A 108623-nucleotide genomic window follows, 5' to 3' on the forward strand; every position below is an offset into this window, starting at 1 on the left:
GCGGGGCGGGGCGGGGACGGGCAGGGCCCTCCCGCGGCCCCCGGTGCCGCCCGGCCCCCGGTGAGGGCCGCGGTGCCGTGGGGCCGAGCCCTGCCCGGCGGTGCTTGGGGCCCGGGGGTCCGGGGGGTGTCTCTGGGGGGTGCTGGCCTCCGGGTACCTGGAGCTGGTGACACAGGATGGCGTCCAGGTGGGGTCTGGGTGTCTCCGGAGGAGGCTCCTCAGGAGGAAGTCTCGTGTCACGCCGGGTGGCACAGCTCCGTTTAGGTTTATTTAGATGTAATTCTAGGAAATTGCTCTGTTCAGGTTTCCCGGGTGAAATTTAAGTAGCCATATTCTGCTAGTGCTCCTAGCGTTTGGCTATGCTACCTAAAATTTACCGTGCGCTCTCTGTATGGGTAGGTGTGTACGTGTAAACGTAAAAAAGGAAAACTATCTGAATACAGGGCACAGGTCTAGGTATAGTTTGCTAATAGGCTGAAGATGTATGATCTCTTCTGGAAAACAAACCAACCAACCAAAGCAAAACAAACCACCACCAACTACAAACAAAGCAAAACCAAACCAAAAAACAAACAAACAAACAAAAAACACCACAGTCAGAACTTAATTTCTCTCTTTTTTTTTTTTTTTTTTCCCTTTATCTCTAATAGGTAAGGAAAAGTTCCTTCCTGGTGCCCCGTGTTTCATCTGAGACATTTTTTCAGATAAAGAAACCTACCTACCCGCTTTGCTTTTGTGCCCTCGTCATATGGCATAGTCTGCTTTTATAGCAAGCTTGTATAAAACAAGTTAAATAAGAAAAATAAACAGAATTGAACTCTTTCAATAAATAACTGAACTGCTGACAGCTTGAAGGACTGCAGAAACACATGCTTTTCTACCACGTTCTGTTTCTCAGCTTGTAGTCACTGTGCTCATTCGTAGGGTTTCCCCTGAGAACTTGGTCAAAAAATTGTTTCTTCTGATGCAGATTAAACAGATCTATACATTTTCATGAAGCCCGGGATCTTTTCTTAAGGTGATCTGTTAATGACCTGCCGCCACTGGTGAAAAAGCACTGAAGATATTTTGCAAAACAAAAGTGCTGGAGAAAGCACTTCTAATTTTCATGCTATATATCCCACTCAAAGCAAAACAAAATATTTGGCATATTTGTGCTGTGTTACCAAAAATATTCACTGGAATAATACATGAAAACGTGTCATAAAATCATTAAATATATATATATATATTTATAGTGAGGATTACTAAAGCCTGTTCACTTTAGGGAAAAAAAAAAAAAAAAAAGGAATGAAAAACATTGAATAAATTGTGCTGTTTTCTATTTTTTAACGGTGCCTCCCACTGAGCATTTGAAAAGCAGGAACTGAGATGCTGATCGTGGGGGGGAAATTTCCGAGGTTCTGGGTAACAACATTTTTGGGACTTTCCAGAGTTCCTGGAGAGTGGTTCAAAGCCAGTGGCTGTAGACTGAGGAGGGTTGCCCCTATTCCACTCCCGTTGCCTCTCAGAGCAGAGTGCATGCACTCACGTTGTCCTGCAGAGGCTTTTGCTCAAACCATACTTTGCTCAAACCATGTTTTCTTTCCTGACAGCATCATCTCCAAACTGCCAGCCTCTTCGTTAATCGTGCTTTATGCCAGCTTAATTGGGGTCTGAGTAGGCACTTCTGGAGACTGCCTGTAGTCTTATCTACAATATTTTATGAACTGTTATTTCTTACAGATGGGTGTGTTTTTGTCATCCATTACTAAAATTGCCTAAAAATTTCCCATTGTACGACAGTTTCCCTGTTACATCTTCGACAAGCTCTTCTGTATCATTTTTTCCATGCCTTCTGTTGCAGGCTGTTTACATTTTTCCTAGTCATTTACAGGAGGAAGATTTTTTAAAAAAAATATTTTTTGTCCATGCCGAGATGTTATTTTCTTCAAAACGATCTAGTGGTCCCATCCTTCAGGGCCAGAACTCTGGTGTTAAGGCAGGAAAATGCCTTCTGTTGTTTGTGTGGGTGCTCTGTCCAGATCTGGCTGAGCTGTAGCCCTTTGCCTAACGGCAGTTTGCTCATGCGGAGAGGCTTTCTGAACAGCTACCATCCGCAGAGATCTGGCTGTAACTCAGAATACCCAAGTCACTTTGAACACTCAATGGTCTTCTGAAGTGAACGGGTACAGTTCTCCTGCTCCCCCTTCCTCGTACCATAGCCAGGGCTACAGGATCTCAGAAAGCTTTCCTTGGATGCTTTTAGCTGCTGCTTTGCTCGAACAGGTTCTTGTGCTGCAACTGAGAATGAGGAATCTCTCTGCTTTGTCCTTTTAGTGACCCTTACTGCTAGCACCCTGGAAGCATGAAGGAAGAAGCTGTTTGAGTCAAATGGAAAAAAAGAGAAATGCCAGGCCACGAAGAGGAAAGAAAATAAGAGAAGGGGTCTGCTGAGATCAGGATGGTACAAGGGGTAAGAAGCCAAGTCTAGAAATCGGAGACTCACTGGCCAAGAACATTTTGCCTCATATTAGCATGTTTATTTGCTAGCGTCGTGTAACACACAGCATGTGAAGTATGAGTTACAGAAAACCAGGTTATTGTTGGCTGGAAGAGATGTCGCCGGCATCTGTGGGAAGCAGCAGCATCTTCTCTGCTAGACTGGGAGGGCAGGGACGGGGGGAGTGTGCATGGGGGAGACTGACTGCAAAACCATGAGGGAAGCGTGGGAAGTTTGTGGGAGATCGGGATTCGCGGAGAAGGAAGAGGAAGAGAAAAAGGGGCTGGGAACAGTGGAGAAAGAAAAGAAGGTTTAGGTGCTTGTCTGGAAAATGGGAACTGAAAACTGTAGTGAAATAGATTTCTTAAGGAGCAGCAGTAAACAGAGGCAGGACAGAAACATGGAAAAAACTTGAGAGTGGAACCAGTGCGTGTCTGCTGTGTCAGGGTCCTGGGGGCATCCCCCTCCCAGGGGTTTGGCTGACCAGGCTCAGGGCTAGCTTAGCAACAGTGTAGCTGGTAACCTTGAAAGAACAAGCCAGGAAAAACCCCAGTGAGGCCCTGCTGCTCCAGGAGCTGTTTTTAAGTGGAGGCTGTAGCCCTTGTTCCCGGCAGGAACACCAGAACAAGGAACGTTGCCGGCCCTGCTGCTCTGGACCCTGCCTGGTGACGGATTTGACCTCAGTCCTCATCCCATGGACTCGTGTGGACCTTTTCCTATGGCTTCACATCCCACCAGCACAAATGTACAAGGTTGCTCCTTCAGCTTGGAAAGGCATTTAGCAGGTATATACCCTAAAGGTCTCAAGCTTGCTGAGAAATCATATGATTACCATATCCTCCATATAACCCCATTTTCACTGAGTTTTTATAAACACATCAAGTGTAATGTAAAGCTCAAACAAAGGAAAATTACTATAGTTAAGTGTTCCCTGCATTCTTTTCTGCAAAATTGATATAAAATGTGCTATAGAAGGACTCTGACGAGGGTCTTGTTTTCTGTTCCCTGTTTTCTTTCCCCAGAACTGCTCAGGCCTCATTGAAGGTCCAAAGTGGGCTGTGTGTCGTGGCTAACAATGGCTACATGCAGTTACAGAACTTTCTTTTTTCTCCTTTTAGCCATTAGTCTCCTTTGCCCTTTGGGATTGTTCTAATTTTTTAATGACCCCATGAGAATGTTAGTAACAGAGAAGTTTCCTATTTTTCTTCTGTCTTCCTCCTGTTTTATTTGCTTTTGCCAGTGGGGCTAAAGAAAGGAAGTGATTTTTTTTTTTTTTTTTTTTTAATTGGTTTGGAAAAGTTGTGCCAAAATACGCTGTTCTGCTTTATTTTGTGGCCTTGTGAAAATCAAGCAGCATTTTATGAAGCTTTAAATTTTAATACAAGATCCTCACAAACATTCAATTCCCAAATCTAGAGAGATATCTAAGCCCGTGAACATTCAATATGGTAATCAGAGAAAAATGTTTTATCACAAATGCCTTTTTGTACATTTACTTAGTTGCAGCCAAGTCAATTGCATTTCAGTCAAACCTTTATTACTGGCACACTAAGAGCACTCTGCCAAGGCTCAACGGTTGACTTCAGACCTTTTTCTAAGCCTCTAATATTTACTACCCTTAAAGACTGCATTTAATTCCAAACCAGTAGCAATTTTGCCTTCTTTCAATGAGTGATCATTTCTTTTCCTGGCCCTCTGGCTCAGCTCTGCTAATTGGAATGGAAGCTGAGGTTATGCTCATTATGTAAGTCGGTGCAGCAACTGAGTTGGGGGTGTCAGAAACTTGCCAAGGCATCAACTGATGATGGGTTGATCAGGAGGATCAGTATTCAGCTTTTCATCTAATGCTCATTGAAAGCAAGAGCAATAGCAAAGAGCCCCTCCTGGCGTAGGATGAGGGATTTACGGGAAAGCTGAGTTGGTGCCTAGGATTTTTGGACTTAAACAATTATTTTAAAAGGGCCACAGTCATGTTTAAATACTGTTTTTTAGGAATTCACTGACATATACTTGGCAAAACATTAACATTTTAATGCTTTTAAAATCAGTATGTATAGCCTTTAAGAATAACAGTCCTAAGAAAATGTTAGCTCAGTGTTAGTAATGAATTTTATTTTGTTATGACCGAGACTGGTCTGTGAGTTTTATTGCATTACATCGTATGCAGTTTTCATCAACTCAAACTGTCTGGATCCTTATAGCAGCTTGATTTAAGGAGTTTGAACTAGTTTCCTTGGGGAACCGCAGGCACAAAAAATTGAATTGTTAGCTGGTAAGAAAAAATTACAGAACATTTTTCAAAGTATACAGTGGTGCAGAAAGGAAATTACTTGGAGTTGGGGGCGTAGAGTGCCAAAGTGCCAGCTTCATGATTCTGTGGGTGGTAAGCCACAGTTGGTTTCTACATTTACTTTGTTGTTTTTTGTTTTTTTTTCATCTACCTTTATTCGGCTAATTACAGTCATTCAGGTCAGCATTGCTCCGTTCTAGTGAATACTGAAAAAAACAGGTAGAGAAATTAACAAGATTGAGAAGGAGATGCTTCCCTGCAACTCCACTGGACTAGGATAACACACAACTAGACCAGTAATTTCCAAGCACTCATTTTCAGTGTCATTTTTGTTGTTAATCATGAATTTTAAGAGTGAAACCTTAATTGATAAGCAGGGCTTAAAGTGCTCAAAAATATTGTCTCAAAACTGAGAGTGTTTCACTCCTGTCTTCTGTCTGCCCCTTCAGTGAGAGTCGGTCAGAATTTACGCACAAATTAACTGCAGAAGTGAACCATGTTGCTAAAGGGTGAACTGTTTGAAATCTAAGCTGATGAAAATGTAGAATGCTTTCATGCTTTCATATAGGGGTCTCCCTTCATATTTTCCATAGCCTTTTAATTGAAAAAAAAAAAAAAAAAAAAGACAAAATAGAAGCACAGTGATTAAATAGATTTTGATTTTTTTTTTTCTGCCTTTCTTCAAAAGTCAGTGTAGTCTAAGTCCCACCGTACTTGCTATCAGAGCTAAACTGGAAAATAATTAGGCAGTCTAAGTAAAAATATGAGTGGGGAAGGAAGCACCGTATGGAGATCTCAGTAAATCCTACTTATTTCATCTTTTAGGTATGCAATGAAAAGTTGACAGATAACAGCCAGAGATAAAAACCATGGAGCAAAGGGAGACAAAAATGTTCTCCTTGGCCAAAGCTGAGCTAGGAAGCAGAGGATCAGCCTTCTGTGGGAACAGGAAGATCTCGGGACTTTTTCCAGCAGATCCTGGAGTATAAATAACAAAGGCATGGCTGAGTCTCCAAATACAGCGAACAAATCAGTTAGCCACAGAATGGTGATGGAGGCAAAGGTTCTCTGTGCAATCAGGGAAGAAACACTGCTGATGAAAAGGAGGGCAGGGAAACTGGAGCGTCAAAAATCTGACAATCACTGAAGGACCGAGTAGCTTGAGTTGATGAAAGTGCTGAAGAGAAGACTCCACGCCAGAGCCAGGTGGAAACAGGGCAAGAAGGGCAGGCAGTCAGCAGCTGGAAGGCTGGATGATGAACTGTGAACATGTTAAAAAACATCCAACGGTCTGGCATTTTCTCTCTCAGAGACAGAGCAGTGGCACCACGTGACAGGTACTCTGAATTTATTAGGGTTAATAATGTAGGCTACTGAAGTGCAGAGCTAAATCCATTGCTAGAAAAACTCCACTGCAAGCAACGGAAGTATCAAATAAATTATTGTGGACCCCCTGTACCGCAATTTATAGAGACCAATGCATGTTTAAGTAGCCAAGTGTGTAACTTCCAGCTTTAAGCCCGGTCCTTTCCCCAAGCAGTTTTTGTACTTTAGCAGTACATCATTCATCTAAGGAGCTGAAAGCTGCTCTTCTGTGTGTTTCTTCAAGTGCCATGCTTCAGTTTTCATGTGACAAAGTATCCCCTCCTAATCCTAGCTCTATTTTCATTTATCAAAACACATGGACCTGAGTCTCCAATTCCTCTTTTATTATCAAGAGATGAAAATGGAAGTGATACAAATTGGAGGAGAGGAGACTTTTCTGTCCTTGCACATGATTGATTATTCTTGCTGGAAAATGCCACCCGATAAATAAGTGTGGAAGAATCTAATTGTCCGAATTACTTTGGTAAAAACATTCATGGCTCGACTCATGTATCATTTTCATGTTATCTATCGGTGCCCACTTGTGATCCTAATTAAAGAAATAGTTGCAGGTGACCCAGTATTAACAGAAGAACGATCATTTCCTGTGGCCCAGTTTCATGAAAGCATTATCTTCCTTTAAACCTAGATTCCTGCACTGGGGAACAATAACATACCAGTGCTGCCTCATGGAATCTGCCTCAATTACCATGACCTTTGGTTTGCTCAACCTTTTGCTTCCATTGTTAATTATACATGCATTATAGTTTGTATAGAGGAGATGATTTGTTCATTATTAAAAATCAGGCTTGCTTTCTTTCTTTTAAAGAAAGAAGAAAACATGGAGAACCCATAAAAGCAAACAGATGAGCCCACAACAGATGAGTAAGGAGATGGAGCATTCACGAGAGAGATTTAACTGGATTCGGTACAGCCTGAAACAGTGAATGTGAACAATGCAAGCAGGAGTAAAACAGCTAATTCTTGGACAAAGCAGAAGATGTTTGCTGTTATACATAGTGCTTTAAGGTGCTGTACTTTGGGGTTTGTTTTTTCGTTTTTATGTAATCAAGTGTAACATCGGTGAAAGGCTCCAGATCGACAGCCCTCTGAAAAACAGTCAGGTTTACAGTATTGGAACACGGGAAGTTGCTGGGTTCTTGCAAGATACCATCTTGCTTTTGTTCCTGACATGAAGGATTTACTTCTCTTACTTTCACAAATAAAAGAGGATGTTGCCTGGATGACATGATACTACTCTCAGAGGTAGGTCTTGGTTCTTTTCCCAGGTCTGAACTCTTTTCATAGGGACAACTGCTCAAGTCACAGTTCGAGCCATTCTTTAAGCTGGAAGGGCCACCGGAAAAAGCATTCTGCCTCAAGCTGATCCTGGCACAGATGTGTGCCTTCCCTCAGGGGGAAATGTCCTGGGAATGGACTTGGCAGAAGTACTTTTTTTTTCCTACCTAGACGATTTTTACAGACAGGTGATTTTTCACCTAGGTAAGTCCCCTGGTTGTGGTTCACTGTGCAAGGGAATGAGAACGATTTGGGTGGGAAGAGGGAGAAAACAACCCCATTTGGTATGTCTGATTTAGCTGTGTTCATTGGGTGAGAACAGAGCTATCAAAGGTTGCTGTGGTGATCAACCTAACACTACCAAGTCCACCACTACCCATGTCCCTAAGCACCACAGCCAAGTATTCCTTAAATACCTCCAGGGGTGGTGATTCCACCAACTCCCTGGGCAGCCAGTTCTGATGCCTAACCACCCTTAGCATGAAGAAATTCTTCTTGATATCCAATCTAAACCTCCTCTGGTGCAATGTGAGGCCATTTCCTTATGTCCTGACACTGGATATCAATGAGAAGTGCCTTTACCAAGCTAAATGACTAGCTCAGCCTCTCCTGCATGACAGGTGCTGCAATCCTCTAATCATCTTAGTGACCCTCTGCTGGAGCTGCTCAGCTTCTTATAGATATATACAGGATATCAAACATATGCCTATACCAGGTGGCAATCACCTGTTTTAAGTGCATACTTCAAATATTTGACATTGCTTAGCAGCTTGCAATGCCCTTCTTATGCTTACAAATGTATTAATGACTTTCACTGCTTCATAACCTGCCGTATATAGGAGTAACCAGGGAATTGCCTTTTCCAGCTGCTCTTTAAACACTCATTGTTTCTAGGAACCCCCCCCCAAATCAATGCCAATATTTATTCTTCCTGGTCTCTGCTAAGTTCCTTTGAGCCTGCAGGATTTTATCAAAGATTTGGTTTTACTTTTGAAAGGAGAATTATTAAGAGAAAAGACCAGAAGAAAATAGGCTGAGACAGATCCTGTAAGTTTCACTAGGACAAGTGCCAAGTCCTTCAGCTGGGGAGGAATAACACAATGGACCAGCATGTACTGGGGGCTTGCTGCCTAGAAAGCACCTTTGCAGAGAAGGACCTGCAGTCCTGGGGGGCACCAAGTTAAACATAAGTCAGCAATGGGTTCTTGCAGCAGAGAAAACCAACAGCATCCCGGGCAGCAGGATGCAAGGAGCACTGCCAGAAAGTCAAGGGAGGTGATCCTTTCCCTCTATTTAGTACTGGCGAGGTAAGTCTGGAGTACTGCATCCTGTTTGGGGCTTTCCGGTACAAGAGAGACGTGCTGGACTGAGCCCAGCAAAGTGCCACAAAGATGATTAAGGGATTGGAGCATCTGCCATATGAGGAGAGGCTGAGAGAGCTGGGGCTGCTCAGCCTGGAGAAAGAAGGCTCAGGGGGGATCTCATCAAGTGGAGAAGACAGGGCCAGCTCCTCTCAGTGGTGCCCAGTGAAAGGACAAGAGGCAATGGGCATGAATTGAAATATAGAAAATTCCATTTGAACATATGTTGAAGATGATCAAAGGCTGGAACAGGTTGCTCAGAGAGGTTGTAGAGTCTCCATCCTTGGAGACCATCAAAATTCGTCTGGACCCAGCCCTGGACACCCTGCTCTCAGTGACCTTGTTTTGAACAGAGGAGTTGGACCAGGTCATCTCCAGAGGTCCCTTCCTACCTCGGTGATTCTGTAATTCCATGATCTATGAAATAAAGCAAGCCATGTACAAGGTGTCACAGTAGTTAAATGTTATCCTAAATGAAAGGGATGATACTGAAAGATTTGTTTGACCCTGAAAAGATCCATGGTTTAATTTAACATTAGCTAGAAAGTAAAGGAGAATATAAACAAATGGAGGGAAAGAGGAAGATGTAGCAATTTGGAAAAACCTAGCAAAGCAACACAGTAGAAATAAGGCTGTTCTATAATAAACATGGAGTGTAGCAAGTAGTAAATAGTAAATAAAGGGGTCCTGCAGAGGACAGACAGCAGAAGGATATATGTTACAAAAGCAGAAATATATAATTGTCAGCGCAAGGTAATAGCTTAATAATAATGAAATAGTAATGCAAGTACTTAACTCATATGGTGCCTGTCTTCCATAGGTCTCCAGGCACTTTCACAGAAACAAAAAACAAGCATAAACACACAGCTGGGCGAGAAGAGGCTTGATGTAGAAATGGAGCGTTTTTCCAAAGGAAGCTTAATTACAGACTAGTTTTGGTGCTGGGGTAATACATAAGCAAAGAGCGAATGGCAAACTAGAAAATGAAGCTAAGCATAATCAGAGGCAATATAACTATTGTAAATCATTTAACTTTAACTTAGAACAAGATTCTTCACTGTAAGCAGGTATCTCTGTGTGGAATGGTTTGCAAGGGTGGTGCTCAGGTAAGGCTGTTTCAAAATTAAGAAAAGTGAGAGGAACTCTTATCTTGGGTTAAGAACTAACTCTGTGTTGTCCGGGTGGAATTTGTAATGGTGGAATATGATGTAGAGTTAGTGCAATTAAAATGCATTTTGCAAATTAGAGCTGATCAAGTAAATAAGCAAGTGTCTGCTGAATTCAGACCATGGTTTTAAACAGGACTCTCAGACATGTTTTGGGGGAGCAGAGGCAACCAGCATGGCTATCTTGTTCTCAATCTTTCAACTAAAAAATTAAAAAAAAAAAAGGAAAGTCCTTTGTTTTCTGCACACTGCAGAGCAGACAGCTTTCCAAAAAAAAAAAAAAATGTCTCAAAAGGGGAAATTCCTCCCTTCCTCAAATCTGCTCACATAAAGCAGTAACATATCATATATGGTGGTATGTAGATCTAATTGTATCACCAGGGAACGTTTTCATCTTGTAAGTCCTATTGGTATTGAGAAAACTCTGTATCTCAGGAGTAACAGGCTAACAGGCTCCTTGTCTTCTCAGGGGTGAGAACCTTCCTCTGTGCCTTGGCCAACTGGCATGGGGTAGCCAGGTCTGTATTATTGAACACTCTGTCTTTCAAAGGCACAACTGAAAATGGTACCTCCCCACACTAACTCCTGAACCATGCCCTAAAATTGCTGAGAAAGAGCTAATTGGTCCAGTGTTCATGTAGGGGAGTAAATTTGTGTGTTCAGACCCATTTTCTGGCACTGTTTAGTTTGCTGCTACACATGTAACCGTATTTCCTCATCACGCTATCTGAATGCCTCATACCCATTCATGGATTTTATTTCTTATGGCAGCCATGAAAGAAAACAAACTATTTTTCTAATTTTACAGGTAGGAGATGTAAGTTTGTGCAATATAAAGAAATAAAAAATGTATTTTCTTGTCGCTGTTACTTATATGGATGAGCTGGAAAGTGAATGACTATCAATCACCTAATTTTTAGCCTACTGGACTATTCATTAGACTATTGTTTTTTTATAAAGCAAAACCTTAGAAAGTTAAGCAAATTAAATTTGATTATCCAATTTTAGAGGTTATTTAGGGTTTTAGTAAAGCTGAAATGACTGAACATCAAGATTTACTATAGATCACGAGATGTGAATAAATATGAATAAGACATCAGCTGAAAATGCTGCTGTAAGATAACATCTGTGCACTTCATGTGTAGATTTTTACATTTAAGAAAACATTCAGTTTTGATTCAAGCCAAGGGGAAACACAGATCTAACCTGATACAATAAGCACAAGTTGCTGCTTCATCACAAGCTGCTTCATCACAAGTTTTCATCGCCTTTTACATAAAGAAAGGTGCATACGTATGTTTACACAATTTGTTATAACTTTTACGCCACCGATTTACTAAGTCACCATATGCTAGTTCTTTGGGTTCTCTACAGGGATATTGTAAAAACAGAATATAACCTGATTTGAGGTAAAACACCCAACATCATGTTACATATTTTTAAAGACTGTAAAACTTACAGTGCGCTAAACAAACTTATCAAGCACAAGATCTCTTAAGTGAACAGGAGTAAACACTGTGTAATTACATAGCGTATATATCCCACATCACCAAAAAAAAAAAAAAAAAGGGTGAAAAGATGAGCAGTTTTGAACAAAAATGTCAAATTTATAACAGGAAAGAATTCCAAAGTTGTAGATTAGTGTAATATAATAGAAATAGTAATTTAAGTAAATAAATTCACTACCCTAAGTAAATGTTCATCTGAAGTGTCTCATGAGAGTAGTTCAAGAGTCCTTGAATGACTAAATAATCTTTTGATGGTTTAAAGTCTTTTTTATTTATTGATTACTGCTATAAGATGACAATAAGATAAGATCAGTGTTCTCCTAATTGTGCTCGCTCCACCCTGTAGCAGTGCTACTTGTCAGTCGGCATCCTCCCAGTGCATTACTTCTGGTACTTACTGAAATATTAGCCTCACTCTAGAGATAAGAAATTAAGACATAAAAGAATAAATTGTTCACCATTACTAAGTGAATCAGTGACAATATTAAATGTAGAGCATGGAATTTGGGGACTCTATTCTGCCTATTAAAATTTTTCTCTCCCATGGGAATCTGATTCCCTCTCTGTTCCATTTTTATAGCACAAGAATAAAAACATCCATTAGTGAAAGAGAAACTTTAACTTTAGAGAAAAGATTTTTTTTTTTTTCAGTTTGTTAGCTTTAATTCCCATTGCCCTTCTCAAAAAAAATAACTGCCAATCTGAGAAAGAGTCAAGGCAGCCTAGAGAGCCGTCTCCCTCAGCATGCAGTTTTCTTAATATAGATGACAAATGCTGGGATTCACATACTCCCATTCGAGGACCCGCTGTGTATTCCACTTAACAGCTGATAGTGAAATCCTCAGAGTAAAATTACATGGAAAGCAACCACAACAAGGAGTTTTTTTTGTAACTCCTTAACAGATACCAATACAGAACACTTCCTACCCTTCATTATAGCCCTTCCTAGGTCTGTATATCTAACTCTGCTTATAAATTCCTCTGCCATTCAAGCATAAACTGAAACTTAATAAGGGGAGACATGTCTCCTACAGCTCTGCAGAGCCATCCTATTGTGCTACACCAGACCTGGGAACATCTAAATAACAGATACGCCAACACAGCTGGAAGTCTGAAGAAAAAAGGACTTTTTTTTTCTTTGTTTAACTAATCAGTCAGTAACTATGAAGGGGAAAATAGCAAAAATAAGGAAAGGAGGAGATAAAGACTTTATCCCTTCATTATCTCTAGGGTCAAAAAAAAAAGTGTTAAAAAAACACAAGAGATTTTCAACTGAGCCTGCATCCTATTGCACGTATTCATCCTTCAGGCTCTGTTCATTAAAGCTGGACTGCAGACGCACAAGTCTCCTGCAACTTTAGTTCACTCAAGGGGATCTAGAGCTTAAAAAGTGAGTGGAGCAGGCAGAGAATAGGTATATTAGATTATGTGAAACCATGCTGATTTATTTTAGCTTGCTTGCTTGCTTTCAACCAGACATATAAATATTTATGTAAGGGTTCGTGCAAATACAGAAAAAAAAAAAAAAAAAGGCATATTCAGGAAAGAGTTTACAATCTTAATGTAAAGAATGAAGATTGCTAGGAAGGTATCAAGAGATGATGAGACAGGAGTGATCACAGCACACCAGTAATCTAATTGTTCTCATATTTTTTGCAGACATTTTGGAAGCAGTGTAAGAGACCTATCTGAAAAAGAGTAATGAAATGGCTTTGCAGTAGTTGCTCCTACTAAGTGTGAGGAGCAGCATGGAAGAATTACAAACAGCTTCATTATTATTATTACTAATTTTAACAAATGGCCAATGTATAGCCTGACCTGGGACAGGAACTGACATCCTCCCAACAAACAAATTCATCAACACAAATTGGGTTCAGTGGGGAGTGGCGTGTGGGTCGGCCTGGAGATCTGAGAGCACTGCCCTCTCTCAGCGCCGGCAGTCCTGTCACCTGCACTCTCCTGCATGAATGCTCCTGCTGAATCCCTGTTGATGCAGAAGAAAGTAGACTGGACACAAATCAGGCTCTTTTAAATGAAGCTGCTTTCTCATTCCTCCTTCCTCCCCCACCCCACAGCGCTCCTGACATCCTCCAAATTTGGCGTAAAGCTAATTGTCCCGTCCCTCCAGGGACTCCACCAAACAATGCTGCTGTTGTCTCAGCCCTCCAATACCTCCGCCCCGAGACTTGGCAAAGGAAGTGAAGAGCCTTTCTTCTACTTTGAAGAAACCAAACAATCTCCTATCCCTTTTTTACTTGTGTTTTTTGTTAAATGAAATTTGACACAGTTTCTACAACTTTTTACCTGTATTGCCAAATAAGTCCGTTCTTTGAAAAAAAAAAAAATAAAATGGCAGGCCATTTTACAAGAAACATGCAAAATACATAACGGGTACTAGTCAGTTCATTTTCTTCCCCAAACTCCACCTAACCAGGACAAGTCTAGCAGGCAGACCTACTCTTGGACCCTCAAAAAACCCCACCACAACAGGGAAGGAAGTAAGGTTGGGACAAACATTTGCTTTCTGTATGAAAGACACCCATGTACTTAGAAGGAAACTTTCATGGAATAAAGTGCTGGACAATTCACAGCTTCAGTTGAAGTAAGGGAGGTGTGGAGACAAAACTTTCTGTGTCAAAGAGATACAGAGACAGAACCGAGATCTGGAGAAGAGGATGGTCTGTAGTAGGAAATGCTGCCAACCCTTCTCCTTTAAAGAAATCTTTCCATCGTTTTTGATCAATGCTAATTTCAATTTTTATTTTCTCCAAAGAGAGCATCAAAGAATTTTTTGTTCATCTGTTGTCTTATAACTTTTTCATCTATCAATAAGATACTACAGAAATTAGGTTTTCCAGCCACCAATTTGTCAATTTCAGCAAGAAAGGAACTGGTGAGGAGTAATATGTTTCATAGCTGTCAAATTACTTTCCTGCCCCTTCTATAGTCTCAGATTTTTGCATACTCTAGAAGCTGGTCATCAACTCTTTTTCATCAAAAACAAACAAAAAACCCCTTCTCAGGTCTTTTTTAACTTACAAAGTTGGAGATTTGGTAAAATTTACTGGTAATATATTACCAGTAATATATATATTTACTGGTAGATAGATGTGGAAGGTCACTTTCAAATTTGCATGAACTAAAACTAAGATTTCTAATTACATCTGTACCTGCATTGTACCAGTGTCTGTGCTTGTGCAGTTGCCAGTGAAACATTAATGGACCTGGCTGAAAGTAAGCCCATGGTAATCAACCAGAAAAGCAAAAACAACAACAACAAAACAACAACAAGAAAAAAAACAACAACAACAACAACAACAAAAAAAAACACTATTATTATGTCTGCACTATGACCTGTTAGTTATCTAAACTTGTGTAGGAAAGTACTGAGAAACATAACTTAAGTACAAAATCTAGGATCAGTTTTTTTCCTCAGTTCATCTGTGATTTTCTTTCTCATCTCAGAAACTTGTACAACATGCCACCTGCAAGGCTTCTTACTTTGGTCTTTGAGATAGGAAGAGGATATGAAACATTGTTCGCAGAGAGCTCTTCACTGACAGCACATTTAAGAAGATTCATTTGTGCCATTGAACACACCACCTGCAGACTCATGTACACACAAGCGTTTAGGGCTGGCTACTGATTTATGCACCATGGATCACAAAGGGATGAGAAAACAACATGTGCTGAAGGAAGATGCAAGGGAATTGGAAGCTTAATGCCTTTAGGATGTCAAGACAATATGCTTGGAGGTCTACATGTTCTCAAGACTCAGTGCTCATCCTGCTGCTCTCTGTAACTCTATGGCAGTTGTCCTCTCAGGCAATTCTGCCAGTTCAGTTGTTTTCACCCACCTCTGAATTAGGCAGTATTTCTACCTCATTGAAAATGGTATTGCCCTCAGTGCCTGTTGGCATTTAATTTGGGAGATAAATATTTTTCTAATATGCTTATTTAAGATACTAAGATTAAAATGAGATCAAAACCAGAATAAACTGAAGGACTATTTCCAGTATAACTTTCTAGAAACAACTTTAAGTGTCATATCTGGAAACAAAAACCTCATAGATCTACATTTATGGTGCTCTTTTTCTCCCTCCTCTTTTTTTGCTTCCTTCCAACCCCCACAATTCCCTTCCGACCCCTACAATTCTGTGATTCTGTGTGATTTTCTTTAACCTGGAGATTACTTTTCCATCAAGATGTTTTGCACTAATGCACCTTATAACAACTCCGTGCACACATACCAGGCTATTCCAGTGTGGGCTGAGGACTCAGTAATGGGACAGATTTGTTCAAAAGCAAGTTGATGAAATGAAACCTAGCTGACTGACAACAGGCATAGACCTTTATGTAGGTGCAATGTCTGATTACCCATAGCTTCAAGAACTTAAAACTTATATCCTACTGAGCGGAAAACACTTAAAAGTGCAAATCTGCACAAGCTCATTGGCCAAGCTCTTAGGCAGTTACAGAGAAAAACAACAGCAACAACCAAAAAGAAAACCAACACCTTCATTTGTACAACTGTATTTTTAGACAGAATAATACTTTACTTGCCAGACTCTGTAACATGTATACTCTGCTATGTTTTGAAGGAAGGAAAAAAATATGTTTGATGAACAGATGGAAAGAAATAGGACGAATTTGTTCTTATTGCTCAACTTATAGGTCTGTTGTGAAAGTATATATGGATCATTATTAAATAAAAAATGTTTGTGCAACCCTGCCCAGAACTTGCTTCATTGGTGCTCATTCTTCTGTAACTCACTTATTAATCATCTAATTTCACTGTCTAGCAGAAATAGGGTACAGATCTACATAAAATGAAGCCTTTTCAGTGTGGTTACTGAAGTGATTCATTAGTTTATTTAGCTTGATTGCAGAACTATTAATTCCTGAGACATGGTTGTAAGTAGGGATATTGTTAGAATATCTTTTCTTCCTATGAAACACTAATCTCTGAAGTCAAAACTTACCTTACACAGCCGCTGAAGCTATTTTTATATGTCCAAAGTTAATCCAGCTCTGATCTATGGTAATGATGACACATCCCTTTAACAGGCATGGAAGCTTTACTCTCTTCATTTTAAAACTGTCCCCAGCATTTGTAATACTTAGCAGGTGAATGAATACCTGTTGCATATCTTGGATATCGGGCAGGCTAGTGTCTGGTGGGGTGCTACCATTTTTTCTCAAAGTTATTTCATAGTTTAAATAAGTCAAAGATCCAAACCAGTTTTCTTTTGGAGAAGGACAACATGGAATTTCATTTGTGTTTAAGCTCTAGTTAATGAATGTTAATTAACCAAGATAATTATATCATAGACTGGACACATGCATTTTTGATTAACCATGTTTAAGGAACAGATCTTTGAGTCATGGGACAAGTATGTAAATAGCATTTACACTATAATTTGTAATTAATTAACACACATTTGCATTAATTAACACATTAAAACAGACTGAAAGTTTATGAAACGGCCAGTGGAAAGTCCTTATATAATAGGCAATGCAAATTATGGTCTGGCAGTAATTAACAGTGTTAACTCTGTTGGAGAATAGAAAATAAAAATTATCTCACTGATTTAAACATAAAGTCTATCCAACTGAATAACCTAATCTCAAGCAATGACCAGGATGATTCATTGTAGCATGTAAAAGGGTATAGTCATATTGCTCCTAGGAAGTTTCCCTGGTCTTATCCATGGGCATTTTAGGGCCAGAATTGTATCCACAACTTTGTATTTAACTGTCTTGGATGAATTTTTTTCCAGGAATTTCTCTAGCTGCTTTTTGAACCCATCTATGCTCTGGACTATCACAATGTCCTGTGGCAATTAGTTCCAGTTTCCTATGTGCTGTATGAAATAATCCTTCCTTTTGTTTAGTCTGCTGCCTGGATATTTCACCTGATGTTCATCATCACCTCGTGTACACCTTTCTGCTGCTGTTCCTGACTTTACAAAGCTCTGTTCTATCTTCCTCCTCACCTCCAGCTTTATCTTTGACTGTTTAGAAACTCCTCATCTTTTAGCAAGTAAAATAAAATACAATGCCCTCATGTTTCACTTGTAGTGGGTCAGGAGCTGCAGTGCCCATGGGTACAAGTCTGTCCCTGGGGTGTGAGACACGGTTGGAGCAGAAAACCTGCTCTCTGCTGCAGCGTGAACAGGGCCTGAACACGGGTGTGTTCCCACAAAACCGCCCCGTGGAGATCTGCCTGCCTCCCCTGGCTCCTCCACATGGGCAGAGCTGTCCTGCAGCTCATGTGCCATGTTTACTGGCCCCACATGGGTGCCTGAAGTGGGGGCATTTGCATGAGGCAGCTGTGCTTAGGCACCTAGTAGCTCCTGCTCTCTCTGTGCTAGGCTGTTAATTAACAAACTGGTAATTCCCCAGTGTAGACAAAACAGCCAGTATTGGTCCTCTGCTCTCTGGGGACAGCGACAGGACCCGAGGGAACGGCATGGAGCTGGGACAGGGGAGGGTCAGGCTGGGGGTTAGGGAAAGGTTCTGCACCCAGAGGGTGGTCGGGCACTGGGACAGGCTCCCCTGGGCAGTAGCCATGGCACCGAGCCTGCCAGAGTTGAAGACGTGTTTGGACAATGTTCTCAGACACAGCGTCTCATTTTTGGGTGGTCCTATGTGGAACCAAAAGTTGGACTCAATGATCCTTGTGGGTCCATTTCATATGATATTCTGTGATTCTGTGCTGTTGCTTCCCCATGGATGTGCTCTGTGTTTAGAACAGGGAAAAAGCGTTCAGAAATCGGATGATTCCAAGTGTTTTCTTCTACAGTTTACCTAGAGACATAATAGCACGGGAACAAAGCTTAGGAATGAGAAAATTAAAGATATGTCCTATTTATATGGAGTATATATTTAAAGAGGATGATTCATGTTCGTGAGCAATCAGGTATTTATAAGGTAATCCAGGAATCAAGATCAGGTGATTGCAGAGAAGAGGGGAGGATTTTCTCTGATTTAAGACTAGGTAATAATCAGGATTAGATACTGACATTAAACCACAAGACCTTCAGAATTAGCATATCCAAAAATCAGATTTTGCTTAATTATATATTAAAAATATTTAACATACATATCCATTTAGAAATATGACCAGGTATAGGGACAGATATCTCCCCAAGTCTCTATCCACATATTTACATAAGTGTGTACATTTACATAATTTATATGTAAATATTCATTTAAGGTTGGATTCTGACTCCCTTACTCACAATGAAGAGTATTCTGCTCATTTATGATGCCCTTGCTATAAATAGAAAACTGACAAAAAGTATTATCCAACTTCTGTTCCAGTTTTATTGAGGGATTTTTTTTGTTTTAAGGACAAAGGCAAAAGAAAAACATCTTTCACTTGTGTCTATATGATTCCATGTACCTTTGTAGATGAAAATGTTTAGATGGTAGTTTTGTCACTTTATTATTTAGGTATGGTACAAAAATCAAAGTTTCAGATTAAAATAGCTACTGTCTGCTTTTATGTACACTCAGAAATAAGGTCATTACAAGAACTGAAAACATCCCAGTGCTCTGTCATAGGTCTGTCATATTCCACGTTTTTCTGTGTCAGTGCGATGGTGAATGTGAGATCTGGCATGCTGTATATGTATATGAAATAAGGCCTGGCCTTATTTCAGCTGTGCCAGCTGTAAAAGTTGCACGGGGACTGCGGATGGGAGGCAGAAGCCAGGTACAGCCTGTGGGTGCTAGGCTGTCTCAGCAAGTTTTCCCGTGACAGCTCAGCAGGCTCCTGACCTCTAGAGAACACGTTAAATGCAGTCTGCTCCTGTGTAGCATGCATTTCCCCATAGCCACAGCTGCTGCCTGCCGCGTTCCTGTGCCCTCGCCCCATGGCCAGGGCTGGCCGTGCTGCTCCTTGCTGGGGAGCATCGCTTTTCCTCGCCTCTGTAACTCAAGTTACATCTAATGGAAGTACGAGAAAACCTTGACAAATTGACAGTGGCTGTTTACTACCTTTTGCCAATGGCTATGGTCTCCTAGCCTTTTACCAGAGCTGCTTTTATCACAGCTTCATTTTCCATGGTTTAATCTTTTTATACACTCATTGTTTTCAGCATAGCTGACCTATAAATAGGGAAACTTTTTTTCCAAGTGTAGATCATTCATCTCAATGGGATTTTTCCTAGGTGGCCCCAAAGAGCCCAGGGAAAAGACTAACAGCCTAAAGTAATAGTTCAGAGTGATGCAAAACATTCTGCTTCTCGTCCTGCACACCCCTTCCTCCCTTCCCATGACCCACAGCCCCTCCTTGCTCTGAGGAAGTTCATGAGATTGTGATATAAGCATGGGTGACAAGACTGCATATTCCATACAGCTATTTTTCCCAAACATACTTTTTTTTTGGATGATTAACTCTTCATTTATGAAATTGTTTTCCATGATAAAGTTAAATTCTGTGGCATATTCCCCCAAACAAATCTCTCTGAATAATAGTAGATATTTTAAGAAAAAAAAAAATATAATGAATAATTAAGTTGTCATTTATTATTATTATTATTATTGCTTGTGTTCTAGCACTTAAGGTTTGTTAGGTGTTTAGAAAGTAATAGAGAATGAATGATCTTTCCTCTCAAATCAAATTATCCTTTAAAAACGATTCTCACCCAGCCTACCCCTGTCCCATGTTCCCGTGCTGTAGTACCAAACGATCGCATATCCAGGACATCCCCAGGCTAACCCACACCATTATTCTGGCTCTAGGATCCCATGCACCAGGTGCAGCTGCAAGGCTCCTTGAGCGGCTGTCTCTGGCCGGGAGGGCAAGGGAGGCCCCAAGGCTGAGGAGCAACCAGCAGGACACGCTGGGAAGTGGACTCCCCCACTGCAGCTCTGCATCCCAGCAGGTCCCTTGTCCCCTGATCCACTACTTCAAGGAGGCAATGGGCCACAGGAACTTGGTCACGCGTCCAGATTCAGGGACAAAGCAGTGGGTGATGAAGATGGCGAGAGGTCTGAAAGTTTCAAAATCCAAAACTGGATTTCATGCGGTACAGGAGAACAAATAAAGAATTCTGGAAAAACAGCATTTCACAATTGTTTGAAGGCTGAAGCCAGGTTCACGCCAGGATTCCTATCCTTCTGTGGCCTTGTTAAAGAGTGCCCATATCTTAAGTATACATCTTCCCAGGTCCCTTGACAAGCTCTTGACAGCACACTAATAGGCCACATCCAGATCTCTGGAAACACTCTAGTGCATGGAAGAAAATGAGTCAGCAACAGAAAACTGGTAAGTGTACATGTCTTACTGGACTTTGATTTGTTTGTTTTCTGCCTGTAAGTGCATACTCTGAAGATCTGAAGCGATACTAGAAGATGATGCAGAGGGGAAGAATGAGGGTAGTGGATGGGAGAAGGCATCTTTTTAAAATAAAAATAAAGTAGTCAAGTAGGGAGATAAGGAATGCAATGGGTAAGCTTAGGAATGCAGGGCAGGAAATGGACTGTGAATTAGTGTCTTGACAATGGGGGGAAGGTATACACCATCCGTCATCGTCACTGTCAATGGTTAAAACTGATGTTGAGAGAAACATCGATCTATAATTTTGTCTCAAAATGTTAAGGCTAGAAAATCACATACTGAGAACAGGTGAACAAGTGAGTAATGCTGAAGCTACTTAAGCAGCAGACAAGGAAAGAAAACTCTTCTTAATGGAATCCAGTAACTATTAGCTGTCTTCCACGAAACTTGAGCTTGTATTGTACTGACTAATGTAAAGGTACCCATGAAACCAAGCGCTCGAGGAGCTTCTGGCGTGAGAACCAGGTTAGCTACAGTAAGCAATTCTGTGCTGCAAACAAGCTCTTTAAAGGGCAAATTCTAATAGAATGCCTTTAGAAATGCTGAAAAATCTAAATACAATAAACTGACTGGTCTGATAATTTGAATCTTTATGTTGGAAACATTGGATTTTCTGCTGAAAGTACCTGTGTCAGATATATTTTTTGTTAAGTTTTGCTATTTCATTGTCTTGTTGACATTTTGTATTTCTCCAGTGGCACCCATTACAAAATAATTGATGAGTACTAAATCGATGTATGCTAACTCCTGAGTCTATGATTCTATATCCCTGGTGACAGCAGCACTGGTCAATATGTCTAGTTGCTTTTCAGAGAAGGAAGTACACAGAAGGAAACTGATTTTCTAACAAAAGGAGATGGCTTCCAGACAAATTACAAGGATAATTTGAGTAGTCCCATGTGGGGCCAGGGGTTTGCACTCAATGATCCTTGGGGGTCCCTTCCAACTGAGGATATTCTGTGATTCTGTGATTCTGTGATTTACCTTTTTAATTTTGCTATTTGCAAGGGATTAGTAAGAGTAAAAGATATTGTTACAACAAGCCTGAATACCCCAGAACATGTTCTGTGTTTGGCTGCCCCTGGTGTGTGGGCAGTATCAAGCCATTGCAGGGTGCTGTCTCTGCTCTTTGTTGGCTCTGTACCCTTAGAAAGCCCAGAACTGAGGCCACAGCAACTTTTATCTGCATCTTAGGATGCTTGTTCTCCTAAGAAAGCATAAGTAAGTGTCCTAAGGGAGACCGACAACTGTCAAACAATGTGTTATGAAACCTGAAGACCCAGCAAGGGAATTAAATTTTAAGGCCAAAGTAATTTTAGTGAAAGAGCTGAATGATGAGAGTCAGCCAGGCTCAGCACGGTGGCTGATCAGGTTGGTGGTGGGACGTGCAGGAGAGGACAACAGCAGGCATGAGGAACCTGCAAGATGGGAGCCTGCAGCCCGCCTGCCTGCAGCCCGCTGAGAGCCAGTGATGGAGCTAAAGCTCAGGGCTTAAACTCCTGGTGAGTTTTGTGGTGCCTTGGGGTGTTCCAGCTAAGCTCTGACATTGATGTGTAACAGCTTTAATTGTGTCCTGGGCAACCTATTTGTGGCGGCTGAGGGAGCAATGCTGCAGCTGGTTGCTGCCTCTCACAATGGAGGAACCAAAAGCAGATCTGGGTCAAAGCATCTTCTGGTGTTTTGTCTGTTTTTGTTTGTTTGTTTGTATGTAAGTTTCAAAGCATGGGTGAGATCCTGCTGGGAAATTTGCCTGTTGCAGATCCTGGGTATCACCTGAACTTCTTAAGCCCAAATGAAAGACTGTACGGGGTGCAGAAAGAAAGGGCTGGGCAGACACTGAAGCAGTCAGCAGCTTTGCTGGCTGAACAGAGCTGAGCAAAGCAGCACAGCATGAACAGCCGGCAGGAACAACAGCAGGAGGTTGTAACTGATGGCAGTGGCTAATGCTAAACCCAGCTAATGTGAACAACTGGTAGCAAACACAAGAACACTGCTCGTGTGAGTAGCTAAAGGCAAGTAGAGCATCCATCATAAAAAGCATGGGAGACCACAACTCCTTAGGTAGCTTTGCAGAGGCAAAGAGAGGGGGAACAGATTGCAAAGACTTCCAGGAACAGCGATCAATGGATCTGTCGCTTGAACGTCTCCAGACCTGGACTGGAAATGGGACACCGTGACGTTCTCATTGTCTCACAAGCATTCAGAACTCTAGGATGGGAACGTGGTCAAGAATATCAGGAGAATAAAAATAAGTGCAGAAGATGAATCCAGAAGTCAATCTAGTTTGATACCTCTGACAGCTCTGACAACGGATGCTTAGGGAAAGAGTGTGAAAACAGGGCAAGCGTGGAGTGACAAACCCCTGCTCTGTCCTCCCTGTGATTGGAAGGGTTAAACCCTCACCATTTTTCTGGTAGAAACAAACACGCAGAGGGACTGTACTTGGAGTTGGTCAATCTTTTTCTGAATGCGTGTATGACTAGGAATATTATTCTTAGATTATTTCCTCCACAAAATCTCCAACATGAAAAATGCAGTTTTCCCCTATCCAGTTACTTACCAGGACAGAGCCAATCAGGATAACCTACTGTAATTCATTAAGGCTGACATCTTGTGGTTGCTTTTGGTATGCAGCCTTCTGAGTTTCTTACAAAAGACAAAATTTCTCCCAAGACTTAAATAGCTCTCTGTCACTGGCTGTGCATTAGCTACGCGATTCTGAGAATTATTCAGTATCCCCAACAGCGAGCAGGGAAAAGAAGCAGTGCTAGTATAAAAAATTACTTTCATTTCCCTTCATTGCTCTATGCTTTTGGTTTGCCAGTGTACCAGAGCATTCCTACCACTGCTGTCGCAGCCCACCTTAACATGTCTCTCTTAAGATGTGGATATTTAACAGCTCAAATATTTTTAAAACTGTTAGAAGTCTTGTACACCTTGTACACCAAACAAACTTAAAGGCCAATCGCTAGGGTAACAAGGGAGCCTGGAAATCTCTTGAGTGATGCTCTCTGTCTTTTGGGAATTAAAAGCTACCAGAGCCCAGCTGGAGCAGCAGAATGTATGTGGTTTGCCCTGCCTTTTCTATACGTTTAGTCAAGACAGTTACTGGGACACAGAGGTACTCCCTAAGGTTTCGTTGTGTATTTTATTGTGGTGTCAGAGTAAAAGATGCACTGCCAATGTCTGCAAAATAGAATCCATTTTCAGAGCACAAAATACTATTATTTCCAGTCCAGACAGTATAGGAATTGATGGAACTTTCTGAGTCTGTGGGATGGCTTAGTAATATAAGGCTGAATGTTCATACTCTACTGAATTTAAAGGTAAAATTTTTTTTTGGACAGACATTTGCAACTTTCACTATGTAGACACAAAGCTGGAAATAAATTTGGGCATTTATCTAAAGCTTTTTGATCTTCCATTGGTATTTTATTATCAGGCATCATCAGCTTCTGCAGCAACACCTTACAGGAGGCGTGGGGTACCAAGGGGAGTCCCCCTGCATAGCACAAGCAGCAAGTAGCAGACACACAACGGATCAGTTGTCTTCATTTATTTCTGTGTTAAGTAAGATCAACCCAGTGTTTTCTGATGAGTATGTATTTCATTTATTTATTTGCTTGAGAAAAAAAAAAAAAAAAAAAAAAAAAGGAGATTGCCTTTCTTTGAACTTTTCTGCATGACAGAATTGAATGACAACAACTAAAACCAGTCCAGTTTTAATATATTTCTGAGATGGAAATTAGTTGTTCAGGAGAAAAAGTGAATAGCTTTTGCTGTCCTTCAAAATAAAATTAATTCTAGAATGACAGCAAATACTGTCAGTCTGAAAGCATTTTTTTTTTTTTACAGTTAATGAAGACCTGAAACAGTAATAGAAAATGAAAATCTCAGGATATTGTAAGCTCTAAATTTGTAGCAAAATCAACCATGCAATTAGTTTCCTGTTCATTTGAAATATTCAGGTTGTTGTTCAGGATGCAATATAGCATTTCCGTGTTCACCTTGCAGGTTTCCTTATTGTGACCTCTGCTGAGTATAGAGATCATTAATTGCAGGACCTCGAGTCATGATTGCTATTGCAGAGCTTCAAATATGCATGTTCTAGAAACATGAGAGAATATAAAGAAATTGCTATAATTATCTGGAGGAAGGAAACCTCACATCTGTAGACAGATGCAGCTGCACAGAATAAAGATGAGAACACAACTAACCAAAGATGAGGCAGGGAAAACAGATCGTTTGACATGACAGACAGCAAGACTGTCACACGGACAGTATCACCAAAGTTTGACAGACAAGGACAGAATAATTATAGACTTATTGCCCAAGCAGTTGTTTAAATATGCTCTTTGCTGATTCTACATAGGCTGATAGAGAGAGGAGCACAAGGATTAGCAGAACAAAGGGATGTGCCTATGTCCTCTTCAACCCATGGTATTTTCTGCTCAAAAATGCTTTGTGCAGAAGATGTGTTTTACCAAAATAAGCATGATTCTGTTTTTTAATATGAGAGATAGTTGTAAGCTTTTCAATCCCTAGCGAAGTTCTTGCAAAGTTAAGGTCTATGGCGTTACAAAAATATTTCAAAGTATTTTCATTCTGATCCGTGAGCGCTGTTGATTTTTTTTTCAAGGCACTGTAAAACTTCCTTTTGAAAAATTAATAGGGAGAAATATAACAGAACTGTCAGAGTTACTTCAGACCAGGAGCATGTATTAGACAAAGACAGAGAGCTAAAAACATATCTCTAAGTCTGAACATTTTATTACTGGGAAATTCCAGCAACTCAGCCTTAAGGAAATGCAGGTAGGAGTCAAGTAGAAATAACTGCTCCACAGAGAATAGAAATGGATGCTGAGCAAACTGTAATCGATGGTCTTTTAGTTTAGAGACATTGTTGAGAGTCAGCATAAATCATGTAGGTATTGCAAATATATAATAACATTTTAACCTCATGTTATTACAGAAATAGTTCTAATTAGAATTAAAACAAAATAAGAAAGGTCTGTTTGTGTGTATTTTGCACAAAAAGAGAAACCAGGGGTTAGTAAAGTTTGTATAGCATAGCAGAAAAAAAAATAGAATTCAATAGCTCAACAGTGCAGATAGGTAAAATAAAAACTGAAAAGAATGAGTGGGGTTTTCTCTGCTGTCCTGACCCACAGCAACTCGCCACCTGGCAGAATCAAAGCAATTTCAGTGCTTTCAGAGCCTTCTCAGAGAAAATTTCCCTCCTCGATGAAATCTCTTTACAGTAAAATTAAAAGAAACACAGTCAAAATATACACATTTTGCGATTTTCTGGCACATGGCTTTCAGTATTATTGGGGAACTTAGTTTATACATTAAGAAAATATTAAAATGGGTTTAAGAAATCCCATTAAGTGAAATATAAAACCATTTTTTTCATAGGACAATATTCCTCAAAAATAAGACAAGATATAGAAATAATAGATCTTATTTTGTGAGATATGCTACATGTTATTATTATTGCTATTACTACAACCTTTATTATTACCACTTTTTCACCTATAACACAAACAGTGAGGCTCAGAACTCAAATCTGATCACAGCCAAATTCACACTTCATTTGGCAGTAGACATAAAAATGTAGACAAAATCCATATGAGTACTATTTTCTTATAAATCCCAATGACAAAAAAAGTAAGGCTGCATTGATTGTTTTTAAGATAGATATGCAAATGAAACGATTGATTTCCAGTCAAGGTAACAGACAAAAGTGAAACAACTCAATGCTCCATTTTCTTATTCTCAATACTATTGGCAACAAAGCTGAAGATAGATTTTTGTGATAGAAAAGCATCTGGAAAAGCAATGATTCATATATATATGTATAAAGCCTATCTACCCCGTGATACACAGCTATTAGATCCCAGTAAGGTGGCTGTAAGTCCAACCACAGCAGTGTTTTACACAGCCAGATGTACTAAAGTGTGGTGGCACAAATTCGTGTTTCGTACAGACACGCAGCAGTGGAATTCCCAGACGTCCATATCGTTTCGTCAGCACCTCCACCACCGGGGCTAGGCGTGGTTCTGTGTCTAGAGAGGTCCGAGATGGTTTCCTCAGTCCCCTGTGGACTTGCTTCCATGAGTGTCTTACACCACAGGAATGAGGAAGGTAGCTGGCGCAGGTCTCTGTGAGTTTAGCTGCCCTCAGCTATCATTCTGTGAGCCCTTGGTCTTTAGCAGGAGACAGGGGCAGTTTCCAACCTCGGGCTGTGGCACAGCCTGCAGGGAGCACGTGGCCGTTGGGAAAAGTGGCTCCCAGCCACATTCGGAAGATGTGCTGGCTCCCAACACAGCAATGCAGCAGGGAAGAACATCTCTGCTGGCAGAGCTGGAAGCGAATCAAGGCCAATGGAGCTGCAGGGGGGGGGGAAGCATATCCAATCATGCCTCTGTATCCAGAGTATCCCATAAAAATATCATATTCCTTTGGTTTATTCCTTGATGAAATGTGACAAATCACACTATCTGCTCCTTCAGTATGAGTGGCAGACAAAAGAAAAGCCTACTGTTTTGCTTATTTTTAAAGATTTTATAATATTTTTCCCTCTGAAGAGATCTGACATTTCTCTCAAGTAGTCCTGTCTCATAGTTTGCCAGTAATTAAAGAGGGTGAAGTGAACCTGAACTTTAGAAGATTCTCTTTTTATTTATTTTGTAAATATTTTTTGGTAAAAGGAGAAAATAATACAGTTGAAATGCATTTACCCACACGTTAAATTTTAGCACCTAGTAGATGCCAGAAAGGTCCAGTTTAGGGTTGGACATTAGGGCTCAGCACTGTCCAGAGAAGCCTCTTTGTGAGGACCTAACAATCCAGTGACATTCAAGATATAACAAAAATGAGATGCAAGGTTCACTGAAGTCACACTGAAGTCACTGTGCCACAGATTTATCTGGGGATTTAGAAAGAGAAATATCAATTTCTCTCTTCTATGCTGTAGGCCAACTAGCTTAGAGATTTCATAATTTGGTATGTCTGTGTCAAGAATGTACAGCAGAAAAACAGACCAAAAGAGCAGAAAGTTTTGATTTTTATTTAGTTTTGCATTCCCTTTCTGGCAACAATTTGTAACCCTCCAAATCCTGAAAAGAAATATATATATATATCTGAAGAAAAGCCTGGCAAAATAAACGCTGTGAGCTCCACAGTTTTAATTGTTATGATGCTATTATCTTTTTGGAAAGAAACATAGCCCAGCTCTGCTCTCCCTAGGGAATGCTCAAGGCTACTGGCAGTCAGTTTCCTGTAAAATTCAGGGACACTGCTTCTCTCACGGGAGTAATAATTGATTTGATTTCATTTGCTGTGAAAGACAAATCTCACCAACTGCTTTTAGGACTGAACATGGCATCTGTAGATATGTGAGTGCATTGGACAAATACGCTCGTGCCTGCTTATCTTGGCATTGACGGGAACTCCGCTGACTGCATTCGGTGAATAAATTACTCGAAGGCTTTCAGTAAGCTGGGAACCTTAAAATTTCCTTGGAATGGTGTATCTTGCTTGACACTAAGGAAATTAATAAAATACAGAAACATTATTGATGACAGCTGTCATGGTGTAACTATTTTTAGCTAATTTTACTACTTTCAAGTAATTTCAGCCACTTAATAGTTCTGGTTTTGAGACCTAGGCTTACTATAGAAAGAATCAGACACCCCCAGAAGGTGTTTCCTCCTTGTGTAATACCAATTTCTACACCAGATGGAATTAATTACCACCTGGAGGTGCCTAATTGACCTTTCTATGGCAGTCAATATAGACTGGACAGTAGCGGTACCACTGGCAAAGTGCACTGTTCAATTAGCTGTTTCCCAGGACACACTGACACACTAACAGCCTGCAGGGCTGAGATGAGTCTTTTTTTAGGGGATGAGGTCTACTGAAGTAGTTCACACACACACACACACACACACACACACACACACACAAAACAAACAAACAAACAAACAAAAAAAAACAAGGCTCAGAGGCCATTTATGCACCTTTCAAAACATCTGGGTGAATCTAGAGTCTAAGGAAGCCTCTGAAAGTGATACTGAAATTTGTGATCACTGATGCTGAACACTGAGATCGCATTACCACTGTCTGGTTTGCTCTGGATTCTCCTTCCTTGAGTTTTTATGGTCAGTAGCCAAAGGAGATGTTAGACTTCAGGAGATGCTTTTCCTTATATACTTCTTCCTGCTGTGGTGGAAAGAGCAAGATTTAAAAGCTGCAAATGCCCATCAACATGTCCTATCAGTTTGGGAGTGTCTTGGCAGGTAGAATGAGTTTGTGTAAGAAAACCTGAAACAGAGACAAAAAATGCAGGAGCAAAATTAAAGTCAGGGTAGCTTGGCTTGTGATCTTCCCTGATAAGTCAGGGGAAAAGGGTCTTGTTTTTCCTGCCTTGATGAGGTCCAGGTCACCTAGCTGGACGGCAGATATCATTAAATAGGTAGCAGAAGACCCTGTATTTAAGTCACTGCACCCACTAAGGATCTCAAAAGATAAGATAAAGATAAAAGATTTATTTAGAAAGGATATGTATTTTTGAGTTTCCTTGCTTCAATTACTATGATGAGCAAAGGAAAATATTGGCTGTTGTTCACACATATCCTCGTTCTATAATGAGGTATATCCAGAATCACACGCACAAGGAAAGGGTCCTCAAGAGGTCATTTATTTCATCCTTTACCTAGAAATTGGAGAAAGTTCTAAGTTTAGCCCTGAATGACCTTAGACCTGAAGTTCTTTGAAACTCGGAATGAAAGGAAAAAGCTTTGGACTTACTCACACATCATCACCACATCATCACCATTTAATGGCACACACGCTAATACTGTTTGTTTCTATTAGCACCATCAGCAGCCTTTGGCAAAGCTGAACGATCGGTGTTGCTGACTTGCCTACAGAATAAGACTGAGGGTAAAATTGCCTTATACTGTTTATTTTACTTAGAAAGAACTCCCATGTGATTCTTCTTCTAAGAAACACTTAAGCATTAAGACATTCTGTAGTCGGTCCTTTTTAATACCAATTAAATAAGAAAGAGAAAAGGACAATTACAACATGTTTTGGACCAGGAGAGGTAGTCTGTGTCATGGGATGGATTTCAATTCCATGAATAACATGATGACACCTCTTTTATATCCTATTGCTTGTTCCATCATCTCTCTTGGCCAGAAGAAACCTGATAAAGTCAAGCTGGGGTAACATACTTGTTGAAAGGGCTCCTCTACTCCATGAAGTATTTGCAGCAAAACAAAACACATTTCTCACATAGTATTTTAAAAAAAATAATTTAATTTTTGTGCTCTAAAAAGTGTGCACAGGACTTGTTTTTCATTTAATACTTAAGCCTCCACACTTAGAGAAACTGCTCTGTACAAGTATCGCAGGTGAATATTGTCCTGGCAACGATGTCATGCAGGCATGGAAGGGAAGAAGGAGGAAAGTGCAGCAAGACCCAAGTGCCTGAACCCTATGAACAAGGGAGGGACAAAGTATTGTTTCTAGAACACAACAATAGGCACATTTGCTTGTCTGTGGAGGACAGGAAAAACACCGATGTGGATTTAAAAACACCAGATGAGAGCAAAGAGTATTCTAGGTGGGAACCTTCATGTTGTGTAAGATCATGGTTCTGTCTTGGCTTCTTGTGTCCAACCATGATGAGTGATGGATGAATATGTTCTCCTATGGACCCTCATGTTCTCTGATGGAGTTTATGGAACAAGCTGTGTGCAGTGTAATTCTTTTCCTGGTTTCCACTCCCATTTGTGGAAGCCTGCAGTTCAGTGACTGAGTCAGATTGCACCAAAACCCATTGGGAAAAAATTCTGCTGATGGCACAGCACTCCATGAACTGCTTAATCTTCATTGGAATCCACTTGACACACTGGCCTCCACAGTTCGTTTCTTTTAAGCTTGTTGCCTGTGAACTTCATTTCCTAGTCCACTTCTCCATGCTGTATAAGATATCTTTATCATGTCCACTTGAGCCTACTCTTTTCACATGAAAGCGTCCTAGACTTGTTTGCAGTTTCTCCCAGACAGGCCATTCCACGTAACTGACCATTCTTCTTGCTTCTTTGTAACTTCTCAGAGGGAATAAAACCTTCCTGCTGAGGCAGGTTGTGCCGAACCAGACACGTGTCCACAGTATTCAATATATGTATAATTTTTCTGCTAATTCATTTCCCAGTAATCTCTAGAGTGGTCATCTTTTCCTTTCTTCCTTCCTGTATCTTACGTTGTTTTCCTGGATGTTTACATGTTGAGATACTTCTCAAACTGTCTAGAAAACAATGCTGACATGCCAGGCTTCTGAGATTCTGCTTAAATCACAGGACGTTACGTCACATAGTTTTCAGTCCCTGGTTTTGATTTTTTTTTTTTTTTCCCTCTCTCTCTGTGTATGAATCCTGGCAATATACCAAGAACTTTGCAGTGAAAAATAGAGAACATATTAGAAAATGGGAATAGAGTTGGTGAAATAATAATTATAATAATAAAACAATTCTTGAGCCTCTGTGTATGTGTGAAAGATTTCTAGCAGACATCACTGAGGTATTAAAGTAGTGGGAACTGAAGTTGAAGTGCTACCTTTGTGTTCACAGGGCGCTTTAGGACAACTAATTGCGCTAGGGAAATTGCTGTGCCAGTTGGTGTCAGTGTGAGCCCTGAGGTATAGATTATAGATTACATATTCTAGAACAGGGCAGCACAGCAGCATCCTGAGCACTGCCTATGCCCCACTGTAAGCACTTCTCAAAGAACTGAGACTGTACTGATTTTACAGTAATAATTGAGAACTGTTGTGGTTGTGACATTCCCTTGCTGAAGCATCTCCTGGATGTTTTGGCTTGATTACCAGACCATGAAATAATAATACTTCCAGCCAAAACTTGTAGTTTTCCACTGCATTAGAGAATCCTTTTAACAGTCCGACCTTTATTTATTAATTACATTTGAGTAAACATTAAACAACAGTACACGGCGTAATTAACTTTGTCTTGCTTTTCTCCTTCAAATACTCAGACTTTCAAGAGATGCCCATTGCACTTAAGAATTAAAACAGATACTCCTTATAGTCTCTGCATCCTGCATCATGAATGCCTGTAATCGAGTTAATTGGAGAATAAAACATAAGTTAAATCTTCATATTTAGTTCATGTCTAATTCTGAAAATAATAGTGTGCCTAGAGCAGATAGTCCTGTTATCACATTTTAGAGAGATTTGCACTACAGTTACTTATACTTTCCTTATGCAGTCACTGCTAATATTGTGTATAATCCATATATTACTTTAATATAGAACTATACTTCTTAAAGTCTTAGATCCAGAGACACTTCCATCAGAGGTGGATTTGTTTTTCATTAACTCACTTTTTTACTATCTCACAATCTCACATACCTCATAACCTGTATCACCTATCTCTGATCTGCATCTTGTATCTTCAGCTTCCACAACCTGCCAGAAGAGTTCAGGCTGTCATCCGGGTAGCTAGAAGCTTTTTGAAGACCAGGCAATGTCATTATATGTTTGTGTGATTTTTTTTTTTTGTTGTTTGTTTGTTTTTTAGAGATAATTTGTTGAGATAGCAACTTGTTTTCCTAAGCCTGAACCTTCAGGTTTTTTTTTTTTTTTCTGATCTGCCTCTTTTTTTGAAGGCCATCTTCAGAATTTAAACAACCACCCTGTTTTCATCTGATATCTGTAAACTAAGACATATCTCTAGGAAGTACAAACTTTCATTGATTATCAGGGTGTATTCAATTCACAAGTCTTGTCTGCACAATCAACATCCCAATTACCTTTTAAAAATCTGTGAAAAATGAATCTGATAAAGGGACTGACAATCTGATAATTTTTTAGAGTAGACTGGAGTTGAACCACCACAAGCCTAATATGAATTAGTTTGAGATGGGATCTTATTGATGCAGGACACAGCTTTTAAATTTGGCACACAGAACTAGATATCACAGTATACCCAATCATTTCTAGGCTACTACAATATTTCATGTAATGCTAACCAGTAGAAGGCTATTTTACCACTACAGATATTATGAAATTATATTGTTATAATTTCTAATCATTATAATATTATGATGTTATTATGAAATAATAACATCAAAGCTACATCTAAGCTACAAACTGTCTGGGGACAGTTAGGGCCTCCTGAGACAGGTATGGCTTTTATGTGTTTCATTGCCTTCTGTGAAATCTCATTTCATGACCTTCTCCAGCGTCGCTTATACCAGTTTTCAGCAGTTAGCACAACATTTGGCAAGAACTGTAACTGTACTATTTATTTTTGTTTGCTTTTGAAACCAATTCCCACAAGTTTTGTTCAGCATCCCCTTTTGTCCAACTGCAGGGAGAGAATAAACAATAGATCCCCATTTCCTTTCTGCCACTCGTTCACTCGTTATTATTATTTTTTTTCTCCAGCTAGTAGAGTTCTAACTCAGTTATCATTACATGGGAGCCAATCCACGTCTGGCTGTCTTTACTACACATTCTGAACCTTTTTCAATTCCTAGAGGTTTTTTTCTCAAACTTACCATGGTGGAGTCACTGGAACATCTAACAAGGGTATTTTGCTCCATTACCTTAATGAAACATTGTGCAGAATGAAACAAAAAAAAATTACACAGAATCAGATGATAGATCCTTGTGGATTCCCATACACTTCCTTGCATATGGAAGTTAGTCATTAATAACAACTTGTTGGGGTATGATTATCCCACCTTTTAATATAATTTATGTTAGGTCATTGCATTTTCACGTAACACATACCTCCTTTGTTTGTCAAGATGACATTAAATAACACCTGAAGCATTATTACGGGCGAAATGCTTAACTTTTAATGCTTCTGCACATTTGATAACCGGTATTGTAATGCCAAAAATAAAGTACAGGGATGAAGTGCCACTGCCTGTTACTGACGGGACTCATGCTGCAGGGGTGTTTCCCTGTGGAGGCTCCGGTGCCCACAAGCAGTTTGTTCTGGCACTTCTGCAGGGACCGAAGTTACACGGACTTGTTTTCCCCGCTGTTTATCTGTCGTCGCAGCTGGCGGCGACAACTGAAATTAAAAAGGAAGACACAGTAACTTATGCACGCTTGTTTATTGCTTCTTATGTCTTGGTCTGCATTAATGACAGCATTAAATACCGGTTTTTAAAGTCGCAGCTCCTAGATCTCCCTTTCCCCCTGTTTACTTCAGGAGGGATAACGAATCCAACCCCACCGCCACCCTCCCCTCAGCGCCCCCCATCCCCGCGGCCCTCCCCGCGCCGCCATTTCCCTGCGTGCCCCGGCCCGCATGCGCAGAGGGTCGGGGGCCGGCAGCGGCCCGGGCAGCCTGGGCGCCGGCACCGGCACCGCCGCCATGGGCTGAGGGCGGCGGGGCGGCGGCGGGGGGCTGTCGGCGGCGGCTCCGAGGATGGAGAGAGCCATGGAGCAGCTCAACCGCCTCACCAGGTCCCTGCGCCGCGCCCGCACCGTGGAGCTGCCGGACGGTAGGAGGAGGAAGGGGAAGGGAGCGGCCGCCTCTCGCTGCCCGCAGCCCGGGCACCGGAGCCTGGAGCCCGGCTGCTGTGGCGGGGGGCTGCTGGGCGCCCCGTGGGGCTGAGCCCGGAGACGTGACTCGGGAGAACGGGAGCCGGCTCCCTCCGGGGAGTTCTCGTTCTGAACTAACAGGGGCCATTTCCCCATTTCCCCTTCCTCTCCCCATCCCCACTGCCCGCCGAGGCCAGCGGTGCCCCGCTTTGCCATGGGTCCCGGGCAGCCGATGCTCTGTGGCACCGGGCCTCTGCTTTCAGCCGGGATTTAGGTCCTGGGTTAGGTGCTGGCTCGCTGGCGATGACAGATCTCTTCTTTGTCTGACGCTGAGTTTCGTCTGAAAGGGTGCCCCAAGTCGCTGCCACCAGTAACAGCCTCCCTGTGGTGGCTCCAAACTTGTCATGCGGCCCCGTACCAGGGTGGACTTGGAAAAACAGCTGCAGGCTCTTGGGACAAATAGTTCAGTCTTCCAGCTGCGCCCGGCTGTAGGCTACCCCTGTGAAAGCTTTTGGAAGTGCAGAGCTTCTGTTCTCGTGAGTCATGTCCTGACACTGTACTTCCTTCAGGGACTTGTTTCTGCAGATGAGCCTGCCAGCTTTTGTTTCCAGCGTTGGACGGGAAGGAATAATTCACTCTTTTCTCCATGCTTTCTGTGTTGGGACTTCCTGGCCTGGCTGCTGTGCCCTGCCCTCGTCCCCTTGATGCCCGCTGTGCGGTTACTCATGCATAACCCAGAATGACAGGCACTTTTTGGATGGATTTTGCCACTTCTCATAAACCCTTGAATAGCAGCAGTGAGAATTCTTAATATAAGTTCAGATTTCCAGGGATAACATAGAAGCACCAGCTCAACTAATTGATGATGGCAATACAAATAATGCTTAAAACAACTTAAGCCAGTTGGAACTGCTTTAAATTTACTCCTGTACTAGTGCAGGCAAATTTCATGCTGAATTTGGGTTTGGAAGTTTTCTTCCTGTTTTGGGCGTTACTATCTTACTCTTCAGAGGTAATTACGTCGGCCACAGTGTAAGTGCAAACCCTGTGACCTTCAAAACAGATAATTCTCTTGTCTTGTAGGGCTGAAGTTCCTTCTGCACTACTTATTCTCTAGGAACTACATGAAACAAACCATGGCTGGACCAAAATAAGGAGATAGATGGATTTCAGGCACTAAAGGTCCAAATTACGTTCCAAGTAAACCTCTGTTCAGTGCTATCAGGCTCTGAGTACTCCTTATTAGATCTCTTCTCTTTTCACTTGGCTGTTCCCTGGGTTCGTGCAGGCCTGCCCAAACAGTTCTTGAAAAACAACTCTTGTGAAAGTGGGTTTGGGATGTAGTGTTTTGCTCCAAATGTGTACTGACGTGATCTGCTTAGTAAATGTCACTCCTGGTCTGTTACGGCATGCGGTTTGGTGGCTTCCTGTGTGCCATGTCTGGACTCTTCAATTATGATTTTTTGAATAACTTTAATTGGAAGGATGAGAATGTAACTTCTGCTCTCCATCCTTAAGCTAAGTAGTGCTCTCTTAGGAAATGAAGAGGTATCTTTGAACTTGCTTGCGCTGAAGGTGCTAAATCCAGTTATTTAGCTTCCTTTGCATGTTCTCTAGCCATTAGGAAGTTTGTTATATGGATGATGCAGACACTTCTTTGAGATTGTGATCTCTGCCAAATTCAAGCCACTGCCTGTTATGAAATAATATGTGCATCTTGGCAGGGCAGGATTCTGGATGATGAAATTTCAAGTGATTTTTTTTTTCTTCAGTGAAGCATCTCCAGAGTCAGATGCCAGTGAATACACTGAGCTAACCTTGCCAATGTGACATAGCATTTGTTTTTTCATCATTCTCCTGAAGTATACTTAAGCAGACGTTCTCTAGGCACTCAAGAGCTCGACAGAGATTTCTGGACAGAGATTTCTCAGTGCCTGAAACCTAGGCCTTGCCACCTGAAGTTGCAAGTCTTAGGCTCTTAGGTATTCATGACTTGAGATGCAAACAACCTAAAAAAGGAACTCTCTAAGTTCATGAGGCATATAGTGCTTTTTCTCTCCCTTGTGACTCAAAGTAAAGTACATCACACTAGAAGTTTTGCTTATGAATAGGGATAATATTTACCAAAAATAAACACACAAGCTCCTTAGTCCCCAAACCCTTTTAATTAGCTCTGTACAAAATTGTACAGAATGTACACTTTATGAAGTGGTAATACTGACAGAGACAGTATCATTCTATTTCTAGTATCATTCAGTATCGTTCATTTCAGTCTATTTCTGTCACTGATCTGCATGATTGTGTCCTGGCCTTTTTTCATTGCGTTCAAACATGGAATATGAAACAGATTACAAGTGTAATACAAATATATTTTATTCAGGTATTCAAGCTGAGAGACAAAAAATATGAATGGTTATGGACTAACCTAGATTAAAGAAATTACTTTTCCACAGTCATTATTCCTGTGAGTTTTTTAGTCACCTTGGGACACAGGAAATTTCCTTCTTTTAAAAATAAATGTGTTCTATTTTGGTTAATGCACATTCCTTAAATACTTTAACTTAATAAACAGAATTAACAATTAAAAGAATTGATGGAAAGCATTCTGTATTGAAAATTCTGTAATTATTACTTTGTAAAAGAGAGAAGCATGTTAAAATTTCATGTATTACAGTCATGTTCGTTACCTCTTCTAAGTATGGAGTATTTTTCTGTATAACGTAACTTTTGGTAGCTTTAACCTATGTAATAAGAATGAGTTATTGAACAATGGATGCTTTAAAAAGTGCATTATTGTTGCTAGATGAACTTATTTTGCATTAAAGATTCCTTTATGTTAACGGAGTAATTTAATTTCTTTACAGATAATGAAACTGCTGTCTATACGCTAATGCCAATGGTGATGGCTGACCAGCACAGGTGAGAACTCATTTACATTTCCTAGTTTTTTGTTTTAAGGTCATGGAAAACAGCGTGTTTGCTGCAGCTATTAGAGCACTCTCTCAGGTTTTCTGCTGCTGAATTGAGATGTCTTCTGTAGCTGACTGCGTGCATCCCAGTGAATCCTTACCTGAGAAGTATGTTTTATTTTATACCTTAGACTGGAACAGGGATTTATTCTATTGATGCATAGAGAGGAATTTGTGCTTGGATAAGAAAAAGATTGTTTTGTAACTAGGTTGTAGCTCCATGTGTGTATTTTTTGATGTAAAAGCTGTTAGTCTCGTGTAGACAATGAGGTTGATACACGATACATCTGGGATTCCTCAGATGAGCAGGTGTTTCTCTTACTCAGTTGTCCTCAGTGTGTTTGGAACTTGGGTGCTGTGCAGTGCCAGCGAAGTGGTGCTACCACTGGTTGTAGGCAAGCAGGTAGTGTGCCTCCTGCTGAAAATGTAAATTGCTTATCTAATCAGGATAAACATTTGTTCTACATGATATCGTGTGCGTAGGTTTTAAATTATGTGATCAGCTCATTGCTGGAGGTTGGAATGACTGGTTCACTTGTAGTCTGACTTATTTTGAGATATTTTATCTTAACTAATTATTAGGGCTTGAAGGGTTTTATTTGAATTTCTTATCCTATTACCATATCATGAGTCTTCCTACATGATCACAGTGATCTCGTGTACAAGTCTTCCTTCTGAACTTTATGTTTAGGAAATCTGCTAGATATCTGGGTAGGATGCCTGTGTTGATTTAAGAAGGAAGATGTGGGTTCGTAGATTTTCAAACCAAAGCTAGCGTTAGTTTGTTTTGTGTCTGCAAAGACATGATTTGGCCATCCAGTGTAATGGTAAGTAGTTTACATGTGAAGCTTTTGCCCAGTGTCACAGTTCATTTGTTTATGTACAAGTCAGAAGTGGAAGAGTAAAAGTGTTAACGTGCAGATGCTTACAAAGCTTTTGGAACTCTTCTTCAGAAATCGGTTGAAAGAGAAACAAATTGTGATCACGTAAGAAGTAGAGTGCTTGTGTACAAGTTGCAGTAAATACTTTGGATGTTGTGAGCTATTTTTTTATTAACGTTTTGTATCTCTTTTTGAAGGTCTGTCTCAGAGCTGCTATCAAATTCAAAATTTGATGTGAATTATGCATTTGGACGTGTGAAGAGAAGTTTGCTTCATATTGCAGCAAAGTAAGACTTATTAGAGTCCAGACCAGAAGTTAACAATGAAAGTAATACCACAAATCTAAGGCACCAATGTAAGCTGGAAAACTCTGTAGTATCAGTTAACATTTGTTTTCACACTACTTTTGATTTTTTTTTGGTTCTTTTTACCAAGAAAAGTCTCTCTATTGAGAGGGCAGGTGTTACACATGACATCAAATGGCTTTCCAAATTCTAGTGAATTCTAGCACCTTGGTGGATACTTTTTTCCTTTCTCACTGGGAAGCAGCCATTCCAAATTTATTCATGTGACTGTAACAGAAGGGGAGATAAATTGGTCATTCTCTTCTAATGTATTTTTAAATAATATTTATCTGAGATAAAGGACTTGCATGCAAGTTTCAAATGTGTGACCTGGATTTATTATTTATGTAGCTCTTCTATGTGATAAATATTAATCACCAAGAAACAATTGGATTAACATCCTTAACAGAAATGAACCAAATAGTTTCCTGAAAGGCCATTGCAAAAACTAAACTTTAATGAAAAAATGCATTGTACTTGGGTCCTGCTTTAAATGTTCAAAAAAAAAAAGGTAGTGGTATTGCATATAAATAGCAGGCATTTGGGCACAATAAAGTTAGAAGTTCTGGCTTTCTAAGCAGACTGTTTAAGAACTATTTTTCCCAAGCTTTCCATCTCTGACATGCTTGTTTTATAAAATTTACTGAAAGAAGCGCTTAAAATACGCAAGCAAATTTTTGCATGTGTCTTAAAAGTTTCTTTGAAATGTTAGATCTGTTGATCACAAAACCCAACAAATTATGTTATGCTGTTTGTGGATTCTCCTTTATCTTGCCTGTCTATTGGATCATTCAGAGATCATCAAGATGCCATTTTTGCAACTTATTGTACTGTTAGGCTGCAGTTTCTTTGTGTTGGTGTTTAGTGGTTCTGTCATTTAGGAGACCAGTAACAGTAGATGAACTGGTCAGGGCAAATACAAAAATATTATACATTTATCCTCCTACTCAGCTCTTCTTGTTCAGAAGTGAAATAAATGTATATTCCAAATTTTCTATATTCTTAGTGACATCGATTGTCCGGAGGAGCTGTCCTGTTACGAAAAGTAAAAAAGAGTTACAGATTCAAATTGAATAGCAAAGAAATACGTGCATGAGTTTTAGATTTTTTTCTCATATTTAAACTTTTTTTTGATATTTAAACTTCCAATTGCAACTTTCAGATGCTGAAGTGTAAGAAAAAAATGATATTGGAATTAGTATTTAATGGCAAGTTCAGTCCTGTGAATAGATGAAAGATGAAGGAGACGTGAGGAAATTGCAAACAAAACATTGAAGGGATAAAGCACATTTTCACTTACATTTTAAATAACTGATAGTCTTAAAGATTGACTGTTGGATTTTAAAGTCACTAAAGGCTATCATGAATTCATTTATACAAGTTACGATCAGTCAGTTCTCACTGTATTTAAGGATCTTTCCTTTAGCTTTGTGTAACTTGAAGTATGAAGGTGTAAAAACCGTTTAGTGTTAAGAGTTTTAGCTGATTACAATCTGCACATAGTGCTACTGTTTTTATATTGATATAAATTTGGTTTGTAAATATCCTTGTTATCTTGTTCTTAGCTGTGGGTCAGTTGAATGCCTTGTTCTACTATTAAAAAAAGGAGCGAATCCAAACTATCAGGACATTTCAGGATGCACACCTCTGCATTTAGCAGCAAGGAATGGGTAAGAAAATCTTGAAAACTTAAATAGGTGTTGTACATAATGCACTTGAGCTGCCATGTTCTGTAATATTTTTGCATGGTTCAATAAAACACTTTGGCTTTCACCCTTGAAAATAGGGATGGCAAACAGGGAACTCAAAGGTTAAAATCCTTACTTTAATATTCAAGAAACTGTCAGAAGTGCCAGTTTCAGTGTCAGGCATTTTACTGCTTTCTTTTAAGCAGGTTCTTAGTTACTTAACATCTCTATGATCATTACAACAGTAGTCAAATTGAGTGCATTTATGGTCCTCTTAGCTAAGTAAGGAAAGATTTCAAAGATGATACTGTAAGGGGTTTGAAGGGTTCAGAGATTCCAAGTTTTTGCTCAGTTAATGTCTTCAAGGAAGGTTTTACTGCAAGGCAAGGAATACAAAGTTTGCACAAACAATATTAAGCAGGGTGAAGTAAGCAAACACTTTTTTGTATTTGGTTATGAGCTTCAGTTACACTGCTGTGTCTAAAAAAAAAAAGAGTTTTAGAGTAAAAATGATTTACTTTCTCTTTTGTAATTGTTGTGCCTTTGTTCCAAGTTGTAAAGGCTCCTATGAGACATCACCAGTGTTACAGGAAAATAACACTTCTCATGAATCAGGGTAGTATGTGCAAGTTGTTAGTGTATATGACAAGCAGTCGACCTGATCACTGGCAAAGGAATGGAATACAATTTAAACATGAAGCCCAGTACAAAAGAATTAGAGGTGCAGGAAAACATCATTACAGAAGTTGGTGGTGGAAGGTGGTCTTCAATATTATCTTCAGTACAGCAGATAGTTCTAGGACTTGATTTATGTTCCTTTTGAAAATAATATTTAGCAACTTAGGATCTATAGTGGCATGTACAGTTCAGCACTCTTACAGCACCCACCATCTGTTTTCTTCCTTTGTAAGTTATTTGTGATTTGGAGTGTTACCTATACCTTTATCTCACATCTAGGATACTTCTCACTTGCAAAGCTTTCCACAAATAGTCCTATTACGTTGCTATTTCTCGGATGACTTGGTGAATGTAGGCAAAATAGAACAGAGGTGGAAGAATAAGTATTCAGCCTTTCTCAAAATTTTAGTTGCATACATAATTTAAGGGAAAAAAAGTCACTGAGAGATTCTTACTGTTGACAAATGGTAGCACAGAAACTGTAAACTCCTTCTAGAAGTATACTGAATTTGACATAGTCTAGCTTGAGTCCCTTAGCTCATATTTAGAGTATACCTCTGCTGCAAACCAATGTAGGAATAAAGTATCATAGTTTGAGCAGTTTGTCAGCTGAAGCAGCTACTGATATTGTTTGGTATAGGTTAATTGTATAAGAGATCACATATGAAAAGAGACAATGTTTAATAAAATGCTTTTCAGGGGAGGTAATCCACTGTTTACTGTGGAAAGTGTTTTTAATGGCATTAGAACACTTAGTGATGTTGGAATGTGCCTTAACTGTTATCTCTAATTGCTTTTTGTGAAAAATGTCAACTTCTTGTTTTGCCTTATTAAAGATTCTTTTCTCATTTCTTGTGAGAAAATAACATTAGCCTGAATAAACTGTCTCCCCATTGTGTAATTGTTTTGTGTAATTTTGAAAGTAAAGTTTTGCAGTGCTGGAAGTGAACCAGGTTCTCTCAGGTTCATCTCTCCAATCTTTAGAAAAATTTCTTAAAGTGTATTTTTGGTAACACGTGAAATTCCCTTGCAGTAAAACTTGTCAAAATTACTAAGCCTTTTTTTTTTTTTTTTTTTTAAATCTTTTAATATAATTCTCAGCCTATAGTATGTGGAAGCACACATGGTAATAGTTTTCTTTTTTCTGTTTTTAGAGTACCTGTATGTTAGGAGTAATGGAATTGTATTATAGCTGGTACTGCAGGTGAGGGGGAGGTAGTGTTTAGTACACAGGAGGAGTATCTGTAGGAGAAAGTAGGAAATGGCCAAGGGGCACATAATGAAATGCAGAAATAGACACAGGAGACAGTTATGTGGAAGAGAAACATGAGAAAACTGTGAGAGGTACTAAATAAAAAGGAGTGAGAATACGCTATTAAGGGTTAAACTCTTAGAACATTAGAGAGCAGTAAAAGACCAACAAAACATGACATAGGAAAAACACTCCTCCTTTCATTAAGGCAGTTTGTGTACTTGCCAAAGATTTACATAGTGTTACAATGAGCATCTCATTAAATAATAATTTAGTGGTATACTGTAAACGTGTTCACTGAAGTGTACAGATGATGATGAACTTTATGGATTTCCATTAGCTGAACTCCAGTGTCTTGTCTCGAGAGTGTGGTTCATACTGAACTGAAGCTCTTAGAGTGGTAGTTGAGTACTTCTACACTTTTGACAAAAACATTAAGCTGCACAGTTTTTTGTCCCTTGCTGTCATATGTTACACTTCTTGTGTGAATCTCTAGTGCTATTGATAATCACTTCTCCCTTTCAGATGTTCAGTACCATAGTCTTTATAAAGTAAAACTACCTGCTGTGGCTTTTACAGTGATGAATTAGATTGAGTGAGTGGACCTTAGGAAGAATTTGGTCTCTAAATGATTTTGCGTGGCTCAATTGTAATGTTTTATTTTGTTTATAGCCAGAAGAAATGTATGAGCAAGCTGCTGGAATACAGTGCAGATGTCAACATTTGTAATAATGAAGGCTTGACTGCAGTAAGTACTATTAGTTCTCACGGTGATCTTGAAATGAACACAGAAATTGAAGATTGTGATTTCTTAGGCTTTAGCCATCTTACATGTAACTAAATAAAGCTGCTGTGTCCAGTTCTCCTAAGAATCAAAAGGTGATCAAAGTATTTAAGTGTATGATATACAAAGCTTCTATTTGTGAATATCTTGACAATAATGCAGTCCATTTTAAAATCTTATTTTTGAAATACTTGCATCGGTGCTTAAGGAAATGTATCATTTTGACCTTAGATTCACTGGTTGGCTGTCAATGGACGAACAGAATTGCTTCATGATCTTGTGCAGCATGTCAGTAATGTAGATGTTGAAGATGCGATGGGACAGACAGCCCTTCACGTAGCTTGTCAAAACGGACACAAGACAGTAAGTTTCTAAAGTTTATTAACTCATTAAAGGCATAAAGAATAGGAAAGTGCTTCAGTGTTTTTTTTTTTTTTTTTTTTTTTAACTTCAAGGTAGTCATGCATATGGTGATGGTTAGAAATGTGAAGAATTCTGTTGTTTCTCTTAGTATTGACTGTGTACCCATCTATGGGAATAACTCATTCTTACAGTGGTGATTGTTGTTACTGTTCATGAGAGTTTAAGTAACTTGCTATCCATAGCTAAGGTGTTCTGTAGTAGTATTATTACCTTGTTGACTGCAGTTTTTGATACAATGTTAAAAACTTCAAAATTTTTCTTGTCCTTTGTAATGATTCAGAATTGTACTAGCTATTCTGAGCTTTTCAACTGAAAAAAAAACACACTTTTTTTTTTTCTCCGAATAAGAAATTCACAGAGTTGAATCTATTTAAAATGAGAAGTAAACAAGTTCACATATATCCACATAGATCAATAAATGAAATCTAAGTGTTAGTCCTGGCCTTGCTTTAGGGCTGAGTATGTATCCTTAGACTAAAGGTCTGGATGCTGTACTTGAACTGTGTTACAGCCGTGTAGAGTCTTGATCTTGAAGTATTGTCTCTGGAACTACTTACAGTTTGCAAAATTGTCTTTACTCAGCTCATTTCTGTTGCAGATCTTGACTTTGGAAGACCAAATTTTGAGAAACTGATATCTGTAGACGTGAACAGAATACAGCAAAAGTTGTTTGATAGTCTACTCAATATTTTCATATTTTAGATACTTCCTTTTTACTTCTGTGTGTTTAAAACTTAAGGTTGTGATAAACCTGTTCATGTCTGTCATTATCTTGAGGTTTACTTCTGTTCAAAAAGTATTTTTTTTTTTTTTTGTTTTGTTTTGAAGTGCTGGTAGTTCCAGGGGTCTTTGGGATTAGCTGGTATACATTACTGGAAATTAAATACTTCAATGTAATGAGACATGCGTGATGCTAACTAGTTGCAAGCCATTAGACTTTGTAATGCTGGTATTTTCTTCTGTTACAGACAGTGCAGTGTTTGCTGGACAGCGGTGCAGATATAAACAGGCCCAATGTGTCAGGGGCAACTCCACTCTATTTTGCTTGCAGGTATGTATTCTTAACATCTGAATACTATGCTAGAAGTGAAATTGTGTTGTGTGTGTTTTTTTTTCCCTGCAAAAACAGTGAAGGCACAGAAATTAGGAAACATAAAAGCTGGTTTGTATTTAATCTTGACTTGTGTTTGAATGGGGTTTGGAGCTATATCTAAGTGCTTATCTTAGTACTGCAGGCTTATCTACCTCTTTCTAACAGACTTCTTCAACACGTAGCTGTGCATGTTACGGCCCGAGTGATAAATCAATGACTACTGAACTTTTTTTTTTCTGAAAAAAATGAGATCTACCAGCTTAAGTTATTTTAAGTTATTTTAAGTTATTTTTTCTTTTCAACAGCTTTTAAAAATCAGTGTATTTTATGGAAGTAATTTGAGTAGCTTTTTGTACTGGGTCAATATTCGCATGCAGTTCTTGCGGGCGGCTAAGCACTGATAACCTTCCCAGGCCATTCATAGATACCAGTCTGCTAGGCAGATAGATTACTCTAGAGACATTTTAAAGATGTCATCTAAATTATATTTTTTTCTTTTGTGGGAAGACCTCATAGGTTAAGACATAGGAGTAATTAAGCTAATGATAGCTACATTCATCACTTTCCGGAAGTGGAGGTTTTTGTAAGGTGGTTTTGGCTATTTGATAATGTGTATTATGATATTATAGTGTACATGAAATGAGCATATATACCATCAGATTGTAGTGTTGGATTGAAATTATATTGTCGCCTTCATCGATTCTGCTTTGTTCACTGTTCAGTTTTATTTCAAAACTAATCACATATGATAAATGACTTCATGTTCTAATTGGAGCATTTCTGCTATTTGTAAGAATATTTGCAGTTCTGTAATCCCTGTGCTTTGGTTATAGGTTAAATAGTTCACTTATTAAATGTTAATATAAACAAGAGGAGAAATGGATGGACCTGGTGGCCTGCCAAGAGTTACACTGTGGGAGCCTTGGTCTCTGGAGTTAGAGTATGCTGACTCTTGACAGTTGAGAAGGAGGAAAGCGGACAATAAATAGCTGCTAGCTAATTGAACACCTTGGTATTTCCTTCAGGGACTGGTAATGGCACCCACTTTAAAAGAAGCAAGCAACCTTGCTTGGAGCTTTTCCATGAGAAGTGAATACATCACCAGTCCAGTGGTGATATTCTTTTAGAAATGAACAGGAGCAGCTGGAAGGGTGGAGTGGACAGGGCGCATTGTAGAAGTAGACATGCCTCATTGTCAGAAGTGCCAGTTGATGCTGCTGCCACCCAGGAAGAAAGGACCCAGGTAACAGGGTGAGCAGATGGTGACAGCAGTGGTTGGTTAAGTGGTTGGAGAAAGGGTGTTGGTGCTCAGAGTCTGACTCTAACACTTTTTTGAGGCATTAAGTGGATGGGCTGCCTCTAAAGAGGCTTACAGTGAGGAGTTGCTTCATAAGGCGATTAGTCTTAGCTCCTAGGTGAGATCTGGTAGCTGATTCTTGAGCAATAGTGCTGGGGCAAAGCAGTATGTTAGAATAACCTGTTGGCTCCCTGATCTGCAAAGACATGGAAGAAGAGAGCTCAGCTGGGGGCTATAGAGTGACCAATAAAGTTATCCCTTCCTCATCAACTGTTAGTTGTTGCTTTTCTTCTGCCTTTCCTCAGCTGTTATCACAGTCTTGGTTTATTCCATCACAGCAAATATAAATACACATTTCTGTAAGAGGCATGCTGTGAAATAGCTCTTGACCTAAAACTTCATAGAAAAACTTTAATCTGTAGCTTTAACTGCTGTCTCTTGTACTGGTCTTTTACCCATTAGATACTTCTGTATTACATTTTGTTATACGTGCACTAAATATTGTTGAAGGCACCAGTCAACTAGACTTTCAATATGTTTTTAAGTCAAAATCTAATCAGTGATACTTCTTTTTTTCCACCGATGAAAATGAATAAAAAAGGCTATGGGAAGTAATACACAAAGTGCTGAAGGATATAAATAATCGTTGGTAGTAATTTTTTGTAGCCAGTGATGTTTATGATAGTTGTTTATGAAATTCATTACTTGAGGAGACGTAACTGTCCTATATACCATATACAGAGACCAGTAACACTATGAAATAGACTCTGAATAGAAAAGTAAAAATCATCACTCTTCACTTTTAAAGGCTAGACGAAACATTCATGTTGGTTAGAAAAATAAATAAGTTCAATAGATCACTCTTGGTTCTCTCTCTTGTGCAAAATATGTTTTATCAATATCAGTAAAGCATTAGTAAGACTTGTTCATTAAAGCACAACCAGATAATAGATTAATAATTAGCCTTTCTCATTTTCCCCTCCTCCCCCCAATCTGGTAGGAGTGAGCAAAGATCTCATATAGCAAATAAAACTTTCTCTGAAGTAAACCAGGGTTTTGAATTGAAAAAGCATTCTTTTTGTGCAGGAAATGTGACTCATAGATATTTATGAGGCTAGGAAAAGATTATTCTCTTCTGAATGATGAGGATGACTCTAGTTGCATAAAGGGACTTTTTTTGCACTGTGCTTCCACACTGGTTGGGAAGGGTAGTAGCAGGAATGTGAGCAGCGTTATTTTCTGTCTTGTGTTTCTGCAGTTTGGTACCACATAGCTATTTGTTTCCTCCTAGTTTATGTTGATTGTATTGGTTAGATGCAATAAAACTGAACTTACCACTCATAATAGAACAAAAGTGCTGTATTAACTCACTTTCTTCTCTTTTTTGGATAGCCATGGTCAGAGGGACACTGCACAAATTCTTCTGATGAGAGGAGCCAAATACTTACCAGACAAAAATGGCATTACTCCACTAGATCTTTGTGTACAGGTATTTATACCAATACTTTTTTTCCCTGTGAACTTCTATCAGTTACTACAATGTCAGTTGATTAGTGTTATCTTTTTTGTTTAAGGCTGAAGAAAGATGATAGTCCTTTGGTAAAACTGTATTGCAATTTTTTTTTTTTTTTTAAATTAAATTGCAAATAATGTTTTTGCAGGTTCCCAGTTGGTACTTGATGCAAAGGTCTTTAGTGGGGTATCATTAACATCTTTGAAGACTTTGCAGGATTGGAGATCACAAGAAACAAAGTTTGTGGAAATCTGTTTGACTAGAAAGTTTGGAATCTTTGGTCTGGTCTAATGGTAATAGATTCTGTTTAGGTGCTTGTGTGCTTAAATCTTAACAGGTAAGAGGTAAAGGCGTTCTGAAAGGAGTGAGTTTTATTACCTCAAATAATACGTTTTCTTTTCTCTCAAAGAGATACTATTTATAAAACAGAAACAAAACTTACATGGTGCTGCCTCTCTCAATTTTCAAAGGTATTCCAAATGCCATATCTGGATGATGAAAAAGAACGAAGCTGTAGGCATTTTCTACTGCTGTATGCTTTTGGCTTGATACAAAAGTATTGTTTATACTGCTTGTTAGTGTCTTTTTCTTTTTTGGGGGGGAATACTTCCATAGTTTTCTGAAGAATCAAATTAGGTTACTGCATAAATAGTATGTAGTGAAAGGAAGGAAGGTTTTGAAACCTTTGCTAGTAGTCAGAAGACTAGAAAACTATAAACTGGATTTTTTTTTTAAAAAAAGAAAAAAACAACAAAGCACGACACTTAATGAAAAATAAAGATAATGCACCTTTGTTAAAGTAACAGTTTTGAATTTGTTTATTTCTAGTCTTGATTATCCTGTAGTGTGCAAGGTAACTAATTATATGTTGATTCTGTGATTTTGTGCATCTGCATTTGTTTCCAAGGCTTAAGGAATTCTGACATTGCACTGTCCTGTAAAAATCTCTTAATGTGAGTGTGGCGTGAGAGTCAATTGTAGGTGTATCTGCTATCATATTCCTACTGGACAGGCTTATGCAGGAAAGAGATGGGAAACATGCAACTCATTTGAGAGGAAAGTCCTTGAAGATGTGTTAAGTTAAAGTTAAGGACTTTAAGTAAAGTCCTTAAATAAAGCTATTCTTAATGAGCAGGAAGTGCTTCTTCTGACCCAGAACACTTGGGCAGTAGATCCAATTGCACTTTAAGTGATCATTTTCTAAAGAGAAGATCTCGTGAAAATTGTGAGGTTTGTTTGAGGAGATCTCTTGCTCCTGCCTTCTATAACCCAGACCTTTATGTATGGCATCAGCAATGTATGGCATCAAAAATAAATGAGGTATATTTATTTGTGTCTGAAAATTGTTCAGAAGTACCAGGTCACTACACTGTCTCACTACTGTCTCTGCTATGAAGCTCAGAGTTAGTTTTTTGCTTCATTATGCCGTAATGACTTACCATTACCATAAAACCACATGAAGTCTGCTCAATTTTGAGGCTTCCTGCAGTGACAGACCTGTAAGAAAGTATAACAGTATGTACTTAATGGTACTATTCTTATTTTTTTTTTTGTGATCAGAGTTTCAAACATCTTCTTTAGTCTTTAGTTTTATGATCCCTAGGGAACTAGAGAGATGGGAACCACTTCATACATCAAGATTCTGTTTTTCTTTTTTTAAGCTGTGAGTAGTGACACCTGGTGTTTGCTGTTTTGTTGTGATGATAATAGTGTGTTCAAGATCATCCTGTCAAGACAAGCTTGTGATACTGAGTGAAAAGGGAGAAAATGTTTTCTTTCCTTTTATATCAATGATGTTATTATTTCTTTATGGGTTTGCTTTTCAGAGTAGATGCGTGCTTGTGGAAGAATGAGATTATAGATTCATATATTTCTTGTCAATGGGGTATAACTTTTCATTTGAAGAGCTGAAATTCATTAATTCTTGAGGATTATGGATGGTTTCAATTTTAATATTTAAGTTCTTGGCAACAGCAGCAATTTTATGAATCTGTTATCACTGAAGAGAGTTATAGACTGTCATGCGAAGAGAAAGATCCTCTGGAGTTACAGCATTTAATAAATTGCATCTTTCCACTGTAAAATTTGATGTGTATTCAGCTGCTATGTGCCGGCTTAAAAATGCAGCTCTATTAAGTAAAATTTGATACAAAGAAACCACAAATTCAAGCTCTGTTCTTTCCAAATAACGTTTTTCTCAAAAGGTTTTAGTTTAAGTTAATTTGAGCTGTTGATTTAGGGCACATGTGGAATCAAACTTATGTATTAATTTTGAAGTTAAATAACCTTTTCATGTATTTATCCTTTTTTTACTTTAGCAAATCAGATTTGTGTCTCATGAAACCTTTGGGGAAAGATTTATTTTGAAGGGTTGGTTTCTGGTTGTAATTAGGTGGGCTGGTGTCATCTGTGAGTAGTAGGAAAAGAAGGTCAATGTTGTATTGTGTTGAAATACTCTGGTAAGTTGCTCGGGAAGTACCGTTCAAGCTAACTTTGGTTTTTCAGGTAGGAAAGTGTTCCAAAACCATAAGAAATGGTGTAGGTATGTTTGAGTAGATGTACTGACAGAACTGGATTCTGTCTTCTCCTAGACTCTTAGTGATGTCTAATGTTGATGCATTATTGACTTTCAGTTTATTTTAGGACTGGATTTCTGCCTTCAGGTTTTCTTTAAATGTTTGTAATCCTCAGTAGGTTTTAATGCCTATAATAGTATAACCCCCAATTTTAATATTTCTATTTAATTAAATATGTTTTTTGAACAATTGCTTTTTAGGGTGGGTATGGAGAGACCTGTGAAGTCTTAATCCAGTACCATCCTCGACTTTTCCAGACAATAATTCAAATGACGCAGAATGAAGATCTACGGGAAAACATGGTAATACAGTATTAGGTGTTGTATAGCTACCAAACTGCCTGCGTTGTGGAGATGATATTGCTTAATAGGAGTATCCTGATTAGAAAAAACTATCAGCAATTGACCATTGATACAGTAATTGACTGCTATGTGTTCTCCCACCCTATGGAGAATTTATTGTCTTCACATAGTTTTAGACAAAAGACTTTGGGTTTAAATGTAGAATCCATTTTAATTTAGTCTCCTAACTTTGTGTATTTGGAAAAGTAGTCTAGAAAGTGTGAGAAATAAAGCAGAGTTGTTGCAAGCTTTGTTAGAGTGGTGCTGGTAAGAGCATTCCATATATGCAACTTCTTAGTGTGATGAAGCCTATTTTACTTCCTTTAGTAGTTACCTGCACATACCTGTTCCAGGATATGTCTCAAGCCTTGAATAGTCTAGGATTAACTGAACATTAAGAATGTGAGCGCTCACACATATGAAGTTGCCACATACAATTAGAGTGTAAAAAGACTGCAGCCACAATTTCATTTGGTTGATATTGCTATAGATGAAATTATTTCTAAGCTGTTCCTGAAAAAACACTGAAAAGTGTTTTTTCTATACCTTGTTTCTTTTATTATTGCTGTGGGGTAGTGCAATCTAAAGCAAGGAAAAAGCTAGCAAACTTTGTCTTGATTATATAGAGGGAAGGAAACATGAGATGACTTTTTCACTTCTAATCTAGCTAGCTTTTTTAATATACTGCTTGCTTGGAAATAGCTGCAAACAATCTTACAGACTGTAAGCTTTAAAAAAAATAGAAATGTTTAGTAAGGTATTGGCTGCCACTTCACTGAACTTGGCTTGCTAGATTTTTGAAGTTTTTATTGTTCTCAGTAATCCCATTACTTCCAATACAAGATTGAGGACCTATAAGTCCATATAGAAACTGTGTTTAAACTTCTTAGACAGGATTGAGTAAAATGATTCAGAGATGAAATTCTCAAAGCATATATTAGAAGCGTGGGTAGATGGTGTAGATGATTTCAAATAGAGGAGGAGGTTAAAGGATTACAGTTGTGGTATAAAAACGTCTGCAGAAAGGTAAATGACAAAGCACACTCATATATCACAGAAGTGAAGACAATAAGCAAGGAAAGTGGATGTTTTGTCTGAATAATGGTGTCAATGTGTGCAAAAGTCAGTTCTGAAAGAAAGTGCATGCAAAATATATTTGGTAGCTCATGGAAGAGCTGTATCTTATTGTAAAAAATGCAAGCATATTTTAAGTATGGTTTTCTGTGGCCAAGTCTGAGCTGTTCTGTCTAGAGACTTGGACAATAACTAGTTTATGCTATCTGAAAGTGGTGACATAAAGAGACTGGATGTATGTTAGAAGTCAGAACTGTCATTTTAAATGTTGGCAAACTGGAAAAATTATTGACAGGCTGCAGGGAGAAAGAACAGATTTCACTAGGGACAAGTATAGTGCTACTGTGCTTAGATAGGAACAATCAGAGTCCAAGCAGAAATACAGGAAGCTGCTGCCTGTTGATCAGCTCTGTAGAAAACGATCTGAAGTTCATTGCAGGTTACAAGTGCCTGTAAGACACTCAAACCAATCCTTCTGCAGTAGTTCTCATTGGCTATCTTAGTGGAAAAATTGTATCCACTTTTGGAGATGATGTTCAGAGAAAGATGAAGACCAGCTGGACAAAATCTGAAGAGTTTAATGAAAATCTCTCTTCATAGCATGCATTCTTTGCATTTATTATCATGCAAGGAGTGCATGCTATGAAAAGATCAGAAGAATTACAGTTACATAGCTTAAGTTTGGGATAGGAAGGAGCTTGGTGACCAAAATATGTCAAAGGCTGCTCAATAATTTTTTTTACAGAAAACAGTACAAATGTTTTGCCTTAGACATTTGTAGCTAGCGATGCAACTTAGCCCTGAGAAAAACTTTCACATAGTTAACAATAGACAAATTGTACAAGAAAACGTGCTGAAGCTGTAGGGACTCTAGACTTAAAGGGGTTTAGAAACCAACCAGGCAAATCGGACAAACTATTTTGGATCACAGATGTAATTAGTAGCTCCTGTCTTGGGGCAGGGTGTGAGGTTCCTTTTCATTTTACCCTTCTACAGTTCTGTGAGAAGGGTTACTGAACTTTCTGAAAGTGAGAGTGACAAAAGGGAAGCAGATGAGGAGACAGTAGGAAAGCATGATGAACAGTGTCACTGAAGAGTTAATTCCTCTGCCAAAAAATAGCCAGGAGAGAGAAAAGCATATTACAAAGGAATTGAAGACAGGACAGTATTTGCAACACCTGGGCTTTGTGAGACAGGTGATGATGGTACTAGCAAGAAAAAAGGGCAATTTTGTGAAGAGAGGGTAAACAAGTATTGATTTGCAGGTTATGACTTCTTCCCCAAAGGAGGCTATTTGGTGTCTTGAGCAAAAGTATAGTAGTGAAGAGCAAACTCTAGGATCCAGCGTTCATTTACACTTTCATAAACTAGAAGAGGAATGAACTGAAGAGAGAGGTAAAATATAAATTAGCTTTCAGAAGTTGCAATTGTATCCTCTTTGTTTTTCAGATGAAAATAAGTTGTTCTTAAGAATTAATAATAAATGGTTAAGCAATCTGCATTTATAGCGGTCATAATATTACATATCCTGTAGAGCATAAATAGACACTAGAATGTATACATTTTCAGTAAACTTAGTAAGTTGTAATGAAACGTTAACTGCAGTTAGATTAGACATTGGGAAGTGCAGAGGTACATACGTTATCACTTCTAGAAAATTACAGCTAGCTTGCATGGTAATAAACTAAATTAAATTTTGGTCTGACACTCCATGACTCTGTGCTTTTTTTTAACGACCCAGTTGCGGCAAGTTCTGGAACATCTGTCTCAGCAGAGTGAGAGCCAGTATCTTAAAATCCTGACAAGTCTTGCTGAAGTTGCTACAACAAATGGTCATAAATTGCTTAGGTAAGTATGAGAGGATCATAAATTGATTGATAAGCTTCCAGGTAGTTAGTGCCACTTAATAGTTTTAATAATCGAAACCATCTGATGTTGAGCACATGCTGGAATAGATGGATCTCAAATCTGATTCTGTATGACAGGATCCGATTAGATCACTGCCTTCACAAGGATTTCAGGAGAGAAAATTGGTGTCCTCCTTATATAGCTGCTAGCACCTAGAAGATTGAGTTGCAGAGAAGTGTTTTTGATTAGTTTGACATGGGTATGTCAGCTCTAGGAAGGGAAGCTTTTTAGCCATCTGTCAATCATTACTTCCCAGCTCCCCTCCTTTTTTCTTCCACATCTTTATATTCTCCACGCTTTCCTAATGCCTGAGAAGATTTTTTTTCTAGATATTTATATCATGTTTGCTGTTTCTAATTGTCTTCTGTGGTTACTGATATATGTGTAGGAGCATCTGTATTGCACTAGACCAAAAATTGTGTCTAACTGTGCTGTCTCAGCAGTGCAATCACCAGTTACTTGGAAAAGCACATAAAATAGGAAAGAATATTTTCCTAGTATACATTCCTAATTCTTAGGGTATCTGCTTGAGGGAGTTTGTGCAAAACATATCATCTATAATGTGCTGGAAATCCAGTCACATTTTTCCGTTTTCAGTAGCCAGCAGAATTGACTCTAACCTCTATGCTTTACTAGAAGCCAAGGAATTATTTTCTGAAAGAGCTCAAGAGCATGAAAACGTGAATCCCATTTTGTTGCTGCAAAGATAACTTTTAAAGAACTTTAGCTGTTGTTGGGCCTCAGGGTGTAACCAGCTTAACCTACTGTAGCACATTCCTTTTGTCTCCAAATTTCATTAGAGCCAATAGATCTCCAATACGTAAACTATGATAAAGTGCAAAACCATTCTGCAGGAAGGGGTTTCAGACTTGCTTTGTATGTGGGTGTTAGCAGAAGTCATAACAGCTCGATTAGGTCATATGAGGCAATGTTTGTTTCTATTTTAGTATCTTCAAAGATAAATAAACCAATTATTTTGTGTTTAATTTATTACTGTTATTGCTCCTTTATATTGAGCAATGTTCTCTCAGTATGGCTGTAGAATCAGACTGTAGGAACAGCCTGTTCTGTGTCTGAATGTGACCTGGTACATACACCTGTACTTGCTGAGTGTGGGTTGTCTAGCTCAGACAGAAGACAAATTAGAAGCTTTGCATTGCATTGGATGGGCATTGGTTTGGAGATGCCTCTACTTAGGGTGTGTTGAGGGCTTTTACTGGTCCACTTCTGTTTGGTTCATTGTCACAAGGGATATGGAATCCTTTTCTTCTTCTGTTACAAGATGTGGTTTTGAAAACTACACCTCTGGTTGTTCTAATTCTGTTGTGTGTCAGAGGCTTCAATCTCTGCTCCAGCTAAGTACTTCTCAGTTGTTCTTGCGTTAACATAAAATCATAGAATGGCTCAGGTTGGAAAGGACCTCAGAGATCATCATCAGAATGAGGCTGAAGGTAGTACTTGATGCATATACACAGCTGGAGGCCTGGGCCTCTTTCCTCTCTTTCCTGTCCAGCACATAGTATGTGAAATGCACTCCCTACATTTAAACCTCTGACAGTGTTACTGTTGTATGGCTGAGCTAGTATCAGCAGAGTGTTAGTTTTCTGGGTGTTAACAAGAAATAATTGTAATGTGACATGATTTCGTCTTGCTGGTGAAGGGCTTAGTGAAATGGTTGCTAATAGGTTAGTAAACACTTCAGTAAACTATTAAAAGCACTTTTTTTTTCTATTTATGAGTCCTCTTCCCAGAGAACAGGGAAATTTTCAACATTTGCTGATGATAAACCTGAATTCAAATGTTTATTATTTTTTTTTCCCAATACTTAGTTTCTTAACTTCCTGTATTCATAGATTCTTTTGGACTGTAAGGAAAGATTTTCCAAACTTGTTTGAAGCTGTGAGCAGAGCTTCTGATAATATAATTAAGGCCCGCTCATCAGAAAACTTACATTACCTAATTAAAAATTAAACTTTCCTATTCTTTCCTATTAATTTAGTAATGAATATCCAAATTCTTTTGTATATTAGCTGTGTTTGTATATTAGCAGCTGTGTGGGTATGTATATACCCGCACACATATATATGTGGGTATATATATATACCCATTTATTTTAATATCTCTCTGGCAGTCATTTAAAATGTGGAATTTGGTGCTGTAAACGTCTTTTTTTTTTTCCCATGCCATAGGGAGAGTGAAGTCATGATAAAGGTACTGTGGTGTTACAGTTGTCCTAGGGACTGTTCAGCAACACTATGCATAACTAATCTAATGTTAAAAATCTGTAATGCCATCTAAACTTAAGGACACTACATTAGGTGTTTTTTTTTTTTTTTTTTTTTTTTTTTTTTTTTTTTAGATCTTAGTAGCTTCTGCAAATGTGCCTGAGGACTGAGGAAAGAGCTTTATTCAGAAGTACAATTAGTTGATTGTCTTTAGGTAGATTGAAACCAGCTGTATTTCACATTTGTTAATTACCACATTAGTAATTGCATCAGAGTTGTACAGCATCCTCTAAGTTGTCTGTCTTCTGGTTTGTAGTGATCTTGTAGTTAGAAAATTTGCATATAAATCATGAGTACTTTAAATAGAGAATTGAATATATACCCCTTTATGAATATCATGTGTATAACAGAATCACAGAATGGTTTGGGTTGGAAAGGACCTTAAAGATCATCTAGTTCCAACCCCCCTGGCATGGGCAGGGACACTTCCCACCAGAGCAGGTTGCCCAAAGCTTTTGATACAGCCCAGGACATAGCATGCATTCTGGGCTGCAAGTGGACCTTTCTGGCTCATGTCAAGTTTTTCATCAACCAACACCCCAAGTCCTTTGCCTCAGAGCTGCTCTCAGAACTGCGTAGAGTTGAGTAGAAGTTTTAATTTTTTGCAGGTTTTATTATGTGTTCAGGATTGAAGAATTCTTACCTCGTGGGATTTAAAGAAAACTAAGATGAATTTGAGAATGTTTTGCCTGTGCATGAACTCATGAATATCTCAGATTTTACACTGTATGTGTGGTAAAGGAATTCTCACAGATTTCATTGTTGGCCAGTTCAGCTAATAAGGCATAAAACTTCTAATCTATTTTTAAAATTAGAAATATAAGATACTCTTAAATAACGTCTTCTAGGTCATTTGTTTTTCTTTGAGTAAAGCAGCAACATCTTTATCATCCTGACCCCTTATCTGATTAAGGTAGTTAATGGGTGTTTAGGATAGTAGTTAGATCAGGATGGGCTGTGGCAGCGTATCTGAGTAATCAGTACAATTTATCATTGCATGCAGTCTTTTCTGAATTGAAAAATGTTTTCAACTGGATATCCCTATTTGTTTCATGTATTGAGATCCTTACTGTAGTAAGCTGAATTTCTTAACAGTGGCTCATAAGCAGTGTACATATGCATAAAAACAAGTAAAATATTTTGCAAGATCTGGAATTCGGTGGTCTTATTTAACTTTGAGTTAAAATTTTGAGTAGATGTTCATACAATTATAGTGCTTGTATTTGGTTTTGGGGGCTGGTTTAGGTTGTAAAAGTTCAAATTTAATGGGGTTTAAATAATAGTTTTTTTTTTTTTTTTTTTTTTTTTTCCAACATGTGTATTAGACCCTAACATTAGATTGCTTACTCCTTAATATACTAGGTTGTTTCATCTAGGAACAGAAACTTAAATATTCCATTTTTTCCCCCAGCTTGTCAAGTAATTATGAAGCTCAAATGAAGAGTCTCTTAAGGATCGTGAGGATATTTTGCCATGTCTTTCGCATTGGCCCATCCTCTCCCAGTAATGGAAATGACATGGGCTACAATGGAAATAAAACTCCGAGAAGTCAGGTGTTCAAGGTCAGAAAAGTATATGATGTTGTTAGGAAGATAGACGTTAAAGAGATGAATTTCACAAAGCATGCATTCATTAATCAGACATCTCATGAACAGGAAGTAAGTTTGGTTGATGTCCCTACCCCTTCTTAAGTTAAGCCTGCCTCTTTCCTTCTCTTTAGTTATATTTTCCATTGGATTCATGTAACCGTTGATGCACATTTCATCTTACGATTTCTTTTTATTTCTTGTTTAATTTTCATGTTTATTATATGGTAAAGGTTTAGTTGCTCAGCTGCTTTTCGTAAGATTTTTAAAAGTTGTAGTATTTTATTTAAGAATGTAGTAATCTTAGAATGTGATAATATTAAGCAATATAACATATTATTGTAACTTCAAAATGCTATTTATTGGTAGTTCTTATCATTCAGTTTTATCCAGCTTCACAAAATAGATTGAAATAATTCTTAATCTGTTTTTCTCACTGATTGTGATTTTTTTCAAGTTACTCTTGATTTTATTACTATATGCTTTAAAATGTGCTAGCTTACTATTACCCTCGCAAGATTCTTGTTTTGTAGCTGCTTTCAAACATGTGCTTTAGGCTTTAGTCATTTAGACATTTAATTTCTGAAGGTTGTTTATAAATTTAGATGCCAGTTCTTATATAGTTCATATAGGTTGGACTAGGTGATCTTGGAGTTCTCTTCCAACTTAAATGATTCTGTGGTTCTTAGCTTACACAATAACAATTTTCCTTAACCTTTGCATTTCTTTCAGGGTGTTCTGAAAAGGGTATTTTGAAATTAATGCAGTTATTTGGTGGTCTGTTGTGTTTATCAGATTATTTCTAATGATTTTTAAATCAGAGCTGTATGGATAGGTTCATGAAAGATGATGCTCTAATTCCAGCTGTGTTTAGTTAAGTAGCTCAATTTTTGTTTAAACTTCTTCCCTTGGAAAGAAGGATGAAAATGTGGTACTGGTGATTCCTTTTTCCTTTTGGGAGAAAGGAGAACTCCACACTGTATCTCTGGATTATTGTGTTGGTAAATATTACAATGGTACTTGAAGACCTGGAAGTTGTATGCCTTCATTGGTTCTAGTATTTGCATGTGTGACATGCAGGTCAGTGAAACAGAGATACTTTTCTGTGTGCGTGTGGTTGTTTTTGCTTGAATCTAGGCTGTCTAACTGCTAAGCATAATCTGCTAAAGAAGCCATAGAGGTTGCTGACCCGAACCAGAAGTTAAATCTATTTAAACAAAAGTCGGTGCAGAACTTAAAAAATTAAACTTAAGATCTATGTTGAAAATTGTAAAGGGAAGCAATTTTAAATTGGAATTTACTGTTAATTTTAGGATTCATTTGAGGGATGTATGACGTAGACAATCTCAATTTTGATAGTTTTTATGGTGAGAAAACAAGTCTTTCAGACTGCTGGTTCATGTCTCATGTAAGCTTTTCCATCAGTACTTTCCAGAGCACAAGAAAGTTAGACAGGTCACCACCCTCTTTCTTTAAATGCTGTTTATTTGAACAAGTAAAGACCTGCAGGTTTTGCTTTGCTTTATTGGATAGGATGCTGATCTGTTGCTCAATACTGCCTCATTTCAAGAGTGATTGAGATAGAGAAACTTTATTTGAAGGGGTTGTTAAGGTAGCAGTGCCAGGGGTTCTCTGTTCTGGTACCTGTGTCAGATATGCAGAGGAACATTAGTCAGGCCTTACTGGCTTTTTTTTCTTTTTTTTTCTTCTGAACATACTTAGTTTAGGTCCAAACAGATCTGTACCTGATGACTTTTAAAGATGTCCTTCAGAACTCCTTTTAAAAAGCAAAAATGTATTTTATCTGGTATAAGAAATGAAGAAAACTTTTTCTCACTCTTTTTTAATGCTATGTCTTTTGTATTAGGATACTGTTTGAACATACTTTGCAGCATGTCAGAAATCCCTAGTAAGTTTGCCACCTGTCGTACTAATTTTATGTGATTTCTTTTTGGGGAGAGTTGTCACTATAATCTAGAGTAGGATGGATTGAAAAAGTGAATATATCTTGATCGAGGCTATGGAGGAATGTTATTACTTGACAAGAACAAGAAAATCATAGGGCCTCTTTGCTTTACTGAAGTTCCCCACATGTAATTCACTATGGGCCTGCTTAATTCAGGCCTATCCAAATGCTTTAAAGTGGAAATCCTGAAGACACAGTACTGTACTGATCTTGCAAGAAACAAAATAGTACTTGAAGTTAGATGCCCAATCTTGAAACAAGCTACTGCTAACTCAGGTGAAGTTCTACCAGAGGGAAACTTTATGAATAGTAATTTTGACAGGGTTTGCATTTGTTACTTTTTAATGTACCACTCTTCTAATTTATGTTCAGTATGGTATATTAGGGAAAATTACTGGAAAATCTCTCTAGTTGAACAAAATTGTAAAGCCTATATCACTTTTCCCTCATTTCAGATAGCATTCATTTCTAGAACTGAATTTTCTGCTGTCACTCTGCTGCACAGTCACTTCATGGATTAGTGATCTCCTGCTTCTTGTATCTTAGAAATCTAACTGTCACCTGGCCAGAGATGTTGCTCCAATGTAGCAGATGGATTATGGACTTGACTTCTAGTGTCTTGCTTGCTTTTTAGATGGGTAACAAGGAAGGAAGGCATTGCATAGCTAAATCCTTGAATTTGAGGTATGCAGCTACAAAAGCTTGGTGCTTGATTAGACAGATTCAGGTGTGTAATTCCAGGTAAAATTTTCTGAAGAATGAGATATGAAAGTTGAAAATCGACTAGAGGTTTGTGTTTAATATGCACTTCATGGTAGGAATCAACTGAAAATGCTGATTCGTAGTTTTGAAAAAAAATATGTTGCTAATGATTTGAATATATCTATATTACACTTGATAAGTTTTGATCATAGATACTAAAATAAAATGGTGACAGTCAGGGATATGAAGGTCATGGGAAATACTTAGACAGGAATGCTTTATGTCTTGAAGTTAGACTAGAAAAAAAAAAGGAAACGTTGAAGTTGCTATGCTTGACTAAACCACTGAATGAGTTTGTGATCAGAATCAGTGAAAAACTAATTTTGAAAAAAAAAGAGTTGCAAGTTTTGAAAGGCATACTAAGTCTGTAGGAAAATTAGCAATAAAGGCTGGGATATCAGCAGAAAAACAGTGACAGGGTTGGAAGAAGAAAATACATTCTGGAGAAGTGGAATACTCTAGTAGAAAACTACCTAGTTTCTCTACCTGGTTGTCATTCATTAAGAACAGCTGTATTTTCATTCTTTCATATATTCAGTGAATCTTATTTTCCCTTGGAAAATAAAGGAAATTCTTCTGTGTTATGTCTTGCAGTGAAGGTCTGCCAGATAGGTCTAAGACAGAAGCCAACTTGATCTTGTATGGCAGGTGTTTATGTAGAAAATGGTACCTATGCTGGAGGTATTCAAATCATCACCTAGATTAACAGGAGGTCACTAGGAGTACAAGGAGAAGTTAGTCTGTTACGGTATTTAGAGCAAAACCTACTAGTCTTGGAGATCAGGCTGACTTTCTTTCCTCAAATTTCTTACTGGAGAAAATGGAAGCATTAGAATTTTTTAACAGTAAATTTCAACACAGCTTTTATGGGAAGTCATTTATTGTGTACTGAAAACATCTGGTTCGTTATTGGGTATACTGATAATGCTCCAAATACTTATGTTTCTCTATGCTGCAAATAGCTCTTACTTTTAAAGGCAGGTTTACAAGTTGAGAAGATGTTTTTCAATACCTGATAAGTCCTTAAATTCTTTCATTGGTGAAAAATGTTGATGCAGCAGTAATATATGAAAAAGGGGATGTGTTAATGATCACTTTTGCTTTTGAAATGCTATTGAAGACTTCAGTCACTGGTCTTCCTGTACTCAAAATGTGCACTTGTGAAATGTCCCCTTAAGCATTGTTAAGGAGCAGCACAGTCAGTCCTCATGGTTTCTGAAATGCTTATAAGAAAGCCACAGGTCTTGCAGTCCTTCCTCTTGTCTGTAGTAGCTCTGCACCTGATAGCAAATGTGTAACAATGCAGTTGTGCTAGGTTTTGATTATATTGGTTATAAGATGGTGGTAGTGGGTAAGGAGTGACTTTGTTCAAATGAAAGGCATAACTTTAAAAATGGCTCTGAGATTCTACTAATACTTCTTTCTATTTCATAAAGCTATGTATTAGTCATCCCCAAACCTGAGACATCTGGGATGCTATCAGAAAGAGCTGTATGATCTAATGCTATGCATAAAGCACAACTTAGTAGATGTGTGCATGAGTCTGAATCTCAGGGGCTTTGTCTAGGGTTTGCTCCATCTACCTTGTGCCTTGTGGGGTGAACTTTTTTGACCAGAACCTTAAAAACAAACAAAAAAAAACACCTGATAAACTCTTACTCTAAAACTAAAGGTGTGTATTACTATCTCTCCCTGAATGCAACTGTCTGTCAGTAGTGTGCTGTGTAACAACAGCGGGGCCAAACCGTGTTAAGCAGTTCCATGTTTCACCCTTCCTAAATTATTTTACCTTTACCTCATCTCTACCTTGTTTTCAGTGTATATGAAATTTTCTCTTTGTGCTCTGTGGCTACAAGTAATGATTTTTTAATGAATATTTGAGTCTTATCTCTAACTTGACTTCCGAAGTATCATTTAAAGATTTTAAATGTGCCTGATATTTATTTGCCTTAAAATTAATGATGTCTTAATTGTCTTAACTAATGTGAACATGCTCTTTTTGTCTTTTTTTTTTTTTTTTTTTTTGCACGTATTTATTGCAGCCGCTGGAACTGCTCTGGCACTCTTTGGATGAATGGCTAGTTCTTATAGCCACAGAGCTGATGAAAAACAAAAGGGACTCTGCCAACATTACTTCTATTTTGCTGAAGCAGAAAGGACCAGATCACCAGGATGCTACTCCTACTCCTTCCTTTGCCACTTCAGGAACTGAGAGCACAAAAGAGCTATCCACTGACACAGGGGACTCGAAAACATATGAAGTTGCCGGGAAGCAGGAAGCTTGTGCTGATTGCCAGGATGTTATCTCCATGACAGCAAACAGGCTAAGTGCTGTCATTCAAGCATTTTATATGTGCTGCTCCTGTCAGATGCCCCAGGGGTAAGGAAGATCCTGTTTGTTAACTAAACAGTTACAATTTTAGAATCAGATATACTTTCTTGGAAGAACGTTCGTGCTGACCAGATGATATTAATGGCACTCAAAGATGTACTTCCTAATGCATTTGCTAGCACTATTACTATTTATTTTTTTTCTTCTGCTTTAATGGCACCAAACAGCACAGCAAATTTTGCATAGTGCTGCTACCTGTGGAAGTAACTGCGTTGGAGCAGGATATACATTAAATGTCTAATAGCTCTTTTGAATCATGTGGGATACGTGCAGGAAATGTAATAGTGGTCACTTGAAATTGAGCTGTTTCTGCTATTGGTTCTTAACATGAAAATATCCTTAAGTTTAATGGGATTATCCGACAACAGCCATCATTGAGCTCAGAAAAAATGCAGATTATCATTGTATATGAAAATGACAGCTGAGTCAGGACTCATTTGGATATATTGCCAAGAAGTTTATAATAATAAGCCCTTCATCTCAAAGTAACACTGGCTTGGAATTCCACTTGGCAGACGTTATTTTGTGTGGCGCAAATATTACAGCTTATGTACGTTTGATGCCATCAGCGTCTGGTTTAAAAGGAAAAAAAAAAGTAGTGTCTACTGTAGCTGAGGTCTTAGTCTGTCCAGGTTAGTTAGGGATTATATTTGTCAAGTGAATGAAAACATCCTTTGACCCTCTTGAGTGGAGGATTAGGAAAGTGTGGAGGTGTGATCAGCTACCTGAGGAATCTTGAAGTGAGGTTCCTGCTACATGACAACTCCTGGTTATTGCCTGCCACTGAAAGGATTTTTTTTCTCTGCCACATGTAGTGAAATAAAAATTTTCAAAACAGCCAGTACTGCCTGTCTGGTGCATGCTCTCCCATGGGCATTCTGGAAGATGCTCTGGGAATGTGCACGTTCAACGAACAGCGCAGTACTTTGACTTCTAATTTTACTCCACCTTAAATAAAAAAACTGCTTGTAAGCTGTTTTTGTTGATATCTCTATCAAACCTTACTAAGATAGAATGCCAATAAAGGCTTATATATGACAGCCAAATGAAAAGCAGAAATGTTTATAGAAGTGAATTTTCCCCCTTGATTTATCTGTTTATACAAAGATTAAATTTGAGGCTGTCTTCCTGTACCCTGCTGACTTGCTAATGGGTCTTGCCCACTGGTTCTGTCCCTCTGTGTGCTTTATGCTCAGATAAAGGAAAAAAAAAAACACATGAATGCTATGTAGGCTTAATTGAGAGTTTTTATCATAAAAGCCAGGAGAGTGAGAACTGTTTCAGTGACTGGTAACAGGGAGGACTCCTTGGGATGCAGGAAAGTAAGGTAGAGCACACCAAAATTCTGGGTTTCTTTAGGGCTTTTCAGAACTTTGTAGAGAAGTGTAGAAGTGTGAGAATTATTCTGCTCTACTGAAGTTTTCATAGTAATAGAACTAAATGGCACAACACTGCAAGTCATTCCTGCTGTCATCTTCAAATAACTTTAGAAATTCCAACAAATGACATTTTCAGATAGAAAATGGCTCTATTGTTAGGTTCAAGTGTCTTGTTTTAATGGAGGAGAATAAACAGAGCCCATAGTTTTCCATTGTTCTTAATATTCATACAATAAAGAAGACATTTCATGCTTAAATGGAAAATTAGCTGGCTGATGAGTTACGGAGTGTAAACAGAGGGTTAGCACTTGAGCTTTGAAAGCATTAGAAACATTAAGGTTATTTTCTTGTTATGATTGCTTTGCTGGTGCTATTGAATCTAGGCATTCTTCGTCACTATACTGAAAAGCAATGTTTTCAGCATCAAACCCTGAGAATGCATGCAAAGTTTTTCCTCTTTGTAAATTGCATCTCAACCATAAATAGCCATACAAGCTGTTAGAGAGAGTCCATGTCCTTTCAGGGAAGACCACTCTCTTAGTTGTTCAATACTTTCAGGCCGTCTCTCAGACCAGAAGTGGTGTCTTTAAAATGTTCGTACTCTGTCTCTGCCTGGAAGATTTTCTTTACTTGTTTCTTTGGAGTTAGGGGAGAGATGTGCTGAGTTTTGGTTTTTCATAACAAAATAAGGAAGAAAAGGAAAAGAGCTCTTTTTTTTAATACAAAAGAGCTGCTCATTTTATCTTAATTGATGTGTGGAACAGAGTTATTTTCAGACTTTTTGGTGTAGTCATTTTTTTATAACTTGTGGAGCTCTAATAATTTTTCAGAGGTTTTCTAGGATTGTTGTCTTGTACTTTTTAAAGTGCCATGTTTCACAACCTTTTTAGGCACTGGATGGATTGAGAGGGTTTTAGCATTGGTTGCAAGTATTTGTTAGCTCGTGCACACACTAAAGGACCCAATTAAGTATTACTTTCTTTCTGAAAAGCACAGAACACAGATGTAAACAAATGGTGTAAAATTTGCAACCAAGTTCTTCAAACATAGGAGGAAAAAATAAACTCCCATACTAGCGTACAAGAGGCTTGCATGGCAAGCAATTTTATTCCTTTAAGAAACCATTAAACTCCACCTTGCCCCAAATTATTAATGAGTTCACTGTAATTTTATTTCTTCGTGGCTCTTCTCCTCACTTACTGCAATTACAAGGTGTGTGGTGGGAGTTTTACCCAATGAACAAGAATATAGAACCATGTATAATGTATATTGTGCATATAATATTAGTCCTTCCATATATATTTCGATACAACATTTCCACAGTTGGAAAACTGTGCATCTCCATTGCTTTGAACTTTTTTTGGTCATGTATTTAGTAACAAAGTTATTTGGCAGGTTGCTTGATTGTCTTGATCATTGGTATTTTTGCCTTTTCCATTGGTTTGTTATAAAATCTTAATGCTGCTGAGTATTTAATTTAATGATTGACTGGTTAAAAACCATCAGTTTTTATTTGCATAGCATTTTATTAAAAAGGAGAATGGAACAGTGTATGTACTTGAAATTCTCTTCAATTTCCCAATCAGAAGTATCTTATGATTTTCTTTGAACAGGATGACATCGCCTCGCTTTATAGAATTTGTTTGTAAGCACGATGATGTCCTTAAGTGTTTTGTTAACCGGTAAGTTTCAAGTAATGGGGAGGTTTTTTTTTTTGTGTGTGTTCAAAGTAGTTCAAACTTTTCTTATGAGTTGTATTTTTAGGTTATTGTGACATTTGTACCATATGCAGTCTAATGGTCCTGCCAGATTTGAGGGAAAGTATGTTAATGATTTAGAGTCCAGGCATACGTGAATTCTGCTGCATATGTAAGCAAACCTTCTGTAAGATTTAGTGAGATTTCATGAACAAAACTTCTTTCACAGAGCAACAGAATAATTTCCATATCAAATTATTTCCTCTTCTTTGTTCCAAATAAAGTCTTCTCTTTCAAGGCAGATGAAAACTTCAATTCTTCCTCATACATGTTATACATAATGACTCCTTAGAGGAGTCACCATCTTAGCACACTTGGCTGTTCTCAGTTTCTCAGGGACTACCCAGTTTATAACCTTGTCTTCTATTTGGAGAGCTGCTTGTATCCTCCATGTGCAAAGGAGGAGGTAGTACAAGTCATTTGGAAAAAGAAAACATTACAAGATAGTCTGTTGGAACTGTTCTATAGGTCTAATTGCATTGTCTGTTCATGTAGACTTAATGTATCATGAAGCATTATTATTAGATCTCTGACTAATAGGCTTCTAACCTAAGGTATTTTTCTTTCAGAAATCCCAAAATAATTTTTGATCACTTTCATTTCCTTCTTGAGTGTCCTGAACTAATGTCCAGATTTATGCACATCATAAAGGCTCAGGTAAACGTCAAGAGATGTTTAGTTACAACTTCTGTGAATATAAAGAGAGTAGTTTGGTTTAAAAACAAACAAATCTATTTGGGGAGGATGGAAGAACAAAATGTGGCCTCCAGTGCTTCTGAATTTGGGGTGCTGAAAGATCAGATTAAACAGGTGTGGGGCATCCAGACTTCTCTACTTTGAATTCTTTAAAATTCATGTGTAAGTTCATTTTAGATTACCAGTGTTAAATATGTCTCAAAAGTCCAATGTATATATAAATTTCACAATAGAAAGTTCACTTAATTTACATCTAATAAATTGAGCTTTAACATGCTCTGGTTTCTTTAAGTGACTTACATTTTGAGACAAACCACAGGATGAGTACACCATTATTAGTTGATTATGCCATAATTAATTAGTGGCAGCTCCTTCAGTGAAACATCATGTAGTAATGTTGCACTTCATCCTGTTTCATTGGTTAATTGTGGGTGAGTGGGGTGCCTTTTTTGTTGTTTGTTTTTGAAAGTAAAATAATGATGTACTGATAACCGAAATTCACTTTTTGGTTTAATGTAGGAAATGTGGGACAGTTTTGTTGCCTTTTTCTTAGGGGTTACATAGTCTGACAGCTACTTCTGTATAGCTGATGGTCCAGTCTTTCTGCATCCCAGATTTCAGCAAGCACTTGAGAGCAAGTCTAGTCCTTTCCTCTTCCCAAAATACTGTATGGCTTGTTAAGGTAGTACTGAGCAACTCTGCACATCTCAAAATGCATCAGTGGTGTGTATAACCATTTTCGCAGAATCACAGGATGGCTGAGGTGGGAAAGAGCCTCTGGAGGCCATCTGGTTCAACCCCCTGCTCAAGCAGGAACACGCAGAGCTGCTTGCCCAGGACCGTGTCTAGGTGGTTTTTGAGCATCTCCATAGCCTCCCTGGGCAATCTGTACCAGTGCTCTGTCACTCATGCAGCAAAAAGTGCTTCCTGATGTGTAGAAGGAATGGTGTTTTCTAGCTGTGTTTAGGAATTATCTAGTTGAATACATCTGTGTAATGTGGTTTACTTCTTGTTTTGTAGCCATTTAAAGATCGCTGTGAATGGTTTTATGAACATCTGCATTCGGGGCAACCAGATTCGGACATGGTGCACAGGCCTGTCAATGAAAATGACATCCTTCTGGTTCACAGAGGTATTGTGCTAGAAACTGAATAGCGTCTATTAGAAAATGCAGAAATACATTGCAATAAAATTAATTAAGACATAAAATTAATTGGTTCTTTGTATTCAGATTCTATTTTTAGGAGTAGCTGTGAAGTTGTCTCTAAAGCAAATTGTGCAAAACTAAAGCAAGGGATTGCTGTGCGATTTCATGGAGAAGAAGGCATGGTAGGTAAAATGTCCTGGTTTTCATTTATCACTATATATGGAAATACTAATTCTGTTTTTCATGAATATTGTTTTGAATTAAATCCAAATGTAAAATAACTTCTATGTTTTACTAAGAAATGTGGTAACCTAGCTTAACTACCCGGTGGAAGTTCTAGGTACTAATATATTTTATTTTTTTTGACATGCAGGGACAGGGTGTGGTGCGTGAGTGGTTTGACATTTTATCCAGTGAAATAGTTAACCCAGATTATGCCTTATTTACCCAGTCAGCTGATGGTATGTCTCTCTTTTTTTTTTTTCTCTGATTTTAGAGCATCTTTCATGAAAGCATCTTAATAATCTGAGACTCACTTAATTGATTGCAGGATGTAAGATTGCTACTTTTAAAAAAGTGAGACTGACGGAATTGTTTTCATATGTAGAGAAGTAATCTGTTCAACATATGTTTTCATAAATACAAATGATTTTTAATTTGAAGATTCCATAATTTTGTTCCTCTTTCATAAGAGGACAGTGAGTTGTTAGTTTTAATGAGCCCATGCTATTCAATGATTCCATTCTATTTCTACTTGGTGTTAGAGGGACATAAAGGACATTAGAGGGACATTGATAGTAGTATATAAAATGTTTTCCTTTCTCTTGAAGTTGTAAGGAATATCTCCACAGTTCCCTTTATTTCTTTTTAGTGAACCGCAAAGTCAAGCATTTCACTTTTGTGGTATAACCAGATGTTGATCTCCATGCATCTACGTTTTATTTGACTTTTTGTGTTTTGGGTGCTACATGCACAGCAAATCTTTATCGATAAAAGATTTCACATCAGTAGCAGCGATAAATGTTTTGCTCTCTACCTTACAAAGTCTTAGGAAGTGTCAAGGATTTCAGTCAACAGCAGAAGCATAGATCAGTTTCTGAAAGTTAAAAGTTTAGGGATGTCTCTTGGAGATGGTCTCTTCCAAGGAGACCAGGACAGGATGATCTGTTTGCATCTGGCTGGAAACAGATGAAAGAAAGTGAATATAGTTTGATCCTCCCTTTAATCATGTGCACAAGTTGGTAGAAGCATGGGCCATTAGAGTGAGCAAAAAATGCGTGTAGAAATAGAGCAAGATGGAAGACCAAGTTTAGCAGATAGTGACTGTTATCCTTGTTGATGATAGATAATTCAGAGTTTTGCCTTGGAGAGTGGCTAAGCAGTGCCATTGTAATAGTATGATGACATTGCGTTCTAATACATTTCCTTCTGATGTCTTTTTGACAAACAACCAACCAAAAAAAACAAACCAATTTTCCAGAACTCCAAAATAAAACTTTGTGTTTTTAGATGGTTAGCTTATTTAACGAATATAAACTTCAGTTTAATAACGATGATGATGAAGAAGAAACCAGTAATGTTTTTATTTTACAGGAACAACTTTCCAGCCAAACAGCAACTCTTCTGTAAATCCAGATCATTTGAACTACTTCCGTTTTGCAGGCCAGATCCTGGGACTAGCTCTGAATCACAGGCAGTTGGTGAACATTTACTTCACAAGGTCATTCTACAAACATATTCTTGGTATGGTTTTATTTTAATCCTGTTTATTAGTCATAACAATCGTCTGAGTAGTTAACTTCCTTTTTAACTTGTGTGTGCATGCTTGAAAGTGGAAAAAGTCTTGGAAATAAATAAAAGTCTTGCTAATCTTTTATGAACATCAGAGTTACAACATGATATGGCAGTGATTGCTATTTCAGTCTGAGCCTCTCATGAACTGCCACAGCATGCAGAATTTCCTTTCTCTTTAAGTGCTATTCCTTAATCATCTTTGGAGGTGTAAGATAGCATGGTGTTTTACTTTTCCTGAAGAACATGGATAAAGAGTCTTGCTTTACCTCAAGAGCTGCTCTTTAAGTCTTAGGAAGGCTTTCAAGGGATTGGATCTGTCTTTTTTTTTTTTTTTATAATCAGTCTGTTTATCTGCAATCTTTTTTTTTTTTGATGTTTGCTGAGTCTGTAACAGATCGAGGAGTTTCAGATTTACTGTTTCTCTTCCGTGAAAGTGTTCAGGTAACACTGTTGCAGTCGTACCATGCAGCTGCAGTCATCTTTGTCAAGATCTTGTGTAAGACTAGGGATACGTTTTACTTGCCTCCCTCAGTACTGCTTTCTGCTGTGGGACAGTGACTCTTGTACTGGGCAAGAACAGATGGAGGACACCAGTATGAAGCAGCACTACATTGGCAATGACCCATCAGGATCCCATAGCCATTGATCCTTCACGTAGGAAACAGGTTCCAAAGCAGACATTTCTCTGTATAACACAACTTGGCGCTGACTTCAGAGTTGGCCTCTCATAAAGAGATTTCTCTGCGAGCAGAAGAATGATGCTCACAGGCTAATCTCCATGTGATGTATTCACAAATGAAAGTATTTTTTTGCTGTTTACTTACACGCTTTGAGAATAGTCAAGTGTTGCTCTTGTGACCTCTTTTGGAGATGACTGCTAATTAATTTTGGTTCTTTTGTAGCGTGAACTCTTCATTACTTCATTATATACTAGGTTTCTTGGTATCTGAATTAACAAGATGATGCATTGTTTCCTCTTTTATTTTTTCTTCATTTTGCTAAAATAACTTGTTCTTACAGTCCCCATTTAAAGATGTCTGCCACTTCTGAAATTTAAGGCTGTCACCTCCGGTTACCAGATATGTTCTTTTGCTTCTTACTCACGTCACAGATTGATATTTTTGTTGAAGTGAGAAATCAGCACAATATGTAAATCAGCAGTTGGCAGCTGAGAGGAAAAAGGGTATGTCTTCTAACAGAGCGTATCACTATTCCAAGCCAGACAGCAGTGAGTAGTCTCTATTAATAAGATCTCTCCAGTCGCTCTTAATAAGGTCTTGCTGTTCTGTTGAGCAGACATCCTGGAATTCTCCAGAGGTTTGTGTACATTCAGCTCCTTTAAATTCAAAAGGTTCACAGATTTTTATCACTTCTTGTTACTTACCACACACAGTGAACTGGAAAAAATATACCTCTGCTTCCCAAAGTAGTTTCTTTTCCTTCTCTAGGGTGGTTTATATAAACTTTTCCAAGGCCTCTTCCCTCAGCTTCATGCACCTCCTCTCTTGTTGCTTATGGAACCTGAGTTGCACACCAGCGGATACTCCTAAGGGTTTTTTTGTTTGCTTTATTTTTTTGGTTCAGGTTTAGCTATGGATTATACTTGCTGTTGTTCACACCAAATATAAGCTACCAGGTTACAGACATAGTAGAGGTTCCCTTCAGCTATCTGTGAGGCCCTAAGTAACGGAATATTAAATCTCTTGAAGTCCGAGAGCAGTTTCCTTCCTTTGGTTTCTCACCTTGCAACGAGATCCTTGTTTTTTACTTGCCTTTCCAGATGATGAAACTGAATCCACTTGTTGTGTGATAAGACCTCCTCTACCCTAGGAGCACTATGAACTTTCAAAGGAACTCTTCTCTCTGTGTCTAGAGGAGGTGTGAAGTGGAATTGCCATAAGTAGAAGCTGAAACCTACATGAACAAATGTGGCTGCTTTTTGAGACTTAGCACCTTTTTTCACCCTGATGAGATCTTTCTGCAATAGTTTGTAGTCTCCAGCTTCAGTGATAACCCAGCTAATGTGATTTATAATGTTAGCTATGTAGTCAGTGTGATTTCTGTTTGTTAACTTAAACATTGCTTTATAGTTTCTTTTGCTTATAAGGATTGCGCTTTACTACAGATCTAGAACTAAGGCAGAAGTATAGTCAGAAATTAATAAGGCCTCCTAGGTTTCTTTTTCTGTGTCTATATGCTCCCTACTTAAACAGGGGAAGAGAAGGTAGTTTCACTAGTGCTGTTATCCAGTTACTTTGTTTTTCGAAGGAGCTAGTTAGTTTTCTGTTTGGCAATGGAAACTTCCGTCTCCATCCTAGGAAGACACAGCAACCTAACTGTGCTATCTCCTGGTAGAATCAAGTATATTAAGAAATACCCTGTGAAATATTATGAGCAAAAGTGAAAATTATTTTCTGGGTCAGTGGATTTTGAGCTGGGGGCCTTATATATCCTTGAATACTTAATGCACTTATCTCAGGGGGACTAGAATCTTGTCCTGATGAAATTGATGGAGTTTCTTTAGCTGTCTGACTTGAGTCTTTATTGATTGCTAAAATATCTGTCAAGCAGATGAGGGAACTTAGTGCTTTGGTATCACAACTTGCTGACTACAAGTGTAGTTTCCTCTTGACACTGTACTTAATTTTTTTTTTGTCTAAAGGAGTCTGATTCCTGCTTTTCAGTCTGTTTTGTTACCCATGGTTTGGTTGTGTTCCCTAGAGATGACATTATTTTCACATTTCATATGTGAAATGCACATACGCTTAATGGTAGGGAAAAGTCAAAGTCCTCTAGACAGCCATTTAGAAGCTACTAGACAGCTATTAAACTTTTTTGGAGAGGTAACAGTGAAAATCCATTAGTAAATTATCTGTCCATCTCTTAAACTGGAATGTTGCTAAGTTTTATCAGAAAAACAATGCCTTACAGTTCTTGTGTGCAACATTTCAGCACAAGTCAGAACTTCCAGTGAAATACAGTTACATGGCTTTTGCATTTACATGTTTGCACCAGCTGCTAACCTTTGATTTTTGTGTTACTGTCACGGGTGCTGCTTCTGCAGTCCATAGCATGTTAAGACGTCTACTGATAGAACATTTGTGTAACACGTCACAGATGCATGGAAGGTGGTGAAGCAGTGGGAGTACTTCCCAGTAACTTGCTTTTCTCTAAAGCTATGAACACCTGCACCCCCTAACTACCTTCCAATATTTATCTATCATGATAGAGTTATCTAAATGATCTGCCTTCATGAAGTCGTTTGGATTTGTTTTCTTTTGTAGTGAAGAGGCAGTTCCTTTGTGCAAACTCAGGCAACTTGTTGTTCTGGACATGTTTGCTCAAATTTGTTCTTGAGTGCCATGTTTGCGAAGGGCATATAAATAGGCAGTTTCCATACTTGGTTGAAAACCAAACTTCTAGCAGCTCTGAATTTATCTCAGTGCTTCTCAGTGACTTGCAAGTTCAGTTTGAAAATGTGGCATTTCTGTAAATCTTTTTTTTTTTTTTTTTTTTTCAACTGAATAGTAGATCTCATAGCAAAGGATTAAATAAAAGCTGAAGAGTGAAAGAATTTTCAAAGTACGGAAAGATTGTCTTTTGTTCTAGATCCTTTTCTGGGAGGAAAAGATATTGTATAGCAAGACATTATGTTTGAGTTTCTAGAAGTTGCATAGAAAACTTGAGTTTATTTAGGTAATGTATTTAGCCTTGTATGTTCTGTGTGGTTAGATGTTTCTGCTGAAGCCCATTAGTCATGTAAAATTGTGCAAACTGTTGTTGCTTGAATGGTATGCCGTTTGCTTCACTGGAAAGAAAAACATACAGAGGGAACTTTAGTGCTTTTAAAATGTAGTAAGTACATTTCTGCTGTAGTTAATGGTGAATCCCTTTCCCCTTTTTCTATTACTGCATTATTCTGGTTCCTCTCTAGAGGGCAATCTTCTACCATAAATTAAGTTAAAATACTTTTCACTTTATCCTATTTATTTTGGGGGTGTTTGTCTTTATTTTTTTCTAGGTATACCTGTAAATTATCAAGATGTAGCATCTATTGATCCAGAGTATGCAAAGAACTTGCAGTGGATTTTAGATAACGATATCAGTGATCTGGGTTTAGAGCTGACCTTCTCTGTTGAAACTGATGTGTTTGGAGCAATGGAAGAAGTGCCATTAAAGCCAGGGGGTGCGAGTATACTTGTTACACAGGAAAACAAGGTAAGTATACAGGTTTAGTCAGAAGCTGACAGTATAAGAAAAATAATTGGACTGACTTTCTGAATAACTGGAAACATAAATGATATACCGCTTTTGAAGGAAGTACATAAAAAAAGTTGTCAACACATTTTAGCTCTCTTTTTCTAGCTTAATGTGTTATAGAAGTAGTAATCTCCATTAAGTGTTCAGCTTTGATATTATTCTTTCTGTCAGAACTCTCAGAAGGAAAATAGTGTCTATTGCAAAAAAAAAATGCAGATATTCATAAAGTCATGGGTAAATACCAGAAGAATAAAACAATAACAATTGCTTAAAAAAATAAAATCACAAGTAATGTCGCAAAGCATCCTGCCTGCTAAGGCTATCTATGGCCCTAGATTGCTGTGCAGTAATATACAGAATAACTGGCAGAGTAAAAAGCTGCAGGAAGCTTTTCAGCCATTTGCAATTTTCTCAGGATGTATCTATATCAGTAGTATATATCTACTTATATATATATACTTTAATAGGAACAACTTGGAAAGTCCTTGAGTTCTCTGCAGCTTTAACTCAAAAACAAAAATAGGAAAACACAGCCAGATTTTGACTCACGTGGAAAATGAACATTATTCTAACTGAAATCTGCAGTTTGTAACTAACATTTTTGAGTAACCAAAGCAGTGTCATGCGTAAACCTGTAATTTTGTTTTGTATCATTGATTCTTCTGTTCCTTGTCTGCTTCGTGTCTTGGTTTTCCTAAGTGTGGATCTAGTCTAACTCGCTTTGTGCATGCAGTATTCATGCAGCTTCATCGCTAGCATACACAGCTGTCGTAATGGCAAATGACCACTTGGTGTCAGCATTTGTTCTCACAAAATTTTACTTTCTTTTGGCGCAATTGGCACTGATTTCTTGTGTGCTTAATCCTCGTTTTCATTAAGGCAGAGTGCCATTGCAATAACTGAAATACATATTATTAGCCTGATTCTGCACTGTCTCCTGCAATATAATCATTCATGAAAGAATGAAGACGATAAAACAAGTCTAATTGTGAAGGGAGTGGATGATTAATTTCTTTATTACCTATCAGAGAAAGCAAAGATGTTGATTCTTGTTTCTGGTCTTAATTTCAGTATATAAAACAGATGTACTTGAAATAAATTGTAGTTTCGTAACAACCATTGAAAAAGCAGTTGGCAGCTATCAGTTAGCATGAAATCAGAAGTTTGCCTACGCGAGGATATCCTCAGTCATTAATAGCTCGCGTTGTTCCCTTAACTTCTGGCTGGGCAACACTGTGTAGAACAGATGCACCCATGCTAGCTCATCAGCCTTCCTCTGGGGTAACAGGAGGGGACTAGAGTTTGTGTAGCTTTTATTTGAAGGGTGGTAAAAAACAGCTAACTGTTAGGGTAGCTTTTAAACTGTTAATATTCATTGATTTTTGAATTTGCAGGCTGAAAAATGTAAAGTAAACATCTGTATGATTGACTGTATGATGACACTGTCTCTTTACTGCTGATTTTGACACAATGAACCAAAGTTGTTGAAAATTGTAGATCTGTGTTTTAGTACTGTTGGGAGATTTTTTTGGATTTCTCTAACATGCAGCTCTAGTAGGTTAAACGGAAAAGAGTATCCTCTAATTTATGTCGCATCTCTTTTTTTCTGCAACAGATATCTTTTTTCTGCCTTTACCTGAGGAATAAAAGACTTCTGTTTAAAACTCATTGTATTTGCAATACCTCTGGGAGAAGGAAATATAGCTCCTAAAAGAATTTGCTGTGTATGCACACCAGCAGATTACCTGTTTGAAGATAGCATGTTTCTAAAGGAAATTGAACGAATCTCTATTCCTTAAAAATAAATTAAAAAAAAATAAAAATAAAAAAAAGCCAATAAATAATAATAAAAAAAACCAAACCCAACAGAAACCATCCAAACAACCAATTTCCCTCTCACTGAAAAGCAAAAATGAAACAAACAAAAAAAACCACTAGCCCCATTGAGAAGTGGTAATAATAGCTGTTTGTAAGAAGCTGTTTTCTTTGAGTGAACACATTTTCTCTTTTTACATCAGCTGTGTAATAGGTGAATGGTTGTGGGTTTGTGCAATGTAAATGTTCCAATCTTACAATTGGACTGTCTGTGTAGTTCCAACTGAAGTATCCATTATAGTAGTGGTTCAATGGCCTTTTATCATGGTAACAGGGAGACCTCAAACAGAAGTCTTGCTTTGCTAGTTTCCTTGCTATATGTTTTTCTCTGTTCTTTGCTGTATATGTTCCTGCAGCTTTCTACTTACTTTTCAGGAAAAATGAGAGACAAAGTTTGACCATATACAGTTTTAAAAAAGCAGTCCAAAACTCTGCAGTCATATGGCTTCGGGACTTGTCTGTCTGTGACCTGGCTGTACTGTTAGGCAATAAAAAACCCACAACTTTTTCAAACAGCGTTAGAATGTGGCTGCCCCCTAAACCTGAACATCATAACGGACATTGATCGTAGCCTCACCCCAGTGCATGGGGTTGTGAAATCAGGGAGGTGTGATCTTTGCTTGCTTCACCTCAAAGGAAAGTACAAAACGAGCCCTTACCCAAGCTAGATGTTGTAGTCAGATTTGTGATGTGCATCTGGCTGAATGCAGAATGAGTTGTACCTTTTATGCACTGTGGAGGACTGTGTATGAAATTCTGGAGGTATTTGTTTTTTTTAATGTGCTCCTAAGGCTTCTAAGAAGGAATAAAATGCAAATGAAGTGAACAGAGGGAAAAACAAATTGACCATTTTTTTTTTTGCTGGCATACTTTACGTAAATTTTGTAGTAAAGGTCTCTCAGCATGCACCGGATCTGATAGTCAATATGTGCTGCTGTACCAGGCTGTTTAAAGATTTATTGTTATACCTAAAGCATAGCAACTATTTTTCATAATGGAAGTGTTTAATGTAAATATATTTGTAATGCAGAAAATAGGTACTTAGGTGCGTAATAATTTTTTCTAATGGATTTTTCAAAATAAGATTGTGAGATTTTTTCTCTACAACCCTGTTTTCTGAATAGCCTAACTTAAGTAACAGAGACTTAAATACAAATATTTCTCATCTGATCGTTGAATACCACTGTTAACACTGCTTTTAATCCTAGCAAATGTTTCTTATTTCCTCGCAGAGCTCATAAAAAGTAGATGCAGGGGCTGGCTTTTGTCTAGTGCAGTTAATCTCCTTTGGCTGCTCATCTAATTCATTAGAAAAGGGAGGTGTCTTCAGTTCCCCTGACACTAAAAGCAACCTAGGGAGATTGCTAGATTGAAACTAGATATTTGGGAACAGCTTGGCAGTTGAAGACATGCTTAGGTATGTCTTCACAAATTAATTGTCCTCTCACTCTAATAAAATGGTATTAATGCATTTAAAAATATCTTCCAACTGTGAGGCAGTTGTCTAACCACTGCATACTTCTGGGAATGTAAGGAACTGCCTTCGATGCTGTTTTTATTTATTTATTTATTTATTCAGAAAGGGAGGAGAGAAAGAATACTTACCTGCTTTTGTGCAGGTTCAAAGCCCAAATGTTAATCAATGTTTTTTTAATTAAAAATCCACATGGTGTTTTTATAAGGTTGTTGTCTTGAAGCACGATGATGGTTAAGATGGTATAATTGGGAAGTATATTTTATGATTTCTTTATTAGAAATCACAATTAGGAAGTAAAAGCATTACTTTGAAACTGTATACTTCAAATAATCCAGGAATAGATTTCTATTTGAGAACAAATTTTCTTTTATTGAATAAAGAAACTCTATTAGACTTGCAAAGTTCTGTCAGGTTAAATGAGATGTGTTTATACAGCTTTAATGCAGGCACTTTTAAGTCTGTCTTTTTCTAAAAGCCTTCCTTTAACTGCCTCCTAGGCTTTTGTGTTTTCAACAGCAGAGTTCTAGTGGATTCCTTTTCAAACTGGAGTCCTTTAAAGGGGACGGAGTACCCAGATCTCTCAAGCATGCGAACTATTTTATTGTCTGTTTGCATGTTTACCCTATAAATGCTTTTTTTCTCCTTTTTTAAAAATCGAGAAGACTTTCAAGACCTTACAAAAAAAATGGTGTGAGGGGTTTATTACAACAAAATTTGCAGGTATATTCAGTTAGGCTTCCAGAGACAGTGGGAAAGCAAGCAAGCTCTTTCGGCTCACAAATGTTGCTTCAGAATTTTACCTTTTTCTGAGTTCAGTTGGCTTAACTGTGCAACAACAAATGCCAGTGGTGGCAGTATTAGATGCATGCATGACAAACCAAGTTCTGTTCACTTCCTTGGGCTTGATCCAGGTCTGCTTTGACTGGCTTCTGAACCCTGCTTTTCGGGAATTGTCTTGGTGGAAGGAAGGAAAGGGAAATACCAGAAAGGGCTCTGGATTCTGAAGGGTGTTCTGAATTATCTCATGTTGCTTCAGTGGGTGGAATGTGCATAGGGAACTCTTAACACCTTAGAGTAGATAATATTTGTGATATATGGAGGACTGCGTTTATGCGTATTTGTGTATGCATGAGCACTACGTATTTTTGCTGTTGTATGTCTTAATGTCATTTTCTTAATTACAGGCTGAGTATGTCCAACTTGTCACTGAACTTAGAATGACAAGAGCCATTCAACCTCAGATAAATGCCTTTTTACAAGGTTTCCATATGTTCATTCCACCGTCTTTGATTCAGCTGTTTGATGAATATGAGCTGGTAAGCAGGGACGCCTGTACTTTGTTCAGCACCCTTCATCAGTAATGTAATGATGTAGAAGTAAAGCTCAGTACCCACAAAATATTGTGTATCTTTCATTTCAGTCTTTGTGCATCTATCAGAGGGGTTCTCAATATGAGTATTCCTGTTTATCCTACTTATTTAGAATAGCCATCTTTCTGGCATTTCTTTAAAAAAAATCTTTAAAAGTCAGGAGATGCTATCTACTGTCACACTTTTGAGTTTGAGAATCAAATTGGAATACGTTTTTGGAGTAGTTTGATCTTCTGTAACTAAGATAGCTCAAGTTTCGTCTCTAGTCATGCTAAAACTCAGATTTTTTTTTCTAAGTTCCTTTATCATAATTTCTACCATTTCATACTCTGTGTCTAAATTGGACAGATCATGTAACATCATCCAAATTCAAGATTTTTTTGTATTAAAAGTTAGTCATGGTAATAATGCAAGACTGTAAGTTTGAAACTAAAAAGAAAATGTACTGCATTTTTTTAAGCAATAACTTTTTAAAATAGCATGAACACTTGAAATTAATGGTTAGTCAGCACTAATCAAAAGCTATGTGCTTTTTCTGAAGGAGCTTTTGTTGTCTGGCATGCCAGAAATTGATGTGAATGATTGGTTAAAAAATACAGAATACACCAGTGGCTATGAGAGAGGAGACCAAGTTATTCAGGTAAAATTCTTTTTTTTTTTTTTTTTTGAATAACGTAGATTATTCCACAAAAACTTTTTTTGTTGTCCTTTTCTGTCTTTTCATGGAAGCTGACTGACTAATATTTGTAGAGATTTTTTGTGCTATATTCCTGTATTAAATGACTTTTTATATATTAAACAATTTGGTTATGTATGAATTTGGTGTGAAAATATCCATAATTTAAGATACAAACACAAATTTGTTTTACCATTATCCTTTCAAGTACTGTAAGTAATGAAAAATGAAAACTAACTTATTTCTTTTTTCTTATTTCGTTTAGTGGTTCTGGGATGTTGTGGAAGAATTAACTCAGGAAGAGAGAGTATTACTATTACAGTTTGTTACTGGCAGGTGAGAAACTCTTGTGTAATAACAAATGTGTTGTTTGGATACTCTGAAATAAGTTAACAGACTTCAGACTGCTGTACCAACCACCTACATAGAAACAAGTTGCTGTTTCAGGCAGTTTTTAAACAAGGAAGTAGTGATTTTAACTGCACTTTATATTCTTCCCTCTATTGCATATTTATGTGGCTCTTAGCTCCTCCAAGAATCATCGTTTGGTTTGGAAGGAACTTTAAAGGTCATCTAGTTCCAACCCTTCTGCTGTGGGCAGAGACACCTTCCACTGTAAGGTGGAATCAATAAAGGCTTTAATACATGAGATATGACTAAGTATCATTTTAGTCAGTGCAAATAGAATATCCTTCTACTAAAGCTCATTTGGATTTAACGTTAGTGCAGCATGTCAAGATCAAATGAAAGTGTAACCTTATGCAAGACTGTTTGTCTTATGTAGTATTTCTGCCCTAAATTCAAGCTTTTCTTCAGGGAAAGCCACTTCTATTTCCTTTATGGCTTGGTGGCAGTGCAGTGCAGGGCAGGGACAGGACAGGTTGAGCAGTAAATGTCATTTTGAGCTGGGTGAGTTGCCAGATATCTATACAGATATTTTGTAGAGTGACACAAATGGACTGTCTGCATTTTGTAGTCGTTTTTTTTCTTTCTTCTTTTTTCCTAGTAGCAGATAGAGATCACGCCATCTTCTTAATTTGGTGTTTCTTTCATACTCTGGGATCAGTAGAGCAGTTGACCTTTCCTTTGTTTATAGGTTTTGTGATTAAGCGGTGGTAAAATGCAAATTTAGATCATCAAACCTTGTCTTTTATAGGAAGGAATTTCACAGTCATGGATGTATCATCAAATGGCACGGTCTTCAAATTCTGTTAGTTTCACTTGATTTATTACAAATTTCATAGTTTTTAGGGGTTGCAGACAATTTAAGAAGCTAATTCTGTGCACATTCATCTTTTTCTTTCTGTCCTCTACAGAAACGAGTCTGTAACTCTGACTGCACATCTGTTGTGTGTCAGCTGCTGGTCTTCCATCTTTTAATGGACTAATCCATTTCTAAATCTAGATGGCAAATAAGGATACTTAAGATATAAAGTCATTTTTCAAATGCTGCTTAAAACATTCCAAATGATACTGATGTGACATTCACTATGTGCATGGCATTTGGGATAATCCGGATTCTTAGGGATGCTTTCTATCTAGTAAACAGTTACGTGGTCTGATTAATACATGCTTGAGCACTATTCATTTTGCTCACAAATCACTTGCTGACTTTGTTCTACTCATGTCTTGTTAGTAGGAAATATACATATTTTTTTTAAGAAATCTGGACTGGAATTTAGAAAAAAATGCTATTTTTTTTTCTTCTATCATCTAGTAAGAACCTGTTGTGTTTTTTTCTCCAGTGATGTAAACACAACAGATATTTCTCCGCAAACATTTAGATTTGAGAAGTTACCTCTAATAGTGGTGTGCACTTAGCATTTTTGTACATAAATCCAGCAATGCCCCAGAAAGTCCTAGTTTCTGGGCATGGAAGATTTATATGCTGAGTTGTCTGTGAGCTAAAATTCCAGTTTATGTCTAGTACAGGCTAGTATTTCAAGTCAAACTTTACACTAACAGTATACCTGATTTCAAACTTTAGTATTTTTCTAACTGAATGCTCTGTATTTATTTAATGAGAAATTTCTTTTAAGATTCTGTGTGTGCTGCTTGGTAGTCTGCATTCAAATTTTTCATTATTTTTTCCTTTAGTCTCTTCTACATATCCACTTAATTGATTTTTTTATGAAGTAGTACTATTCTTTCTTTCCAATTAAAGGCTATAAAATTAATTTAGTGAGTCGAATAACATTAATTACATTTATGGCGATGTCTTCAGTGTTTCTCTGATATCTCTAAATATTTCTCAAGTGTTACCTTTCATCTTCCCCCAGTCCTAAAGATTTTTTTCTTCCATGTAATAAAGTCTTACTTTGATAGTTTCAGAGCATACAGCATTGTGTTCAGCAGTAATACTAATTCTGAGACATCTTTTTTTAACAGCACACTTTCCATATCGCATGTAAAGTTTGAGTAGCAGATGCTATGTGTTTGGAGGTCTTAGCACTCTGAAAGCCTAAATATAGCCTGTAGAAAAATAGTAGACATGATTCAGATGCAAGTTTAAGCATTTTAATAGCATTGAAGTTTCCAAAGCTATGAAATTGTATTGTTGCTCTTGCTCAAGGCTATTTGTACATGTACTATGGAAGGTAGGATCTTGTGATCTTATTTACGTGTATTTGAATGGCCCTCTTTCCATTATTGGCAGTGTTTTGTTCTGAAATAAAAACTCATACTCAGAGCCTTGTACTCATGCTGCAGCCATCTGTTACTTTCAAGCTTTGAAATCCACGACCATTCTGTATGATTTTAACCTATTCTATGAAAAGCATTTTAATAAGTTAAATTGTAAAAATGTTAGTTAATAGTGGGCTGAATAAGAGAGATTCAACAGAGTGAAGTCTGTATTTTATTGCTTATTTGAATGTGGAATTCTCCTGGCTCACAGAACAAAAGATCACTGCAGGGGAGGCAGCACTGTAGTAGAAATGCAAGCCAAAAACATCATATAAAAGAGGGTGCCATTGTAAAATCTTTACAACTGTTTTGAACTGTGGCTGTGAACACAATCACATTTGTATGTCAGAGATAGTATGCTGCAAATAATCAGTACTCCTCTTCTTGATGGTTGCCTTATACATCAGTGCTAGAACTGCCTGCCGAATAGTGCTGTCATTAAGACAGGTTGTATAGCTTTTTCTTGGACACTATAACTAGATCTTACAGGCATATTTAAAAAGTATTGTTGCAAACTCTGTCATAGCTCCTTAATATCTGGCAATAGAAACCTTTGCTCTTCTGCATTTTTATCAAGTAATTTTACTGTGAGTGGAAGCATTACTTCATTCTTATTTTCCCTTGCTCCTGCTTTTTGCAGTCATTTTATTTTTTTCATTGTCTTTAATGTAAGTATCTGAAATCTGGAATGCTAACAGCTTTTTCATATTTTCTGGAAGGTTTATTTTGTTTTATCGGTTTCTTTCTTTGCCAGATACAGAATCATAAAATAGACAAGGTTGGAGGGGACCTATGGGGACTGCCTAATCCAACCCCATGCTCAAAGCAGTGTCAGCTAAAGCTGTGTGCTCATGGTCTATCCCAGTCTCTGAGGATGGTGACCCCATCACTTCTCTGGGCAACTTGTTCCAGTGTCTGACTGCCCTCACAGGAAAAAGAAAAATCTCAAGTTTAAATGGAATTTCCTGGGCTTCATTTTGAGCCCATTGTCTCCTGTTTTCTCATTGGGCACCACTGAAAAGACTTGGGCTCCATCTTAATCATTTCTCTCTTCAGGCAGTTAAACTCATTGATCACATTTCCCTGAGTCTTCCATTCTTCAGGCCAAACAACCCCAGCTCTATCTCCACACATCAGGTGCTCCAATCCCTTTGTGGCCCTTTGCTCATCTTGCTGCAGTGTGTCCTTGTCTCTCTTCTACTGGAGAGCTTGGAGCCAGTTCTTACTCACCAGGGCTGAGTACAGGGGAAGGATCACCTCCCTTCACCTCCTGTCAATGTTCTTCCTGATGCAACCAAGGAGGTAGCTGTTCTAGACAAGGATGCATTACTGTCTCACACTCAACTGCTTTAGTCCTTCTTCTAATAGTTTCTTGACTGTCTTTTTTCTTTTTATGAGGGCTGTAATAACAACAGGTATTAGGTCGTAATGTATACCAACTTACATTGATGTTATATCTAAATTTTACTGTTTGTTTAAAATTTGTGAGGGATGCGGAAGATTGCAGGTCTATTATCCATTTACACTTAAAGTAATCCTTGAATAATACACTGATAAAAGGAAAAAATTCTGAATAATATGATTAAGTGAGAATGCATTCCTCAATATGTTAGTGATGTGTGTATGGCTTTGCTATAGTGTCCCTAGGTGAGGATTTAACTGATATGTTGGTTTTATTAGTAAACTGGAAACCTAAATGAAAAGATGCATCAAAACACTATAGTCAGTTGTCCCACAGGTAGTAGTTGGAGAATAAACTTTTTTATAATACAGTTATTTCTTAAACTGTAAATGTAAATTAATGTAATAAGGTATAATTAATGTAGTAAACTGAGATGACGTTCTATTCTGAAAACTGGTCAAAGAAATGAGTTCTCTTTGCAGACAGAGTTCTCTTAACCTACAAAGAATTTGATGTCTAACATAAATAAACAAATGCATTACTCTATATTGTAACTAATAGTATTTAGTGAGAATTTTGATCCTGGTGAGAAACGGAGAACATTTATGAAAGTATTATGAGTCGGTCACATGTAACAGTATAAAAGTATTTGCAGAGTCACTAATATGTTTTTGGTTTAACTGTCCTTACAATGATCTAACTTCTGTGAGTGTTCTCAGTTCCAGGGTGCCTCATGGTGGCTTTGCGCATATAATGGGTGGAAGTGGATTGCAAAATTTTACAATTGCTGCTGTACCGTATACTGCAAATCTTTTACCAACATCAAGCACATGGTATGTTAACAAGATCTTATTAAAATACTCTGAAATAAGGATTTTTTTCAAATCATTGTCAGTCAAAAATACAATCTGTTTGAATGTTTTTATTAAAAAGCTAAAAAAAACTCTAGACAGTCCATGGAGTATTCTCTAGCCAACAAAGTATTAGGTTTTTACTTAGAGGTAGTTGCATTGTTTTTGCTCATTGGCTTAACCAAAAGGAATGGGATCAATAAGGGAATCTTCATGTTAAATTATTACATTAAATTTTACTAAAATGAAAAATCTTTTCTGCAATATACGTGAATGAATACTTTATGGGGATGTAATGGAGCACTGGTTTTATTTGTTTGCTTTTTGTTCCATAAATGTGACATCTTCAGGATTCTCAATCAGAAAGCTTTACTGTTGAGTTTCTTCCTGTGATGTTTTTTTTCTTTTTTCTTTTCAGTATCAATATGCTCAAGTTACCTGAATACCCAAGTAAGGAAATCCTAAAGGACAGGCTTCTTGTGGCATTACACTGTGGAAGCTATGGTTACACAATGGCATAATGAAGTCTAGGAAACTCATCTGTCTACTGATGTGCAATTCAGAGTGGCAGAAGTAATTTTGGAAACTGTCAATAGAAAAGCAGCTTAGGTGCTGCAGCCCATTGGCAGGGCTGGTTTTCGGAATTCACACAGGATCATCAGGTTTCTATCTCCATTATATGTTGTCAAAGTAACTTTGATACTGTCAAAGAACTTACATTTCTCAGTATTCTGCATTTTCATTTATTTAAATGACAGGTCTGTATGGAAATCAGTTTACATGCTTTTCATTATTACTTCAGTCTGAATCAGGAAGTTTGTCAGAATCTCTTTCTACAGTCTTATTTTTGATTTTCAGCTAGATGGTTGAATGACATTTTTGTGTCATAGTTTATTTTACATTCAGATGGCATACTAGTAATGGACAGACGTGTACTTTTTGCCTTGTTGCATGTGAAAGTGCCATTTATTTTTTCAGAGAACACTATAGAAAGTTCAATTTGGATATTGTACAGTAAGACAGATCTGATGTATTTTCCATTTCTTTGCATAGCAACAAATAAAATTTTATAACTTTTTAGTATTTTAATGTATATAATATGTAAAGATTAGACTTACAACTGGAAAGGGTATCAGATGAAATTACTATCTAATTTATATTAGAATTTACACTATATTCTACTAAATATTTAAAGTATTTGTGACTTTATAGTCAATTTGCAGATTAGAATTTGTAAATATTATTTAAGTTCTATATCCAATTGTTTGTTTGAATGCCTTTACTGTTTCCTTGACATAATTGTATGCACAAAAGTTACTATAAAATTTTAATATTTTTACGAGAATCTGAATGTGACAAGTTTGTGTGCTTTTGTGTGTTTTTTGAGGACTTTTTTCACCTTGCTAGTAATTTAAATTGCCACTGAAGCAGTATTTGAGAAGGCAGTGTCAAAGTGTATGGATGGTCATAAGCAAATGCACAAGGAAGGAACCTGAGCTTATTGAGAGGCTAACTGTCAAGACTGTAATAGTTAGAATCTTACATCAAAATCTCTATAGAATTAGGGTATGTTACTCAAGTAACTTGCAAAAACGCACAGCTGTGGCTCATCAGCATGCGCTTTTGATAAGCAGGGGTAGATGATGTATTTGCAAAACTTTTTTAGGGACCCTAGAATATGACTACATTATTGCTTTGGATCAGGCTAAGATTATTTTTGTTTGCTCTGTGGCTTGTTTGTTTGTTTTAATGAATCTGATCATCCCTGCTTGTCATGCTTTCGCTTTGGAGAATGCAGTCTGGGTTCTGTCCAGGTGAAACTAAGCAGCATCCAGAAATGTACCAGATACTAATAGATGAACATCTAGTCATGTCTGCAGGACTGCGTTGATCTGAAGAGGTGGTCTGAAGTAAATGAGTCTAGGCTTAGTGAACACTCCAAAGTGATAAATTTAGAGTTCGTATCCTCAGCACAAACAATTCACTACTGATGTTCTCATACACTCACTGAGTGCTAATACAAGTGTAGCCTAAGTTTGCTAGTTTATCTGTTTGTTTGTTCTTTAAGTATGTATTTATTTTAATCTAAAGCACATATAACCTCTCTTGGGGGTGGGAGAGAGAAATTCACGGACTGTTTGATTCGGTGGAGCTACAGTAAAAAAACCTGCATCTGACACCTTATAGACTGCAATTTAAGAAGAATTCTGCTTTTAGTTAGTAGAAAGAGGCAGGCTCTGCCAGCATGTTAATCCAGTGAATTTTGGCCAGACTGTTGGTTTAATCAGCTGAAGCGCTTGCTGTTCCTCTGTAGCATCCTCTAGGACAGCTTAGGGAGCTTACTTAGATGGGTTAGATGTTTGACGATATGTAGAGTTTTAGTGCTAAATCCCAGTTATCTTGGATTCATCAGTTTAGCTGAAGTACTTCACTTTTCTGCGCGGTTGGGCAGTACTTGATTCCCTGACCGTGTATCCGATTCCTTTGTGTGCCTTTGCAAGGTGGATTGATACCAGGAAAGCGTTTTGAGCAATACAGTATATTTTCCAGGGGGTTGTATTTGTTTTCTTTAGGTGAACTGGGATTTTAGTCTTAATCCATGTGTTTTACTGTAAATGCAGTTGTTCATTAACTGTATCAATTAACTGCAATCTGCATTTTTTTCCTTTTTAATTTCACCTGTCTTGTTTTGTGGTGGTATCCAGTAGTTTACAGGAAACTGAAACCTTGCATAGTCTTGCATAGTGTCCAAATGCAGAAGTATCAGCAAACTGGATTTGGTCTCAAGCAGTACTCCAAAAACGCTCAGCAACTGATTCTGACGTGTAATGTAGTGCAAAGTTTTAATCTTCTAAAGAGTTTTCTCTGAGAGATCTCCCTGTTAGAGCATCACAAATGGTACAGAATCAGACTGCTACTTCCTAGTAATGTTACTCATATTCCTTATGAAGTATCTTGTAGTACTTGTGCAAAATACTTCTCGATAGAATGAAATTCTTTTAAAATACTTATGTGATGAGAAAGCATGACGTAAATAAGAGCTGTATGTCAATTTTCTGCTTGCTGGGCTCCTCTACACCAGGAGTTCATATCTTTTGTTATTGCTAGTTTTGAGCAGTTTTTTTTTTTTTTTTTTTTTTTTTCTCTGCTGGAACACTTAAACATTACTGTCTGCAGCAGTTGACCATGTGAAGTTACCAGGATTTAATTATTGCATTGAAAGACTGTTTTCAGGAAACCTGTGCCCTATTAGCAACAGGATATGACAAGCATGTTGAGAAAATATAACTTAATATAGCTTATAGTTTAGAATGATTCATTGGTTTATATTTATTTTTTCCAACTGTGCCAGAAGAAGGTAGGGTGAGTGTTTTATCTAGGAAAGAAAAGAACAGATGTCTTGTCACATCATAGATCATGAGCGCTCATTAACTTTTATTATCTTTATAAAATGTTATATAGCAAAGCCTAGTTTTTGATGCTTGAAAATGTGTTATGCATCTAATGTTACAAAACCATTAAAACCATAAACTGTGAAATGTAGTTTAATGACTACTACTGTATGTTCCATATGAATTACTGTAGTCAATAAGATTGAAAATGGAATGAGAGAGAGAAGGTTGTTGGCCTAAATTTTCCAGAGACTTCCATGCGTACAGTAAAAAACAATATTAAGACCACATCTGCTTTGGAAGCTTGTGAACTCTCTATTGAAAAGGCTAAACGCAAAATTGTAGTTTTAGTGTAGTTGGACTGTTCTTGAAACCTAATGAGCTGTTTCAGCTCTGCAGGTACAGCTCAATAATGCCTAATAAAAGGGAAAGGAGTGCTTCTTGGCCTGGTGGTGGGGAAAGCAGATGAGAAAGATAAGATCAAATTCAGTAATGGTGTTTGTTTCAGAAGGAAGGCATCTTCCACAAGACGTGTCAGTTATCTGCCTAATGCTGGCAAGCCAGGGTGGAAAGAAGGTTTTCTTCAAGGTTTCCCCATGTTACATACTTCATACATATTAAACAGAAGTTGTTGGTTTATGAGTGATGTCAATCTCAAGTCTCTTGATTAATCAGCAGAGATGTGAGGAGAGGGGGGGAGAAGAAATGGTATCTTTTTCTAGAAGTCTGAAATGGTGTCAGTATATAATGCACTGGAACAGCTGTTTGCCCAGGATTCTTTACACTATTTGATCCCTATGAACTCCTACAATACAAGATTATTTTCTAGGAGATGCTTTTTCTACAGAAAATCTTTCTGGAGTGGGTACTTCAGGAAGCCAAATATGTTTAGTGTTAAATTGAACATAATGGAACAGAAGTCAATAAGCAGTATTTTCTTTTCCAGGTAAGAAGTAATGAATTCCCTTTGCAGAAAGTTTGCAGATGACACCAAGTGGAGGGGAAGTGTTGATCTGCCAGAGGGTGGGAAGGCCCTGCAGAGGGACCTGGACAGGATGGGTCGATGGGCAGAGGCCAACGGGATGAGGTTCAACATGGCTAAGTGCCGGGTCCTGCACTTTGGTCACAACAATCCCATGCAATGTTACAGGCTTGGGGCAGAGAGGCTAGAAAGCTGTGCAGAGGAAAAGGATCTGGGGGTGCTGATTGATACTTGCCTGAACATGAACCAGCAGTGTGCCCAGGTGGCCAAGAAGGCCCGTGGCATCCTGGCTTGTATCAGGAATAATGTAGCCAGCAGGACCAGGGGGATGATTGTCCCCTGTACTCAACTCTGGTGAGGCCATACCTGTGTTCAGTTTTAGGCCCCTCACCACAAGGACATTGAGATCCTGGAATGTGTCCAGAGAAGGGCTATGAAGCTGGTGAAGGGCCTGGAACAGAAGTCTTGTGAGGAGCAGCTGATGGAACTTGGGTTGTTCACTCTGGAGGAGGCTCAGGGGAGACCTTATTACTCTCTACAGCTACCTGAAAGCAAGGTGTGGGGAGCTGGGGCTTGGCCGCTTCTCACAGATAACTAGTGATAGGACCAGAGGGAACGGCCTCAAGTTGTTCCAGGGGAGGTTTAGGTTGGAAATGAGGAGACATTTCTTCTCAGAAAGAGCAGTCAGGCATTGGAATGGGTTGCCCAGGGAGGTGGTGGAGTCACTGTCCCTGGGGGTGTTCAAGGAAATGTTGGACGTGGTGCCTAGGGACATGGTTTAGTGGGTGACGTTGGTTGTAAGGGGATCATTGGACCATGGTCTCGGAGGTCTTTTCCAACCTTAATGATTCTACGATTCTAAATCAGAAAAGAAAACGGAAGTGGTGCTCTATGCAAATTTTCCTTGCAAATTAGAAGGACTGCTTGAAGAAAGCCAGCTGATTAATTATTAGACTGATAAACATGAACTGTGCTAAGAGGAAGTGGGTGACCCTGTCTTAATTCATAGCAGGCAGGCATAGTGGTGCTATATTTAGCACCTTTTCATTTCCACCACAGGCTTTTGAAACATGATGCAGATGTTGAAGAGTGGGAGAATAAGAAGGCATTTTCCCAAGACAGAAGAGCTTTTCAGATTCTAAGGCTGGTTTCTATTTTTCTGTAGTTTCCCTTTTATATGTAATATATAACAATAATGTTTAACAATAGTCAGTATTTAGTTCAAATTAATGCTTTAGATATAGCATTTTAATTATATATATAACTATATATGTTATTAGTACTACTACAGTAGAATGCTATGTCCCAGAGTTTTTTAGGCTATAGAAATTTTGTTTTCCTCTATTACTGCTGCTAATTGGGCTATTTTTAATAGATAAGTAATGGAGGCTTTCCATTTCTATTTCAGCTGTGCAGATTTTGCATACATCTTCACATTTTCCTTACCTCCATTTTCAAATAGTGGGTGGGTTTTCAGTTGGGTTGTTAAAATCACTGACAAATTGGTAGCTGGTACGTGCAAGAGTAGTTTCAAAGAATTTTTAGCATGTCCATATATGAGTATTTTTCCAATTAAGAAATAGAATTAGTCAAGTACTAAACTGATGCAAATAACCAGAGCTTTAAATCAACTGGATTAAACTTCCTCAGGGATTCTTGAGTTGTAAAGATAAGTACTTTTCTGTCCAGAACATCCGTTACAGCCAGACTTACTATGGGTAATTGCACGGCTGATAGACTAGAAGCTGTGATATATGTTTTATAGACACCTGTCACTTCAACAATGTTTTTTACTCTAGAAGGACAGTATCAGAGTTAATGTACTTCTGTGGGACTAGATGCAGCGTAGAGGCAGTAGGAATCAAGCCACATAAGGAAGCCTAGTATAAGGTTACTGGGTTATTCTCATACTCGGTTTCATTTGAAAATAGCTCTATACAGTTAAGTAGATGAGAAATACTGCTTTATAAATGCAAGTAGAAATGTTTTGGTTGCAGTTACAAAAATTAGCATGTAATTTGAGTTAATAGAACGAATTAATGATCATCTTTAAGGTCCCTTCCAATCCAAACTGTTATCTGATTCTATGACTAACAGTATTTGAATTAAAATAGAATGGCTTTCATATGCAACTTTAGTTTGTATTTTTTAAAAATGGCATTATCACCCATCTTACCATACATGACATAAAATTCAAAGCACATGATTTTAAAAGACACACAGAAGGAGAAACTGGCAGCTCGTGGCTTGGACAGATGTACAGTTTGCTGTGTGAAGAACTGGCTGAGTGGCTGGGCGCGAAGTGACACGAGTTTAATCCAGCTGGAGGCTGATCACCAGTGGCATTCCCCAGGACTGAGTATTGGGGCCAGTTTTGTTTTTAACACTTTTCTCAGTGATCTGAATGAGGGCATCAAGTGCATCCTCAGTAAGTTTGTAGACAACACCAAGTTAGGTGGGACTGAATCCAGGGTAGGAAGGCTTTGCAGAGGGAGCTGGGTAGGCTAGATGGATGGGCTGAGTCCAGTCATATGGCATTCAGCAAGGGTGAGTGGCATTCAGTGGTCCTGCACTTGGGTCATTACCAACCCTGTGCAGCAGGACAGGCTTGGGGAAGAGTGGCTGGAAAGCTAAAAGGGACCTTGGGGGTGCTAATTGACAGCTGGTTAAACGTGAGCCAGCAGTGTGCCAAGGTGGATAAGAAGGCCAACAGCATCCTGGCTGTGTCAGAAGCAGAGTGTCCAGCAAGTGGATGTCCCCTTGTATGCAGCACTGGTGAGACTACACCTCAAATATTCTGTTCAGTTTTGACTAGAAAATGAGTTATGAGGAATGGCTTATGAGAGTTATGGGGAATGGTTGTTTAGTCTGGAGAAGAGAAGGCTGATGGGAGGGAGACCTCATTGCTCTCTACAACTACCTAGAAGGAGGTTGTAGAAATGTTGGTCTCCTTCCTCTGGTGATTTATTTGGACAATATTAACCATCTTATTTTTCAGTTTGATTATAGTTTTAAAGTAATGGTGAACTCATTAAGTATTATGTATGCATATAAACAATACACTAAATAATCCAGTACATGTAATTTCTTTTGTTAACAAGAGATTCTAGCCCTTGGAGATCTGAAGAAAAATGGGTTTGAGGCAGGATTGCATGGGGCAGCCTTTCTCTCTGGCAAGCCCAATGGCCTGGGGGAGCCAGCTCCAGAAAAGGGGCCCTCAGCCCCACAACCCTCCTCCTCCCTCCATGTGAGGGCATCTTCCAGGCTGCTCCCAGCACAGCTGCCTTTGGGCCACTTGTGTTGGGCATCACAGAGGCTTGCTGAGGTCACAGTGGCCACCGCTGCCCCGCCTTTGCCCCGGGCCCTATAAAACAGGCCCCCTGCAGCTGGCCCACCACTTGCTCAGCTACTCGGTCCTCTGAGAGCCAGCGTACGCGGCAGGAAGGCTAGAGAAGGAGCAAGGCGAGCGGCAGCCTGCCTCGGTGTGAGGACAGCAAAGTGGTCTGAGGAAGCACCGAGAAGGATGGCAGCTAACGAGAGGAAGATGTGTCATGGGCAGAGGGACAGCACCTCCGGCACAAAAGACACCAGTGCCCGGGGGATGTCTGGTGCCCGGCCCACAGACACATATCAGTGATATCACTGGCACCACAGCGATGTGGGGAACAGGCCGGCCCCTCAAACATACAGCGACAGGGGCCTGGGCCTAACCAGGGGTGCAGCGGTGGTGTGGAGCGAAGGCGGGAGCGTGAGGCAGACAGCCGTGGGGAGCAGAGGTGTGCCTATCGGCCAGAATGCAGCGTGGGACCCAGCCATGGCTGTAAAACAGACGGCAGTGTTGAACCCATGCCTGGAAATGAACTGGACAGCGGCATGGGGCCTAAATGTGGAACTGGTGACCCCCTGGTTCGGCACCCTGGCCTGAAAATATTCCTGATGGAAGGCATCCCGTGTGGGCAGTCCCAGGCAAGGACTGGCTTGTCCTCCTGGCTAACACCGTGGAGCCCATGGAGGTGGGTCCACAAGAAGAGGCGGAGGAACCCATGGAAGTGGATCCACCTCAGCCACATCAGACCTGGGACTACCCCAGCAGGTCTTTGCTCTGTGCCATCAGAGAACACCAACAGCTTCACAGCAGGGCCCAGCGAGCTCCCTGCTCATCATTGCTCAGGCTCCATCCCAAGCATTAGCTTGGAGCCACCAAACACCCGGCAATAAAGAACTCTTGCCAATTCTCGGGGGTTGTGTGAGTGCTTCTTTCCCATCCACCAGCCCTTGTGCAAGAGGTGGCAGCCCTTCTGCACAGAGCCTCGAGGAAGAGCACAAGCTTCCTTCAGGCTGCTGCGCTGGGGTGACAGGAGGAGTCCCCAGGGGCCACCATGCGCCTTTAACATCTGTTAAAATAGACCGAGGGGTGAAAATAGTAGCATATAAGTGATTATAGGTGGCCAATTTCTTATATTAGGAGTGAGTTTCTATATCTGAGTAATTGGTAACAACAACAGACATGGAGAAGGCTGAGGTACTCAGCAACTTCTTTGCCTCTGTCTGCACTGTTAGATGGACTTCCCAAGTCTTTCATTTCCCTGAACCCATAGATGGAGGCTGGGGGATCAAAGTCCCACCCACTGTAAGTGAAGAGCACATTCGAGACCACCTGATGAATCTAAACAGGTACAAGTCTGTGGGACCTGATGACATGAATCCCAGGGTCCTGAGGGAACTGGCTGATGGAGTTGCCAAGCCTCTCTCCATCATAGCTTAGAAGTCCTGGCAGTCGGGCGATGTCCATGGTAAGTGGAAAAAGGGAAACGTCATGCCCCTACTCTTCAACAATTTAAACAAAGAATTGGACAAAGAGCACTACTCTTCAACAGTTAAAACAATTAGGACACATTCCTTCTTAGAAAGAGTGGTCAGGCATTGGGACAGGTTGGCCAGGGAGGTGGTGGAGTCACTGTCCCTGGGGGTGTTCAAGGAAAGGTTGGACGTGGTGATTAGGGACAAGGTTTAGTGGGTGGCATTGGTGGTAGGGTAATGGTTGGACCAGATGATCTTGAATGTCTTTTCCATCCTTAATTTTTCTATGATTCTATGAAACTGAAGTTGTGCCAGGTGAGGTTTAACCAGGATATTAAGAAGAATCTCTTCATGGGGAGGGTAGTCAAGCTGTGGGACAGGCTGCCCAGGGAAGTGGTGGAATATTTAAGAGGTGTGTGGATGTGGCACCAAAGCACATAGTTTAGTGGTGGGATACATTAGGTCACATTGATGGTTAGACTTGGTGATCTTGAAGACCTTTTCCAACCTAGATGATTCTGTGGTTCTGTGATAAATTATATAGACAGGCAGGCATTGTAGGCTCAAAATACCAATGAGAGGGCCTGCAATGGTCCATCAAAACTGGTTTCATAGGAAATAAGTTTCTTCCATTCTGTTCTCATTTAATCAACTAAATTTCAAAAATTTATCGTATAAAATAATCTGTTCTACTTTCTCACTGAGATTTTTCCGGATCTTTTTCTCTGAATGCAACAGGTACCTGTTGATAGGAATATCAAATAATGTTTCTAAATGCAGGTCAGGTTTTTTCCTGAGAAATTGTGCTTAAAAAAAAAAAAAAAAAAGTTATGCTAATATAAGTAGAAACTGATTAATGCCAAAAAGGTGTAGAATTTCAGCAGGAGTGCAAATGCTGTTAAGGCATGCATAACTGGCCTGCTGTTTGCAGCTGTGTGTACTTGCTGCAGTAAGCGCTTGTGACAATCTATGCCAAGAGTTCAACGATTGAGTTTCATACAGTGCTGAGTGATTCATTGGGATTATTAGGATTCTCTTGGGATAGCTTCACTGTACTGATTGCCTCTGACAGATCAGTTTGCTTAGATTAAAAAGCAATTGTTGCTGTCTAGTCAAATTTAAAAGCTCTGGTAAAAGGAAACTGAACCTTAGTGCTGTCCAGTATATAAAAACACCTTTGTCTACAAATTACGTGGATTGGAAAGAAAAACAAATACTTGAAGAGTGATACTAGTATACAAGCACATGGGCGAAGATTTCACAGGTGTCTTATAGATGGCTTGTCTGTGCTTGTTAGTTTATACCAACACGTTTAGGTGAGTCTACGTATAACCATTATTTTAGACTAATTATTCTAACGTGGTCTTTGTGGATGTAAAGTGATGCAGCTGTTGGTTAGGATTTAGGCTCCTGTGTTATGTTACTGCACTATGGTTTTTAGGTGTGTGTCACCAGGAAGGGATTGCACTAAAGAGAATCTAAATTCCTTGACAGATGGGGCTTGGGGGGCTGATGTAGAGATGATTACTGCACTTACCCCTGATTTGTGGCACTCGCTGTTAATGCTCTAGGTTTAAGACATAAGGAAAAGAGGAAATAGGTGGTAGAAACACACTTCGGAAAGTTAAGATTACCTTTGGGAAAGAGGTGCATAGTGTCCTGAGTGGAATAACAGGGGTGTTTCCAACAATAGACATGCCCTTCAGCAAGCAGGTAGGAAAAGAGCCTGGACCCCCTTGAGATGTGATGCTTTTTCCTTCCCCACCTGGTCTGAGGGCTGCTGTCTGTTTGTTGTCACAAGACAAGGAAAACTAACGGGGCTTGATGGGTCTAGAGGAGGGTTGGTGGACAAAATGAATTTCTTCTTTCACATTTGGTGCTAGTCCAGAATGAGATTTCTTCTGACTCTTAATTTTGATCATTTTTGTCCTGTACCTTAGGGTAGATTTTCTGGGCAGTACTTACTAAAGCAAGTTAAGCTGCTTCTGAAAGGGTACCGTTTCAGATTTTGCATGAGAAAGAACTCTCTTCTGTAAAGACATGCATGCTGTTTTGCTTAATGGGGAGCAACTTAACTTTGCTAAAATGTGTGTCTAAGTTAACAAAATTCCAAATTTAATATCTATGGTTAGTACACTTAGGGGTTAATTATAGTATCTGTGCTTTTTGTCTTTAGCCTTTTGACGTATTTTTCAGATGCACATTATTTATGTTCTCTGCATGTGTCTTGGAAATAGTCTGTGTGTGTGTGCTTTTTAAAATAAAATAAAATCTGCGCGTTAATATTGCCTTCCTTGCCAGCAAAGGTTCTCCTGACTTTATTCTGAAGAAATTCATATAGAAAGTTTGAAAATGCAGTTGGATGAAATTCAAGCAGCTGTTGCTTTCTTTATTTAGGTTCGGTGTTCTTGTGGAAGTGTTTTTAGCTTAATTAGAACCTTCATCTCCTTGTGGTAATTTAAGAACTGTATTAGAAAGACCAGACAAACATACTTAGTCTTTACTCTTCATTAAAGTTTCTTTCTCTGTATTTGGTGATGATTTCCTGCATCTCTGCTAATAGTGTTACCAGAGAAATGAACTCGAAATAACAGAAACGTATGAGTAACTCTGATAACCTTTGACATAAAGCTATGCTTTGTGTAAGCTGTCCTAATGCTTTGATGACAACAGCTGAAGGGACCAGCATTGCGTTAATTACAGCTCATAGCTATGAGAACTTTACTTTTGGGTTGGAAAAGGCCTGAAAAAAAATCTTTTCCTTATTGTCTTTCACAGGAGAAAAAAAAAAAACTTTGGCCATGTCTTGCACTGCTGGACTGTAGGTCTTGTTTCTGCTTCTGTGTCTGTCTTGTCTCCAGTACCAAGCTTTTCTGATACTCAGTCTTGACTGGTTTGATGTGAGTTTACTAAGGGCCTTTGCTCTGCTCTGTATCTTTGTGCTTAACAGCCAGCAAAGTTCAGTGGGTAGACAGATTACACTGACGCTGCTGAGGCTCACATTTGATGTCTACCTCTGCCACTGACCTCCTGTGTAACCTTAGTAAATCATTCCATGTATCTGTACGTAGACCTGTGCTATTATAGGTAGACTATAAACTTCTGAGGGAAGGAGACACCCTTTGTACATCTGTGTGATGCCTCACACAACACGCAAGTTTGGTAGGGACATACAGATGCTACATCTGGGTATGACCAGATTTTTACTCGGGTTAATTCTGGTGCCTGTTCCTTGGAGACAGCCGTCGACTAGGGGGTTGGGAGTCTACTTGCTCTTGTCCTGTCTTGCCATCCTGCCGAGTCCCTCTGGCAGCTGGAGCAAACCAGAGCAGACAGCTGTCATACAATCAGGAAACTCCGTCTTGAAAGTGCTGTTCAGTACTTGCCGGTTAAAATTGTTGAAAATGGTAATGAAATTATGCAGAGGGACTCAGGATCAACAAAATGTTCTACAAGGCTTCAGTGCCTTTTGTCTTCCCCTGTCATCTTGACTATATGCTTGATGAAGTATGGGGCGATAGATGCATTCCTGTGATCTGTCTGGAAAATGATCATGTTCAAGAACTGGTGAACTGGTGGGGATGCTCCATAAGGATGTGACTTGGGTGCTTTAACCTGTCCTAGAGAAATCATCCTCTCAAGAGCTTTCATTGCTTTGTCACTGGAGGTCTTTATGGCCAGAAACTGATCTCCAAATCAGAGAGGTGTTTGATAAAGCTGTGAAATCCCCATGGTTTAAAGCTAGTTTCCTGACTTTCAAATAAATGTTGCTAGTTGTTGCTCTCCATCTTCTGATGGAGTTGCTCTTGAGCAGTAGATATTATTTAAAGGGAAATCTTACCTTCTCCTCCCAGGTGAAATGAAAAGCATTTTCAGAGGTCTAGGTGTCAAATGGCTAATGTCACTTTTTTTTTGTTTGGGTGTTTTTCTCTATGCGTCCATTGTCCTGGTTTCAGTTAGGACAGTTATTTTTCCTCCTAGTAGCTGGTAGGGTGCTATGTTTTGGATTAGGATAAGAAGAGTGCTGATAACATGCTGATGTTTTAATTGCTGCAGAGCACTGCTTATACTAAGCCAAGGACTTTTCAGCTTCTCACTCTGTCCTGCCAGCGGGCAGGCTGGGGGTGCAGCAAGAGCTGGGAGGGGACAGACCCAGGACAGCTGACCCAAACTGGCCAAAGGGGTATTCCATACCATCTGACGGCATGCTGAACAATATCTAGGGGTGGCTAGCCGGGGTGGGGGGGCCGGCTGCTCGGGGTTGGGCTGGGCATCTGTCAGCGGGTGGTGAGCAATTGCATTGTGCATCACTTGTTTGTACATATTATTATTATTATCATTATTATTTTCTATCTTAATAAACAGTCTTTATCTCAACTCACAGGCTTCACTTTCCCGTTTCTCTCCCCCATCCCAGAGAGGGAGGGGGGAGGGTGAGCGAACGGCTGTGTGGTGTTTAGCTGCCAGCCGGGTTAAACCACAACAGTCCATACAGGATCACCTTGCAACTTCTGTACCAAGGCTAACAACCTAACATTAACATTCAGTCTATCTTACATTGATCCTGCCTCTTTAGTATATACAAGCTCTCATAAGTACAATCTACTCTTATGAAAACCTGCATTTTTTTTTTTCTTCCTGTTAGGTAGAGACTGTGAAACTGAATCTAATATGTGCCTACTGAAGTTCCTTGTAGTCCACCTACTCCTCCGCACTTGAAAACAACCAAACAAAAACCAGCTCTATGCCAAACATCCTGAAATGGCTTTGCTTAAAAGAGTTCAATATATATATGTTACAAATGAGTATTTTTTTTTTAGTTCCATAAAGCACAATACCTGTATTTTAGCAGGTTTTGTCTGTCTCAAACTCCTGAGGTATCTTTCCCCAGTATTGCGTTGGCATTGTGCCTTAAAGCCTGCTGTTAGTATGAATGGTGTAGGTAGATGCTTCCTGCTTCTGTAAAGTAAACAAAAAACTCCAACCCTGCCTTGTCAGTGTTTTATACAAAGCAGTAAGTGATTTTTGGACAGTGTAAAAGCAAGTCACTTTTGAATGCTCTGTTTTGCTCTGCATCTTTTCAGCATCTCTGTAAGGTGAATGGTTACATACATGAAAAGATGGAAGACGCTATTCAAAGCAGGCAGTGCTTTAAGACCATGAAAAAAAGAAGATGGGGAGCATGGGTGGGGACTCTTGGTTCACCAAAAAAGAGCCAGTCTTATCATCCAGGGTGCCATTCTGCAGCTCTACAGAGATTCTGCTTTTTTGAAACATACCTTACTTTTCTGTGACTGTGGAATATCTTATCTTTAAATTTCATGCTATACTTCCCTTCAGACAAATCAAACTTCATGAATGCTTCTGAGCATGTCTTGATGCAGGCAGCGATGGAAAGCAGTAAACCAGCAAAGAATCTGCGAGATCTGAAGGTCTCTAATTCTAAAGGTGATAAATAGCCAGGAGGTGATATATACCAAACATCAGCTACTACCACCCCTCAAAAAAAAAAAATGTTAAAAAAAAAAAAAAAAAAGTGCCATGAATAAATCTATCTAAAATATTTCCATTGCCTTTACTGCCTTAGGATAACTATCTACTCTCATCCTGCACCACACAGATATGGTAGCTCAGTATGTCTGAACCTGCTTAAGTAAGGGAACTTAATTATCTGAGATTTTTATGACATTTTATTTCCCTGGAGAGATGAACATCATGAGAAGCAGGAAATGACACATTACAAAATATTTCATGTTGAGAGGGAGGAGCCATATATGTAGGTGGCATAACCTCTATCTCAATTCATAGCTCATGAAATTCAGATTATGATCTCAAAAGGCCAATCTCAAAGTGTAGAGAGCTACTTGCAGTACATCCACTTTTGTTGACACTTATATTTAATTTTTGACTGTAGGAGAGCTGGTATTGGTGTTATGTGGCTTTACAAGTGAAAAGATCTTGTCAGCCATTCCATTAATTATAAGGCTTTAAGCTGTTTTTCTGTCACATAACATTACATCAGAAGGTAAACATCTGGTTTTTGTTTTGCTGCACACTTCATGCAATGAAAGAATCAGTATCATCCAACAAAGGGAATGCATTTAAGTGTAATTATCTTGAATTATTTGCTGCTAGCTCTCCCTTGCCAGTGGTAGAATGCTCTGATTTCTGTCTTTGCAGGATGCCAGGCCTTAAACCTGTCAAAGGCAGGGCTAAACGTTGGCCATCCTGTACAACAGGCTATTTTAACTTGGTGGATAAAGGGAGGTCTCCATTCAGTGATCTTCACTGAGCTTCCAGTGATGATTTGTTTTTAACTTCTGAGAAAAGACATCATTTGTATCAATGGCCAGTTGAAGAAAATGGTCTCTCGCTTGTAAATTAGTATAAGAAATGGAACAAGAGGATCATATAATATATGTTGGTGTATATACATGCAGGACAGAGTTTTGATAAATTATAAATTATTATAGTAGAACAAAGGGGCCCTGACCAATCTTAGTTTGCCAGAAGTGCTCCCTGGTGCAAAAAAGGTGAAAGAATCATATTTCCCCTAATGAACTTACTGTTTGCATGTTAGATAATAGTCTATAAAAACAAGAAAAAGCCCAACCAAACAAAAAACCCAAGCAAAACAAAACAAATAGCAACACAAAACAAACAAACAAACAAAAATAAAACAAGCTATGATCACCACCACCACCAAAAAAAAAACAACAGCTATGGGACTAACTGTCCTTTGAATAACTTGCTTTGTCACTTCTTTCTGTTTCTGTTTACTGTCTTTTTTTGGTCTTTTTTTTTTTTTTTTTTTTCCTCATACTGTCGTTTTTATGTTCTGTGCAGAGATTTATAGAAATCTGTACTCCATTCAGGTAATGCAAATAAGGACACTTATCGTAAGAGTCTTTAACTCTTGTTAGATTCTCCTTCTTCATGTCAAAGAGCACCCTGAAATACGTGAGTTAACATCTGCAATATGCCACATATTTTTACATCTACTGAGAAGTTCTTAAAATCTGGAATTTCAGAGGATCCTGTGGTTCTGTCTGCGTTGTTCTAAGACCCTATTTCCTCTTTATTGCTGGCTCTCAGTTATAGTAGGAAAGTGCTCTGATCAGCAGTCTTCAAGAGGACTGTCAGTGTTTTGGAAGATCATTGCTTCTGATAAGCAGGGCATGTGTGCAGCTTGCCGGATGAGGCAATACACCCATTTGCTTCAGAAATGGGGTTGCAGGTGCCTCTGAAATGTGTGTAGTAAACCAGCTTTAGTTGGAAGAGAATAACATTAATGCAGTGAGGGAGTAGCCTGATGGGCAAACAACAGGACTATAAAACTGTTGAGACCCCTTTAGGTACCTAGGAAGGCACAGACTTTGGTTGCTAACAGTTTGCAGAGGCTGCGGTACAGCTGCTGCAGTGCTGACCTAAGGCCTGCCAGCTCTTGGCTGCCTTCCACCTTTCTGCCCACCCTCACGGCTGCAGCCACCCTTCTCCCTGAGAGACAGTTTTCACTGTAGGTCTCCTCAGCTCGCTGCAGTTGGTTATTTTGTGTGCAGGTGACTGCTCTACTTGCAAATACATCATGCATCTGCCCATATTAGCCTGGGGAAATGTTTGTAACGACTTTTCCTTACAGATGCAACTGTGCACAACTATTTCCTGTTTTCATAATCAGCTCTAATTATGGGGATAGGTAACTTAAAGTTCATGACACGTTAGATAATGCAGAGGTGGAAATTGCGGAGGTGCTGGAGGGCACTCTCTGAGGCCATTGTCACAGGAGGGAAAGCAGGACTGCCAGAGGCAAGGTGGTTCTGAACACTCCGCAAAGGCGAGGTGGAAATTAAAAGGAGGCAGCAGTCACAGTGCTTCTTGCTGTGTTCTGGGTAGTGTTCAGTCTTTGCATCAGGCTTCCCAGCTGAACTTTCAAAGGTAGTGCCCCCCACGAAAAGTGAAGGTGTTGTGGCGAGCGTTCTGAGGTCCTGACCCTCACTTTGTGAGGAAACACTGCTTACTCTAGAGCAAATAAATCTTATAGATTCAAGGTGCGTGGCTTTTGTTTTATTGTTTTTTCTTTTAATATATATTGCATCTGAGTGAAATTTAATCTGTCTCACATGTCCAAAGCCTGATAAACTAAGATGATGAATTCCTTTTGTACCAACTGTCTCTGGGTTTGGCTGCAAAGCTGATGTGGATGGAGGGGTAGAGCCCAGGCATATGGCTTTGAATGCTCTGTCTGATGCAGCGATAGGAGTGGGATCCAAATGTGTTGATATACAAGAGTTCTTTTTATTTACTTCTGTGCATTCGTGCAGGAGGCATCCCTGATCTGAGCCCCTGACAGGTCCTGTTTATTGCACTTGCTGAACTGGTAATGGTCAGCAGTAGATAAGATTCAAAGAAGTCTGCAGGACATGTCTGTCTAAACGTTACTGAGACTGCGGTATTGTTCTTGAAAAGTGAAGGCCATAAAAATTTGTCAGTGCTGCAGTAGATTCTACTGCCTTCTACCCCAATCCACCCTGCAGCTCTATTGCTGGCCATAAAATTAAGTTGTTTTGTCGCCTGCGGCTATTCATTTAACTTTAGCATAGTAAATTTAATGCAGAGACATTTCCTTACTGTAAATTAGTCTCCAATGAAAAAAAGGGATGCTAACATTGCGGACTTGTGTAAAGGGTATCTGTTTCCATTACATATAGCAGAGGCTGTGAGTTAGGACATACTGTATAGTAATATAGTAAGTATAGTAAGTATATACACTGAGACTCAATAAGTGTTTTATAAGTGCCTGGAGATTTATTTTTTTTATTTTTTTTTTAAATGCTGTTGCTATAAAAAGGTAAATAAAGAAAGTTAACTATCCGTTGACTCACTTCCATTTAAAATCTTGTATCTGATTTCTTCTCTCTAGGTAACCAGTCTTATTTTGATATAACATTGGGGCTTCATAGAAAGTAGCTTTAATTTATAGCTTTTATCTTTTCAAAGATATTGTCAGCATCATAGTTTTTACGCCCCCTATTAAAATTTTGGAAAATACATCTTGGTACACTGAAAGAGAACAAAATTCAATTTAGAAATATAATTTCCTACCACGAAGACACTTGATAACATAGGAGAGATTAGTGGAACCTTATGACAGAAACTTGATTTAAAGCAGGAGATTAATACTACTTTATCAGCCTATTCCACCGAGTAAATTAGCGCAAGAAATCTGTTTGAAGTTTCTGAGTTGTCTGTTAGAAAAAGGTCTCTGGACATTTATTTGATTATTGCTGAGTACTTGGTATAGGCAAGTATATCTGACAACACAGGAACAAACTTCACACCACACCAGCCATGCTTATTTTACAGTAATGTGTTTCTTATTATTCCTTGTTATCCCACAGGAAGCTGGAATGTTTTGGAGGTCAGCTACTGGCTCAGGGGGATTATTCCTAGTAAATCAAATTAAAATTAACAAACAGAATTACACTGACATTCTGATTTCATTGATATTGAGGACAAAAAATGCTTAAGTGTTGCTTTTAATTGGAACGGTGCTATTCTAACACCTGTTGTAAATCATATTTTTATCAGCAAAAGAAGGCTTTCATTTCCTTCTCCAAATATAGGAGTGTTTATCTCTGGGGCACATTAAAGCAGTCCAGCAGTTGGGCCTGACAGGTTGATAGATCCACAGATGTACACAACTAACAGCGGGAACTGGGAGCTAATGTGCTGGGGCTGCAGCCGGCCTTTGCTCCAAGTTGGCATTCCAGCTCCGCTCCTGAAATAAATTACATCAACATCAAATAAGAAAAAAATCTGTGGTGATCAATCCATTTCTGTCATTTGGCAGATGTGCTTTATATCTGAAGATACAGCCACCAAATTAACTAGCAGTTCTTAGGATCCCGTATGCTTTATGCAGTGTAAAAGAGAAATCACAACATAAGCATGTGTCAATATAATGCGTATGTCTGTGTGTATGCACAAGATATGTGTGTGTGTACACAAATGCTTTTTCTTTCATCAGCCTTCAATTTGCTTGGGAAAATGTGTGAAGCAACTAGTAACTGCAACTAGTCTAAGATGAAGTCTGTATGAATTTGTAGCTTTTAGCATTTATTGCTCCCTGAATCATAATAGTTTTATTTCTAAATTTCATCCTTTTAAATATTTTTACCACGTTGTCTATGCAGATGAGTCTACAGAGTTGAGCTTTTAATATATACTGCACGTCTGTGAAAACTTCTATCTTGCTACACTAAACTTGTATTTGTTGGCTGCGGTGTGGTAATATGAAAAGGGACATTCTTAAATGCTGCACTGCAGAGGGATACGTAAATAGTGTCATTCTGAATGGACTAATAGCAATGACAAGTGCTTGAAGAGTACCTTTCTTAGGTATTTCAAAGAACATCCTGTTTCATTGGTATAAATGAGAATTAACAGTAGAGAGCCTGGTAAAGCATGTAGATTTTGCTGATGTGAATAAAACCAAAAGAGTATATCTGCAGTATGCAGACAGACGCTTGCATTTGCGGACAGAAGAGTAGCGTTTTTGTGCAAGCAATTTAATCCTGATTTGTGAAAATCAGGCAGATGAGGGGTCAGGACAGCAAGCTGTTTAAAAGGGTCTGATTCAGGTAGAAAAGGCAGGAAACCTTGTTACTTTGTGAACTGCCAAGATTTCCTTTGTACTAGGTCCTTAGGGGTTCTTCTTCCCCTGTGTGCCATCAAGGAGACCAATCACCATCTGGCCAAAAGTATTGCTAAAGTTCATCATTGCAATAAATGTCATTCCACAGGAATATAAACAGGCTGATGCTCTACTGTGTTACTGGTGCATTCACATCGGTATGCCTAAAACTTTGAGTTTATTAATGCAAGTAAAAGTAAAATTAATCTTTCTGGGCAGAAAATACCAGCTACATTGAATTTGGCATTCTTAAGGACACTTCTAACTTGCTATGGTGCTTGCTGAGGTTTTGTTTGCTCCTTAGGCAGATCCAATATGCTTTATGCTGATTTTAGTTTATGAACGTTCAAGATTATGGGTATGTTCTCATCTGATCTTTTGCTTAAGAGATTTTACTTAAAAACAACATATGTTCTTTCAGGAGCCAACTACTTGCTTTTTTAATTTTATCTTCAGACTGTGGACATGGGAATTATACTGTTTGAATATTGATGTTGCAAACCCATATATAGGGAAAAAGAAAGCTTTTTTTCCTAACATTTTATTTCATTTTTTTTTTTTTTTCCAGCTATCCAAGAACTGTGATAACATTGTGTGTAAGTACATAAACAGAACTTCTTATAAGTAGTACTAAAGAGCAAGAGTGAATACACATTTTCTATAAAGGCAGACTTTTTATTAATCTGTCAAGTGTTTGTGCAGAAACATATGCAACGTAGGAAACTAACAGAAGGAACTTGGAAGTCCATGTGCAGTTGTAGACCTATGATATCATTGGGATTACAGAAACATGCTGGGGTAATTTGCATGTCTGGGGAGCAGGGGCAGAGAGTGACCGTGAAGGAGCGGTGGAGATGAAGTGTCAGGGACTGACCGCAGCCCCCATTCCCCGATCCCCTGTGCTGCTCAAGGAGAGGAGGTGGAAGAGGGTGAATGGGGGGAAGGTGTTTTTGGTTTGCTTTTAGTTTCTCACTGCTCTAGTTTTCTGGTGATAGACAATAAATTATATCAATCTCTCTATGCTGAGTCTGTTTTGCCTGTGATGATAATTGTAGAGTGCATGGATGGAGTGCATGCAGGGATGGAAATGGGGAAAGCCAGAGCTCAGCTGGACTTGGATCTGGTGAAGGGCAACAAGAAGGGCTACTACAAATATGCTGGCAACAAAACTGGTAAAGTTTACGCTGATGCTGTTTCCTGAGGTGCACAGGGAAAGAACGAGAGGCAACAGACACTAGTTGCAACAAGTGAAATTCCATGTAGACAGTAAGATCTTTCCCCAACTCAACCCCCTGCCCCATATCCACCAACACAAGGGTGATCAACCACCTGGCTGCTCAGAGAGGTTGTGGTGCCTGCATTCTTGGAGGTGTTCAAAGCTCTACTCGATATGGCTATGAATAACCTAACCTAGCAGGTCTGTTTTGAAAAGGTCAGATCACATGAGCTCTTGAGGTCCTTTCCAGACTTGAAATTTGGGGAAGACAATCTGAAGCTCTGCCTAACTGACAGTAAGAGCTCACATGTGGATCTCCCACATTTCAAATGACTGTCCTAATTGCTGGGTGGAAATTGTGATTTTTCTTAATGAGAAATATTGGAAAGAGCTTGCTTTGTTTTCATACTAGCCCATTCTGCAGGAGGTGGAAAAGGCAGTTCTTAGGGGTTATTTATTCCTATGCCCTTTTTCATATAGAATATTTTACTCCCGATCAGATAAAATAGATCATTACATGATTTATTCTTTACTAACACATTTTTGTACAATGCTGGAAACCAGTGCTTATTGGGGATATATTTTTACAGCCTTTCATTTCAGGCATCTTTGACACTAACCAAAAATGCAATTTTCACACACGCATGCCAACAAATAAATAAGACTGACTTCATTTGTAATTGGGACTGTGATTTTTCTATTTATGTAGCAAACCACATGAAAGTATCTCTGGTAGAAAGAAACAATCTTCAAGGTTAAGTGCCATAAGAAGAGATCATTTCGCTTAAGAAACTTTGCTTTGATTTGCCTTGGAGAATATATTTTCAATAAGAGTTTTAAGTTTGCTGGTTCTTGCTGTTGTGTTGACGTGTCCCCGCAGTCATCTAAGTGAACAAATTCTGCTTTTCCACTCAACCAACTGAAAATGTCTTTCAGTTAGAGGAAGAAGTTGCATTGACAGTTGCCACCCTCTCCCTCACATCCCTCCTACCACAAGACAAACTATTTTCTGGCAGGAGAGTCCTTGCTAGTGCAAAGGACTAAGGGAAGGTCATTGAGCAGGAATGAGTGGGTGACTGCATCGCTTCATCTGTCACAGTGTCAGGCAGGCAGTTACTCTGCCTCCAGGTCTGGAAGCAGGCAAAACCATTACTTCTGTTGCTCTTCCTGTTGAAATGTACTTAGTTCCCTAATATCTTGAGAGACATGACGAGCTCCAAGTTGTTGAGATTTTGTTCAGTGAAGGCTTTGTAGATAACCCTGGGTGTGTTTGTGCAGTCTCTCTCCCACTGTTCTTCCAGGATTTGGGAATGATATACAACCCATTCTTACCTTTTATTTTATTTTATTTTATTTTATTTTATTTCACCTTTTTAATTTTATTAATTAATCAATTAATGAAATCCCCCAAGGACACAATCAACCACACTCCAGAAGAGAAGGAAGGAAAAAAATCTTCTTCTGACTTCCTGGACAACAGCCTAAGCTCACTTGAGCAGGAACCAGAGACACTGGCCCTGAATACTTAACCAGTTTTCAGAGCCATCATGCTGATTACAGACGCATTACTAAGAAAGAGGCAAGAGTAAAAGCTTCAGAATGATGCAAGGCTGTTGCATATTATCAGATATGAAGCTAAATAGTTGAGATAGATCTGAGGTTCCTGGCACTTATCCCCACTTTTATTTAATCTGTAAATCAAATGCTAGATGCCAAGGTTTGTTTGGGTGCATAGTACCTCCTTGAGGTCAGCAGACTGTCCCCTTGAACAGGGCCTGCCAACACAAAGCCAAGTGCTTGAGGGATTCAGAGGCTTCTGAAATAGGAGGTGTCAATAAGGAGTTGTTCACTCAAATGGAGGTATTCAGAATTGGGAGTGAAGTTCTTAATTTTGGGGGCAAAGTAATTTCCTCAAGGGTCATGAGGCTGATCTGAACCTTCAGTCACAAAGTTCAGGGATCAAAAATTGCTTCTTCCTATGGTAAAAAAGGGGTTTTAGTTCAGCACAAGTAGCAGGTCTATATGGGTCATGTTTGAACTATTCTTTTTGTCATTTTGTACTTAGATCTTTGAGCAGTCTATAAGAATAAGAAAGTTATTTCTAGAAAGATTGGAAACTGGTAGTTGATAAATAGTGCTACATCACTCTGCAAGGAACAGTTGATGAATGTTACCATTGTATGTGAAATGTTTCTTTTTTTCTCTTTAATAGCAGTGTTTTAAACCACTTTCTCCTGCACAAGGGACTGCTAAGTAAACCAGAACTGACATATGATAAATGTAAAGCTGTGGTTACAGCTCCAGAAATCAATGAATTGCATGTTTCACATGTAGAAGGGCAGTTGCGCTGCTTCCGTTTGCAGAGTGATAAATGTAATTCAATCCATGAGCAGTAAAACATGAGAATAACTTGCTAATGCAAGTGCATGCCTCAAAGAAGAAAAAAAATATGAGAAGCTGTGCTGCTCTGCTTTGAAACCACCTGCAAAATAATTAGTTCTAAAATTTGCAAGGAAAACGTACAGCAGAATCCCATTAGAGGATAAGTCAATAACCCAGGGAATGTTTCTCTAATAAATGTGAATCAGTAAGTGTGAGTACCGTTACTGCATCTCAGCACCCAGCAAAATGTCACTTTGAGAGATACTAAAACATGAAAGATAATAAGGCCATAAATGAAAGCTCTTATTTATGATGCTATGAATGCAAAAATGAACCTCTAGCAATGACCCCTTACAACTCAGCAAGTTAGAAAACATGCTACTCTGACTTCTAAATGATGCTCTGTTGCAAGTGATTAAACAAATTCTAGAATAAAAGGGAAAATACATGTTCAAGTACATTTAAGGGACTGGCAAATAAAGGTAACATGCTTTTAGTTCTTCCTAGGATCCCTGATTTTTATATTTGTCCAGTGGACTGCCAGTCATAGTGGTTCCTGATGAAGAACATCACCTGTCTTCCAAAAGATACTTCATTTTGTTTTTCATTCTCTTCTGATTTATATTTAATAAAGATTATTTTTTTCTCAGAGCAACTCAAGGCAACTCAGACAATGTTATGGTGCACTGGGGTTATGGCAGGATCTTGTAGTATTTCTGTAACATTTGAAGAGACATTTTTTAATGTTAAAATGCTGTTGAACAAGATCTCCCTATCTGTCAGCTCTACAACAGCAAGGCTTTATCAGAAAGTTGTTATCTGTAGACCAGTAGGCCATGCCATTTTTGAATGGGCATACAGAAGTGGGTAAAATCCTTATGTAGTTCTAATATTATTTTCAATTATATAGTGGCCATGGAGGGCTTAACGACACACCCAGCAGCATCTTAAAGTGTATGGAAGTGCTCTAGGAAAGGTCTAACTGTTAATCCCATGAGGAAGAACTGGAGATGATTGTTTCAGCAATCTTTTCTTGCAAGTTAAGAAAGTTACATGAGATTTATCCAATCTGAACAAAAGAAAGTCCGAAATGTTAGATTTGGAAATGCAGCTCTCTTAGCTTTTGTGTTTTTAACTGAAATGCCTTCCTATGCACAAAACATTTTCCTAGTTTTAGGCAAGGTAAATGCACAGATAAATGCCTCCTTACCATCATATGGGGCTCCCCTTTACGTATTCCAGAGTTTAACTCCAAATTACACCTTGCTTTGACAAACTGAAAGGCACATGTAAGAAAAAACAGACCATGCAACTCAATAGCCAGTTTTCTTTCTGTCTTTCTGTCTTTCTTTCTTTCTGTCTGTCTGTCTGTCTGTCTTTCTGTCTTTCTTTCTGTCTTTCTTTCTTTCCCTCTCTCTCTCTCTTCCTCTCTCTCTCTTCCTCTCTCTCTCTTCCTCTCTCTCTTTCCTTTCCTTTCCTTTCCTTTCCTTTCCTTTCCTTTCCTTTCCTTTCCTTTCCTTTCCTTTCCTTTCCTTTCCTTTCCTTTCCTTTCCTTTCCTTTCCTTT

At 38.6% G+C, this 108623-nt stretch overlaps 1 protein-coding gene across 3 annotated transcripts; it reads left to right on the plus strand.

Annotated features, from left to right (window-relative positions):
• Positions 1–34167: 34167 nt before the first annotated feature.
• On the plus strand, positions 34168–84948 carry HACE1 (HECT domain and ankyrin repeat containing E3 ubiquitin protein ligase 1). Of its 3 annotated transcripts, none has more exons than XM_035321838.1 (24): positions 34168–34371; positions 37276–37330; positions 38459–38548; positions 40171–40275; positions 42896–42971; positions 43239–43370; positions 44399–44481; positions 47213–47309; positions 50110–50211; positions 53066–53172; positions 56929–57175; positions 61874–62211; positions 65216–65284; positions 65929–66016; positions 67076–67187; positions 67287–67384; positions 67576–67663; positions 68796–68945; positions 73018–73214; positions 77793–77924; positions 78520–78618; positions 78920–78990; positions 83461–83574; positions 84011–84948. In XM_035321838.1, the coding sequence occupies exons 1-24, from the start codon at positions 34296–34298 to the stop codon at positions 84111–84113; spliced, it is 2829 nt and encodes a 942-aa protein (XP_035177729.1). In that variant the 5' UTR covers positions 34168–34295; the 3' UTR covers positions 84114–84948. The 3 variants fall into 3 exon arrangements, with proteins under 3 accessions (XP_035177729.1, XP_035177730.1, XP_035177732.1); XM_035321839.1 differs by having other exon boundaries at positions 34169–34371; positions 56929–57079; XM_035321841.1 differs by lacking the exons at positions 34168–34371; positions 37276–37330 and having other exon boundaries at positions 38478–38616.
• The last annotated feature ends 23675 nt before the right edge of the window (positions 84949–108623 follow it).

This window comes from Oxyura jamaicensis, chromosome 3 (genome assembly GCF_011077185.1).
Source record: "Oxyura jamaicensis isolate SHBP4307 breed ruddy duck chromosome 3, BPBGC_Ojam_1.0, whole genome shotgun sequence".
NCBI lineage: Eukaryota > Metazoa > Chordata > Aves > Anseriformes > Anatidae > Oxyura > Oxyura jamaicensis.

Bases quoted from the DNA above. Each gene is read 5' to 3' on its own strand.
- HACE1 (XM_035321838.1), top strand. From the start codon at position 34,296: ATGGAGAGAGCCATGGAGCAGCTCAACCGCCTCACCAGGTCCCTGCGC. The intron at 40,276-42,895 runs GTAAGAAAATCT...TTTTGTTTATAG, and splicing joins CATTTAGCAGCAAGGAATGG to CCAGAAGAAATGTATGAGCA. The intron at 66,017-67,075 runs GTAAACGTCAAG...CTTGTTTTGTAG, and splicing joins TGCACATCATAAAGGCTCAG to CCATTTAAAGATCGCTGTGA.